This window comes from Dasypus novemcinctus, chromosome 6, assembly GCF_030445035.2.
Source record: "Dasypus novemcinctus isolate mDasNov1 chromosome 6, mDasNov1.1.hap2, whole genome shotgun sequence".
NCBI classification, from domain to species: Eukaryota; Metazoa; Chordata; class Mammalia; order Cingulata; family Dasypodidae; genus Dasypus; species Dasypus novemcinctus.
The window spans coordinates 121,583,348-121,727,526 of record NC_080678.1 but is presented as its reverse complement, the minus strand read 5'-3'; the positions used below and the strand labels follow the sequence as shown (position 1 = coordinate 121,727,526).

The 144,179-nt window shown below is 39.9% G+C and overlaps 1 protein-coding gene and 3 pseudogenes across 1 annotated transcript; 3 read left to right on the top strand and 1 right to left on the bottom strand.

The window, feature by feature from the left end:
* Positions 1-28,465: 28,465 nt before the first annotated feature.
* On the top strand, positions 28,466-29,081 carry LOC101433797 (SREBP regulating gene protein pseudogene; annotated as a pseudogene).
* Positions 29,082-39,572: 10,491 nt separating this feature from the next.
* Positions 39,573-133,115, top strand: LOC101432471 (zinc finger protein 596-like). Its single transcript, XM_071215934.1, has 5 exons — positions 39,573-39,836; positions 52,835-53,009; positions 126,181-126,307; positions 127,761-127,852; positions 128,298-133,115. Exons 1-5 carry the CDS (start codon positions 39,766-39,768, stop codon positions 129,255-129,257), a joined length of 1,425 nt encoding a protein of 474 aa, XP_071072035.1. The 5' UTR covers positions 39,573-39,765; the 3' UTR covers positions 129,258-133,115.
* LOC105745187 (low molecular weight phosphotyrosine protein phosphatase pseudogene) lies at positions 58,151-58,628 on the top strand (annotated as a pseudogene).
* On the bottom strand, positions 95,637-96,658 carry LOC139439195 (zinc finger and BTB domain-containing protein 44-like; annotated as a pseudogene).
* Positions 133,116-144,179: the final 11,064 nt, after the last annotated feature.

Here is a 144,179-nt window from a genome sequence, read left to right as displayed (position 1 = left end):
CAAATAAATTTGATAATGGTTACTCATTTTCTCCAGAAAAGGCTGTTGAGATTTTTATTAGGATTGTGTTCAATCTGTGCATCAGTTTGGGTAGAATTGACATCTTAATGATATTTATTCTTCCAATCGATGAACATGGAATGATCATTATTTTATTTTAACAGTGCTCCTGGTGCATGTAAGTAACCAGATATCCTGTGCAAAAAGCTGCAGTTCTGGGATTGTTGAAGACATTTTCTACTGCATTCTCTTTGGCCCATACCACTCCATGCCCATGTAAAATTTTGTGGGTCAGTCATAATTCTCTTTGTGTGAACATCCTCTTCTGAGGAAACAATATGCCAGGGGTCTATGGATCTTAAAGAGTTTGGGTCACAGGCCCTTTGGGAAGACTGCCACTCATACACTATCTTTCCCAGAGAAATACAGGTTCTTTATTATGTGTGAGGGTTCATGTTCTCCTATACTGAGCTCAGTCATTGGTAGGGGAATTGGACCTCAGCTTAATTCTCCTGATGTTACTGGAAGATTCTAAATTGAAATCCAGAACATTTTAAGGCATTTTTTAATTTGTGAAGTTTAAAAAAGCAGGGGATAGGAATTATGATGGTTAGGTGGAGGAGATAGAGAAGAAATTTAAATTCTGTCTGAAATTCTGGTGAAAGCTATGAATATTCTCTCTGGAAAATATGCATTGCATATACCTGACTTTGTGTACAGCTTGAGGGGATGAGGGAACACACAGGTTAAGCACCAATCCTTGTGTGTAGGATTGGTATGAATGTTCTTCATTATCATGTTCATCTCTATAGACTTTCGCCATGTGTAGTTTCCTAACAAAATTCCATCTCCACTGAGACCCTACCCTAGAATTTACTGGTATGTATTTAGAGACCCCACCATAGAATTTCATATTCCAACTATCCCCTGTCACAGTTCACAGAAGAATAGTCACAGAAATGAGGGAGCAGAGCATCCATACACAGCCCAGTGATAACCTGAGGACCACCATGGCCCTCATGATCCAAGAGACCACCTCCAACAGGCCTGATGAGAGCTGCTTGGGGTAAAAAGAGACCCAAAACCTGGGAACCCAGGCTTTGGGGCATACAAGTCAGACAAAACAAGAGTGCCTAATCCCCCTACCCCAGGACATTGAACCCAGGAGGGACCATCTAAACCCTAACCCTGTTTTGGGTGGACTTATGAGCCAGACCTCAATCCAAGAGCTAACGTCCCCTCAGGCTGCATACTCGGGCTGCCTGGGTTGGGAGCTGAAGCACAATGGACTGGGTTAGACTAGACTCTAAGACTAAACCTAGAGGCCCAGAGGACAATGATGGGGCAGGGACCAATTTTGCCCTGACACCAGCCTGTGTCATTCAGCTGCATAACAGCACATCCTGTATTTGTTTTCTTCCATGGGTAAGGTCAGGGTCTGGCACTCTGCTTTGCATAGGCTAATTCAGCCCTCATAACCAGGCAAACTTGATATTGGCAAAGAACAACTTCTGGGGAAATAAGGAAGAGAAGTGGGCTCCAGCTGGGCTGTGTGCATAATCATTCTGGGACAGAGAAAGCAAAAGGTGACTGATTTCAGGGTAGTGCTGAGACCAGCTCAGCAATGGGTTTGCATGAAGGGAAGGTGATGCAGAAGTGAAGAAATAAAAGGACAGAAAGACAGACACAAGAGAGGAAATAAAGATGGGACCAGGGGACTCACAGCTTCTGAAACTGAGAGCCTCAAGCCTAGTTTCTATAATGTATTTATTGAGGAACTAAGAAGCAGCTGTTTTTTACTATAATAAGGGACAGGTTCAACATTTACGATAATAAGGTACAGGTCATACAAAGTTCAAATGCTTCCTACGCAAAGACTTTTTCATGCTGGCCAGATGGTGTTCCATCTAGTCAAGGCCCTGTATTCCTAAGCCTGCACTTTTTGTCTGCATTATGGAAATGTTTCAACCTCAAACCATGTTCCTTACATGGTTTCTTTTCCCACAACAATTCCCCCTTTTTGTTTTTGCAAAGCAGTGACGACACATTGGTGATTTCTTGCTGCTTCATATCCTGGAGCATTTGTTGCATGCATCTGAGGAGGTTGCTGTTCCTATGGTGAGCATAGCTACCAGCAAATTAGGAACAGTAACTGGCAATTTCTCCTTTTCCAAATGTTGTTTGGCTTCTTGACTCAGACATTTAATTTACCCCCATGTGGGGGGTGAAGCAGCTCTGGTCTTCTGAGTGGGACCCAGCTGTGTAGTTTCTAGTGTCAATCTCTCCATCTGCATGACCAGAGGTTCTGGGTTTCACAGGAACTTTCATCCTATTCTGGCATTCATGATATGGTTTTTTTTCAATGAGCTGATACCCACATAGGATGTTCTCCATCTCCTGGGGAAGCACAAGCATACTCTTGTCCCCAAGTTAATAGCTTCCCTGTTGACCATTCATTAGTCAAAAATTAAAGGTTTTTGAAACAGAGTTTGGGTTTGAGTTTTTGAATTATTTTGGAAATGCCTTTCAGCTGCTGTCCCTTGCAGGGTGGTTCCACAGTTAAGAAAATTAAGAGTGAATAATGCTTTATATAACTGCACTTGTGGTGTTTCCTCATTTCCCCCTTTTTGTTTTTGTAACATATGTTTAAGGGTTTGATTTGCTTGCTCCACAATAGCTTGCCCTTGAGGGTTATATGGAAGTCCTGTAATATGTGAAATACTCCAAGTATCTAGAAATCTTTTAAGAGAAACACTGGTATAAGCAGGAGCATTATCTGTTTTTAGAGACTAGGGAAGTTCCACTACAGCAAAGCAAGTTAACAAATGCTGTCTTTATGTGTTGAGCAGTTTCTACCATCTGAGCTGTAGCCCAAATGAATCCTGAACAAGTATCTACAGAGACATGAACACAACATAATTTTCCAAAGGAGGAGATATGAGTTACATCCATTTCCCACAGTGAGTTACCAGTTAAACCATGGGGATTTATTCCAGGTTCCAGTTGTTTGGGGTTATTAAGAATTTGACAGGATGGATAAGTCTGAACAACATCCCTAGCTTGTATCCATGTTAATGGAAAATGAACTTTGAGGCTGGCTGCATTTATATGGGTTAGATTATGAAAATGAATAGCTTCTTGTAAAACAGAAGTGACTAATTTATCAGCAGCATTATTGCCTTGTACTAATGGTCCAGGTAAATTTGGATAAGATTGAATGTGAGTGATAAAAAAATGGACTTTATCTATTTCTAATTATCTGTTGAAGTTTGTGAAAAGCTTATAAAGAAACTGATTTATGTTAGGTTTGATAAGAGTTGTTTCAATCAATTGGGTAACCTGGACAACATACGCTAAGCCTGAATGGTTGTTTATGGACTTTGGTATGTCTTGCAAAGCAGTGAATACTGCTCTTAATTCAGCTTGCTGAGCTGAAAATCCAGGAGTAGGAATTTTCTTAGTTTTCTAAAACCATTTTTCCCTCAGACTTTCTCCAACAGTCTTTTCTCATATGACTGATTTTTCCACAATTGAAACATTTTCTAGAGAACCTCTTATTGATTTTCATTCCTGCCATAGCCTGAGCCATTATAGTAGCACAGTGACCCTCCATCCCTCCATCCTGACACAATTTAATATATCCAGTCAAATCCACTTTACCTTTCATAATCCCAGTAGGTTTCTGACAATCCTGATTAGCATTTTCATAAGCCATTAGCTCCAAAATAGTATCAGCAGCTTCTAAATTATTGACCTGTTTTTTGATAGCCACTTGTAACTGAGTGATAAAGTAAAGGTAAGGTTCTTTAGGTCCTTGTAACATTTTAAAAAATGACACCAGAGGCTGACCTTTAGCCTCTGTTTTTTCCCAGGCCCTTAAGGAACAGTGACAGACCTGTGCAATGGCTTGATCATTCATTGTTAATTGCTGATCTACTCCTGCCTAATTCCCCATCCTCACTAACTGATCCAAGGAAATGGGGATATTATGGGCTCTATTGTGAGCAGCCTGAGTCTCTACATGATCTTCCCACCAGGTTTTGAATTGTAAAAACTCTCCAGATCCTAGGGTGATGCATGCTATGGCAGACCAGTCAGCTGGGATCAGCCTAGAGCCTTCAGCAAGCTCTTGCACCATACCATAGGTAAAAGGAGAATTTGGACCATATTGTTGCACTGCTACTTTTAACTCTTTCAAATTTTAAATGGGAAGGGTTGATGAGTGAACTCATAAACTTCATTCAGATTTTGAGGATCCACTCCAGGAGCTACTCTTTCTTGTATGGTGACCAGAAAGGCCATTTGAAATGCCTCCAAGTCACTTTCCCTTCTAACCTGTAAAATGCCATGTTGTAAAGCTGACAACTTTGGCTGAGCATCTCTGGGCATAGCAGGGGAAGGATGTGTCAGTATGGGGGAAAGGTGACTTTCCAAAGTCAATTAATGAAGGAGCTGAAGGCAAAATAACTTTAGATTTAGTATCATCAAAAAGTCAGTGGGATGAACTTCCTCACCTTCTCTATTTTCATTTTTCTCTTCCTCATCTTCTGTTTGCAAATGTTCCAAAACAGATTTAATAATTGTCCAAGTGGACCAAATAGTAACAGGAAGTGAAACACCTTATACATGTAATTTTTCTAACTCTTTTCCTACTCTTTTTTTATTTTTATTTTTATTTTTTTAATTGATTTTGTAAAAATATTACATTAAAAAAAATATGAGGTCCCATTCAACCCCACCACCCCCACCCCACCACTCCCCCCCCAGCAACATTCACTCCCATCATCATGACACATCCATTGCATTTGGTAAGTACATTTCTGGGAATCTCTGCACCTCATGGTCAATGGTCCACATCATGACCCATACTCTCCCCTATTCCATCCAGTGGGCCCTGGGAGGATTTACAATGTCCGGTGATTGCCCCTGAAGCACCGTCCAGGGCAACTCCAAGTCCCAAAGGCACCTCCACATCTCATCTCTTCCTGCCATTCCCCATACCCATCAGCCACCATGTCCACTTTTCCCACTCCAATGCCACATTTTTTCTGTGGACCTTGGATTGGTTGTGTCCATTGCACCTCTATGTCAAGAGTCTTTTCCTACTCTTTACCAGTCTTCTAATTCTAAAATTCCTACTCCTGGAAACCATGAGCAATATTTTTATATAATCCATAAAAGTTCTAAAATATGAGAATCGCTGGCCTTGGCTCCTCCTGCCTTGAGGAGTTGTTTGAGGAGACAGACATACTGGCAATATTTTGTTGAACTGTCTCCATCTCTCATCATAACCCTGCTAGGATACCCAAGAGTGTCCTTATTCACCGAGGACTTTGAAGGCCTTCTAAACCACTTGAAGCTCTACGCTGTGACAACACATTTAATTTTGCTTGAAGCAATTTTTCTGCCCTTTGTGCCCCACATTGGGCACCAGTTGCTGAGACCAGCTCAGCAACGGGCTTGCACGAAGGGAAGGCAATGCAGAAGTGAAGAAATAAAAGGACAGAAAGAAAGACACAAAACAGGAAATAAAGATGGGACCAGGGTACTCACAGCTTCTGAAACTGAGAGCCTCAACCCTAGTTTCCACATCATATTTATTTAGGAACTAACAAGCAGCTGTTTGTTATTTACTATAATAAGGGACAGGTGCAACATTTATGACAACAAGGTACAGGTCATACAAAGTTCAAATGCCTCCTTACACAAAGATTGTTTCATGCTGACCAGATGGTGTTCCATCTAGTCAAGACCCAGTGTTCCTAAGCCTGCACTTTTTGTCTGTGTTATGGAAACATTTCAACTTCAAACCATATTCCTTACTGTTTTCCCACAACAGAGTAGCCCTACCAGATCTGGTCAGGCAGTTAGAGAACTAGCCACACCCCATGAATGTGTCAAGAACAGTTATTTACCTTGGTTTGGACACAGTCACCCTACAGAATCTTAAAATGCATGAAATTTCTCCGCAAAAAAAAGCAGTCACAAAATAGTATTTACACTATCAGGGATACAAGTAGCCCAAGGTTTTCTGGAAATATGCTTTTTAAACATTTCTGATTTGAATTCCCTGGGATGCTTGTCAATATACAGATTAGGAATTTCCACACCATACTTCCCTAAAGCAGTTTATGAAAGGCCTGAGCCCAGACCCCATAATGGTAAAGATGCTACCCTGGGTGCCTGCATGCCCAGGACACATGCATAAGGATGTATTCAGCATTGTTTTATTCTGGCCCCATCTCTCATGAGCCTTTCAGGGCTCATGATGAGATAGTGAAGCTGCTGTAGGTTTATGGAGTACATGAAAAAGAAGTCAAAGCCAGTGGACAGCAGTGAGAAGAAGATGGAGATTGTGGACTATGCATGATGGTTCCCATGCAGATTAGTGCTTTTATGAACAGGTGAGATGGAGTCTGGACCTATGGAAGAGATCAGGATATGCCATGGCTCCCTAGTGCCAACCCAGCAGCCAAATGGTCATGTGGGGGTCCTCAGTGTACATCTGGGATCCCAGCAATAATTACAACTGATTAGGGCCCCAGCTTAGAGAAGATGTGGGTGCTGACACCTAGCTCTGTGTGGATAGAGATAGTTCATGATGGATATAGTCTGTCTTGGCACATCCATGAAACAGCCAGGATGTCCAGCAGAGAGAACCACCATCACTCTTTGCCTGAGACCAGCAAATATTAGAGTTGGACATGACCCAATGGGAGGAGGAGCAGTTCTTGGTTTAGGTATCCTGACTTAGCTGGCAGGGACAGCAAAAAGTAAATGGTCTATGATCATAAATGGCCAAATTCTGCATTTGAATTTGAGCATAATTGATTAGTGGTAGCTTGCCAAAGAACAAGCCCAGCTGGAGCTGATATTTTAATAATTTTTTCTAAAGAGTCTTTGTGTCTCAGTGGACTGTAGGAAGCAGAGGAGTGTGGGCTGTTGTCTTGGCATAAGGCCTTCATGATACCATCATTGGTCTACTTATTCATTAATTCAATGAAGGTTGAGACCAGTCCTGATGTTCCTTTCCTCTGAATAAGTGGTATAAGAGCAGTGACATTTCAAACATGCAAGTAGTCTGCAGCCCTCAATTTTATCCATTACTTTTCCAAATACAGGGCATCCTGAGAGGTTGATTGTAAGGTGGGGTGAAAAGAGGAGGAAGGCTAACAAACATAACTGGCTGAGTGTCTTTCTGAAAACAGAGAAAATTGCACTGCCTTGAAAGGAAGTCACAGACCAAGAAACCCACCCCTAGATATCTCCCTAGACTGCCGTCCCCTTGATGAGTCATCTGAGGATGACCTTTACTCATGGACAAAGGCCACTTCTGGAAGTTCCTCATTGTTGGGGACTTGTCCCCTCACATGCATCCAACACCTGTCCTCCTCATCCTCTGTGCCTCAGGAAATTCTGGGGGCTAGAGCTGAACAAGAAGTTGGGCATGGTGCTCCAGGTCTGATCCAGGCATGGTCAGCCACTTGGAGCATGGAAGGTCTGATGACTGGAAGAAGTCTTCTGAGGCCTGGTTGGTCCAGCAAGGTTCTCAGGACAGAGGAAGTACTGTTGGTGGTAGATGGGCAATCTGCACAGCAAGGTGAATGGGTCATCTGCACATGGCCGTCTGAGTGTAACCCTCCCAGGTGCTAAACTCAGGTATCTGCACCTGCCTGTCCAGTGGACAGTGTCTCCAATCCCTAAGTGCACTTGGCCTGTGCTGGCATTGTCAGGCCTGGATTCCAGTATGGAACTAGAAAAGAGCCTCGACTGTTGAATTTTCTCCATCTACAGTCTGACAAACTCATAGTTCTTCAGCAAAGTTGTTAAACTTCAGCTTCTACCCCTGCTGTCTCCCACTGCATCTCCATGATGATAAGGAGGGGTTGTTTTGCTGATAATGGCTTGGCACTAGCACGTATTAGGAGCTTCATAAATATCTAAACCATGAGGGACCAGAGCCTGTCATCCTGCTTCAGCTTGTCCTGAGGCCTCATGGCCCCACAATGCATAGCCTATTACCCAAGATGCTGCCTGGGGTAAGGCTATGTTGGTTACCAATACTCTAACGGGTTGACTCTGAGCACCCAGGATCCCCTCTTCAACTAGCGACTCACCATGCCAGATATAGCTCACTTAACTCTGGGCCTCCTACAGGGGAAACCCATTAGCCCTGCCCTACAGTGGGCATCATAGAATGTGTAAGGCCCAGGGCTATGCCCAGACCCTCCCTGCCTCAACCCCCACACTCTCCACCCTGCTCTGGGATAAGAGGGGCCCCTCTTTCCTTACCTACTGCCCATCAGTTTCCTGGATACTCCAGGCATCCACCTTACACTCCCAATGAGTGTAGGTACATCTACTTCTAGAGGAGACACTGATGGTGTCACATCTTATGTACTGAGGTGTTCTGACTGGAATGGAAATGCAAACAAGGAAGAATTTTATTTTGTTAGGTTTCCCAAATTCAGCTCAATGCTGAAAATAGTGGCAGCATATAGTAGTCACTTATTATTTGTTTGAGGAATGCATGAGCCTTGAGTAGCCTATTCCCAGATATCTGAGGGGGTATGGTGTCCCATGCAGAGCCCCAGCAATCCCAGCTCTGGCTACTTCAAGAAGTGGTCACCTTAAATAGAATTTCAGACATCCTTTACAGATGGAAAAGTGGTTTGTCAAAGGTCAATGGTCAGTGAGATTTGAGTCATAGCTCCTTCATGGGGGAAGAGGAAAATGTCATGGACAACACTTTCTCCTCTGTGCTCTTTCCACAGACCCAGACACCATAGGTGCACTTACCAAGGCTTCTCCCATTTAGTACTGACAATTACCCCAGATGGTTAGCCCTCCTAACACCCCACTTTTAGAGGAGCAAACTGAAGCTACATTTCCCAGATACAAGTTAGCAGGCTAAGCATCATCATTAGTCTGGAGAGCAGAAGTGATGTCTCACGTTCTGAGCAAGAGGTTCCAGGGCCTGTTAGGTGGGAAAAGTTATGTAGGTGCCCAGAAAAAGGATAATATAGGTCAAGCCCCTGTCCTGGAAGTCAGGTACTGGTGATCTGTCAGCATTTCTAGCCTGTCTCCTTTTATGGCCTAGACTGTGCAGGTCTTGGCCCTACTCAGTACCAACTCATATTCACAATGGTATGGGGTAAAGGATGTACATGTCAGTAGGTTCAGTGTCATATCAATGGGTTCTAAGTTTCTTCACAGGTCCACCAGTCCTCAGAGATCCATTTCCCGTGAGGGTATCTATTCCCTGGCTCAGCTATGCCCTGAACCTTCAGCCTTGGTGAGGTTGTCTGTGCAATGGGGAGAACAGCTGCAGCTTTCCAGCATCATGACTGGATGGTCAAGAGGAAGAATATAGGTAGCAGTCAAGCCTGACACCTGGCACCTGCCAAGAGTATCTGGGTGTCTGCCAGTGAGTCACATTCAAGAGAGGACACAGTCATCCTGAACTGAGGGAAGGGTGGAGTGTTGGACACATCTATCCCAGCAGATTTCTGACCTGTTAGCCATTTGGTCAAATGCAGAAGCCAAAACACGAATAGAGGGCCCTTCACTCCCTTTGGGTTCCAGGCACCCACAGCAGAGTTTGACACTGGATGATTTACATCTCCCTACTTTACAGCAGCAGAGAGCCAGGACTACGGAATAAGGCCAAGCAGAAGGTGTCAGATATGAGCCAAGAAACCACAATTTCTCAAGTCAAATTCTGGATACTTCCCTTAGGCCGTGAGACTAATGAGATCCAGACCATTCCCACCATAAGTGAGATTGTGAGACTTCAAATCCTCAGTATCCATAACTCTAGCACTGGGTCACTTGTCCCTGCCCCAGGTGTGACCCCAAACCCAAAACCTGAGGGTATGGCCTGGAAGCAACTTGGATGGGAGGTCCAGCCTGGATGTATAGTGGTGGGCCAACTCCTGTTTCTCAACACAGCAGACCACTTTGATGACCAATAAGTTGGCTGACCCCAGAAACTGGAGTTTAGTGTCCAGGCTATGCTGATTCTCAAAAGACCCTGACCCATCTCCCACAAGAAACCTTTTTGAAAGCCTGAATCCAGCTACCTGCCACTTCACCATTTAAGGAGGAGAAAAACACAACCCAAATAGTGGAGAGAGAACTAGTCCATTCTGAGTTGCCTGCTCATTCTCTCCACCTCTAATTGATGACCTGATGTCCTTCATGTATGACCAGATCCTGATTGTCTAGTAGGCAGGCCACCACGAGGCCAGATTTGGGAGGGGAAGTGTTGGTGACAGTTGGTGACAGTTGAGGGGGAGGGTGGTATGATCCTGAGAAGATCAAGGAAGGGACAAGCTGTTGCCACCAATCCAGTGGCAATGAGGGCAACCACCTGGACTGGTTAGAATGTAGGATGGGGTGTAGGTGGGTACTGGGGGAGTGAGCTCAAAAGAAGTGTACCTTCCCCTCAGGGAGTCCTCATGGAACCCAGGACACCCACTTTTGGAATTGCTTCCTGCTACCCACCCCCCTGGTCCCACCCATAAATCTATACATATGTGTATGGAGAGTTTGCATGTGTGCACCTGTACTCAAGTGAATATGCTGAGAGGAAAATGGTCAGGTTTGTGGAGGGGGATGCAGAGGTCACCAGGATCTTTGGGCCACTCATTTCCAAAGCACCACATGGCAGGCATTGAATCCTTGACTAGGTGCCATATCCCAACCTTACCCTCTGGCTTCTGTCCATTCCTGGGCTCTGAATTAATCTCTACTTCTCACTGAGCCTCAATTGAAATGACAAACTGCTGGGCTGTAGACCTATCCTCTATCCCTGCCAGGCCCTGGGCACATCACCCCTTTTGCTACCTCCTAATGGCAGCATGAATCCCAGAGACTGTGCCATGCCAGTTGCTACGGGGCCTGACACACTACTGTGTTCAGGCCTGGAGAAGTTCTCAGGCCACATTGGGTGAGGAGACACTTCACTCTCTTCAGACCCTTCAACCCTGTCTGGATGTACCTAGATGGCACCCTGGGTCTTGATTTCCCATGTGGGCAAATCCCATGTCTCCCAGGAAGTCCAGACAAGGCTAGTCAGCAGGTGTTAGGGGCAGGCTCTGGGAAATGCATGTAGGTATACTGTCCCCTGGGAACTATCTGGCATACTAACCTCAGTCTCTAGCTACTGCCTGCTGTGTGGCCCAGTGTCACAGGCTTTGATGCCATCTCAGACTCATTGAGGTGCTGAGAGTTTGGAGATGTAAGGGGCACCAAAACACCTCCCATCTTCCCTAATGTCATGGTCCCCAGGTACCACACAGAGAACATGGCCAGGAAGATGGACCATGTCAGAGTAGACATGGAGGCTGACAGCACCATGAATCTGAGCCAAAGTAAAGGCTAGGCAGCCTTGCTCATCTTCCTTTTCTACCCCTGCCTCTCCATCCTGACAGGATGCCAGAGTGGAGGTCAAGTGGGCTGAAGTCTCTCCCTGGTTTAAGGGTGAGCTGGAGGACATGTGGGGTGTGTCTAACCAGCAGGCTGAATGTGGGCAACAGTTGCTGCTGTTAGGGAGCTCCTCCTGGGCACTCAGTGATTCCTTCATTTTATATATGAGCAGGTCGTACCAGCACCTGGGCCCCAGCATGGAAAGTGTGACTCAGGATCTCCTCTCTCACACATTTCTGTTACTCCTGCTGGTCATCAGAAGGCTTATTCTGCACTGAGTTCTCCCTAGGTTAGGTGAATCTCCCTAGGACCATTCTTTTTCAGCACCTTCCTGTCCCCAACTCCAATCCCATCTACCCTCATGAGGACAGAGTCCCAGACTCCCAACCATAGATATGGGTGTGGACATTCTCTTCTCCAATTCACATTTCCCAAGTCCTTGATAAGAAAACCTGTGAACAGTCCCCCAAATATACTAGACGGTCAGGAAACAGCCTGCCATGATCCAGAGGATGTCACATCTAATAGAAGTTTTCCAGCCCAGAGCCATGAGTAGGGAAGGACTGAACTGTTGAACATAAGGGACCATGTGCTTCTGGAGACCTGATTGAACAGTTCCCTCCAGCCCTGACTCTCTGAGTCTCTGCCTTCCCAGGCTGATCCCAAGATTGTGCAAGGGCTTCCCCTCCTCAAGGAACTCCTCAGTTCCCAGATCCCATCCACAGCTCTCTTGGTCTCCTTTCTTTCTGCAGGGAAAATGTACAACCCAACAATAGCACCTTAGCTGGACTCATAGGATGACTGTGGCCAGAGTGTTGCCCGACACTCCTTGTCATCACCCCATTCACTGTACTCTGGTTTGTGGTAATAATAGATTCCTTTTCTTGACCCAAATTCACCCCCTATTTTCATTTCCTGGCATGCACCTTAGAAGGATATGAAGGTATCCCAGCTAACTTTCTGGGCATGCTGCCTGTTGATGGTGTCGAAAGCTACTTGTAGACTTGCAACTAGAAAGCAAATCCCAGGAGGGGAGGGAATTTTGTCTGCTTTGTTCTTTGAATTAGGCTGGGTATTGAAGAATTGCTTCCATATTGTGACAATATGAAGCAGGATAGATCACAGAAAATTTCCTTCTATAGTTAATCCATTCCTGTGATTGTAAACTTATTGTAGATGGGAATTTAGGATTAGATTCTGTTAAGGAAACTTCTTTTTAACGATATCAATTCTGTAGGGCATGACCCATTAAGGATTTATTATTATTATTTTTAAGTTACTTTGATTACATAAATACTACATAAACAATACAGGGGAAACCCATATGCCCTTATCCCCATACCTCACTCATTTCCCACACTAACAAAATTTTTCATTAGTGAGGTACACTCATTGCATTTGGTGAAAGCATTTTAAAAGAACATTGCCACCAATTGTGAATTAAAGTTTGCAAAGAAGGGTGAGGAAGGATGATTCAATAATGAGCCCTTGATACTGGTGAATATGCTTATGAGCCTGTGTGCATGAAATTTCAACTAGGCCTAGAGCTGCAGGGTGCCTAATAGCTACCTCCTGAGAGCCTCCATGTTGTTTAAATGTGGCCACTCTCTAAGGCAAACTCAGCATGTAAATGCACTATATTCCCCCCCCCCCCCCCCCAGTATGGGACATGAATCCTGGGGATGATCCTCCCTGGTGTCAAGGGTTTGCTACCAATCACTAACTGGTAATGCAACTAGAAAAAGACCTTCAATAAAAGGGGGAAATGGTAAAGACAAATAAATTTATATGGCTAATAGTCTTTGAAAAAGACTCTGATGAGGGGTCGCACTTATGCATGCCTCAGCAGGATTCCAGAGACAGCCAAAGTAGGTACAATGTCAGGTACTGGTTTTCCTGAGAGATATGGAGACACACAGTTTCTACAGTCATGGCAGTTGACTCTAGAGTTCAGTGCCTTGTCAGTGGGCCCAACTTTGGAATTTGTGTTCCTGAGTGTGGTAGAGTTGAACACAGATGTGACCTTTCTATGCATGCCTCTTCTGTCACTTTTACTGAAACTGTGGCTGGTGTTGGGGTTGGTGTATACCCAGGAGACTTGAATCTCTGAACTGGTCATGTGCCAGCTGGGCCCTGACCCTCAGCAGAGTTGTAACTCCTACTCTCCAGTTTGTTGGGCTAACCCAGGTCAGCTAAAAGGAGATGAAGATTGTCAAACAGCACACCAGGGAACTGAGACTGCCTACAACTCCAAGCAGGAGAATCTCATCCATCAACCATGTGGGATCTAAGCCCCCTCTCTATATAAAGGTGGAGTGGACATCACTATCCCAGGGTCTACAGAATGGAGGAATAAAATATGGATTAGAGCAGATTTACTGGTGTTCTACTATAGAAATATTGTGACTAGTAATGGAAGAAACTGTAGCATTGATCTGGAGAAAGTGGCCACTGTAGTTGCTGAGAGCAGGGAGAGGGAAGAAGAGTTGAGATGTGAGAGCATTTTTTGGACCTGGAGCTGTCCTAAATGATATTGCAGTGACAGATGCTGGACATTATATATCCTGCCATAACTCAATGAATGTACTGGGGGAGAGTGTAAATGATTATCCACGTGGTGCAGCAGTGCTCCAAAATGTATTCACCAAATGCAATGAATGTGCCACAATGATGAAAAAGGTTGTTGATGTGGGAGGAGTGGGGGAGTGAGTTTTGGGGTATGTGGGAACCTCTTATATTTTTTAATATACCTTTTCTTTGTGATCCATGTATTTAAAAAAAATACAATGAAAAATCTTCACAAAACAAAAAACAAAAAAAGAAATAGAATACACACCCATTTAGAAAAATTAAAGTAACATAAAAAATTAATTGTGGTATTGAAAAATGAAAAATTTTGATATTTTGCCTTCCATCACTGCAATAAGTGTTGCCCTGTTTCCAAATTGGCAATGCAACTTCTTCTGTCTTTTGCTTTTTCTTTTTTTTCCCCTAATTATTAAGCTTATCTTCACAAAAGTTTTAGATCACAGTAATCCATATACACAATATACAGTACTCCCACATATCCAACATAAAACCCTTTCCCTTCCACAGCAATAATCTTTTTACATATTCATACAATATTTACTGAAACTGATGTACAGATATTGAGACAATAGCTTTCAAACAAGGTAACATTTGGTTTTACATTCTGATTTATATTTTCGACTATACAATTTTCTAAATTTTTAGTTATCTTATGTTTTACATTATAATTTACATTTTAGCCTATCAGCCCCTAAACATTTTTGGTGTAACTTAACATGTCTTATATCCATCCTTGCGTAAACTTGTGGAACACTTCTATTGACCACACAGTTACATCGATTCCATCTATTCAATACCTCTTTCCTCCTCCCCTTAGGGCCCACAGTGACAGTCAATCTTCACTGCTTGAAGGGCCATGTTCAGTGATACTTGCAACAGTGTTGAGGGATTGACATGCTCAACCACCCTAATGCATTGGGAGCCACCATTTCTCTCAAGAGATACAATTCCCTCAATTCGAGAACATCAGTCCTCCCCAGGATGTGGGTATACCTTCACTCTCATTATATGGGTCTCTATCCAATGATATAACCCACAATGGCAAAATGAGCACTCACATACTCCCTAGGAGCCTGTCCTACTTCAGATTATCCCCTTTAAGCATCTTAAACAGGTAAACTTCCTTATTGTATTTTTGAAAAAGTTTTCTCAGCATTATTCTCTTAACCAAATACCTGACAATCTCCTATGTTCATATGTTCCCCCACCCTTCCCCCAATTTCTTGGGCCATATTACCTAGCCCCCCGTCAAGCCCACAAAGCCTCACCCAAAGGTAACCCTATTCCCCCATTTTATCCCTTCCTTGTACAAATACTTACCTCCAGCTTATCGCAGATTTCACCCATGTAGGTGTCAGCTTACATCCTTCCTCTACCCCCAATTTCTTTTAAGCCTATCATCCAGTCTCTAGTTCTCTGAGGCAGCTTGGTTTACTTATTTCATATCATTAAGGTCATGTAGTATTTGTCCTTCATTGCCTGGGTTGCTTGAGTCAACATAAGGTTCTCAAGATTCATCCATGTTATCAGTCACGTGTGTTTGTAGTGTATTCGTTCTTAAAGCTGAGTATTCCATTGTATGTATATACCACATTTTATTTATCCATTCATCTGTTGATGGGCATTTGGGTTGATTCCAACTTTTGGCGATAGTGAACAATGCTGCTATGAACATTGGTGTGCGTATATCGGTTTGTTTTCAGTTCTACTGGGTATATACCCAGCAGTGGAATTGCTGGGTCATATGGCAAATCTATAGCTAGTTTTTTGAGAAACCGCCAAACTGTCCTCCAGAATGGCTGGATCCTTCTGCATTCCCACCAGCAGTGGATGAGTGTTCCCATTCCTCCACATCCTCTCCAGCATTTGTAGTCTTCTGTTTTTTTCATAGCTGTCAATCTTATGGGAGTAAGATGGTATCTCATTGTAGTGTTGATTTGCATTTCCCTAATAACTAGAGATTTGGAGCATTTTTTCATGTGCTTTTTAGCCATTTGTATTTCTTCTTTGGAGAAGTGTCTGTTTAAATCTTTTTCCCATTTGTTAAAAGAGTTGTCTTTTTATTTTCAAGATATAGGAATTCTTTATATATGCAGGTTATGAGTCTCCTATCAGATATATGTTTACCAAATATTTTCTCCCATTGTGTAGGCTCTCTTTTCGCTTTCTTCACAAACTCCTTTGAGGTGCAGAAGGTTTTAATTTTGAGGAAGTCCCATTTATCTCTTTGTTCTTTTGCTGTTCGTGCTTTTGGTGTGAAGTTCATGAAGCCATTTCCTATTACAAGGTCCTGTAGATGCTTTCCTACACTGCTTTCCAAAGTCTTTATGGTCTTGACTATTATATTTAGGTATTTGATCCATCTTGAGTTGATTTTTGTATAAGATGTGAATTGGTAATCCTCTTTCATTCTTTTACATATGGATATCCAGTTCTCCAGGCACCATTTGTTGAATAGGCCATTCTCTCCCAGTTGAGAGGGTTTGGTGCCTTTATCGAATATTATATGACTCTATATATGAGGATCTATATCAGAACTCTCAATTCAGTTCCCTTGGTCTGTGTGTCTCTCCTTGTGCCAATACCATGCTGTTTTCACTACTGTAGCTTTGTAGTATGTTTTGAAGTCAGGTAGTGTGATTCCTCCAATTTCATTTTTCTTTTTCAATATGTCTTTGGCTATTTGGGGCCTCTTCCCTTTCCAAATAAATTTCAAAGCTAGTTTTTCTGTTTCCTAAAGAATGCTGTGTTGATTTTTATTGGGATTGCATTGAATGTGTAGATCAGTTTTGGTAGGATAGACATCTTAATAATATTTAGTCTTCCTATCCAAGAACGGGAAATATTCTTCCATTTATTTAGGTCTTCTTTGATTTCCTTGAACAGTGTTGTGTAGTTCTCTGTGTATAAGTTTTTTACATCTTTAGTTAAATTTATTCCTAGATATTTGACTTTTTTATTTACTATTATAAATGGTATTTGTTTCTTTATTTCCTCCTCAGATTGCTCATTATTAGTGTACAGAAATACTGCAGATTTCTGCGTGTTGATCTTAAAACCTGCAACTTACTGAACACACTTATAAGTTCTAGAGGCTTTGTTGTAGATTTCTCAGGGCTTTCTATGTACAGGATCATATAGTCTGCAAACAGTGAAATTTTTACTTCTTCCTGTCCAATTTGGATGCCTTTTATGTCTGGTTCTGGCCTCAGTGGTCAAGCAAGTACTTCTAGCACAACGTTAAATAGGAGGGGTGATAGCAGGCATCCTTGTCTTGTTCCTGACCTTGGAGGGAAAGATTTTAGGATTTCACCATTATCAATGATGTTAGCTGGGGTTTTTTCATATATATCCTTTATCATGTTCAGAAAGTTTCCTTCTATTCCTACATCTTGCAGGGTTTTTATCAAGAAAGGTTGCTGTATTTTATCAAATGCTTTTTCTGCATCTATAGGTATGATCACGTGATTTTCCCCCTTAGATCTGTTGTTCATGTGGTGTATTTCATTGTTTGATTTTCTTATGTTGAACCATCCATGCTTACTAGGGACAAAACCCCCTTGGTCATGGTGTATAATTCATTTGATGTGTTGTTGAATATGATTAGCAAGTATTTTGTTTAGGATTTTAGCATCCAGATTTATTAGAGAGATTGGTCTGTAATTTTCCTTTCTTGTGGTGTCTTTGTTTGGCTTTGGTATTAGTGTAATATTGGCATCATAGAATGAATTAGGCAATATTCCTTCTATTTCAATTTTTTGAAAGATTTTAAGCAAGATTGGTGTTAGTTCTTGCTGGATGTTTGGTACAATTCACCTGTGAAGCCATTTGGCCCAGGGCTCTTCTTAGTTGGGAAGTTTTTAATGACTGACTCTATCTCTTTACCTGTGATTGATTTGTTGAGATCATCAATTTCTTCTTTCCTCAATGTAGGCTGCTTATGTGTTTCTAGGAATTTGCCCATTTCCTCTAAATTGTCTTTCTTGTTGGTATATAGTTTTTCAAAGTATCTTCTTATGATAGTCTTTATTTCTGTGGGGTCAGTGGTGATATCCCCTTTCCCATTTCCTATTTTGTGTATTTGCATCCTCTCTCTTTTTATCATTGTTCATCTAGCTAAGGGTTTGTCAACTTTATCAATCATCTCAAAGAACCAATTCTTAGTTTTGTTTCTTTTGTCTAGTTCTTTCTTATTTTCTATTTCATTTGCTTATGCTATGATCTTTCTTATTTCTTTCTTTCTTCTTCCTTTGGAGTTAGTTTTTTGTTTTATTACCAATTACTCCTAGTTTGCATTTGGTGTTCAATTTTAACTCTTTCTTCTTTTTTTGATGTATGAACTTATATCTATTAATTTCCCTCTCAGTACAGCTTTTGCTGAATCTCATAAGTTTTGATATGATATGTTGTCTTGTCCTTTTCATTAGTTTCAAGGTAGTTTTCTGATTTCTTTTGAGATTTCCTCCTTGACCCACTGTTTATCTAAGAGTGTGTTGCTTAACTTCCAAATCTTGGTGCCTAATCTGGGTCTCTGGCCCTTGCAGATATCCAGCTTCATCCCATTATGGTCAGAAAAATTATTTTGTGTAAGTTCAATCTTTCTGAATTCATTGAGTCTTTCTCTGTAGCCTAGCATGTGTTCTATCTTGGAGATGATCCATGTGTGCTTGAGAAGAATATATGTCCTGCTGTATTTGGGTGTAATGTTCTGTATATGTCAATGAGGTCCAGCTCCTCTAATATATTGTTCAAAGTCTTTGTTTATTTATTGATTCTCTGTTAAGATGTTCTTTTCAGTGGAGATAGTGGTGTATTAAATTCCCTCACTTTAATTGTGGAGGCATCTATTCCTTCACATTTTTTTCCCAGTGTTTTCCTCACATATTTGGAGGCACCATGGGTAGGTGCATAAATGTTTATGATTGTTCTTTCTTCTGGAAAGATTGCCCCTTTTACTATTAGAGAGTGTCCATCTTTGTCTCTCACAATAGTTTTGCATTTAAAGTCTATTTTGTCCAATATTAACATAGCTTCTCCTGCCCTTTTTTGGAGTATTGTTTGTTTGTAAGATTGTTTTCCAGCTGTTCACTTTCAACCCCCTTGAATCCCTGGGTCTAAGATGGGTTTCTTGTAAACAGCATATAGATGGGTCATATTTCCTTACCCATTTTTCTAATCTTTGTCTCTTGACAGTGAGTTTAATCCATTGACATTCAGTGTTATTGCTCTCAAGGAATTGCATACATTATCCATATTTTCTTTCAATTTGTGTATGTCATATGTTGTTTTTTCTCTTTTTGTCTTTTAGTTGTTCTTACACTCTCCTACAACTCTGTCTCTCCTGTTTATTTCTTTCCTCCTACAGAACTCCCTTTAGTATTTCTTTAAGGGAAGGTTTCTTTTTGGCATACTGTCTTAGTTTATCTTTATCTGTGAATATTTCAAACTCTATATCACTTTTTTATTCTACAAACTCTTTATTTTTTTAAAGGTTACATTCAAAAAATATTAGAGCTTCCCATATACCCCCACCCACTCTTACCCTATTTCTCCCACATCAACAACCTCTTTCATCATTGTGGCACATTCATTGCATTTGGTGAATACATTTTGGAGCACTGCTGCCTCCATTCCTATCATTCTTGAATGCCAGCTTTACTGGATAGAGTTTTCTTGGCTTGAAACTTTTTTCTTTATCATACTATTTTTTCTTTATCATACTATTGCCTTCTAGGTTCCATAGTTTCAGATGGAAAGTCAGCACTTAATCTTATTGAGCTTCCCTTGAATGTGATGGTTCTCTTCTCTCTTCCTGTCTTCAGTATTTTGTTTGACTTGAGCATTGGATAATTTGACAAGTATACATCTTGGTGTAGGCCTGTTGGGATTTGTGCTCTTTCAGGTGCATTGTGCTTCCTGAACATGTACATCCATCTCCCTCAATAGGTTTGGAAAGTTTTCAGCCATTATTTCCTCCAACACCCCTTTTTTCCCCTTTCCCTTTTCTTCTCTTATTGGGATGCTTTAATGCACATGTTTGTGCATTTTGGGTTGTCATTCAATTCCCTAAGTCCCTGCTGGATTTTTTCTATCTATTTATTGCTCAATTCTACTATCTGTCTGATTTCAGACATACTGTCTTCCACATCACTCATTCTTTCCTCTGCCTCTTCAAATTTGCTGTAATTTGCTAAGAGTGTATTTTTGATTTCTTATATTGTGCCTTTCACCATCATCATATCAATTATCTTTTTGTGTATGTTTATGACTTCTTCTGTATGCTCTCCAAGTGTTTTTTTAACATCCTTAATCTCTTCCTTCACTTCATTAAATTGGTCTGTGTTATTTGTTTGGAGAGTTTTGCTTTGGTGTTCAATGTTCTGCTGCTCTTCCTGGTTTTTAATTTGTTCATTGTATTTGTGCATGTCTTCCTGATTATTGGTATGGTTTGTATTTTTTGTTGCTGTCTGATCATCATTTTATTCTGATGGGTTTGTTCACTTGTTTGGTTTCTCTGTCTAGTCTTTGATTTTTTTTAGGTGCTGTTTTTGTGTATGTGTTAGGTTTTCGCTTTGACACTTTGCTCTTATCCTATTTTTGTTGTTCTTTAAGTTCCCTTGAAGGAAAATATTAGGGCCAGGGAAAGCAAAAGAGGTAAAAAAAGAAAATGTATAATAGTTATATTGATAGTAATGTTAGCAGGAGTACCATGTGAGACCTAGGAGAATGAATATTAAAATCATGTAAACTATGTAGAGCTATAACAATAAAAATGTGGAGTACCTACAGTGAGATGGTAAACTAAATATGAAGAACAATATAGTATGAATTGAAAGGCCAGTGTTATCATGAGAGAGAAAGAGAAAATAAAGGACAATGACATAAAGAGTAAATAAAAGTTAGAAAACAGAATAGAGGTGTCAGAAAAATTTGTGGTTAAACAAAGAGAGGTGGAATTTACGAGTAACAACAGAAGATGGAAGATAGAAGGATGTAAAGGAAAGGGGCTTGCATTGGTAGCCAAAATCAGTACACACAGAACAGCGGAAATCTAGGATGAGGAATCACAGCAAACAAGAACACTGCCTGCAGCCCCTAATAGAAAATAAAGAGAAAAAGAGAAAAATAAAAGGGTGATGGGGGAATAAAGAGTAAGGAAAGACAAGAAAACAAACAAACAAACAAACAAAAAAGACCAGGCAAGTTCTCTGTGCAATTGAATAAACTGCCTAAGAGTGTGTCCTTCCCCCTTTCTCCCTTTCTCACTTCCCACTCTCCCAGGGCAGCAGAAAGTCTGTGTGAGAACTCCCCTCTGAAATGCAAATGGGACCCTGGTGAACCAACTCACCACAGAAAATAATGACTCTTAGTCTCTTTGAGAGCTAGTACCCACACCTTGCTAGGAACCCTAAATATGCTATTGGAAGCCTATGAAGTATGTCCTACTGTCCCCCTCCCTTAGGTGTGTTGCACAGGACTAGTTAATTGTCTCACTCCACCTTCTCCTAGACCAATTTTTCCTTTCCGAGGGCATTTAGGTAAATTAAGCTGTCTCAGCAGATTCAACTTTCTTCTCTTCTTAAACTCTCCCCAAGCCAGCTGGCATACTCCTCCAAGTTCTATAAAAAGGGGAGACCAGACAATTGAACCTACACTCCTCAGGCCGCTCTGTACCTCTCACCAGAACCTTTCCACTCTTGGATTTTCCTGAGACCAGCGGGTTAGGGAAATTGCAGGGTTTGGGGAGCGCTGGGTTCAGGGAATGCTTTTAGTCACATTTTATTTCAGTAAGGATGTTAGTAATGTTCCCCTTTTCATTTCTTTTATCCTTTCTCTTTTATCTTTGTCCTTCTAGCTAAATATTTGCCAACTTTATTGATCTTTATAAAGTACCAACTTTTGGTTTTGACGATTCTCTCTATTATTTATTTTTTAAGAGATACCAGGGATTGAACCCAGGACCTGGTATATGGGAAGCTGGTGCTCAACCACTGAGCTGCATCAGCTCTCCTCTATTAGTTTTGTTTTCTATTTAATTTATTTCTACTCAGATTTTTATTTTCTTTATTCTGCTTTGTTTGGGTTTAGTTTTCTCATTCTTCCACATTTAAGGATAGGTCTCTGACTTAAAATTTTTCTTCATTTTTAATGTAAGATTTTAGAATTATAAATTTCCCTCTCAGCACTACCTTCATAGTGCCCCATAAGGTTTGGTATATTGTATTTTCAATTTTATTCTCCTCAAAATATTTCCTAATTATGCCTCTGATTTTCTATTTTTCCTAATGGTTGTTTAAGAGTGTATTGTGAAATTTCCACATATTTGTGAATTTCCATTTTTACACTCTTTTATTGGTTTCTAGCTTCATCCCATTGTGGTCAGTAACATACATTATATGATTTACATATTTTAAATTTATTGAGAGTTGTTTTGTGAACCAATATATAATGTATCCTGGACAGTGATCCATGTGCATTTGAGGAAAATGTGTATTCTTTGTTGGGTGCTGTGTCTTTCTGGTATAGTTGGTTTAGTGTATCATTCAAGTCCTGTCATTCCTTATTGATCTTATGACTAGAGGTTTCATTTTTGAGAATGGTGTCTTAAAATTTCTTACTATTAATGTAGAACCATCAATTTCTCCTTTAAATCTGTCAGTATTTGCTTCATATATTTTTAATTTTTTTTTTATTTTTAAAGAATTTTTAGATTACATAAATGATACATAAAAATTATAAAGGATTCCCATAGGCCCCACTCCCTCACCCTCCCACACTAATAACATCTTTCATTAGTGTAGTACACTAGTTACATTTGATGAGCACATATTGAAGCATTGCTGCTAACCATGGACTACAGTTTACATTAGAGTTTACTCTTTGTTCTGCACAATTTTTTAAGTTATGACAAAATATACAATGGCTTGTGTCTGTCACTGCAGTGTCATGCAGGACAATTCCAAAGGTTTAAGTCTCTGGAGCATATATTTATCAAGCATAGTGCAAATTATGGATTCGAGTCAAAGGGGCAGAAAAGCCATGAGTAAAGAACATGTAAATGAGTCTAATTCTGTTATACTGGGGAGCATAAATTCCAAAGTGAGGCCCACTGACAAGAGTGCCAACTTCCTGAGCTGTCTGCCCTGGTTATAATGTCTGTCTATCTCTAGAGGCCATAGGACCCCTGCTATTTGAGGCAATATTTACTGTTGCATTCAATGAGTTCTTGCTGAGGCTTGTATAAGCATAACTTCTGGATTGACCTCCCAATGCACTATGAAATCTCTTAGCCATAAAAATTAACTTGTATTTCCCTTTCCCCCTTTTGATCAAGATCTTTTTCCAGGTGAGTTGCTAGTTGGTGTTTGGTAATAATCCCTCAGTGCCTGGGAGGCTCACCCCAGGAGTCATCTTCCATGCCAGGGGGAAGGTAGTATGTTTATATGCTGAGTTTGAATAGCAAGGAGGCTTTCAGGAGGTAACTCTTAGGCAGTATATAGTACTAGGCTAAGTTTCAATTACTCCACATTTTTTTGGCTCTGCTATTAGGTGCATATATATTCATAATTGTTACACTTTCCTGTTGAGTTGTCCCCTTTATCAGCATTTAATATCCATCTTTGTCCTTGCATTTTCTTTTGAATTAAAGTCTATTTTATCCTATATTAGTATAGCCACATCAGTTCTCTTTTGGTTAAAAACCAGGTGTTTCAACTCTGCTGAGGTTCAGGACCCAGCTGGCACGTGGACAGTCCAGAGATTTAAGTCTCCTAAGCATATACCAACCCCAGTGCCAACCATAGGTTCAGTAAAAGTGACAGAAGAGGCATGTGTAGGGAGGTCACATCTGAGTCCAACTCCAACATACTCCATCACACTCAGGAGCTCACCTCTTCTTTACTTACAGTCTTTCCTTTGGAAATTATTATTTTCATGGAATGCAATTTAATTGATGAGTTGTTTAAACTATTTTGAAGTCGTAACAAAAGTGATAAAAATTTAGTAATATTTTATTTATGGAAGTTGATTGCAAATGATGTAAAAATAAAAACCTTTAAAATGAATACAAAGACAAGCAAAATGGCAGGGTACAGTCATGCTTTTACACAGATCCCTCTGTTCTAGCAATTTTATATGACAGATAAAATGTAAAAAGAGAAAATTTAAATGACATATGTGGACTAAAAACCAAGAAAAACAGTTTCGTCTACTAGAAACAAAACACATACTCAAAACGCTGAACAGTCTCTACCAGCACTAGGATCTTTACCCTGCCCCTTTTCGCCTCATGCCTGGAGCAGAGTTAAAATTGCAGCTACTGGACTCTTTCAAGCTTGGACAGGTTCAAACTTTCGATGTTCTTAGTATTATACTCTAGCCCACCAAATTTATTATCAGTAGCTGAAGTTGATATCCAATCATTTCTTCCTCCCCCATTTTTGGGACATGGAGCCTCCAATTCCAGTTACAGAATAGCTTCCGAGGCAGTTTGTGCCACCAGTGGAGGATGGGCACTGGCCTCCAGGGTGCGGAGTACTGTACTTATGAATTTTCTCAGCAGATGGGCAGTCTCCTTCTTCCATTCTTTCAAAACTGTTGCAGGATGCCCTTCTGGTCTCCTGGAGACCCGAAACAGGTACTTTAGATAGTTCTGGGTGATTACTAACTACCCTATAGCACAAGCTGACTCTAGGAGATCCTTACTCTGCCATCATATTGCTGGTTAATCGAAACTAGTTTTTAAATTATTTCTTTGCTTTTAAGAAATATACTTGTTAACCTTGTTCAAGTTATTTTTCATTTTATTGATTTGCATATCATTTACATGAAATGATTTTTTGTTAAATTTCAAATATGTATGTTCACACATGAATTTCACTAATTTAATTTACATTGTATCCCTATATATTTATAAGGTGTTATTTTCAGTATATTTTTTACTTCTTTTAAAATATCTTTGTTTTTTAGGATAGTATTTGGAGGTATTTTAAACTCCTGAATGCTACTTACAGTCATAGAACTGCCCAGCTTATTAACCTTTGCTTTTCCTTTGTGGTAAAATTGCAGAATTCTGAACACAGTGTGGATTACAAGGTCTTACATTAGAGAGGTGGGGGGTGGGTAGTTTGCACAGGTCGTGCCAATTACTTATTCTTTAGATCACATGGTTTAGCACCATATGTGGTTCTTAACCTTTTCTGTTCCCCAGACTCCTTTGCCAGTCAGGTGAAAACCACAGACTCCTTCCTAAGTCCACACTATACTGTGTATTTGTTATCTCCCCTGCTTGCAGCTTTCTTGCTGTCTGCTCTCTGTGTCCATTTGCTGTGCGTTCTTCTGTGTCTGTATTTATTTTTGTTTCCCTCCCACCTTGCAGCTTACTTGCTGTCTGCTCTCTGTGTCCATTTGCTGTGTGCTCTTCTGTGTTTTTTCCTTATCTCCCTTTTGTTTGCCTCACTTCGCTGAGTCAGCTCTCTGGGGCACTTGCGGCAGGTGGCACTTCCTGGTGCTTGAGGGCTGGGCAGCACTCTGTGACATGCGGATTAGCCTCCCTTATGGTAGATGGGAGCCCAACTGATTTAGCCATAGCTGCTTCTGTACTATGCATTATTTAACAAATATATCACACCCACACCAAATCTTCTGCACAAGAATGTTTTTTTGAATTGCAATTCAACCTCACTGGACCCCTTGTTAAGAAACCCTGAATTATCACTTAATCATGGTGGTTGTTTTAGCTGTGCCTGCAATGATTTTGTCTTAACAAGTCCTGGGTTTCAGCAGAGCATGTTCTGCTTAACCTTTGCTATAATTTCTTAACCTAGTAGAAGTGCAGATACAGCTGTGGATGTGATTTCTTTGCAAAAGTGCATCCTGTTTTAAGTGGAATAAATGACAGTTTACCGTGTCTGTGAATTGTTCATCATAACAATTGCCAGTTTCATTGTAGCATCTCCACTTTAGCTATGCTTGTGATTTTTAACTCCTGTAGATACTATTTTTTATCGATTCAATGTAAAATAGTTAAAATATCTACCAGTACCAGTTTTGAACATCACGTGGATGTTCAGAGTTTTTTATGTATTGCTAATGTGAATGCAAATTGTTACACCCTGAAAAATATATCTCATGAAACTGCATTTCAAATATCTCAAAGCCCAGCAATTCCATTCCAAAGTGTATATGCGAGAGAAATTCTTTCATGTTTATACCAGGAAACATGCAAGAGTAAGTCCATACCTTTACTGCTCCCAGAACAAAAACCTGGCTGGCAAGAAGGACCAAGTACCTTTAATAGGAAAGAGGATGAAATCAACTATGGTATATCACAGTATGGAATATTTCACAAAGTAAAATAAATAAACAACGGTGTTCAAAATCCTGCATACATCTTAGCAATATATAATAATATTTGGAGGACAAAATGTTTCAAAAGACTGCCTAGATCATGGTTATATTTTATAAAGTGAAACATTAATAAATATATAGCTACATATTCAAAAAATAAAACCATATGAAAGTAAGCAATGGAATACCCAACTTAGAATTTAGGTTAACTGTTTTGAACTTAAAGGTTGGAAAGTTAAGAAAACAGGAAAATCACATATACTCTAAAAAGTAGATTCAAAGATGGCCTTGTATTTACAACAACTACAGATTTCTTAACAATGAATTTTATTTTATTTATTTTTAAAAGATTTATTTTTTATTCCCCCCCGCAGTTGTCTGCTCTCTGTGTCCATTTGCTGTGTGTTCTTCAGTGACCGCTTATATCCTTATCAGCCGCACTGGGAATCTGTGTTTCTTTTTGTTGCGTCATCTTGCTGTGTCAGCTCTCTGTGTGTGCGCGCCATGCCTGGGCAGGCTGCACTTTCTTTCGCACTGGGCGGTTCTCCTTACGGGGTGCACTCCTTGCACGAGGGGCTCCCCTATGTGGGGGACACCCCTGCGTGGCAGGGCACTCCTTGCGTGTATCAGCACCGCGCGTGGGCCAGCTCCACACGGGTCAAGGAGGCCCAGGGTTTGAACCGCGGACCTCCCATATTGTAAGTGGATGCCCTATCCATTGGGCTAAGTCCGCTTCCCTTAACAATTAATTTTAAAGTTGCATATACTTATTCAGCCATAGGCAGAGTTGTTTAACCTCAGACTTACCCAAATCATGCTGGTGTACCTATGAAATGCAGACGGTGGAGAGGCAAGCACTGAAGAAAGTGTGCATTAAATGGTAGCTGGAGGGACAGGTGCTGGCCATTGTGTGCCCTGTTGTGGCCCACTGGGTGGACTGGGGGAGAGTGTGGACCACAATGTGGACCACTGTCCATGTGCTGCGCGGTTCTCCAGAATGTACTCGTCAGGTGCAGTGGATGTGCCACAATGATGGAAGAGTTTGTTGATGGGGGAGGGGTGGCATGGGTGGGGTGGGAGGTATATGGGAACCTCATATTTTTTGAATGTAACATTTAAAAGAAATTAAAGAAAATTTAAAAAATAAAAAAATAAATGGTAGCTGGTGTTCACTGAGTGTGATGTGTGTGCCACAATGATGGGGGAGGTTGTTGGTGTGGGAGGAGTGGGGTGGGGGGTATATGGAAACCTCTTATATTTTTTAATATAACATTTTTTTGTGATGTATATATCTTCAAAAAATACAATCTACAAAAATGATGAGGTAGGGGGATAGGGAGTGGGTTATAAGGGAACCTCTTATGTTTTTTGTTTTTTTAAAATGTTTTTTAATATAATGTTCCTTGTGATCTATTAACTTTAATTTAAAAAATAACATAGGAAAAAAATATAAATGGCAGCTGGATTACAAGAAGAGGGTGGAAGGGGAGACACTGAACTTTTCATGCCAAGATCCCCTCTCAAATTTGCAACCAGATCTCATCATATATGGAGAGTACTAAAAGACGAGACATGAAACTAAAAAATTTTTAATGGAAAATGGTAACTGATAAAAACTGGAGGTATGAGAAAGATGATTTTCAAACTTACAAAATCAATTCAATGTCTTGAACACCCTGGGAAAGGAAAAATATAATCAGATTGATAGGCTAAAAAGGTACAGCTTTAAGTTCTATGCTATTTTCAGGAGGTAAATAAAGCTTGCGCTAAAATAAGAGTGGACAAAGATATACATGACTTTAACAAATTCAGAGATAAATAATTTTTCTCATTTTAGTATCTCCGAATTAAGTATATGTGGTATCTTAAAATTACTTATTTCTTACTATTGTCATACTTTATTAAACAGCAATTAATTTTTCTAGAGATATATAAAATAATGATACAAGTTAACAATGACTTGCAACGTGGGCGCGGGGAGGCTGCCGGGAGCTGGCAGATCCGCGGGTGGCGGAGCGCGCCTTGTTGCTACTGCTCTAACCACCGCGGCTGTAGGGGCCAGGCCGCCCCGCCCGGGCCTGCCCCGCTCCCGGTAGCGATGGTGAACCTGGCGGCCATGGTGAGGCGCCTGCTTCTACGGAAGAGGTGGATGCGCGCCCTTGTCGTCAGGCTCTCACTGGTCTACTTCCTCACCAGCACGTTCGAGCAGGAGGAGAGGGCAGTAAAAGATCAAAATCTTCTCCAGGTTCAAGACTATGATCAGCCCATTCCCTGGAAAGTGCAGTTTAACCTGGGCCACAGTAGTTGACCAGCCAATCAGTGACGTAACTCCATTCAAGGGAAGCGCTTCATCATGGATGAACCAGGATAATTTGTGAAAGGAAGGATTAGCTGGTGAATGGCTGCTGTCATGTCCACATCCCTAGCACAAAGCAACACTGCTGCAATGGCTGCTTGTCCAACGGCTGCTGCAGGGACTGTGAGTACTGTGTCTCCTGCTGCCTGCAGCCCAAAAAGCAATTTCTCCTGGAGCACTTCCTCATCCGAGCAGCCCTGGGATTCCAGAACCTCTTCATGGCAATGGAAGATCATTTTGTATTGTGTTTGGCTAAATGCAGGACCTCATCTCAGAGCACGTAGCATGAGAACACCTATGAGGATCACATAGCCAAGTATTGCCATGGCAGAGCCCTCTCGAGCTCTTCCCAGCGTGACGGGCACAGAAGACTCAAAGCAAGGCCAAGAAGATGCCCTGCTCAAGAACTTTGACCATTGAATAAAGAACAAAAGCTTTGTGGGAACCTAATTCTCCTGTAATACTCTCTGGCTTCACTCAGTGCCAGCGTCTTACCAGTCGGAACTGTTGTATAAAACATCATGGAAACTCGAGCCATTCACGTTTGCTAAAGACAAAACTACAGACCAAGCTTTGGGTGGTATTGACATTCTTGGATGGATGGCACAACTAGTGTTCCTGTAAGGGAACTGTGATTTGTGTTCCCCAGGTATTGGGGGTCAAATTTTTACTTACTGTTCTGATCTGGGCCCTTATGCCAGAAAATTATTTATTGGATTTCTCTGGAGTAGTGAGAAAGTGATGTTTTGTGTGGGAAAGTGCCTTGCATTTCTAGTTGACTATATTCAAGGAAATTATTTTTATTGCTATCATTGTTCTTGTTTTCTTGTGTTCTTGACCTTCATGAGTTAAATTATTCTTTTGCCCAGATAAAATGTTTTGTGTCTTAGAATGTGGATTTTCTCTTTAGGGAGTTATTTTTAATTTGGTATTAACAGCATCTTTAGGAGTAGGCCCTGAACACCAAGGAATTGTTTTCACATAAAATAACCTGAAAAGTCAAAGACACTGTTCCATTCTAATTCCATGCAAAATTTCCAGCAATTGGCATCACATGCAAAGAGGTTCTTTTCTAGTGATAGTTGGATATGCTTGTATACCCATGTGAGAAAAAGGTTTAACCAGAAATTCTGGCTTTCTGTCCTGGAGGACTCAGTTCTCATTTCCTTTAAAATTGCTGTGTTCTACTCAGCCACAGTATAAAGGGAGTCTCAGGAAAATCATGGGCTACCTCATCCCCTTGCCTAGTCCCCTTGTCCAGTCAAGAAATCCAGTGTTAAGTCAGTTCTTAAATAGAGATACATTAGCAGCTTGCTGAATGTGCTCGTTTTTTTTATTGCTTTCAGCTTCTGCAAATGTAACAGATGCAACTACTCAGTTTCCCAGTGATTTGCAGTTTAAATAGTTTATAGTTTATGTTTAAAAATAAGAAAAGAAAACCCAATTGTGATGGTAAATTTCATGTGCCAACTTGGGGAGCTTATGGTGCCCAGTTATTTTTTCAAGCAAGCACTAACCAGATTGTTACTGTGAGAGTATTTAATGGATTTGAATCATCAATAAGTCAATTGCATATACGGCTGATTACATCTACAATCAACTAAGATTACCTTCACCAATGAAAGAAGTCTCATCTAACCATTTGAAAGTCTTAAAAGAAGTATGATTTCAGCTGTCAGAAGGAAGAATGTTCCTCTCTACTTCAGCCAGCCAGCTTCTTCTGGAGAATTCAATGAAAACCTTTATCCAGGTTCCCAGTTGCTGCCTACCCTACAGAACACAGACTTAACAGACTTGCCAATCCCCACACTCAGGGGACTGTTGGCTTTCTTAGAGAGTAAACTGTTACACAGTGACTTTTTTCACCCTTAAATTAAAAAACTTTTCACAAATACTCCCCCTTTCTCTCTCCCTCCCCAGTAACCTCCAATTTACTTACTGCCTCTATGAATTTGCTATTTCTAATCATCTCTTTTAGGTGATATACAATTTTTGTCCTTATGGGTCTAGCTTGTTTCATTAAGCACTATGTTTTCAGAGTTCTTCCACGCTGCAGCAGGTCTCATAATTTCAGTTTTTCTTGTGGCCACTGTGTGTTTGTACCACATTTTGTTAATCCATTCATGTTAATAGATACTTGGGTTGTTTCCAGCTTTTGGCTATTGGGAATAATGCTGCTATAAACATTGGTGTGCAACTATATGTAATCCTGTTTTCACTCTCTTTTGGATATATATCTCGAGGTGAGGTTGCTTGGTCAAACGTTAATTCTCTATTTACCTTTTTGAGGAACCACCATATCACTTTCCATAGTAGTTACACCATTTGACATTCATACCAACAATGCAGTCGTTTCAATTTCTTTACATCCTTGTCAACAATTATTTTCCATTTTAAAGAGTAGCTATATTTGTAGGTATGAAGTGATATATCATTGTGGTTTTAATTTGAATTTCCCTATCGGCTAGTAATGTTGAGCATCTTTTATGTGTTTATTAGCCATTTGTATATTTTCTCTGGAGAAATGTCTATTAAAGTTCTTTGCCCATTTAAAAAACAACAATGACTGGCTCCTTATTTTGACAGAACTATGATTTAAATCAAAAGAAGTTCAGTGCAGCCCTAGTATGATATTGGATTAGCATTTCTCTTAAAATTATTCACAATCTGGCAAAAACAAAATAGGTTATTTGAAAGGAAATACAGAGTCATAATCCAAAACAAAATATATCTGCTCATGATAGCTATTGTACAAGGAAATTAATGCAATGAAAAGATCTTAAAATTAGTGGAATAGGTATGAATGATAAGTACAAAATTCAGAATCATCTGGCCTACATATATTTTCTACTAATGCGTCTCAAAGGACTGTTAGAAATGCACATGACTTTGGCCCACCCCTGAAGTGGGATGCCTGAAAGTACATTGTAATGAACTCCTTAAGTGATCTCTAGGCATGCTTGGAGAAGCACAGGGAACTGAAATTTACTTTCCAGTTCTCCAACTTCATTCCTTGCAGTCAGATAGGAAAGTAATTCAAGGATTGAAAGGTGTGAAATTATGACTGAAAACGTTTCAAAGTGTGTTAGTGCAAACAGCTAAGGTTTCAGGCTCCAGAAGCAGTCTGGTTTAAAGAGCCATCACATCACTTTCTTCATGTGTGACTGACCCTCATCAGTTTATCCAGACTTCATTTTTTCATCTCTTTAACTGAAGCCAAATTAGCTCTAATTTCACAAGGTCCTTGTGAACATTTCAAATATAAACATAGAGGTCCCACTATGATTTTAAAGGAGAGATATAATCTGGAGAGTCCACGAAATTTGGTGAGCATTAGTTATTGTACATAGTGAATATTAAGATTCTGATTTAATTCATTATTGTTCTTTGTAAATATTATTTGCAAAAGGTTCATTTCTTCTAAAGGATTATAAAGTATTCTCATTAATGATAACTTTACTTCTAAGAAGTTATGCTGTACTAGAATCCTTTTATTCTGGAAAGATTGATACACTCATAAATTTGATTACCATGTTATTTTAGAAAGCATGCTGTATGTTTGAATAAAGTAGGAGGAAAACAGTGGCTGCTTGGGGTGTAGAGAGAGTAGTGCCCCAGTAGGTATGGGTATAACACACAGAGGGTAGTGTTTCCCAGTGGGGTGCCACATTACCCAGCCAAACCCTTGTTGGGTAACCCCTCTTCCTAACATGGCTCTCACTCTAAAGAGTGCAAACCATGGCTGTAATTCCATTTGAATCCCCTAGATGGGAACTTCTGACAAAGGTAGGAGATGATTTATTAGGGAATTATGATTTCCACAATCCTAAATTAAACTATTATTCTTAAGTAAAATTTCTTCTTGTCTCCAGCATCTGTGTTTTCAGTTTAATCCTGGGGGGAAAAATGTGTGTCATGAAATAAGCTAAGGAGTTCAGCTGATGAAGGGATCATTTAATCTGACACATTAAGGAAGAAAAGGTGAAAACATGTTTGCGAACAAAATCAGGTGATCTCTCTTACCAATGCAGTGGCTGCATTCGTATCACTTAGACATGTTTCCCTTTCAGCCACATCCCCAGTTAGTCCTGCCCTGGGCATAACCACAACTAGAAGGGCCTGTATCCGTACAGTTTGGATAAGAAGAACCACCCTTAGCATCTCTGAATGACCACTGATGCTTTTTCCCCTGCCTCTTCTCCAAAAGGTCCCTTGCTTTTTGCGCTGCAATAGCTAATCTTCTATCTGCATAACACCCCCCACCTCCTCCTGGACCCTCACGGGAGTTTAATTTAGGTAAGCCATCATTCTCCCTAGTCTTGGTCAAAACTGCATGTACCTCAGGTTTTTTTAAATGTCATTCTGGAAGAGCATATTATGTGCTCCTCTCATCATATGTTATGTCTGTGTGTGTTTTTAAGGGGATGGAGAACAAAACAGTCCTAGTATTTATATATTCAAACGTATAAATTCTGAGTTTACATACATATTCGCATTTGGAGAACTGGGGACAGAAGCTTATGGCAAGGCCAACATGTAGAAAAGCGCCCTAAGAATAAGAAAACACGTCACTTATTAATTGTTTACATTTATTTTTAACTTTATAAAGGTAGTTAATACAAATACATAGCTTTCAGAATCGAAGAATTGTAAAGGCCTTTTGGAAGAAAAATGATATTTCTATATTTCCTTAGAATACAATTTATTTTTTGAGTGAATGCTTCAGACAAGAACTGTGCCAAGTACTTCATATCCTTAACAGGAAAGTGACTCAGAATTACGTAAGGGATCTTTAAAAAGCATCAGTGGGGAGCGCTCGGTCTGCGCAGGGAGTGCGCATGCGCGCGATGCTGGCGCCCGGTGGAGCGCGTGCGCGGGGCTTGGGCCGGGGCCTGGCGGTGCCCCTCCCACGGCCTCCCTGGGGCGGGGCCGCTCCGTCCTCCCCGCACCCTCGCCGTGGCAGGAAGTGGTGGCGACTTCAGGGGAAGTTGAGGCTGGGTAATCCCGGCGGGCCGTGCTGGTTTGGCCGGATACGGCGGCCTAGAGGGGACGGTCTCGGCCCAGGTTCTTGCTCAGTCCGGTCCTGAAAGCAGCCGGGGTCCTGCTGCTACCCCAGGAGGGCGGCGTGTGGCCTTTGATCCCGCGGATGATTAGGGGATTTCTGGCCGGCGGGAGGCGCGTTCTTTCTCTCTTCAGCGCCGGGCGTGCCAGAAACTCGTCCTCGGGAGGGGAAGTGACTGGGCCAAAGTCGGTCACCTGGTGGCCCTCGCGGCAGGGCGAAGACGGTGGCGGGAGATCAGCGGCCTTTCCTGAGGCCTCCCGGGTGCCAGGCTGCAGAGGTTGGATTAGGCTCTGCACCCCGCCCCTAGTCTGTGGGGAGAAGGTCACAGAGGGGGACAGCTCTAGTTGCTGGAGGTGAGTGGCAGGAAGACCCCAGGACTTGTGGAGTCAGGCGAGCCCAGGATGGTGTGATGGGAAGAAGTGACCCACAGACAGGAGCCAGCAGTGAGTGCACCCCGAGGCTCCAGTACCAGGCCCTGTGCTGAGCACCAGGGATAGTGAGGTGAACGAGGGCTGGGGGAGTGGGATAGGAGACCTTGGCCTGGACACAGTCATTACCCAGGGTGACTGCAGCCCAGAAAAGGCACCCTAGCCTGGCCCAGTGCCCAGCGCCCAGCAGCAGGACTGGAACTTGTCTGTGTACCTTCCAAACTCATGTTCTTGCCCAAGGGGCCTCCCATACTGTGTTGTCTTTGGGCTAGGGTTGGTGTCTGGGGGAGACAGAGGCTGTTCCAGAGGCCTCCTAGTACACAATCATTGGGTTGAGGTCTCTGGGCCCTCAACTGTGGGAGCACACTGTCAGAGGGACTCCTACAGCTGGGCCTGTGGCTGGCTCAGGGGGGCGCCAGGACCTTACCCCCAGTCTAGTGGGGAAGCAGATGTGACTTTTCACCAACAATCTGGATATGGGGGGCAGGAGGCCTTGCAAACCATAGAGGGGGCATCACATAGCTTTGGGTGGGGGAGGTAGGTTGGTGGACCTTGGGTGGTCACTGAGGGTCAGCAGCCCCATTCTAGAAGCATAGCTGTTATATAGCCACAGTTTGTAGTTAACTTGTCAAGAAAAATGGTGATTAGGTCAGTGAATAAGGATGGGCCTGCTGCCCAAAGAGCAGACTGAGTGGGGAGCAGCATTATGGGGGCAGAAGGGTCGTTTTGGTCAAATACATCTAAATGTTTGAAAACCTGAAAGAAGTGGGGATAATGTTCTAGAAAAATCCAGACAAACCAGTCACCACAGAAGAAATGGGGAAAGTTGCCAAAGAGCTCCCCACCTTCCTCCTTCCAAAAGGTGCAGGATGCTCAGGGTAGCATGGGGAGCCCCCCCAGCATCTCAAGCAGGTCTGAGGTGAGGAGGCTGTGGCAGAGCTGCCAAGGGGACAGGTGAGGACATGGGTGATGTCAGGCCACCCATCTCTGGGGTCAGGGTGGGAGCAAAGCTGATTTGCTCCCAGAGGAGGGAGGCCAGGTAGGAGCTGTGAGGGAGAGCAGAGGCTTTAACTGTGGAGAAGTTGGTTCTTGGAAGCACCCAGCTGTTGGCAGGGCTAAAAAAGGAGTCCTGTATTCCTTCAGTGAGCCTGTGGGGACTAAGCCCCAGCTGCAGCAGATCTCAGTGCTGGGCACTGAGATGGCCTCCTGGGCATAGGTGGGCAGGAGCAGACACACCCCGACCAAGTTCACAGGACAGATGCTTAGAGATGGTGATGAGTGCAGGGAAGGAAGCCACACCTGCAGTTGAGGGGGTGACTTGTGAGGGCAGGGGCGGAGGTGGGGTTTGAGGGACACTTGAAAGGCCTGAGGAGAGTAAGGGGGTGGGCTTCCTGGGGAACCTGGTCCAGAAATGAGCTTGTAGGTGGTGGGCAGTGGCCAGAAACAGCATGAGGGAAGAGCGAGTGAGGGGCCAGAGGGGGAGTGAGCCTGACCTGGAAAGGGACTGAATTTTGGGCTAAGTACAGTCGGGCTGGGTAAGGCAGGGGAGTAATCTGAGCTGGGTGTTTGGTTTCTTTTTAAATTTTAATAATAGGCTTGTTGGGCTAAAATCCACATACCTTATAATTCCCCCATGTAAAATATACCATCTGATGACTTTTCATATATTCAGAGTTGTGGAACACTAGTAACTTTAGAATGCTCTGATCACCCCCAAAATGAAACCCTGTGCCTGCCACTCATGTTTCTGTCTCTGGATTTGCCTCTTCTGGGCATTTCATAAAAATGGAATCATTTGTCCTTTTGTGTGTCATCTAGCATCATGCTTTCAGGGATGACGCACATGGTGGCCAAAACTCATTCCTCTTCACTTCTAAATGCCCCTAAAATTGACAGTGTTTTCTCAGTGTTCACTTTGGGCCATTGTGAGTAATGCTCTTGGAGCATAGGTACCCAAGGTTGTGAGGGCAGATGCTGCCACTTGGCTTGGCTGTGCATATAGGACTGGAATTGCCAGGGCCAACTGGCAGCTGTCTCAAACCTTTTGAAGAACTGTGAGGCTCTTTTTCTAAAGTGAGTGCACCGTTTTACATTCTCTTTGGTTATGTATGAGTTTCCCATCTCCCCACATCCTTGCCAAACTTGATTGCATCACTTTTTGATGAAACCATCTGAGCGGGGGGTGAAATGGTGTCACTGGTGGCTAATGATGTGGAGCATCTCTTCATGTGCTATTGTCACTTGTATACCATCTTTGGGTAAATGTTTTTTCTCAGATCCCTTGCCTGTATTTTAATTGGGCTATTTGAACTAAGGGATTTTTCAAAAAGTCTAGTTAGTCTGTGGTGTTGGGAATGGAATTCAGAGGGGCAGAGTGGGAGCAGGACTGTGGTGGAAGGGAGCAAGGCTCTCTCCTGAGGGAGTGAGGGGCATGGGCTGGGAGTGGCCTGGGAGAGGCAGTGCCCAGAGGGGCCAGTGACCAGAGCAGGGGCAGCATGTCCTGGGATTAGATGCAGGCCATCTTCAGTGAGAAGGGGTGTGTGGGGTGCACATGAGCAGGGACATCAAAGGTGGTCAAGGCTGGGAATTAACCACTGGATTTGGTGACCAGCAAGTCTGGGAGCAGTTTTCACTGAATGATGATGTCAGAAGGGGGTGGGGTTAAAATGACTGAGGTGAAGCAGGAAGGTGGAACCAGGGGAAGGGCAGGGGAGCTGGGCGAAGGCAGGGCCAAGGCTGCAGAGAAGCAGGGCTTCCTTCCCCGGCACCAGCAGAGTAGAGCCCAGAGAAGACTGGCAGGAGAAGAAAGGGGATAATTGGTGTTCAGGCAGCCAGAGCAAGTGGGAGAAGTCTAATGGCAAGATATTCACAGCAATTTGTCCAGAGCTTAATAGCCACCCAGCCTTCAGATCTGCTAAGTGACCTTCTCTGTCAGCTTGGGAGGGGGGCTCCTGGATCTACCAGCTCTGGGCTCTGGGCTTTACCTGATTGAAGCCAAGGGGCCTCAGATTGCCATGGGTTTTCTCAGAGCAGGTTGGGGACGCTCGGGGTCAGGTGCCTCCTGGGGCAACCCCTGCTCCTGCATGCTGTTCCCTGGCATTCAACTCTGTGAAGCGTGGGGCCTGCCGTCCCAGCTTCGCCTCACACTGGGATTAGGAAGGGAGGAAGAGAAATCAAATCGGTGGCATTGAGTGAGTGCAGTTCTTTCCTTCCACAGGAATCATATAGGCATCCACTCAATCAGGCCTCCCACGGCCACGCTGGTATTTACTCTGTTATCCCCACTTTAGGGCAGCACCTTTCCCAGGACCACAGGAATGTTCCGCAAATCTTGGTGCACTGTTTTTCTTGACTTTCTCTGTAAAGGGCCAGAAAGTAAATGCATTAGACTGTCGGGGCCAGGAGGCTGTGGACGTATTTAGCGGGTCACCTTGAAACCACTGCAGCCATCCAGCTCAGGGTCAGCTGCCCCTTCCCTCCCTTCATGCCACAACATCCATGGGAATTGCATTTTTTGGGGGGGTTGACTGCAGTGGTCTCATTCTGTGTTGCACAGTGCTCCTGACCAGCACTTATTACTGCAGGAAGGGCAGTGCCTGGCAGGACACATACAGGCTCTTCTGCAGGTGAAGGGCGCATGTTAGCAGTGTAGGATCAGGAGCAGGAGGGCTGAGCTGGCTGACCCAGGGTGCTGCCTCTCGCTGCCTCACTGGGAGGGGTGCAGGGGAACAGGCTAGACAGAGTGGGAAGCAGACAAGCTCTGGTCCTTCCAGACCACAGGAGGGAAACTGAGGGTGTAGGCCGCATTGCTTTTATTTAATTATACATCAGTTTTTTCCGTGCTAATACTTGGTGGCAAGTTCAAACTAGAAAATGGAGAGAAACAGTCTCTGCACCTACCTCTATTACCTGTCAGGACACTTGGTTTCTTTCTTCTGTTTCTAATTATGCATTTTTACATTTACAGCATTGTAATCAGAGGGTGCAGGCAATTTTTTCCCAAATTGATTTTGTTGATACATATTAATAAATCATACATTTCAAACGATGAATCAAAAGACTGCACAAGAAGTAATCCAGGAAAGAAATAAAACACCCAGATGTGTTTCATCTTTACATTCTTGCTTTGTTTTATTACACTGTCTCCTGTCAAGTAGGCATTTGACAAATTCCTTACTCCTCCGTTCCTTCAATTTTACCTGACCATAAGTGTTTCAGTATAAAAATGTTATAAAATAATAATAGGGGCTTTCCTTGACTTTAAAATGGGCTATTAGAAGCCTCAGCACAGTTATAACACCTACTATCTGGTTGATTGGACTTACCCAGATCAGCTAACAGGGAGGTGGGGATGATCAACTGCCATACCAGGGAACCAAGAGAGTCCACAACTGCAAGCTGGAGAATTCCATCCATCAGCCATGTGGGATCTAAGCCCCCTTTTGAGTTAGAGGCAGAGTGGACCTTGCCATCCCAGGGTCCTCAGGGTGGAGGAATAAAATATGGATTGGAGTGAACTTAACTGGTTTTCTACTATAGAACTGTTGTGACTCTAGCAATGGAAGAAACTATCATTGATGTGGAGACAGTGGCCATGGGAGTTGCTGAGGGCAAGGAGAGGGATGAAGAGGAGTGATATGGAGACAGTTTTAGGACTTGGAGTTGTCCTGAGTGATATTGCAGGGACAGATGCAGGACATTATATATCCTGCCATAACCAACTGAATGGACAGGGATAGAGTGTAAACTACAATGTAAACTATAGTCCATGCTGTGTAGCAGTGCTCCAAAATGTATTCATCAAATGCAATGAATGTGCCACACTGTTGCAAGAGTTTGGTGATGTGGGAGGAGTGGGGGTGGTGGGATGTGGGGGTATATGTGATCCTCCTGTATTTTTTAATGTAACATTTTGTATGATCTATGTATCTTTAATAAAATAATAAAAACCTATTAAGAAGCATAACATTGATTAATTGATTCATCATAATCCTTAGATATGGATAGAATTTCCTAATTAGTTCATGCATTTCTATTTTACTTCTTTGTTTATAATACTGTATAAGCACTGACAAGCCTGCCATTCAAAAGATAAATTAGGACATTGACAAAATCTAATATTCAGCTATTATCTTTTAGAAAATATGGTATTCAGGTCCTGTTATTAAATTACTCTTGTTCCATTATCATTTACATCCTAAACATTTTTCTTTTCTTCTTTGCATTTTATATTCTGTTTTCACAAAATCATTTGAATTATGTTCACAAATGTTTCTGTCCCTGAATAATTTCTTCTTTGATCTCATTGTTTACCTTTTCTTTTAACTTCTTGTTCTTCTGATTTCTTATTGGTAGGACCCCCACATTTTTGCTGTGCCTACAATTCTTCCATTGCTTTCCACAGTCCAATTCCACTAGAAGGTCAATCTTTTCAGCCCTAATTGCCTATGTGAGAGATGAAAGCTCAGTTCCCTGGGGTGACTGGAATCTTACTGTTCCTCTCCTGTGATGGTGGAAAGGTAACCACGACCATGTAGAAGCTAAACTACTGCATGGTCCTGACATTAGAGAAAGCTAATGAGAGGGAAAGAAAGAAAAGCAGACTGAGACTTCTGGACAGTAAGTAAGTCTGATAAAATGGGAAGCCCACTCCATATGCAAACTGACAAAAACACTTCAATTCCTCTTGCACCATTGCCATTCTCTTATAGGGATAATTGACATTTCATCATTCTAATAAAAAGTGGTAGGTAAACAGTCTTTGCCCACGTTCCAATCCCTAAGCAATTCTACATTGTAATTAAGACCTATCATTTGTGAAAGAAAAAATGTTCTGACAGTAGACCAAATTAATAACATCTAGTTTCTAGTTTTAATTCTAATATGTAGGAAACAAAAATGTTTGAAAACCCAGAGTATGGGGTTACTATATTTTATGTCTCTTAGCCCAACTGGAGCTGAAATTATGGGGATGTGTACATCATACTCCTGAGACTCCAGTAGGAAGTACAGAGTCTCAGATGCTGCAGGCCCTGAGATGGGCAGAGGCTGGCAGTGCATAACCTCACTGGGCCAAGTGACAGTTCCAATGAGCCTTCAGTATTACTGGGTCTTGAAGGACAATTCAGACAGATTATGTATTAGGCAGGCTGTAGCAGGAAGAAATCTACAGCTGCCTGGATTTGTCTGACCAGGAGCTGATGCCCTGGAACTGCATGGTTATCAACTCAGTGGGCAAAAGGGACTAGAGCTCTTTCTCTTGTCCCTATCAACTGGGGTTCTGCCCTACCCCTTGTTAATGTAACCTTTATAACATTCAAAGTACATTTGTTGGTGTCTCCCCCTGCCAGGTCTTCTCACCTGTGGAGCTACACTCAGTTTCCAGGCAAACTAAAATTGACCCAGCTGTTCCTTCTCCAGTAAATTCCACACTTTGTCAAAGGCCCCTCAAGTTCTGACTCCACAACAAAATAAGAAATACTCTTCACTGCACAGAGCTCAAGGTGCCTAGGTGTACAGGGCACAGTCCCAGCACAACCATCCACAGGGGCACCTCAAGAGCCCCACAGCATTGTCTCAGACTCCTTTTTGGACATCGGTCAAAGGCATGATGCTGTGGGCCATGAGCAAGGTTGGGTTCCTTTCCTTTCTGGATTCTTCCCTGATTTAAGCCTTGGTTTTCAGCAGCTTTTGGGGGTGGCCTGGACTACAGGGGGCCTATGAACATGCACCTGCCCACCTCTGAGGGTGTCTGCCTTTCCTGGCTGTTTCCAGCCCTACTGGACAGCACTGTCTGCAGCTTCCACTTCTTCCAGAGGTGACTGTACTGTCTTTGTGGTGACAGCCATCATCTCTGGACAGGTGGGCCTTAACAGCATTTTGGGCCATGTGCATGGAAACCTCATGGCAGCCACCCCCATACATGGTAGTTCTAATTCGAGAAAAACTCACAACCTTCCTTGTGCCGATGGCAGAGTACTTCAAAGTAATCTATTGCCCAAGCCCAGGCCAGTTCTTGGCTCAGACATGGTGGCACATGGGGCTCTGAACTTGCCCATCCCCAAGGCACCTCTTCCAAGGTGGAAGGTAAGAGATCCATAGCTTAGCCTCTCAGTCAGACCAAGATATGTGGCTGGTCTAGAGAAACGAGCAAATGATTCAGTTGGGTACTAACTCTGGGTTTTTATAGTGTCCTGTATAGTCTATGTAGACAGAGGTCAACTTCTGAAGAATTCATGGGGATTGATACTTATTTGGCTTGCAAATTGCTTCTAAGCCTGATAGGACTAATGTGGAAATTGTATCATTCTAGATGGTTCTATTGGAAGTCAGGATTGTGAGGACTGAATCAGGCAGTGGTCTGGGGACAGGAAGGAGGTCAATGAAGGGATGGGGTGGGGTCAACTACTGGCAGTTTTCAGACACTATAGACATTCTCTTCATGTGTCAGGCACTGGATATTAAACTTTTTGTGCCAAATTCTCTAGGCATCAGAGAGGTACTTGTTAATTTTGGAGATGAGTCTCAGTGAGATTAGATGAACTCCAAAATCACAGATCTATTTCGTGCTGGACCTGGAAAAAGAAGCGAGGACTTCATCAGGTATATCAGGTGGGAAAATGATTACAGAAATAAGTAGGTTGTGGAGGGAAAAACAGAATCCCATGATTTAGTTAGAATGGAATTTTTTTCTATTTTTGTCCCTAGTAGATTACCTGAATCAATGGGACAACAAAATTGCTATGGTTTCATACCTAAAGATCAAATGGGTTGAGTTAGTATCACTTTTTCAACAATGTCTCTTTCAAGACCTCTACCCTGTTTCATATAATTATGTGTGTTTATATGTACATAATTACATGAATTAAATATGAAATATATATATTTTTATATACTTGCAAATATATGTATATTTCATCTGCTGCTTCCATCTCTGGCATAGTCTCCTCTGATTACCCTTTTCCACACCTTACTTATCCACTGTCCCCTGGTGGTCACCCAGATTGCCCCTTAGTCATCATCCTCATATAATAGTCCCTTGCAGTCATCTGAGAGAATTTCTCTAGGACACATACCCAAGAGGAGAATTGGGCTATATTTTACTGAATTTGTCAGATTGCACCTTAGGATGACTGTGGCATTCACCCTCCAGCAATAGTGCATAGGATCTACTCTAGGCTCACATTCTCCATAATCACTTGGAATGACCCAGTACTCCAAAATTGTTAGTTTCAGCAGGGGAAGGGCAGCATGGTCTGAAGAGCTACACTTGCTGAGGCAGTTCTGCAGTCTGGCTCCATTTCCTGAAATTCAGTCTATGATCTGTATCTTTACAAAAGGACAAATATTGTATGGTTGCACTGATATGTAATATCTAAAATAAGCAAATTCATATATACTATAAGTAGAAGTTAACAAGGGCTGAGGGCAGAAGGAATGCAGATCTATTCTGTAATTGGTACAGAGTTTCTCTTTTGGGTAATGACAAAATTCTGATAATGGATAGTTGGGATGGTAGCAAAACATTGTAAATGTAATTAATTCCACTTAATTGTACACTAAAAATGAATAAAATGGCACATTTCATGTGATATACATGTTACCACAATAAAAACATGTCTTCAGTTCTCTATGAGATACTTTTTTTTGGTCACCAAATAAATCCCTTTATACTGAAAGTATTTGAATGTGTTCTGTTTCTGCTCCTAAATACCATGAAAGGAAATAGAACCTTTTTCCTTTTGGGGGTCGCCTGGGCTACCAGTTGAACTTTATTTTTTCCTGGCTTATTTATATCATTTTTCTCTTTAACAAAATTAAAAAATGAATCTAGATTTCCTTAGTAAAATATTTAGGTTTTCTTTATGTTTATTTGGAGAATGTTTTATACTGATCATAATTTTTAGATGAGAAAATAATCAAGTGAAAGAAAATATTTCCACTTGGATTTCTTGAAGTTTTGCTGTTAGCCTTTCTTACATGCCTTCTTATCAAAAAATAAATATTTAAATATTCTGATCTCCTCCATATGTGTTCAGCTCTTTAATACAGGGATCCCAGGAGAGTAGCCAGGGGCACCAATTCCCAGGATTCCTCTGATCACTGCTGTGCATTGAACCATACCAGAGATTAGGGCATCAGTAGTTTGAACATGGTTAGTGGCTGTTAGTGGTGGTGCTGGTGGAGACAACATAGAAATGGAAGAACCAAGAGCTTCCCCTATCCTACCCCCTTCTACTCCTGCCCTGACTTGCTCTGCTTTTTTTTTTTTTTTAAAGATTTATTTATTTATTTAATTCCCCCCCCCCCCCCCCTCGGTTGTCTGTTCTCTGTGTCTATTTGCTGCGTCTTGTTGTCTTGTTTCTTTTGTCCGCTTCTGTTGTCGTCAGCGGCACGGGAAGTGTGGGCGGCGCCATTCCTGGGCAGGCTGCGCCCTCCTTCACGCTGGGTGGCTCTCCCTACGGGGCGCACTCCCTGCGCGTGGGGCTCCCCCACGCGGGGGACACCTCTGCGTGGCACGGCACTCCTTGCCCGCATCAGCACTGCGCATGGGCCGGCTCCACATGGGTCAAGGAGGCCCGGGGTTTGAATCTCAGACCTCCCATGTGGTAGACGGACGCCCTAACCACTGGGCCAAGTCCGTTTCCCCTTGCTCTGCTTTTAAGGTAGATTTTGTTTGAGATCAGTAATTGGTGCTTCTTTGCCATTTCCCACTCTGGATGCCCAATTCCTCTCCCAACCCAGTGCCCAGGACTGTCTACCTTTCTGGGTCACCAAAGCCTGCTCTCCCTCCCTCTCCTCATTCTTTTCTCTTATGTCTGCAATTGAAAAAGCTAAGCAAATATTTACAAAGGACTATAAAAACATTTATTGCCTTAACACTGAGTAAATGATAAGGTTTAAGTTTTTCTAGAAGAGGAAGAATTAATAAAGACTCTCAGACTGATACCTCAGAAATCCTAAGAGAATCATCATGCCCAGGGATTCAAATATAAGTACCACACATGCACTCCCTACCTTCTTTCCCCTTTAGTTTTTAAAAGGAAGCTCTGCAGTTGGAGTCAGGGTCAGTGGAAGTGGGACATCCTTTGAGAAGTACTGGTGGTTCTTGGCATGCAGCTCTGTATCTCTGGGGCTGGATGGATCTGGTGAGAAAAGCATGCACCATGCTTCTAGGTCCTGACTCCTTTTGGTCCTGACTCCTTCTAGGTCCTGGGAGTTGGGCCCCAGGCAAGCAGGTCTGGGTCTGAATCAAGTGTGCTTTGGGTTCTAGGAAAATGTGTGTGCGTCAATGGCAAGTCAAGCACAGTAGCCCACAAGGACTCAAAAGTAGTTGCCAGAGGAAATGTGGGTTGTCCCCAAAGAGCTCCCCCTTAGGGTAGAAAGGGTGGGACCACAACTTCAAATCTTCTGAAGTAAAAAACAAAGCCATCTTGAGCACTAGAGCCTTCTGTGTAGAATCCCATGCCTGCTTCATACAGGTACAAAAAACCTTGGCTGTACCTTTAGCATCTAGAACAAGAGAAACATTCTGTGAGATAACAGGGGAGGCAAATGATTCAGCAGCTGCTCAGATGGAGATTTATACTATGTGGGCCTTGCTCTATCAGGTGATTGGATTGGGTGTTAACATTACTTTTTGGAGCAAATTACTTCAGAAGGTGGGACCTCATAAGGTAAAATTAAAGTTTTGTTCATCTTGGATGTAATTAAACAAAATTGAATTGGTATCAATGATTGATTAGATAACGTTAAAAAGAAAGGCAATATGTAGGATTGCAGATTATGAAAAGCCAGACACTTTCCATTTCCTTTACATATATGATATGTCTGACATTCAGAGCACTTCTAATATAGTTACCCTCAACTTTGCAGAGAACTGTGATGGCATGGAACTGCATGCCCCGAGAAAGCATATTTTTAAACTTGACCCATTCCTGTGGGTATGCCAGAAAGCTCTAGTCTTCTGAGAGAAAGCATCACTTTCCCAGTCTCAATACTGTGGGCCCACAAATTCCCATTCTTCAAGGCAGTACATTACTTGGTAATATTTTGGCAGCTAGGAAACTAAAACAAAGTCCCAAAGCTTAAATCACTCCAAATCAAACCATAGATTGTGTTGGAGCAGAGATTGGAATCTGGGTCTCCAAGGAGAATTTTGCCATGGGGAGGAATGTTTGAACAGGAGGTGGGGCCAAACACTGATTCTCCAGTCTTTCAACTTCTTTTTTGGCCCTCTACTTTTGATTCCTATGTTACAAGCAATTGAGAGAAATTCTGAGAGGAGGAGGAGGAGGAGGAGGGGAGAGAAGGAGACAAAGGAGGAGATAGGGTTTACATTTCAAATGGTTAAATACAGTAGTTTGGATTTAAATTCTTTTATCCCTTTTAAAATATATGTATAATTTCTAAACCATGGTTTGTTTTTTTAACCTGTGAATTGAAGATAAAATTAGAATTTTATAATGTATTTTTGAGGACTTAATAAAATAATATAGATGAATGACAGTGCTTCTCATATAATAAACTCATTTAACACAAAGCTCTCCCTCATGCTTCTCCTTTGGATGCAAACCCTCTCCCCACAGCTAATCCTGGCAACCATCTATACGTTCTGTCTTTGCCAGAGTGCTCTCTCAGTAGACTCAGGAAGCCTAACCTTTTGAGGTTGGTTTCTCACATTCACCATAATAATGCCTTTGGGATTGATCTGTTTTGCTGGGAAGATCACTTGTTCTCTTTTTTCACTGCTGAGCAGTAGTCCATTGTATGGATGTGTGTTTTCCCAATCACCTTTGGAAGTACATTTGTGTCATTTCTAGCTTTTGGTCATATCAGTAGTACCACATGAAACCTGTTAATAGGTTGTAGGAACATAAGATTTTCTACCTCTCAAGTAAAAATCTAAGAGTGACATTGCTTGGTCATATTTTGTGCATATTTAAATTTGTTGGTAACTGCCATTCTGTTTCCAAAGCGACTCTACCATTTCTCATTCCCACCAGCAGTGTTTAAAGGATGTGGTTGTTCTGCATTCTATCCAGAAGTAGATATTGTAACTTTAAATTAAAAAAATTTTTTTAGCCAATCTAGTAGGTGTGTCAATCTTATGGTTTGAAATTGCAAGCTTCTAATAGCCAATGATGTTGAGAATCATTTTGTGTACTCATTTGACATCCTTGATAGATTCTCAGGTAATGTGTCCAAATCACCTATTTTAAAAATTGGGTTATTTGTATTTTAACTCAAGTTTTGACTTATATATTCTGGATATGAGTACTGTGCCAGATTTATGATTTGCAAATGTTTTCCTCAACCTGGGGCTTGTCATATCATTTTTTTCAGTGTGATCTGCAAATTGTTTTTAATTTTTATAAGGCGGTGGACTTGGTCCAGTGGTTAGGGCGTCCATCTACCACATGGGAGGTCTGCGGTTCAAACACCAGGCCCCCTTGACCCGTGTGGAGCTGGCCCATGGGCAGTGCTGATGCGCACAAGGAGTGCCATGACACACAGGGGTGTCCCCCGTGTAGGGGAGCCCCCCCGTGCAAGGAGAGCCGCCCAGCGCAAAAGGAAGTGCAGCCTGCTAAAGAATGGTGCTGCACACATGGAGAGCTGACGCAGCAAGATGATGCAACAGAAAGACACACAGATTCCCATGCCGCTGACAACAGAAGTGGACAAAGAAGAAGACGCAGCAAATAGACACAGAGTACAGACAACCGGGGGGGTGGAGGGGGGGGAGGGAAGGGGAGAGAAATGAATAAATAAATCTTTAAAAAAGAAAAAAAGATCCACATCATTAATTTTTACCTTTACAGATTAAGCTTTTTGCATTATGATTAAGAACTCTTTCAAATATTTAATCTTATGTTCTTTTAAATTTTTTTACACTTTTCAGTTCTATTTTGAGTTAACTTTTATACAGATATGAATGTAAGGTCAGTGTTTTTCTTCTTTTTTTTAAAGATGTATTTTATTTTATTCCCCCTCCCTTGCTCCTTGTGCTGTCTGCTCTCTGTGTCCATTCACTGCGCATTCTTCTATGTCTGCTTTGTCTTGTCTTCTCATCTTTAGGAGGCACTGGGAACCAATTCTGGGAGCTTCCAATGTGGGAGAGAGGCACTCAATCACTTGAGCCACCTCAGCTCCCTGGTTTATTGTGTTTTTTTTGTCTTTTCCTCTGCAGCTTACCATGCAGGCCAGCTCTCTGCATGGGCCAGCTCTCCATGTGGGCCAGCTTGCCTTCACCAGGAAGCCCCAGGAGCCAAACCTGAGACCTCCCATATGGTAGGCATGGGCCCATTCACTCAAGCCACATCCACTTCCCCAGTGTTTTTCTTCTTAATTATTTATTTCTTTTGCATATAGATTCCAAATGTTCAACAACCATTTGTTGAGAAGTTTACCTTACCCTGCTACTTCTAATGTGTTATTTTCTCTGGCTGTTTTCAAGTTTTTTGTTGTTGTTGAAATAGTTTTCCACAGTTTCATTAATTATATGTTTGAGCACGGATTTGAGTTTATCCTATTTAAGCTTCTCTAAGCTTCTCAAATCTGAAAGTTTATGTCTTTCATCAAATTTTGGGAGTTGTCAGTCTAAGTTTTTTATTTAAATTGTAGTAAAAAGGTACATAACAATGTCATTTTAACCATTTTAAGAGGAAAATACTTTTACATTAATACATTGACAAGCCTATGCAACTTTCACCAGGATTTTGAACCCCAGATAAAAACTCATACGCACATAGCAATTACTTCCCATTTCCTTTCCCCACTCCTGGTCACCACTCTTCTACTTTGTTCTTTAACTTGCTTATGCTAACTATGTCATATAGGACACATCATACACTCATTGTCCTTTTGTGTCTGGCTTAGGTCACTCAACATGATGGCTTTAAGGGCCATCCATGTTGTCAGTAGTCATGTCCCCATCCTCAGTCTTGACTTTAGTTATTTGTGTTATTTCTCACTTTTTCTTTGTCAGTCTGGCTAAAGTTTGTTGATTTCATTGATTTTTAAAAAAATACAACTTTTGGTTTTCTTGATTCTGTTGTCTTTCTGTTGTCTCTTTCTCTTATTTCCTTTATCTCTGCTCTAGTCTTTACTAATTCCTTCCATTTACTAACTTTGGGCTTAGTTTGCTCTTCTTGTTCTAGTTTCTTTAGGTGTGAAGATAGGGATTTTTGATTTTTTTTTTACAGTCATTGAATGAGTATTCTGCTGTCATTACATGGCATGCTATCTGTATGTCCATTAGGACTAATTGGTTAATATTGTTGCTAAAGTCCTCTGTTACCTTATTGAACTTCTGTTTAGATGTTCTATCAGTTATTGAAAGTGGTGTATTAAACTTTCTCTTATTTAGACCTCTCTGTTTCTTCCTTCACTTCTGTCAATTTTTGCTTCATATATATTGGGGATCTTTTGTGAGCAGCCCTTACTTGAAGATTGATTTCATTTTCTAGAACTAAACTATTTCAACCAGGCTTTCCTAAAGTCATCTGGAATTGGAGAACATCTGCAAGCCAAATAATTGGATCCCAAATTATTTGTGAAATTTAAAATGACCCCAGAGGTGGGACTGAGTTCAAGCACCTCTACGGCTGCTTGATGATGTGTATGGGGTGAGTGGTGGGCATTTAATCACTGACATAGTGTATCTGAAAAGGGGGCAACCAACTGTCACTCCAGCTGTCCACTCAAAGAGTCAACACAAAATCTTCCAAAGAGGTAGACTGTGAGGTGCAGCACTTTAATTGGGAAGTGAAGAAATTTGAGCCCATGTCAACCTGTAGGATGTACAAAGATTTATTTCCAAATATCATCTATTGCAGCAGCTTGCTCGGTCGGTAGAGGTGGGGTCTGGCTGCGGACGAGGGGTTGGTCCCGCCTGGGACGAGGGGTCGGTCCGGCAGCAGACGAGGGGTCGGTCTCACAGGGGTTGCGCGGTTTGGCTGACGGGGTCGCCCAGCAAAGCCGGCGACAAAGGGGTTGCCCGGAGAAGCAGGCGACGAACTGGGGACAAGGGAGGCCAGGCCCTTGTCGGGGGCTCTCAGGACTGGAGGGCGCACGGCAGAAAAACTACCGCAGAGACAAGGTAAACACGCAAGTCCCCTTTATTGAGGGAGAGGCAACAGTTTTATAGGGGCTGGGGAAGGCTGATTGGTCGAAGCCACGCCCTGTTCTGATTGGTTGCCAGCGAAAGGTCAGTGGGCGGTACTGGACGGGGGAGGGGTGGTGATTAGGGATTGGCTGTTGCTGTTGCTGGGGGAAGTGGCAGGGCTTAGTGATTGGTGGCTGCTGTTGCTGGGGTAGAGGGCAGACTTGAGTTTCCCGCCCACGCCTGGCTGTTGCTGCTGTGGGGGGAGGGGAAAAGGGCAGACTGGAATTTTCCGCCCTGTGCCTGCGTAGGGAGAAAGAAGAAGAAGGGTGCCGCCCCACAGGCATCGTGTGGCGCCATCCGGGAGGAGAGGCGGCCGCGGAAGCATGGCTGCCGAGAAGGGGAGACCCGAGGGCACTCTGCGCCCATGCCGAGCTCCCTTCAGGGGTGGCGGTGAGTCCAACCAGCCACCCTATTATGGGGGCAGCGGCTTGGCCTGCCGCGGCTGCTCCCCCGCCAGGCCAGCAAACCACACTTCAGCCTGAGGGGTGACTGCAATCTATGAACTGCCATTTGAACAAAGTTTCCCCATGCCAACTCGCCAGTCAGAACTGCTAGGAGACCCAGACCCTGAGCCATCCCTTCTGGCAGCTCTGTGGGGAGAAGCAGATGCCTGAATATCCTGAGGGGCTGAAGGAACCTGAGCTACAGAGAAGACAATGAAAGCCATTTCTAGAAAACTCAAAATCCAAGAGTAGAGGGTATGTTGTCCTGTTGTAGAGGGTCAAATGATGGCCTTTAAAGGACATATCCAAGCTTTAACCCCCAGAGCCTATGATCTCACTTTGAAAAAAGGTCTCTGCAGAAGAAATCATCCTGAATTCAGGGAGGGTACTAAATCCAATGATTGATTATTTATAAGGAAAAGACAGAGAGACACACAGGAGATGGCCATGTGACAATGAGATAGAACCTGATGTTCTGCAGTCTACAAGCCTTGAAACACCAACTGCTAGCCACGACCAGAAGCCAGAAGAAGAGTGTGGAATGGGTTCTCCCTCGAAGCCTCCAGAAGGAACCAGCCTGCTGACACCTTGACTTAGGACTTCTGGCCTCTGAAACTATGAAAAAAGTTTAGATTGTTTTAAGCCACACAGGTTATGATAGTTTGTTATGGCAGCCCCAGGATATAGAAAAGGCATTTTTGAGTAAATTGCCCCCAGCCAAAAGGACAGGCCACAGCAGACACTCTGGGAATGCTCACTTGTGAGCACCCCAGGGGCAGAGGCCTCCTAAGGAACTTGAGAAATGATTGCTCACACTTTCCTTGCTTCTCTGAACTCTATTCAGTGAGCTGACCCAGCCCAGGGGCTGGTACCTGATAGAGCTCAGGAAACTTTCCCAAGTAATCAAACCCACAGAGGTGCTGGCAAATGTTTCTCTATTACAGTGACATTCCCATTGTCTGCTTCTGTCTTTGGGCAAAAGACTTGAATAGACATTTTGCCAAAAAGGAAATAAAAATGATCTAAAGCACATGGTAAGATGCTCAACATCACTAGCTATTGGGGCAATACAGATCAAAACTAAAATGATATACCATTTCATGACTTACACAATGGCAACCTAAAAGAAACATGGAACTATGGGTGCTGGAGAGGATGTGGAGAAATAGTAACACTCCTTCACTCTTGGTGAGATTGTAAAATGGTGTACCCTCTGTGAAGGACAGTTTAGTGTTTCCTCAGGAAGCTAAATATAGAACTGCCTTTTGACCCAGCAATCCTTCTAGTAGTAATACATTCAGAAGGACTGAAAGCATGGATGCTGACAGACATTTCCACACTAATTTTCATAGCTGCATTACTCACACTTACTAAAAGACAGAAATAACCTAAGTGTTTATCATCTGATAATGGATAAAGAAAAGGTGGTAAAAAAATAAAGACCAAAAAAAAAAAAACCCCAAAAAACAAAAAACTTTACAATTAATGCAAAAAAAAAAAAAAGGTGGTAAATACCTATGATAGGATACTATTCAACTGTAAGTAGAAAGACCTGGGGAAGCACATGACAACACGGATGAACCTTGAGGATATTATGTTGAATGAAATAACACAAACAAAATTATGAATATTGTATGTTCTCATTGATATGTTCTAAATACCATTATTGAGCTTAAGGAATTAAACCATAGAGTATAGGTTACCAGGAGACAGAATGTTGGTAATGAAGGGGGAGATGATACTAAATATATGTAGAATGTTTAATAAGCTTAGCTGTAAATATGTTTTAATGAATTGAGTTGACAGTGACACATTATGAGTAAAAAAAAACACTGCTGATTTATAAATGGGATTGTGGTTTGAAGAGGTAGTCTAGGGAGGTTAATGTTGATTGAAAGACAGCTAGAGGATATTCTAGGGGCTGTATAACTGATTTCAGTGATAAATGACGATGGTGATTAGTAATATAAATACAAGAATACTTTTCTACTATATGGTGCTAAGGATATGGTGACATATGGGAAAAATACTACTAATATAACTTAGAGACTGTAGTTACCAATAATATTGTAGCAACAGCAAAGAAAGTCCTAGATTAATGCTAAAGGTGAAAAATTATATATGGAGTTTAACACATCTACAGTCAAGAGTTATTTGGCAAGACTGCCAAACCAACCCAGCTACGTCACAACAGCCTATTCAATAAATTGTGCTGTGAAAACTGTATATCCATATCTAAAATAAAGAAAGAGGATCCTTATCTCACAATTTATACAAAAATTACCTCAAAAATAGGTCATAACCATAAAACTTCTAGAAGAAAATAGATTTTAGAATATGATATATGAATTTGATTAAGCATTTTTTTGTTCTTTTTCTTCATTAACAAGGAGATCTTGGTCATGTCATTTAACCAATATGTGCTCAAATATTTATCTTTTGGAACAGTGGAGAAGCTATTGTTTGGTTTTAGAATTAAATAAGATAAATGAGCCTGGGCAGAATTTTTTTAGAGTAATGTTTCCTTAATTTGCTAACCTGCTTTTCGTCTATTTTAATTTTTGAAGTTGAAATGAAGTTAACAAAATCAGGGCCCCCATTCTGCCCCCCATTTCATCCCGCTCCCTCTCCCTCCCCGTAGCTCTGTATTCCTAATTGATATGAAACCAAAGTTCCTGTCCCTGCTCCCTCCCAGGTACTTACCTTAACATTCTGTTCTGATAGTAGCAACCCACTTCTGGGGGGGGGGGGGGGGGGGGCAGATGGAAATACACAGCTGATAAGAGTTTTCCTGCCCTCACCTTAAAAATACAGAGCTAGCATAAATCATCACAAATTAGCCCCTTTGAAATCTAGCCCCCAAACGAGGTAGAAATACCCCCTCTACCCCTCCTTGGCTGCTGCAGTCAGTATTTATTCAGTCCACCTGCTAAGCTCTCTTTATCTTATTAAAGGCTTTCCTTAAACTGATTTCAGCTCCTGGTCTGATTTCTAAGACAGTCCCTTCCACAGCTTCCACCGAACCGAACAGAGGGTTGACGTCATCAACACCGCGACGGAAGTGTCTCTGAAAAAACTTCAGAGACAACATTCAGTGGCTATAAGGAAGATTACAGAGATCTGGAGGATGGTAGAAGCTGGAGGAGGACTCCACAAACACCAAACTGAAGGAAGAGAAAAATATCAGGTAGGAAAATTCCATCCATGACCTTCCGGTCCTTTTTCCTTCCCTCTAAATGAGTCTCATGCAATACTTGGGAGTTCTCCAGAGGCGGCAGGCAGCATGGGTCTCTCTCACTGGATAAAAAGATTTTAGAAGAACTCACAGCAGTGAGTTAGATCCCCACGCATATCCCGGCACAGAGACGCAAGTCCATCCGCAGAGACCCAGGGTGGAAAACAAGCTCCAGAGGAGTGCCGAAAATGAAAGGGCCTTTGGGTGGAGGGGAAGGAAGTGAAAACAGGGCTGAATGGCGGTAGCTAAGTGGTGCACTAACTCAACCTAGTTACAGATGGTGGGATTCTAAATGCAGAATGGACTTTTCTGGAGGGACCCACCTTTCTGGAATGACTCCATCTGACTCCCAGAGGCAGGGTAACCTAGTAGGGAAGAAACCTGAGGCAGAAAAACCTCATGGAGAAAAAAGCAGCGAGGTTTAAACTGAACTGTTGTGTGACTGCAGAGTCTCAGAAATGAAATATGCGAGGAAATGTGCAAGGAAAATCGGGAGAATTTAAACATATCACAGGAACTGGGGACAATATTCTGCCCCAAAATAAACAGAACTGATCACGTTTCCTCCCGAAGGCAGAGAGGAAAGAAGCTGGCAAGTTAAGACAGGTTGTGCTCATGTTTTAGGTTCTGGGAAAATGAGAACTTACAAGAGATAGAACCTTAGTTAAGCTTGTTTGCTAATAGAAGGGTTAGTATGAAGGACTCCATCTAGAGCATAAACTAATTTATTTAACAATTTTCCCCATTTGATCTGGCTTTCAGCTGTTTATCAAAATGTAAGATGTTGAGCCTATTTTCAGTTACTGCTTAAGGTCGTGGAGTATATTGTTTTCATATTAGACACATAGGTAGTCATGACATTGCCAATTTTTCCTTGATCATCATTTTTTTTTTTTTGGGTCACTCCAGACATAAATCATTTGCTGGTTCACAAGTGGCTGGTAACATATATTCAAAACTCTTGAGGGAAATCAGTGCACATGGGAGACTAAAATGAGTACTATGAATGAAAAAGTACTCAAATGCCCACCTCATAGTATGCTCCTAAGCCAAGGGCCAATGATTTGAACCAACTGAAAACAAAGTAATCAAATCAGGGCCCTGGAAAGGCCTTACCTGTTTAAACCATATGGCATGTTTAATTTTTTCATGCTATTGTGTAATGTGTGGAATAACTTCCCCAGAAGTGTTTATTCAAGTAGAATAGGAGGTGTTGGCAAGGGCAAAAATGCTTCCTTGCTTGGCTAAGTAATCAACTTTGGCAATGCTATTGTCTTAAACAAGTTAAGCAAATTAATCTAATGACATGCTATGCTGCTATAGCTCTAGTGTTACATTTAGTCATTTCTCCTGTTGTGATTGATATATATCTAATCCTATTTTCATTTTTGTTAACCACAAGGCAAGGGAGAAACAATCTGCCTAAAGATGCAAAACCAGAATCGTTAACTCTCTAGGTTTATCCTGTTTTGCCTGAGAATGTAGATTGATGACAGTAGTTCAGTAAGAAGTTGCAGATTGATTATAAACTTCTAAGGGACTGTGAGGAGACCAGTGCTCTTTGCCCAGGTATTTATCAGCTATTAAGGCAATTTACTGCCTGGGCAAATATCTGATAAAATTTCCATAATAAAAATATTGTCTGGCAGAACAATGTCAGTATAACCAAAGTGATCTTGTTTGTAGATCTATTACTAGGAATATTGTCATTTGTCTTTTGTACCCAAGTTTCTATGGTATTCAGAGTATAAACGAAGAGCTGGCAAAAATTTATGTGTGTTGTGAATCTTTTGAAGATCCAGTATCTTAAATCTAAAAGTGGACATGCTTTGTTAAGGTAACCTGCAGTTCATTGGAGGCATATGGACTATTTTAGTAAGATTTCCAAGCTCTTCTATGATATGTTTAATCATCTGGAGCAGTTGTATCTATAGTGTGATTGATACTGAGCAAAAGCAGGCTCTTTTCTCACAATTCACTTTATTTTTTTTTAAATCAAAGAGTAATATGTTTATTCTCAATAATACCTTTTTTGGCAGTTTTCATATAAAATCTCCTAATGTAAAAAAGAAAAAAATTCATTCAAAAAGCAGAGAAAAACAAGGAAAACAGACCCAAGATGTTAAGGTTTTATTTACAAAGTTTTTGTTGTACAGAAAGTAAAAATGCTGTTACAACCTTGGTGTAGTTGGTAGCCATGGGTCGTTACCAATCACCAGTTACAGTTAGCCATGCTATAGCACGTCTTAGATGAAAACCTAACAATGCCTACAGTTTTGTTGGGGTGAGGCCCCCAACCTTGGTGGTAGATTTCTCAGAGAGACTAAACAAAGGAAGGTGGAATGCCACAGGAACTATTCTTTGGCTATTTAAAGACCAATTCCTGAGACACTGGTATTCTAATAGAGAAAGAATTTCTTTGCTAGTTTAGAAAAGAGGCCATTGGCACAAGGGCGCAAAAATCTGCCTTTCAGATTTTGAGGAGCTTAGGGTTTTTTTGGGTTGAAACAGGGAAGAGTGAGTTGTTTACCATAACCATATAAATATACACAAGGGTGAGTGTAGTTTTCCAATAACTATAAACAAATATAAGGTCAGACTAGAATAACTATCCATTTAGTAAGTATAAACAACAGTGAGCATAGCTTTGAAATAACTGTAAGCAAATGTAAGGTCAGACAAGAATAACCATCACAAAAGAAGTATACACAAAGGAGCGCCAAGTTTCAAACAACCATAAATAAGGGTGAGATTGAGATAGCCAATTTCAGTGATTTCAGGTATTAATTTTTGCTTATTCTGTATTATACAGAAAAAGAAAAATGCATTTATATAATAATTTAGTAGCCATAAACTTTTGTTATTATAATTCTTAATTCTTAGTTGCAATGTTATAGGTCCAAGAAAGCTTAAAGCAGAGTAAAGAGGACCTTGGGTCTGGTATTCAAATTTGATATTAAAAAAATGCAGTTTGTTCCTTAGAGACTTGTGATGGCTAGGCTAATGCCCTAATAGTTTATTTGGGACAAGAAAGAAATTTGTTATGGGTAGAAAAATGAGGTCCCCTGCAATGTGCATCGATTAGGGTTTGTGGTGACAAATCCAATAGCCTGTGATGTTACATCCCTTTGAAATGTCCTTGGAGAAGCATAAGATGGCATTATCTTTCCAGGCCAGTGCAAGGCTAAATCATAGGAAAATATGCATTATAAGTGTTACGTAAAGTTTTTTGAGATCTTATTTATGTTAGCACTTGATCTGCCCCTTGGGAATAAGTAGTCTACCACATGACATTGTCTACTTCTCTTCCTTGCTAGTTTGAATTTTAAGTTTCTGGAGTTAGAACAAGTCCAGAATCTGATGGAATGTTTTTAGTTGTGTCATGTGGACCCATGGGTCAACACCTTGTAATTAAGATGCATTGTCAGAACTGAGGAGTAATTGGCAGGGTTCTTTTTAATGAGGAACTGGAGCTGCCTTTTTTCTCTGTCATTTCCGTAGATCCATTATCCTGGTATCAGATTATGATTAATGGGGTGTCTATCATGTGGGACAGGAAAGGTGTCCTTTACCTGATGAAGTAATCTTTGGCATAATGCATTGGGATATACAAATTATGGTATATCATGGTATGACAATAAGTTATAAGTTCTCAATTTTATTCACAGGGACAGGTGTGCTAGTAACAATCTCATATGGGAAGAGTTTATGTTCACCAGAGGGAATAGTATGAATAAACATGAGGCCAAAGGTAAAATTTTGGCCCAGGGAAGGCCACATTTTTCAGTTAATTAAGACAGTTTTAATTTAAGTTTATACTAACAACTCTTTTAGTAGTGGCTGTTTTCACATGAAAGTATGCAAGAGCATTTTAAAAAAATATTCAGGCTCAGTTCTTTTTGTATGTGTGTCTATCTTAATGATGGCAATCATAGTTGGGAATAAAATGGTAGAACGGAGATTGTCCACAATTTTCAATTGGCATACCAGAAAATGTTAGGAACCCTCTTTATTCCATAGCATGCTGAAATCATGAATTGAAACAAAAGCATATTTGTTATCACTACACATGTTAGAATTGCCTTCACATAGAAGGCAGGCTTGGGTAAGAGCATGGAGCTCATTCTCTTTGGCAGAAGAAAATTGTGGAAGGCTACATTATTCAGTCAGTAAGTGGTAACCAAATACCCTCCTTGGAATGTACCATGAAGTTTCTAGCATAAGAAGCATTAACAAAAAATGACATCTGGATTGATAAATGGGGCTGTTAATTTTGAAGTTAGCAGTTTACAGTCATGGGGAACACCCTCATCAGATAAATGTAGCAGAGTAGCAGGGTGAAGAGCATTGTAATATTTTAGGTGAAGGTTAAGAGGTAAAGTAAAAGAATCTCATAAGTCAGTTTTATGGAAGAAAAATGTTAGGTATGCTCAGAGTTTAGTTTGCTGAGGTTTTAACTAATTTGGCAGTTTCTGCTATATCTTTAACACAGTTTGGGTTAGCACAAGCAACTGCATCAAGGCACAGGCTCTAAAAAGCAATAGATTGGAATTTTTTTTTCTTCTTTATTTTCTTTTAAATGTTACGTTCAAAAAATATGAGGTCCCCATATACCCCATAGAGGAGTTAACGTTCCTAAGACTTGGTTATATAATGATTAACTCCAAATATTTCCTGTTAACAAAGGGACAGATCCTGATTGAACTATGCAAGTATTTGAATTACTGTAATACAATTATTTGTTAGGTATTGCCTAAAACCATAAATAAAAGAATATTCCATAAGTGTTTTCAAATGCTGATGGGGTCAACATGAAGATAGAGTAAAATATGCATGTTTTATGAATTATAGATAGCTTAATCCCTTATATCTAGAAAATAGAACAATAATATATTAGCAATAATCCAAACAAACCTGTAATAATTCTTTATCAGTCCATTTAGTCTTAGGTTATTAATCCTTTTTTCATTTGATCTGTTTTCAATCTCATGAACCTATCTAATTCTTCTCTAGAATTCTGGAGATCTTGTCTCAGTACAGTGGTATGCTCTCAAAGTTATCTAAAAATGTCATTAGACCTTGAACCTGAGGTTATGACAGAGCAGGTGTCCAAGTCAGTGCTGTTCATATGTCTGGGTGATATTTGTCAGTCACCCATTGCAGAAGCAATTTTTCAGAAAACTTGTAACTGATCATAATATTTCAGATAATTGGAGAATAGACAGTGCTGCAACATCCAGATATGAGATAGGAAACCCTCCTGATTATTGAGGGCAAAATTGCATGAAGAAGCATGGTGTTCTTATGAGACATGCTGCCCAGCAGGTTACCACAGAAGACTTTGCCACTTTTGATTATATACTAGGTATAGATGAAAACAATCTGAGAGATTTGAATAACAAAGGTAACTTTGTTAAAAACTGCAAAGCTAAAATTGAGCTACTTGAGATCTCTGATCCACAAAAACAACTTATTATTGAAGATCCTTATTATGGGAATGACTCTGATTTTGAGACTGCATACCAACTGTGTGTTAGGTACTGCAAAGCATTTTTGGAGAAGTTACAGTAAAGGTGCATCCATTCATTGATGAAGGTTGACATGATTAACATCATTACAGTGATTTTCCAGATTTTTCAATCAGTGTGTTCAAGTAACATTTCCTAGCTCAAGATCACAAGTGTTTTTCTTTTTTTTTCAATGAACTTACTGTTTTTCACCTTAAATAATTGCAATGGAAATCAGTGGTGTGTTTGGCAGAAGAGTTAATAAAAATCTTTGATTCAGGCAGTATGGAGTACATTAAATGTTTTTAAACCAATTGAACCTCTTATCTTGCCCCAGTTACAAAAATAATGGAAAAAGGACATGGTAGGACCACAAAATATGATATTTTGTGCATCTTGTAATATAGTAATTTCTTTCTAGTGTAGCCTTAAGGCACTAATCTAGTGACAGCATTCTAATATGCTTAGTTATGATCTTAATAAATAATGAAATAAAACATCACTCTAAGACCCAAATCAATATCTGATCCCATTGAAACTTTTAGTAATCTACCTCTTCAGTAAGTTCATGTAGATAACTTGATGGACAGATATCCTCCATTCAACTATACTATTTCTCTTTACCCCAGAGCATGTTATTGAATTCCATATCCCTAGTCATAGGTATTCACAAACTTGATTGGAAGTATTCTAATTCACATACACCTATAGTGTACATTTGGATATTAAGGATAGGAAAGAGAGAATGACTTATGGAATTAATCTTTAGCATCTTTGACTATTCTTAACTTTGTGCTTACCTAGGCTTTCATAAGGAAGTCACCATTTTCTCCCATTTGGACCACTTTGCCTATGAAAATTTAATTCTATCCAGAAAGGATACTGAACGCTGTTTTACCTTTTGCTCACTTTGACAAATGGATTTGTTTTTGTATGCACATATAAACCAAATGTCAAATATATACTTATATATTTTTTACTTTTTTTGGTCTTTATTTTTTTAATATTACATTTAAAAAATATGAGGTACCCATATACCCCCACTCCCCTCACCCGACTCCTCCCCCCATAACAACAACCTCCTCCATCATCATGAGATATTCATTGCACTTGGTGAATACATCTCTGAGCACCACTGCACCTCATGATCAGTGGTCCACACCATAGCCCACATTCCCCCACATTCCACCCAGTGGGCCATGGGAGGACATACAATGTCTGGTAACTGTCCCTGTAGCACCACCCAGGACAACTTCAACCTCCGAAAATGCCCCCACATCACATCTCTTCCTCCCACTCCCTACCCCCAGCAGCCACCAGGGCCACTTTCTCCACATCAGTGCCACATTTTCTTCGATTACTAATCACAGTAGTTCATGAATAGAATATCAGTAAGTCCACTCTAATCCATACTCTATTCCTCCATCCTGTGGACCTTGGAATGGTTGTATCCACTCTACATCTATATCAAGAGGGGGCTTAGATTCCACATGGATGCTGGATGCAATCCTCCTGCTTTCAGTTGTAAGCACTCTTGGCTCCCTGTTGTGGTGGTTGACCTTCTTCACCTCCATGTTAGGTGAGTGGGGTAAGTCCAATAAACCAGAGTGTGGGAGTTGCAAGTCTGTTGAGGCTCAGGGCCTGGCTATCACATGGTCAGTCCAGAGATTCAGGTCCCCTGGGTATACACTAAACTCAGCACTAACTTCAGATCTGGTAAAAGTAACAGGAGAGGCTTGTGAACAAAGATCGTATCTTAGTCCAGCTCTATCACACAGAAAGAGAAACTCCAAAGTAGGGCCAACTGACATGGCACTGAATTCCATCTGCCATGACCATAGAACCTGTGGGTCTCTGTAGCACTCAGAAGAACCAATAACTGAGGTTGTATCTACTTTATCTGTCTCTAGGACTCTGCTGAGGTATGCATAAGGGCGACCCCTCTGATAACTTCCCGGCTCTTTTTGGAGACTCAAAGCCATATAAACTCATTTGTCCTTTCCATTTCCCCCTTTTATTCAGGTCAAAAAGCATTTTTAACTCCTGGTATTATATGTAGACTGAGATATTCTGCTGGTCTGAGTTGACCTTTTTATTCAAGGTCATGTTGTAGTTACATCATCAGCTGGTACTTGAGAGTAATCCCTTGGCACCAGGGATGCTCATCCCCAGGAGTCATGTCCCACACTGGGGGGAAAGCAACGCATTTACATGCTGAGTTTGGTTCGAGACTGGCCACATATGAGCAACACAGAGGCTCTCAGGAGGTAATTCTTAGGCACCCTGAGGCTCTAGGCCTTGTTCTTATTTCAGGTGCACAGGCTCACATGCATAGTCATTTTTATCAAGGGCTCATTGTTGGACCTTCCTTCTTTTTTGGTCTTTGCTGTTGTACTTGGGGAATTATTGCTGTTCCTTTAGGGAATGTGATAGAGCTCCCCTTGCTAGGAATTCAGCACTCCCTCTGTTGTTGTTTTTCATTCTAACCACTATGAAAATATCCAAATATATGCCCTGGAGAACTCCCTGCCAACCATGTGTCCCCTGTCAATAACATCCCACACCAGTATTCCTCCCCTGTCATTATTGAACCTCTCTGTGATCCAAAACTTCTTCAAAAATAAAACCGAATTCATTGCCAGGTTGCATTAATAGTAAAATGGAATACAGTGATGAGTTTAAAGGTTAGATATAGAATACATATTAATTTAGAAGAATTAAGGTAAAAATAAATTGGGGTATCAAAAAATTTAAAAATGCAAAAGCTTTGATTTTGATGTTTTGTCTTCCATCACTGCAATAAGTGTTGCCCTGTATGCAAATTGGCAAGGCAGCTTCTCCCATCTTTTCCTCAGTGTCTACCTCCTTTCTTTTTCTTTTTTTTTCCTCGTTTTGTGATCACAAAAGTTTTAGATCACAGTAATTCATATATACAGTATACAATATATACAATTTACAGTACTCCCACATATCCAACATAAAAGCCTTTTGCCCTCCACAGCAACACTCTTTTTACATATTCATACTGTATTTACTGAAACTGATGTACAGATATTGATTGAGACAATAGCTTTCAAACAGGGTAACATTTGGGTTTACACTGTGGTTTATATTTTTGATTATACAATTTTCTAAATTTTTAGTTATATTACGTTTTACATTATGATTTACATTTTAGCCTATTGGCCCCTATACATTTTTGGTGTAATTTAACATGTCTTATATGCATCCTTGCATAATCTTGTGGAACACTTCTATTGCCCACACAGTTACATTGGTTCCATCTATTCAATACCTCTTTCCCCCTCCCCTCAGGACTTACAGTTATAGTCAATCTTCATTGCTTGAAGGGCCGTGTTCAGAGATACTTGTAACAATGTTGAGGGCTTGACATGCTCAACTGCCCTAACACATTGGGAGCCACCATTCATCTCGAGAGATTCAGTTCCCTCTCTTGGAGAACATCAGTCCTCCCCAGGATGTGGGTATACCTTCACTCTCATTATATGGGTCTCTATCCAATGACATAACCCACTACGACAAAATGAGCACTCACACACTTCCTAGAAGCCTGTCCTGCATCAGATTATCACCTTTAAGCATCTTAAACAGGTAACCTTCCTTACTATATTTTTGAAAAAATTTTCTCAGCATTATACTCTCAACCAAATACCTGACAATCTCCTATGCTCATATGTTCCTCCCCCCTCCCCCCAATTTCTTGGGCAATATTACCCATCCTCCCTTCCCTAGCCCCCCTCAAGCCCACAAAGCCTCACCCAAAGGTAATCCTATGCCCCCATTTTATCCTGTCATCGTACAAATACTTACCTCCAGCTAATCATAGATTTCACCCATGTAGGTGTCAGCTCACATCCTTCCTCTACCCACCAATTTCCTTTAAGCCTATCATCCAGTCTCTAGCTCTCTGAGGCAGCTTGGTTTACTTATATCATTGAGTTTATGTAATATTTGTCCTTCAGTGCCTGGGTTGCTTCACTCAACATAAGGTTGTCAAGATTTCATTCATGTTATCACATGTGTTTGTAGTATATTCGTTCTTAAAGCTGAGTAATATATACCACATTTTACTTATCCATTCATCTGTTGATGGACATTTGGGTTGATTCCAACTTTTGGCAATAGTAAACAATGCTGCTATGAACATTGGTGTGCATATATCAGTTTGTGTCCTTGTTTTCAGTTCTACTGAGTATATACCCAGCAGTGGAATTTCTGGGTCCTATGGCAAATCTATAACTAGTTTTTTGAGAAACTGCCAAACTGTCCTCCAGAATGGCTGGATCCTTCTGCATTCCCACCAGCAGTGGGTGAGTGTTCCCATTCCTCCACATCCTCTCCAGCATTTGTAGTTCTGTTTTTTTCATAGCTGCCAATCTTATGGGAGTAAGATGGTATCTCATTGTAGTTTTGATTTGCGTTTCCCTAATAGCTAGAGATTTGGAGCATTATTTCATGTGCTTTTTAGCCATTTGTATTTCTTCTTTGGAGAAGTGTCTGTTTAAATCTTTTTCCCATTTTTTTAAATGGGTTGTTTGTCTTTTTATTTTCAAGATATAGGAGTTCTTTACATATGCAAGTTATAAGTCTCCTATCAGATATATGGTTACCAAATATTTTCTCCCATTGTGTAGGCTCTTTTCACTTTCTTGACAAACTCCTTTGAGGTGCAGAAGGCTTTAATTTTGAGGAAGTCCCATTTATCTCTTTGTTCTTTTGCTGCTCGTGCTTTTGGTGTGAAGTTCATGAAGCCATTTCCTATTACAAGTTTCTGTAGATGCTTCCCTACAATGCTTTCCAAAGTCTTTATGGTCTTGGCTATTATATTTAGGTCTTTGATCCATCTTGAGTTGATTGTTGTATAAGGTGTGAGTTGGTCATCCTCTTTCATTCTTTTACATATGGATATCCAGTTCTCCAGGCACCATTTGTCGAAGAGGCTATTCTCTCCCAGCTGAGAGGTTTTGGTGGCTTTATTGAATATTATATGACTCTATATATGAGGATCTATATCAGAACTCTCAATTCAGTTCCCTTGGTCTGTGTGTCTCTCCTTGTGCCAATACCATGCTGTTTTCACTACTGTAGCTTTGTAGTATGTTTTGAAGTAGGGTAGTGTGATTCCTCCAATTAAATTTTTCTTTTTCAATATGTCTTTGGCTATGTGGGGCCTCTTTCCTTTCCAAATAAATTTCATAGCTAGTTTTTCTAGTTCCTTAAAGAATGCTGTGTTCATTTTTAATGGGATTGCATTGAATGTGTAGATCAGTTTTGGTAGGATAGACATCTTAATAATATTTAGTCTTCCTATCCATGAACAGGGAATATTCTTCCATTTATTTAGGTTTTCTTTGATTTCCTTGAATAGTGTTATGTAGTTCTCTGTGTATAAGTTTTTTACATCTTTAGTTAAATTTATCCCTAAGTATTTGATTTTTTTATTGACTATTGTAAATGGTATTTGTTTCTTGATTTCCTCCTGATCTTGCTCATTATTAGTGTACAGAAATCCTATTGATTTTTGCACATTGATCTTATAACCTGCGACTTTATTAATCTCATTTATGAGTTCTAGAAGCTTTGTTGTAGACTTCTCAGGATTTTCTCTGTATAGGATCATGTCATCTGCAAATAATGAAATTTTAACTTCTTCCTTTCCAATCTGAATGCCTTTTATATCTGGTTCTTGCCTCAGTGCTCGAGCAAGTACTTCTAAGACAATGTTAAATAGAAGAGGTGATAGTGGGCATCCTTGTCTTGTTCCTGATCTTAGAAGGAAAGATTTTAGGATTTCTCCATTGTAAATGATGTTGGCTGTGCGTTTTTCATATGTACTCTTTATCATGTTCAAAAAATTTCTTTGTATTCCGATCTTTTGGAGTGTTTTTATCAAGAAAGGGTGCTGTATTTTGTCAAATGCTTTTTCTGCATCTGTAGATATAATCATGTGATTTTTTCCCTTTAATCTGTTTATATGGTGTGTTACATTGATTGATTTTTTATGTTGAACCATCCTTGCCTACCCAGAATGAATCCCACTTGGTCATGGTGTATAATTTGTTTAATGTGTTGTTGAATATGGTTAGCAAGTATTTTGTTGAGGATTTCTGCGTCTAGATTCATTAGAGAAATTGGTCTGTAATTTTCCTTTCTTGTGGTGTCTTTGTTTGGCTTTGGTACTAGGGTAATGTTGGCCTCATAGAATGAGTTCAGTAATGTTCCTTTTGTTGTGATATTTTGGAAGAGTTTCAGCAAGACTGGCGTTAGTTCTTTCCACAATGTTTTGTAGAATTCACCTGTGAAGCTGTCTGGGCCAAGGCTCTTCTAAGTTGGGAGGTTTTTAATGACTGATTCTATCTCTTTACTTATGATTGGTTTGTTGAGATTGTCAATTTCTTCTTTCATTAATATAGGCCACTTACATGTTTCTAGAAATTTGTCCATTTCCTCTGAAATGTCGTTTTTGTTGGAATATAGTTTTTCAAAGTATCCTCTTATGATAATCTTTATTTCTCTGGGGTTGTTGATGATACCTCCTTTCTCATTCTTAGTTTGTGTATTTGCATCTTCTTTCTTTTTTCTTTGTCAGTCTAGCTAAGGGTTTGTCAATTTTATTGATCTTCTCAAAGAACCAGCTCTTGGTTTTGTTTATCTTTTCACGTGCTTTCTTTTTTTTTTTTTTTTTTTTAAAGATTTATTTATTTTATTTAATTTCCCCCCCTCCCCCGGTTGTCTGTTCTTGGTGTCGATTTGCTGCGTCTTGTTTCTTTGTCGGCTTCTGTTGTCCACTTCTGTTGTCGTCAGCGGCACGGGAAGTGTGGGCGGTGCCATTCCTGGCAGGCTGCTCTTTCTTTTCACGCTGGGCGGCTTTCCTCACGGGCGCACTCCTTGCGCGTGGGGCTCCCCCACGCGGGGGACACCCTTGCGTGGCACGGCACTCCTTGCGCGCATCAGCACTGCGCATGGGCCAGCTCCACATGGGTCAAGGAGGCCCGGGGTCTGAACCGCGGACCTCCCATATGGTAGACGGACGCCCTAACCACTGGGCCAAAGTCCGTTTCCCTCACGTGCTTTCTTATATTCTGTTTCATTTAGTTCTGCTCTTTGTTATTTTCTTTCTTTCTTCTTCCAGTGGGGTTACTTTGTTGTTTTTTTACTAATTCCTCCAAATGTGCAGTTAGTTCTTCAATTTATGCTCTTCTTTTTTGATGTATGAATTTATGGCTATAAATTTCCCTCTCAGTACTGCTTTTGCTGCATCCCGTAAGTTTTGTTATGTTTTGTTATCATTTTCATTAGTTTCAAGGTAGTTATTTCTTTGAGATTTCCTCTTTGACCCACTCTTTTTCTAAGAGTGTGCTGTTTAATTTCCATATCTGGTGTGAAATGTTGGCCTCTGTCCCTTGCAGATTTCCAGGTTTACTCCACTGTGGCCAGAGAAATTATTTTCTATGATTTCTATCTTTCTGAATTCATTGAGCCTTTCTTTGTGGCCTTTGGATAATGATCCATGTGCACTTGAGAGAAATGTATATCCTTTTGTATTCGGGTGTAATGATCTGTATATGTCTGTTAGGTCCAGCTCCTCTAATATACTGATCAAAATCTTTGTTTCTTTATTGATTCTCTTTTGAGATGTTCTGTCCAAAGTTGATAGTGGTGTATTAAATTCCCCCACTATAATTGTAGAGGCATCTATTCTTTTACTTAGTTTTTCCAGTGTTTGCCCCACTCTTTTGGAGGCGCCCTTGTTAGGAGCCAAAATATTTATGATTGTTCGTTTCCCTTGAAAGATTATCCCTTTCACTAATATGTAGTATCCATCTTTGTCTTTCACAATTGTTTTGCATTTAAAGTCTATTTTGTCTGATATTAATATAGCTACTCCTTCCTTTTTATAGCTATTGTTTGCTTGTAAGACTGTTTTCCAGCCATTCACTTTCAACTTTCTTGAATCCCTGTGTCTAAGATGTGTTTCTAGTAGATGGTATATAGAAGGGGAATATTTCCTTATCCAATCTTCCATTCTGAATCTTTTGACAGGTGAGTTTAATCCATTGACATTCAGTGTTATTACTTTCAAGGAATTATTTATGTTAGCCATATTTTCTTTGGACTTGTGTTGTCATATTTTGTTTGTTTGTTTTTCTTCTCTTTTTGTCTTTTTTGTTGCTCTTACACTCTCCTCCAGCTCTGCCTCTCCTGTTTTTTTCTTTCTTCCTGCAGAACTCCCTTTAGTATTTCTTGAAGGACAGGGTTCTTGTTGGCATACTCTTTCAATTTCTGTTTATCTGTGAATATTTTGAACTCTCCATCATTTCTGAATGCTAGTTTAGCTGGGTAGATTATTCTTGGTTGGAGATATTTTTCTTTTAGTACCTTGACTATATCATACCACTGGCTTCTTGCCTTCATGGTTTCAGATGAGAAATCAGCACTTAATCTTATGGAGCCTCCCTTGTATGTGATGGTTTTCTTTTCTCTTGCTGCTTTTAGAATTTTCTCTTTGTCTTGAGCATTGGATAATTTGACAAGTATATGTCTTGGGATTTATGGTGTTTGTGGTGCATTGTGCTTCCTGGACATGTACACCCATCTCCCTTGGTAGATTTGGGAAGTTTTCAGCCATTATTTCCTCCAACATCCCTTCTGTCCCCTTTCCCTTCTCTTCTCTTTCTGGGATGTCTATAATACGTATGTTTGTGTGTTTTGCATTGTCATTCAGGTCCCTAAGTCCCAGCTGGATTTTTTTCTATCTTTTTATCAATCACTTCTACTATCTGTTTGATTTCAGATGTACTGTTTTCCACATCACTTAATCTCTCCTTTGCCTCTTAGTGTCTGCTGTTATTTACTGAGAGTATATTTTTGATTTTTTGAACTGTGATGTTCATCACCATCATATCTGTTATCTTTTTGTGTATCACTGCAATTTCTTCTGTATTCTCTCCAAGTGTTTTCTTCATATTGTTAATCTCTTCCTTTACTTCATTAAGTTGGTCTCTAATATGTTTTTTTGAGGGTTTTAATTACTTGTCCAGTGTTTTGCTCCTCTTCCTGGTTTTTAATTTGTTCATTGGATTTGGCCATGTTTTGCTGATTATTGGTTTGGTTTGTAGTTTTTTGTTGCTGTCTGGTCATCATTTCATCTTGATGGGTTTAATCATTTCCTTAGCTTGTCTATTCTTGGGGATTAATTAGATGTTGTTCATGTGTAAGTGTTATGTCTTCTCTTTGTCACTTTGTTCTTATTACTCTATTTTCTTGTTGCCGGGTAAGTTCCCTTTGAAGGCAAATATTAGGGCCAGGGAAAGCAAAATGAGTAGAAAAGAAAATGTGTAAAGTAGTATTGGTAATAAATGTTAACAGAGCAACAATGTGAGATCTAGGAGAATGGATGTTAGACTCATGTAGGTTGTGTAGAGTTATAGCAGTAAGTATAGTACCTATAATGAGACAGTCAACTGAATATGGGGAGGAATATAGTATGAATTAAAAGGCCACTGTTTTCATGAGAGAAGGAAAGAGAAAAGAAAGGCAATAATATTGAGAGTGGGTAAAAGACAGAAAACAGAACAAAGGTATTAGAAATAAAAAGCCAGAAAATTTCGGTCCAAGGAAAGGAAGGTGTAATGTAAAAGAAACAGTAGATGATGGAGGATAGAAAGATGTAGAGGAAAGGGGGTAGTGTAGGTTGCCAAAATCAATACACACAGAAAAAGGAAATGGATGAAGAAGAAATACAGCAAATATGGAGTGCTCCCTGCAACACCTATTGTATAAAGAAAATAAAATAAAAAAAGAAGAAAAAGAGAGAGAAAAAAAGAAAAAAATGTGGGGGAAACAAACAATAAAAAGAAAAAGAGAAAAAGACTAAATAAATGAAAAAGTACCTTTGGGTTTTAAATGGGAGAAAAGACCAGGAGACAATGCAACAGTAGCAACCACGACAAAAAATAAAAATAAAAAAGAACCAAGGTTTCAAGTTAGGAATCCTCTTTGCAGTTAAATAAAATGCTTAGGGATCTGACATTCCCCCTTTCTTCCTTCCTCACTTCTCTCTCTCCCAGGGCAGCAGGAAACTGCCTGAGAGTCCCGGTAGGAGATTCAAGTGGGTCCTTGTTGAACCAACTCAATACAGAAGACAGTGCTCTTTATTTCCAGCGTGAGAGTACCTACACCTCACCAGAAACCCCAAATATGCTATTGGAAGCTTGGATAGCACGTCCTACAGTCCCTTTCCCTTACGTGTGCTAGGGGAGGTCTAATTGATTTTCTGACTCCATCTTCTCCCAGACTAAGTTTCCTATCTCATGACGTTTAGGTAAATTGGGTTTTCTCAGCATATTTGCCTCTCCTTTCTTCCCAGACTCTCCCCAAGTCAGCTGTTACACTCCTCCAAGCTCAAGGAGGAAAAAGACAAAAAAACCCACAAAAAACGCGGAGGGCTAGGGTAATCAAGGACCTCAGATGGACCTCAGGACACGGTGGAATCGGGAATGGGAAGTCCGTGATGTTGTAGACTCAAGGTATGTGAGTCTCTGGAGCATGGGCTACCAGGGTTTAGGGGATACAGACCTGGGAACCACACATCCGGTAAACATGGGGTTTGGGAACACCACAGCGCAACCAAGTTTTCAGGGATCACCTGCAGCCGGGCCACCAGCCTAGGGGAAGTGGTCCTGCCCACAACTTCTGTCCTCTGTGTGAGAAACCCAAATTCTATGTCTTATAGGAATCTCTTCTGTCACCCTCTCACCATATCGACATCCAGACACCTCCTGCCCTGCATGTGCCTGCAACAGCCCACTCAGGGTTTGGGAACACCGCAGGATAACAAAGTTTTCAGGGATCGCTGTGGCCGGGCTGCCAGCCCTAGGGGGTGGGGTCCTGCCCACAACTTCTGAACCTCCATGTCAGAAACCGAAAATTCTATCTCTTGCAAGAATCTCTTCTCTCACTGTCTCACCAAATTGACGTCCAGACACCTCCTGTCCTGTAAGCCCCTGAAACAGCCTGGTCCAGCAGGACTCCGACCCTATTCAGCCCCTTCTTTGCAGGAGAGGTTATGAGGTGCACTCACGTAGACGCCATCTTGGCCCACCTCCAATGTCAAATATGTATTGACTTAGATTATGTTGAAGCCCCTAAGTAACGGTAGGTATTTTATCAGTGTTTCATTTATGGGAAATTCTAAAGAATTTCTATGTTCTTTGAGATAACTCTAATCTCATTCATTTGAATATACATCAAAATAAACTGGGATGTGTATACATATACAACTTTAAAAAAAGTCATTAGAATCTGGTGCCCCAGAGAAGTTGACATAGATCTTTCTGTAGGTCTCTGAGACTACCTTTTTTGTTCATAGCACATTGGCCTGTAGCTGATTGTGTTTTCATGGATTCTTCAGAGCAAAAACTATTTGTAGATGATAAAAAGTCCTAAAATGTCCATATTTAATTTATTGTTGTTTTACAAAAGTGATCAGATGAGAATTCATTAAATATTATTTTAAGAACAGCTGAACTTATAACCAAAAAAACTATTGCCCAGTATCAGATTTATCAGTACTTGGACAACTCCTGGACAGTGAGGTTATTGACAAGTGTCTAAGAATCTTATATAATTTCTAAAATGTTTATATTAACATTTTATCTTATAAATTTAACCAACAGAAAGATACAAAATCCTTTTTAATTAGATAACACTTCCTGTGCAACTAAGGTATTTGATAAAACTAGTTTTAACACTTCCCTTTTTAAAATGTAAAAGAAAAAATCCTTTTGTCATTTTCGTTTGGGCCTCTGGAAAATCCTGAGAGTTTGAGATCAAGAAGGTATCATTTATTTTTTAGGTTTTGTAAGGAATGTGTCAAAAGTTATCAGATTTTAACATTTTGTTAAACAGGATCATGGGATATTGTAAAACAATATTTAGTTCCCTACTTAATGAAAGTGACAACAAAAGATTTTAAAAGTTAAAAGAGGATATAGCATGATGGTAAAAAAAAATGCTTAATTTTTTCAAAAGTAAGAAGACTTGTTCTTAAACAATAAAGGATAAGATTAATATAAAACACAGGAGAATTTTTGATAAAATACAAAATCTTTGCTTTCTAAGCAAGTTACTCAGATATTTTAGAAAAGCCTTCTTTACATTCCTATTAAGAGCAGACTGGTAATCCAAGAATACTTTATAATTTTAACAGAAAGGAAATCAAATGATAGTTTTGCATGGAGGTACTATCTGATAAGAAAACTCTTAAAAATCTTATAAACCTATAAAATATTAACCAACCTTGACCATGAAAAATAAAATCTCTTTTCTGTAAATTTTCTACAACTTTCTTTATTCAGAATTTTCCTATATATTATTGTTTCTCATTTTGTAACAACTTGTCATTTTACCTTATGACAAAAACTCTTTCTTTAACAAAACACATCCTGCATCCCTTACATGTTTGTTATCAAAAGCTCTTGCAAACTGTTTTTAACTCAACATCCTTCTGAACACATTTATACTTTTGATCATCTTAAAGATCTAGTAGATATAATATATTATTATTTGATTAGAAAACAATTTAGGAAGAACAAACCCAAGTAGAATAAAATTTTACTTAATTGTACTTAGTATTTATAATTTCAAAGACACAATTATTTTAATTAACTAACGATATTAAATCAGTCCTCTTTGCAGAGGTCTTACCTGAATTGTGTAAACTTTAGTTTTCTTCAAAAATAGATTCATTTCTATGAATACTCTGTTTTCACTGGACTTATTAGAAGTTTGTTTTTCTTAATTTTTGGAACAATAGGAGTATTAATTTATATGTATAGGTGCTTATTTTATATTCTGTCAACTTAAACAGAATGAAGGAGTTTCAGAAGTTAATTAGGTAATACCATTTGGGGGTATTACATACATCAAATATACAGAAAGACGCAAATAGAGAGCTTATAGCTTCAATTAAAAATGTTAGCCATTTGTCAAACACAAAATCATAGAAATAAAGAAATATAGAAATCCCATAAGCTTACAGTTTCTCATTTGCCTTTTGCAAAGAATCCTTTAATGAAAATAGTTTCAAGTCTTGTGATATCTTAGAAAACTCTGCCTACTAAAGTGGACATTCCATTTAGCTATTGAGCTTTAGAGCTCCTCTTCTAGAGTGATGAGTAATTTTGTCTAAAAAGATGATCCCCAGAACAGACATTGAAATTCCAGTTTGTCTCTGGTGAAATTTGCCTATATGTTAGATTGGCACAACTTCCAGCCCCATAAACTTTGAAAATGTAATATGCCAGAGTGAAGGGAATCAAAGTTTTTTTATAAAGATGAGGATCTCCTTTATCATTTTACTTCTTATCTTGTGCACAGGGCAAAGAAACCAGTTGAACAGAAATGAAACTAGTGTACCAAAAAGCTAAGACCTCAGTCCAAGCTCAAAATTTGGACTTTCTCATCAATAAGTTTGACTTACTAACCTTTGAACTGAGAGCTATCCAAATCAGAGAGCTCAAATGCAAAAAAATAGTGGAACTCAGATCTAAGAGGGACTCATCCTTGAACCCTGGAAATGTGTAAAAAAGAAAACACTAAGGGTTCAGCAAGCACTTTTGTCTGTCTTTCTTCTTGCCTCCAGAGTCATTAGCAGTCACCATTGAATCCTGTCCTCATGTCCAAAATTGCCAAAAATAAAACCACAAAATATCCTAAGGAAATCAATTTTTTCTGTCTCACAGCTTTTAAAACTCTTCATGAATTAGATAACATACAAACTATAAAATGGAAGGGCCTCTGAAGGGTACAAGCAAGAATGAGTCTATACGTAGAAAAAGTTAGTCTTAAAGAAAGTAGACTTATTGATTGGCACAGGATAGTTTTCCTACCTTGGCGTAACCTTGACTATGAAGAACTAAACTACAGAAGAAGAAGGGAACTGTTGCATTATGATTGGTTGTTCCCAATATTCAGGTTCTGGGACAGAAGCATTTACAGAGATAGGAACTTAGTTAAGCTTTGGTTTGCAAACATGGGGCTTAGCATGGAGGACTCCATCTCAGTCCAGTGTACTCTATTTAACATCATTTAGGACTGTATCTCTTGTTTTGACAATAAAAATCCTTACTACTTTCTCAAAAGTAGAATAATTTGCACATTTATTCAACAAAGTATATATTAAAGAGCTACACAACAAAAGAAAAATAACTACCTTTAAAGAACTCGTGGATCCATGATATAAATGCTTCATACAATAGGATCATTGCAAACCTCAAAACTTTGAAAGGGATGAGCAATAGTCTCTATTCAAAAGGAAATAAACCCAGAAAAATAATGGTAAACATGAAAAATATAATCTATGAACTGAAAATTAAGGGTGACGTTTCTTCTAAATAGCTTTGGCACAAATAATAATAATTGTTGAATATTGTATATATTACCAGAATCACAAACCTAGACCAATATTCCTGAGATAATTATTGGTCTTGTATTGAGTCAAATACTTATATAAAATGAAATACATAAATGATATAAATACTATCTTAAAATGTTGAAAGAAATAAAAGTAACCATTACTGGAGTGTAGATATGGAAGGGAATTAACAGAGGAGCAAAAAATAAATCATTTATAACTGGAAAAAATAGAAAAACATATCTAGGTCCAGATCAATGTGCCTATTAGTTATTTCTGCAAAGAAGATACTGTTCTATATTTGCACAATCTGTTAACAACAGCTGATAGCCATATACAATTATTGGGCACTTGAAATTTGGTTAATGTTATTAAAGCACTGAACTTTTAGTGTTATTTAAGTTTAATTACATTTAATAGTCATATATGGCTATTGCTTACAGTATTGAAAAGCATAGATCTAGAATCTTGGACAATGTAATTAAAAGTAATGAAATAGATTTAAAACAAAAATGAATAAAGGTCAAAAGTAGTCAAAAATTGGCAATGAGAATGGTGAGGCAAAAGTTGATAGAATAAAATGGAAGATAGTTTTTTGGTATAAAAAATTCTGAGTATAGTCAGGACATATAAAAGTGTAAGTAAAAGAGGCCTGCTCACATTTACTTTTCAGATAATTCATCAGAATCCCAAAATTGGAAGATATGAGGTCAGCTAGGTTCTGAGTGAGGTTCCAAAATAAAACAGGACTTTTATAATTTGTTGATGTTCAATTGTTCATAGTATCATCTTACAATCTTTTCATTTCTATAGTCAGTAGTTACATAAAATTTCATTTCTAACATTATTCTTGTTTTCTCCTTTCTTTTCCTTATCAGTGGAGCTAAAGGTTTAGTAGTTTTATTGCCAAAGAACCAAGTTTTTGTCTTTTTGATTTTTCTGTATTTTCTCTCCCCCCTGTTCCAAGCATGTCCATTTTAATCCTTATTATTTACTTCCTTCTTATAACATTGGGCTTAGTTTGCTTTTTTTTTCATAGTTCCTTAAGATATAAGGTTAGTTTTTTTTTTTTACTGATTTAAGGTTTTTCTCTTTATTAAAGTAACTTTACACATATAAATATATTCTCTGAACACGCCTTTAATTTCATCCCATAAGTTTTAGTATATTGTCTTTTTTTTCTCTATTATTTTTTTGAAATGTTACATTAAAAAAATATATGAGGTCCCTATATACCCCCCCCACCCCTCATCACACTCCTCCCACATCAACATCCTCTCTCATCATCATGGCACATTCATTGCATTTGGTGAATACATTTTGGAGCACTGCTGCACCACATGGATAATGGTTTACATTGTAGCTTACACTCTCCGCCAGTCCACCCAGTGGGCCATGGCAGGACATACAATGTCCAGCATCTGTCCCTGTAGTACTACTCAGGACAACACCAAGTCCTGAAAATGCCCCCACATCATATCTCTTCTTTCCTCTCCCTACCCTCAGCACCTACCATGACCACTTTCTCCACATCATTGTTACAGTTTCTTCCATTACTAATCACAGTAGGTCCATAGTGTTTAAGTTCATCTCAAAGTATTTTGTCATTTCCCCATGATTTTTTTCATCCATTGGTTGCTTAAATATGTGTCGTTAATTTTTTTATATATGCGAGTTTTCCAGGTTTCTTTCTGGAATTGAAGTTTATTTTTATTCCATTATTGTTCAGGAATATATTTAATCTTTAAATTTTTTTTTAGATTTTTTTGTGACCAGATATATGGTCTACTCTGTAGACTATCCCTGGTACACTTCAGAAGAATGTACATTCTACTGCTGTTTTCTGGCATGACTTGTATATATCTTCCAGGTTCACAGTGGTTTATAGTGTTGTCCAGTTCCGTTCCTTTAGGGTTTGTGAGGCAACATAGGAGTTTCTTTCCTCTAAAAGTTCATTAATGACTAGTCTATGAAGTCCTTTATTACTGGGACACCTTACAACAGCATCTAGGATGTCCTTCCTTCCAATTCTGACCTAAATAAAACAATTTGGAAATTTCCTTGAATATGCAAGTCTGATGCTGGTGTCTATCTAAAGCCTAAGAGAACCTGTGTGTTTCTACCAAATTTGGTACCACTGTAACAATTCACTTCTTGACTATGAACTCTGCATAGTCAGGAGTCTAGTCTGTCTGTCTTATCTTTCGGCATCAGAGTTTGATTTTTGAAGAGGCTCAGAAATGTTGATGACAGAATGATTGACACTGATTAGGGTATTTGTTTTTTATTAAAGCCCAAGTATTGGGATTAATATTGATGGAAACCACTTGTGAGGGAAGTAATTTAAGAGCTGTGAAGAAGTCAGTAACCAACCAAGGAATACTGGGAATTAATTTGGATGTATATAGGGGCTACCTGAGTCAGTTTCAAGGATGACTGAATAAAAGCCATCCATGTTCATTGACCCAAACCCTCTCACAGAAATCTGAACTGAGATTGGTGATGGTGGGGTAATAAAAGAATATGCAATTCAAACTGTGTAAATTTATGAATACTTAGACTCCTTATTTTCGGGATAAAAATCATTTAATACAGAATTTCATCCATAGCAATGGCAGTAAATTTTCATCAGGAAGTCATTTATTTGTAGGCAAGTTTAAAAAGTACATATTTGTCCCTTGCTTTTTAGGGGCCTATTAGATTATTTCAAAGGATTCCCTTTCCCATTTTACCAAAATAATTTTCATGTTTCATATCAAATTTACAATGAATATTTGCTGGATTACTTAGTTAAAATTATGGCATTCTATTTTTAATTGTTTTAATTACATCAGATTTTCTAATATTGATGATGGAAATATATCCATAAAATCTGTCATTTTCTCAATTCATCCTGTGAGATTTTGGTTTTGGTAGAATTTTTCCTTCCAGGAATCAGTGACATGGAGGTGTGTAATACTATTTAGAAAATTTGGAAAATTTTGAACAGTACCCCTTCACTTTCTAAGGATGGGCCTATTGTCTGTGATTGGTATATTATAATCAATACTCAACTGTTTCTATACAAATCTGTTCAACTTTCATGCACAATTTTCCAAATTGATAAAATATCTTATGTCTCAAACTTCACATTTCTCATAGAGAAGGCATGAGTGGGCAGACTCTGGGCACATAAAGAACTTCAGGACCTGAAAAATAATAAAAACAATAATAGTAATAAAATATCAAATCAAATATGATCATTATATATAGCTGCAAGGAAAATATATGAAAAATATATCCAGATAGAAATGACCAAATTGTACAATACAGAAAATCAAATAAATATGAAAGTAGGCCTTAATGGAAGAATCAAAGGTCACAAAAATATATAACACTCACAAAGACTAAATAATAAAATGGCAGAAGATAGTTCAACATTATGAGTAGTGACTTTTAATTTTATTGGTCTGATGGGTTCTTTGATTCTACTTTTCTGCTATGCTCCCAGAAATGCTAATGCTGTAGATCCACCTGCTACACATGGTAAGTACCAAGGCCTTGTTTGGGATCACAGGGAATTTGTTCCTTAGAGAATATGTTCTCAAACTTTGATACCAATAGGAATCATACCTGAAGTTTTCAAACTCTCAACACCCAGGTCACACACAGGAACAATTAAATCATGATCTCTGATGCAAGAATCCCAGCATTAGAATTTGTTAAAATTACCAGGAGATTTCAATACGCTGAGGCTTTTGAGATCAATGCCCTTATATTACATGATGCAATATGGGAAATGTTTACATTAAATATGCAAATAATCATAAGCAAAATTACTATTTTTAATAAAAGGGAAATTATTTTCATTTGTATATCGTATAGGTCTATATATACTAGAGTGTTTTTCTAGTGACAGTTGCAACCATATTCAGAATTTAAAATCCACTAAATTAGGAAAGTAATAAAAATGCAATCCTTCAATTCCATTCAAATATAAATTCTTAGTATGAAAACCATAAATTCGCATAGTACTCTATGGTAGATACTTTTAATTTTTGATGTACAAAAGCAAAATTCTAAAACAGGCTTCTCATTTGATTTTAGAGTTAGTAAGAATAAAATGTTCTAGGCTACTATGTGGCTTCTACACTAACATTCCCCTACTCCATGCTCCATATTAACCACTTTCATTTTTTGGTCACAAAGTAGTGTCAATCACAAGTATTCATATTTCTTCATCTTCACTTTATTTACTTATTTATTTGAAGAGGTACTGAGTATTGAACTCAGAACCTGATACATGGGATGCAAATGTACTGTTGAGCTACATTTGCTACCCTTGGTTTTATTTTTTTTCAGGGTACATGATTATTTCTTCTCGTTTAATGGCTCTGGGTAAAACATTCAGTATATTATTGAATAGCAGTGATAAAAACAAGTATTCTTGTATCATTACTAATCTTAACAGGGAAAGCTTTAAGGCTGTCCCCGTTGGTATGTGCAGTTCATAAATGTCCATTATTTTGAGGAAGTTTCTTTCTATTCCTATTTTTCTGAATGTTTTTTAAAACATATTTTTTATATTTTTAGATACTTAGATTACATAAATGTTACATAAAAAATATAGAGGATTCCCATATGCCCCACTACCTATCCCTCCCACATTTTCTCACATTAACAACATCCTTCATTAGTGTGGCACATTTGTTACATTTGAATAACACATTTTACAATACTGCCACAAAGCATGTTTACATTGTATAGCTTACATTGTATTTTCCACTCTCACCTGCACAACTTTGTAAGTTATGGCAGTATATATAATGGCCTGTATCTGTCACTGCAGTGTCCTTCCGAACAATGACCAAGTCCTGAAAATGCCCCAATATTACACCAATTTTTTCCTCTCCCCCCCTCAGAACCTCCAGTGGCCACTTCCTCCAATTTAGTGTTATACATTCTACAATTGCTAGAATCACAAGTCTGTGCTAGAACACCAGTTAAATCTATTCTAGTCCATTGTTCATTACCAAATCCTGAGAATTCTGGGATGGTGATACCCACTCCATGTCTAACTGAAAGGGGGTTTAGATCCCATAGGGGACATGGAGAGGACAATCTTGCTTCAGGTGCAGAATCTCTCTATTCCTTAGAATGGTCATTGACCATCATCATATCCTTAGTTGTCCTAGGTGAGTCAAATGAACTAGAGAATAGGTGTTGCAATTGTATTGTGATTCAGGACACAACTGGCACATAGAGAGCTCAAAGATTTAAGTCTCTTGGACATACGTCTATCAACTATAGTACTAATTAGGTTCTAATGGATGAAGGAGAAGAGCCATATGTAGGAAAACCGCAACTGTGTCCAACAGTGTCACACATGTGAACATGAATTCCAAAGTAGGGCCCATTGCCAGGGCACCCAACTCTGGAGCTGTCTGCCCTGCCTACAGTGTCTGGATGTCTCTGTTACTTGAGGCAATATTTGCTTTGTCATCCAATGAGATCCTGTTGAGATGTACATAAGTGTAACCTCTGGGGTGACCTCCTGACTCACTTTGAAGTTTCTTAGCTATATAAACTAATTTGTCTATACCTTTTACCTCTTTTGGTCAAGGTCTCTTTCCAGTTGCATTGCTAGTTGGTACTTGGTAGTAATCCCTCGGTGCCAGAGAGGCTCATCCCCGGGAGTCATGCCCCATGCTGTAGGGAAGGCAATGCATTTACATGCTGAGTTTGGCTTAGAGAGTGGTCACATTTCAGCAACATGGAGTCTCTTAGGAGGTAATTCTTAGGCACCCTGTTGCTCTGGGCCTAGTTGAAATTTCAAGCACTCAGGCTCATAAGCCTGTGTATCAAGGGCCCATCATTGAACTATCCTTCACTGGTCTTTGTCATTGCACTTGGGAAATTTTTGCTGTTCCATTGGGGAATGCAACAGAGCTCCCTCAGATGGGAACTTGGCACTCCCTCAGTTGTCTTGTGTAACTCTATCAATTATGACAATACACAATGGATATCCAACATATTTATATACCCTGTATGCATTCCCTGGAGAACTCCCTACCACCCATGCATCCCCCATCAATGACTCCTCACACCAGTGCTTCTCCCCTGCCATAGTTGAACCCACTGTGATCCAAAACTGCTTAAAAATGAAGCCTAATATATTGCCAAATTTAATTAGTAGGAAAATGAAATAGTAATGATGATTTTTTTTAAAGATTTATTTTTATTTCTTTCTCCCCTCCACCCCCCCCCCCAATTTGTTTGTTCTCTGTGTCTGTTTGCTGCGTCTTTGTCCGCTTCTGTTGTCAGCGGCACGGGAATCTGTCTCTTTGTTGCGTGATCTTGCTGTGTCAGTTCTCTGTGTGTGCGGCACCATTCCTGGGCAGGCTGAACTTTCTTTTGCGCTGGGCGGGTGGCTCTCCTTACAGGGCGCACTCCTTGTGCGTGGGGCTCCCCTACACGGGGACACCCCTGCATGGCAGGGCTCTCTCTGCACGCATCAGTACTGCACATGGGCCAGCTCCACATGGGTCAAGGAGGCCCGGGGTTTGAACCGCAGACCTCCCATGTGGTAGACGGATGCCCTAACCACTGGGCCAAGTCTGCTTCCCAATGATGAGTTTTAAGATTGGAAATAGAATGCATAATAATTTAGAAAAACTAAAATAAAGTAAAAAAAATACATTGGGGTATGAAAAAATGAAAACGTCATAAAATTTTTTTTGATGTTTTGCCTTTCACCACTGTAATAATAGTATTGATAGTAAGTGTTAGCAAGAGAACCATGTAAGATCTAAGAGAATGAGTATTAAACTCATTTAAGCAGTGTAGAGTTATAGGAATAGAAAAGTGGAGTACCTGCAATGAGATGGGAATCTGACTATGGAGAAGAATATTGTATGAATTAAAAGGCCAGTGTGATCAAGAGAGAGGGAAAGAGAAAAGAAAGAACAATAAAATAAAAAGTGAATGAAAGACAGAAAACAGAATGGAGGTGTTAGAAATAAAAATCCAGAAAATATGGGGCTAAACAAAGAGAGGTAGAATGTAAGAGCAACAACAGAAAATGGAAGATAGAAAGATATAAAGGAAAGGAGATAGCATTGTTAGCCAAAATCACTACACACAGAAAAGAGGAAATTGAGGATGAGGAAGCACTGCAAACAAGAAACACTGCTAGCAGCACCTAATAGGAAAAAAAAAAGGAAAAAAAGGGGTGGCAAGATAAAGAGGAAGGAAAGACAAGTAAACAAACAACCAAAAAAATAAAAAAATAAAAACCCAGACAAACTCTTAGGCAAGGAATCCTCTTTGCAGTTGAATAAAAGAATCTGTCCTTCTCCCTTTCTCCCTTCCTCACTTCATACTTTCTCAGGGCAGCAGGAAGCCCATGTGAGAGCTCCCTTCCCAAGATTCAAATTGAACCCTGGTGAACCAACTCACCCCAGAAAATAATGACACTCAGTATCTTTGAGAGAGAGCACCCACACCTTGCCAGGAACCCTCAATATGCTATTGGAAGTCTACCAATCCCTTCCTAGTGTCCCCTTCCCTTAGGTGTGTTGCACAGGACTAGTTAATTGCCTGACTCCACCTTCTCCTAGACCAATTTTACCTATCCCAGGGTGCTTAGGTAAATCAAGCTGCCTCAGCAGATTTGCCTTTCACCTCCTCCTAGTTTCTCATCAAGCCAGCTAGTATGCTCAAAAAGGGGGCACCAGACGATTGCACCCACAATCCTCAGGCCCCTTTGTACCCTTCACCAGAATCCTCCCACTCTCAGAGTTTGTCCCAGACCAGTAGGCTCAGGGAATGCCTGGGTTTGGGGAGTGCTAGGTTCTTGGAATGTGTATTTGGGGAACATGGGTTTGGGGAATGTGGGGTTTGGGAAATGGGTTTAGGGAATGTGGTTTTAGGAATCATGGGTTTTGGGGAATGCGGGGTTTGAGGAATCCTGCTGTGTGACCAGTGATGTTCAGGAAATGCCACTGTCTACCATCCCTAAGGAAGGGTTTAGTCTTCACACAGCTTCAGGAACAAGTACCAGAAACCTCCGTTTTTAGCTTGAGCACTCTTTCTGTCACACTCTCTCCAGATTCATGTCCAGAAACCTCCTGTTTTGTAGGTTTCTAAAACAGCTCACTCAGGCAGGACTTTGTCCCCACTTAGATGTTTTTTTTTTGTGGGAGAGATAATGAGGCTTCACTTACTGTGATTCCTTCTTGCCCCACCAGGAGGTAAGTTAGACACCCTATAACACTAGGCTAAATTTCAATTTCAAGGTAAAGTTTCATAAGTACAGTCATCAATATCATGGGCCTATCAATGGACCATCCGCCTTCACTCATCACTGCCCCTATACGCAGGGAATACTTCTGTTCCATTAGAGAATGTGGCATAACTCCCAGGATGGGAATTCAATATTTTTTCATGTATTGTGTAAATCTCCACCCTCATGGCCATGCCCCATGAACATTTGAACAAATTTATATGCTTTATAGATGAATCTCTTCCCTTGTATACCCCATCACTGAAACCCCACACAATGACCTTAACCTATCATAGTTGTAACCCTTTTGTGATCCAAAACTTCAAAAATAAAGCCAACCAAGTAATCAAACAAAGTTAATAAGAAAATTAAGTAATAATGAGGGAAACGGACTTTGGCCCAGTGGTTAGGGCGTCCGTCTACCATATGGGAGGTCGGCGGTTCAAACCCCGGCCTCCTTGACCCGTGTGGAGCTGGCCATGTGCAGTGCTGATGCGCGCAAGGAGTGCCTTGCCACGCAAGGGTGTCCCCCGCGTGGGGGAGCCCCACGCGCAAGGAGTGCGCCCATGAGGAGAGCCGCCCAGCGCGAAAAGAAAGAGCAGCCTGCCCAGGAATGGCGCCGCCCACACTTCCCGTGCCGCTGACGACAACAGAAGCGGACAAAGAAACAAGACGCAGCAAACAGACACCAAGAACAGACAAACGGGGGGGGGGGGGGGGGGGAAGGAATTAAAAATAAATAAAATAAATCTTTAAAAAAAAAAAGTAATAATGATAGTTTTTAAAATAAGAAATAGAATCCAAGAAATTAAAAAAATTAAAAATTGGAATAATAAAAAATATTAAAATAATTTTTTGACATTATGTCTTTCATCACTGTAAGATCTGTTGTATGTATTGTGACATTTTCCACCATTTATACTCCCAGTGTCTTATGTTTTTTCATGTTTTCTTCAAAGAAGTTTTAGCTTACAGAAAAGTCTTGAACATAATATAGGGGAGTTCCATAAACACAGCATCCTCCCCCTTTCCCCCTTTCCCTTATTAATAACATTTTACATTTGGATGGTACATTTGTTAAAATTGATGTACAAATATTGAAACATTTTTACTAACCATTGTCAATGGTTTACATTATGGTTTACATTTTGGACCATACACTTTTATAAATTTTGGTGAAATTACCATGGCCTGTATCCATCGTTGCAAGATCATGTAGTACAATTCCATCACCCCCAAAAGTCACATATTTCATCTATTCAGTTACTCCCTTCCCCTCCCCTCTGGACCCATGGCACAACCAAGCTTCTCCCTTGAAGGATAAGACTCATAGTTACTTGCAACAATGTTGAGTGCTTGACATACTGGCCTGTTTTTCCCTGTTAGGCACTGCCTATGCTCTCTCGAGACTCCTGCCTCTCTATTTGAGATTATAGCAGGACTTCCCAGGATGGGAGTCCAACACATTCCCATTCATTATGTGGGTCTTAACGTACTGATATAAACCATTATGAGAAGATGAACACTCCCACACTCTGTAGAGTTCTGCCCCAGTGTGCCATATCCCACGTGTCCCCCACAACCAACACCATACACCAGTAACCCTCCCATGCCATACTTGCCAAAAGAACATTCCCAACATTGTAGTTAAACCACATACTCACACATCCCCAATATTCACCTGCTCCGTCCCTTAACCCTCTCCCCAGTTCCATGGGCAGTCCAGCCCACCCTCTACACCCTACAGCTTCACAAAACAGCACCTTCCAACCCAGTAGCATCACTGCACCACTGTCATGTCTCTCCACTGCACAACTACACACTTCCACCTTATAGATTTTTTCCCATGTGGACATTGACTTAAAACCTTCTTCGCCCTTTCTGTCACTTATAAACCTATCTTCCAGAAACTAGTTCTGTGAGTCTGCTCAATTTCCTTAATGCATATCAGTGAGGTCATGTAATATTTGTCCTTCAGGGCCTGCCTTGCTTCACTCAATATAAGGTCTTCAAGATTCATGTGTGCTATCCCATGTGTTAATACCACATGCCTTCTTACAGTTGAGTAATATTCCATTGTATGTATATACCATATTTTGTTCATTCATCTGTTGATGGTCATTTGGGTTGTTTCCAACTTTTGGCAGTAGTGAATAATGACACTGTGAACAACATTGTTGTTCATATATCTGTTAATGCTCTGGTACAATTCTTCTGCCTCTATACCCAGCAGTGGGATAGCTGGATCATATGGCAGTTCTACAGCTAACTTCATAAGGAGCTGCCAAACTGTCCTCCACAATGGCTTTAACATTCTACATTCCCACCAGCAGTGGATAAGAGTTACCACTCCACCACATTCTCTCTAAAACTTGTAGATCTCTGTTTTTTAATTGCTACCAGTGTATGGGTGATAGATAATATCTCATTGTAGTTTCAATTTTTATTACCCTAATAGCTAAGGAGATTGAACATCTTTTCATGTGCTTTTTAGCCATTTTTGTTTCTTCTTTAGAGAAATGTCTATTCAAATCACTTGCCCATTTTTTAAATGGTGGTTTGGTTGTTGGTTTTTTTTTCCCAAAGTGTAGAATTTATTTATATGTGCTTAATATTAGGCCACTCTCAGATATATGGTTACCAAATATTTTCTCCCATTGAGTAGGCCACCTTTTCACTTTCTTGACAAGCTCTTTTGAGGTGCAAACATTTTTAACTTTGAGGAGGTCTTATTTATCTATTTTTCTTTCATTCCTCATGCTTTTGGTGTAAATTTCATGAAACCATTTCCTAAAACAAGATCCTGTAGATGCTTCCTTACATTATCTTCTAAGATCTTTATGGTCTTAGCTTTTATATTTAGATATTTGATCCATTTTGAGCTAATATTTGTAAGGTGTAGATTGATGTTCCCCTCTCATTGTTTTGGATATGGACATTCAGTTTTCCAAGCACCATTTGTTGAAAAGCCCATTCTCTCCCAATTTAATGGGCTTCGTGCCTTTTTAAATATCATTTGACTGTGTATCCATGGATCTATATCAGAACTCTCAGTTTGGTTCCATTGGTCAGTATGTCTATCTTTGTGCCAAAACCATGCAATTTTGACCACTGTAGATTTAGTTTGTTTTAAAGTCAGGTAGTGTGATTCTTCTGATTTCATTTTTCATTTTTAATATGTCTTTGACTATGCAGGGCCTCTTGTCCTTCCAAATAAATTTAATATAGTTAACTTCTCAAATTCAGAAAAGAATGTTGTGATCATTTTTATAGAGATTCCATTAAACTTGTAAATCATTTTGTGTAGGAGAGACATCTTAATGATGTTTAGCTTTCCTATCCATAAACAGGGAATATTCTCCCACTTATTTTGGTGTTCTTTGATTTCCTTTAACATTGTTGTGTAGTTTTCTTCATACAAATCATTTACATTTATTTGATTCTTTTAATTGCTATTGTAAATGGAGTTTTTTTCTTGATTTCCTATTCAGATTGTTCATTATTGGTGCACAGAAATGCTATTGATTTTTGCACATTGATCTTATAACCTGCCACTTTACTGAGTTCATTTATCAGCTCTATAAGGTTTTTTCAGATTTCTCAGGGCTTTCTTTGTATATGATTGTGTCACCTGTAAAGAGTGAAACTTCTTACTTTCCGATTTGGATGTCTTTTTCTTACCTAAGTGCTTGAGCAAGAACTTCTAACATAATGTTAAATAAGAGTAGTGAATGTGGGCATCCTTGTTTTGGAAATGGTTGCTGTATTTTGTCAAATGCTTTTTCTGCATCTATTGACATGATCATGTTATTTTTAAATTTTGATCTGTTTATATGGTGTATTACATTGATTGTTTTCCTTATTTTGAGCCATACTTGCATAGCAAGGCTGAAACCCACTTGGTCATGTGTGTATTTCATTTGGTGTATTGATGAATATGATTAGCAAATATTTTTTTGAGGATTTTAGCATCTAGGTTCATTGGAGAGATTGGTCTACAGTTTTCCTATCTTGTGGCATCTTTTTTTGTCTTTGGTATTAGGGTGATAACTGGCATCCTAGAATGAGTGCAATGTTTCCTTCCCTTCTACATTGTGGAAGACTTTAAGCAGAACTGATATTAGCTCTTTCCAGAATGTTTGATAGATATCACCTGTGAAGCCATATTGTCCTGGGCTTTTCTTAGTTGGGAGGTTATTACTTGTGATTGGTCTTATGAGTTCATCTGTTACTTCTTTCATCAGTATAGGCTGCTTGTGTGTTTCTAGGAATTTGCCATTTCCTCTAAATTATCCATTTCTTTGGCATACAATTTTTCAAAGTATCCCCTTATGATACTCTTTATTTCTGTGTGGTCAGTGATGATATCCCCTTCCTCATTTCATATTTTATGTATTTACATCTTGTATTTTTCTGTGTTAGTCTAGGTAAAGGCTTATTAATTTTATTAATCTTCCTGAAGAACCAGCTTTTGATTTTTTTTTCTAGTGCTTTTTTATTTTCAATTTCATTTAGCTCTTCTCTAATTTTTTGATTTCCTTCTAATCTACTTGCGTTGGGATTAGTTTTTCTTTTTCTAATTCCTCCAGATGTGCAATTAGTTCTTTGCCAGTACTGCTTTCCCTGCTTTTCATAGGTTTTGATATGTTCAGTTGTAATTTTTGTTCATTTCAAGGCAGATACTGATTATTAAAATTTCCTCCTTGACCTACTGTTTATTTAAGAATGTGTTGTTTAACTTCCTTATCTTTGTACCTAATCTGCTTCTCTACCCCTTACTTATTTCCAGGTTCATTCCAATGTGTTCAGAGAAATTACTTTGTATAATTTCAAACTTTCTGAATTTAATGAGAGTTGTTCTGTGGCCTAGCATGTTGTCTATTCCGGAGTATGTTCAATGTGCACTCAAGAATATGTATCCCAGAGAAGCAGATGTGGCTTAGTGATAGAGTTTCTGCTTACCATATGGGAGGACCTGGGTTCAATCCCTGGGGCATTCTGGTGAAAAAGAAGAGAAAGAATACCCATGTGGTGAGCCAGTACCTGCATAAGTGCCCATGTTGTGACCCAGTGCCGACGCAAATGAGTGATGCAACAAGATGATGATACATCAAAAGAGAGATAATGGGAGAGTCAAGGTGAAGTGCAGCTGAAACTAGGAACTAAGGTGACACAATTGACAGGGAACCTCTCTCCACATCAGGGGCCTCCAGAATCAAATCCCAGTGAATCCTAGAGGAGAGAAAATGAGAAGAAACCCAGACAGCAAAAAATAGCAGGGTGGGAGGAGGGGAAGAGGGAAAAACAAATACATAAAATAAATCTTAAATAAAAAGAATATGTATCCCACTGTATTTGGGTGTAATGTTCTGTGTTTGTCTATTAGGTCCAAATCCTCTAATATATTATTCATGGACTCTATTTATTTATTGTTCCTCTGTCAAGATGTTCTGTCTAGTGGTGATAATGGTGTATTAAAGTCCTTCACTATAATTATAAAGACATCTATTTCTCCACTTTGTTTTTCTAATGTTTGCCTCATGTATTTTGAGATGCCCTGATTAGTTGCTTAAATGTTTATGATTTTTTTCTTCTTGAGAGATTATCCCTTTTATTAATATATAGTGTCTTTATTTGTCTCTTACAGTAGTTTTACATTTAATGTCTCTTTTGCCCAATATTATTATAGCTGCTCCCAGTCTTTACTGATTATTGATTGCATATAGAATTGTTTTCCAACCATTCATTTTCAGCTTCCTTGCATTCCTGGGTCTAAGGTGAGTTTCTTGTAGACAGCATATAGATGGGTCATATTTCCTTATCCATTCTGCCAATTTCCCCCTATGGTTTAATTTTCATTTTGATCATGTAATTGAGAAGAATACTGCAAAGCAGGTCTAGTAATAACATTATTTGACAATCACAGACAATGACTAGGATTTTTCAAGTTTATTGGTCAATAGTCTATGTTGGTTCTAGTTATATCTATGGCATTTAATGTTCCTTCCCATTTTTTATTTTCTTTTATAAAATAGTTTAAAGCTTTCCAATCAATACTTGTAAGGGAAATACCCCAAAGGTAAACCAGAAACACTTGAAGTTGGCAGCTGTCCACAAACTCAAGAATTAGACTGGTTTATAGAGTTTGTATAAGAATTAGCTCATTGGAGAAACAGATATTTATCTTGTGATTGTACAGTTAAGGACAGGAGAAAGAGCATTAGAAAGGAGTTGAGTAATCATGTTAAGTGGATTCGATTTTGAGGGGATCCTAAATAAATTAAAAAAAAACTTTAAATATCCAGGATCCCAATTCCTAGAGAAATGAGAAAAAGGCAATTAACAGTAAACACAATACCTACCCGTTACTAATGAAGACTTTTTTACGAATGTTTGAGTCCATCCAGAGGTTCACATATATACCTGTGTTCTGGATCTTTGGGTGTGTCAAATATAGTGGCTGCTTTTTGAGTGAGAGGTGGAGAACAACCTTGTGGGATTGGTTGTGACTTGCTTCTGGTATGATAGATCCATGGTTTTAGGCCCTGTAACTTAAGAGAAGGGTGAGTGGCAAGCAACACCCATTTGGGATTTAATTGTCCTTAGGGTGTTCTTCTTGTACACAACCATACCCACTCTCCAGGTTGATAATTGTGTAAAGGAGTATCAGTGAGGAACTTAAGATAGTTGGAAGCATAATTGCTTTTCAGTTAGGGTAGCTCCTAAGGATTTTACATATTGTATGGTGGCTGGTTCAGAACTAGGATGCATATTACCAGCATATTCAACTTTTAGAAATGACCTTCTATATATCATTTCATAAGGGCTTTAACCCTACCACACTTCCTAGGGTTCTACACTTATCCTCAGAAGGGCTTTATCCCATTTTAGTTGTGTTTCTAGGCAGGTTTTTGCTAGATATTCCTTTAATGTTCAGCTCATATGTTCTGTTTTTACTGTGAATTAAGGCCTATAAGAATAGTGTAATCACCGATCAATGACCAGCAAACCAGAAACATCTTTGATTACTTTAGAGATGAAAATAGTACCATTGACACTGAATGGGGAGAGGGAAGCGAAACCTAGAAATAATTTCTTTTAGTAGACATTTAACCACTTTATGAACTTCTTCTGTCTGTGAAAGCTTCCATCCATCCAGTAAAATTGTCAACAAACATTAAGAGATACCTAAAATTTTCTGGGATCTTTGGCATCAGAGTAAAATCAACTTGCCAGTCTTCTCCATCCAACCCTCAATATTGCACTCCTTTTGTTAATGTGGGGACTTTGGTGTGGGGTTAAGGATTTAATTGAGTGCAGGTCACACATTGATCAGTTATATTTTGAACAGTTCAGAATAAAATGGTTCGGTTTCATATCTTCAATGAGTAATTTGGTGAAAGTATGCTGTGATCAGTTTAGGGAGTCCCTCTGGGACAATAATTTTATGTATATCATGTTTATTACTACTTTCTAACCATCCTTGTTCTGTTAAATTTATAAATTCCCATTCTTTATCCTTGCCAAGCTTTTGTTGAATATCAAAGATTCCCAAATCTTTCAAACCTAGGTCCTTGTTCACTGGAATTTAACAGTGGGGGCTTTAGGTAAAACATGGCAAGAGTTGCAGAAGGGGTTTCCCTCTTGGCCACTTCCTTTGCTGCCCTATCAGCTACTTTATTGTACCTGTCATCTTTGCTATTATTAGATTGATGTACTATAGAATGGATGATCACCAGTTCTTTTGGTTGTAAAACTGCATCTGTCCTCTTTCTAATATATATGACCTTAGACTTTCCCTTTAAACCACTGTCATAACCACATAATAGTATTCTAGGTCCAAATATGTTCAGTTTCACATTTTCTATTCTAAAAATTGTAACATGAAATTGTGTAGCATAGTAAAACCTCATGAGAAATATGACTATGGATAAAAATGCACATATAAGACTTTTTCATTGAAATTGAACAAATGTATGTTAATGCTACAAGATTTTAATATCAGACAAAAATACCATAATGGTAAGTGAAAGAAATGAGACACAAATTACCACATATTGTATGATTCCAGTTATATAAAATGTAAATGTAAATCAATTTAAAAGATAAAATTAGTGGTTATGTAGAACTGGGGAAGAACTGCTAAGGGATGTGGAGATTTTCTTTTTCAAGGAATGAAATTGTTCTAAAATTTTTTCTGGTGATGAATGCACAACATTGTGATTATACAAATATTTGTTGAATACATTTTGTTTTTTTTAGTATCTTTTTAAAAGACACATAAATCATGTAAAGTAGTTCATTAAAATATATGAGAGGTTTCCATATACCCCACTGCACACACCCCACACTCCTCCCATATGGACAACTTCTTTCATTAGTATGGTACATTCATTGCATTTGATGAGTACATTTTGGAGCATTGCTACATAGCATGGATTATAGTTTATGTTATAGTTTACACTCTCTCCCAGTCCATTCAGTGAGTTATTGCAGGATATATAATGTCCTGTATCTGTCCCTGCAATATCATTGAGGACAACTCTAAGCCCTGAACATGCTCATATCACACCTGTTATTCCCTCTCCCTGCCTTCAGCAACTCCCATGGCCACTGTCTCCACATCAATGATATAATTTCTTCTATTGCTAGAGTCACAGTACTTCTGTAGTAGAATCTCTATAAGTCTACTTTAATCCATATTTTATACCTCCTTCCTGAGAACCCTGGTGCGGTGATGTCGACTGCACCTCTAAATTGAGAGATGGCTTAGATCCCACAAGGCTGATGGATGTGATTCTCCTGCTTGCAGTTGTAGACTCTCTCAGTCCCTGGTGTGGTGGTTGACCATCCTCACCTCTCAGTTGCCTGACCTGGGTAGTCCAATGCATTGGCAAGAAGGAGTTACAACATTGCTGAGGCTCAGGGACCAGCTGGCACATAGAAAACCTGGAGATTCAAGTTTCCTGAGCATACACCAACCCCAGCACCAACCACAAGTTCAATAAAAGTGACAGAAGGGGCATGGATAGAAAGGTCACGTCTGAGTCCAACTCCATCACATTCAGGAGCACAAATTCCAAAGTAGGGCCCACTGGCAAGGCACTGAACTCCAGAGCCATCTGTCACGACCATAAGACCTGGGTCTCTCTGTAGCCCTCAGGTGCACCACTACCTAGCTTGTATCCACTTCGGGTGTCTCTGAGACCTTGCTGAGATGTATGTAAGTGCAACTCCTCTGATGGCCTCCTGATTCGTTTTAAAGTCTCTTAGTCATATAAACCCATTTGTCTTTACCATTTTCCCCTTTTATTCAAAATCTTTTTCTAGTTGCATCACCAGCTGGTGCTTGGTAGTAATCTGTTGGTGCCAAAGCAGCTGATCCCTGGGAGTCATGTCCCAAGCTGGAGGGAAGGTAATGCATTTACATGCTAAGTTTGGCTTTGAGGGTGCCCACATTTGAGCAACATGGAGGCTTTCAGAAAGGAACTCTTAGACACCCTGCAGCTCTAGGCCTAGTTGAAATTTCAAGCACATAGGCTCATAAGCATAGTCATCTGTACCAAGGGTGATTAATACAATTTAGATAGATCATATGGTATTTAAATATAGCTCAATAAAACTGCTAAATAAATAAGTACTTGTGCAAGAATAGCCAGAAATAGCAGCTATATACAGCAGAGGAAGCATAGAAAGATTGAGAGGTGAAGAATTTTCTTGTTTTTGTTTATTATTATTATTACTGAAATAATGAAAATGCTCTTATAATGACTGAGGTGATGAATGCACAACCATGTGATTATACCAAATTCCATTGATTGAAAAAAGACTGAATATAGCAGTTGCCGGATTAAATATTTATGTTTAATATCATTTTTGGTATTTGTTAGCAAACTATACTTTTTCCAAATAGCACCATAGGCATGTAGGATGACAAAGCCTATCTAAAGTGAGTAGATATATTTGCTTTTTGTCTTGCATTCAATAGCAGGACTCTTCAAGTACAGTTAATTAACCTTTTTTGCTGAAGTTCCTGGGAGCAAAGATTCTGCTTCCAGTATTTCAGTGGGAGTGACTCCAGAGTCGTCTGCCTTGTGCTTTCCATGATCCATATATCTGTTCCCATTAGTGAAAAATTCTGCTGGGTCTCATAGTGGTACATCAGTGAATCTGTTAGCAGAAAGCTCTGGGTTCTGAGCTTCTAGATTCTTGACTTATGTCACATAAAAGAATTTAAGGGCATGTTATAAGTTAGACAAGGGAGAAAAGAGTTTATTAAGAAAAAAGAAAATGAGAAAAGTACATAGTTTGAGGTATGTACTGTGCACCTGCTCCAGAATGAGATGTATGTGGAGGGCCCCAGGTCAGGCCTTTTGAAAGTCTTTGCTATTCCCCTTCATAATGTTGGGGCAGGGTCCCAACTGTTAGCTCTTCTGATTGGTTGCCCAACCTGTTAGCTCTCAGGGGCCAATGGTGAGGTCTTTTGTTAGACGGTATCTGGGTCTCTCCCTTGACAATGAACAGGATTTCATTCCAATCTTGTCCCAAATGGGATTCTTGTGGCTGGTGTCTTGTGGGATTTCTCCAGCTTTATTCTTGGTAGCACTCTTCCCTCAGGGTGTTTCCAGATGAAGTTTCATGACCACATGCCTCATGGCCATATTTTCTGCTATGTCTGAGCTGTGACTCGTTTTCCTTTTCCCTAAAGTAACCTGCCTCAAATCCAGGACTTCTAGAATATACATCAACAAGAAGTTGCACACAATCATGCCTGGGAGTTTTCCATTCTGGGGTTTCATTAAATTCAGGTGATAAAGTGGCCAGGTTGAGTTTGTCTGTAGCTTTCAGAGTTGCATTTGGATTGTTTAGTAAAATGGCTTGGTATTTGCTAAAATGGTGAATGGTTAACCATTGTCCCACTTTTTATGCTAGTATAGTAAGAACATAACAAGGGGTGAAATGCACATGGGAGAGCCCAATGAGAACTCTGTTATCTGGAGAGGTTCACAGGTGGGAACTACATCTAGCATGCAAGCTGGCCATCCTCAGGCTCCAGAAATTAGCTGCTTTGATAAGTAAACAACTGACCTGATGTTTCTTCCAAATTCTTGTACTAATTGTCCCAATGCAGTGCCGTGTCATTCATATACAAACTAAAATAACTTCTTTCATTAGGCCAGGGAGTCTCAGGACTGGAGCTGAGAGGAGCTTATCCTTAAGGGAGTTTCCAGATGGGGTTTCATGACCACATGTCTCATGCTCATATTTTCTACCAGGTCTCAGCTGTGACTCATTTCCCTTATCCCTAAACTAACCTGCCTCAAATCCAGGACTTCCAAAGTATAACTCAACAAGAAGTTGCATACTATCATGTCTGGGAGTTTCCATTCTGGTCTTTCATTAAATTCAGGTAGTAAAGTGGCTAGGTTGAGTTTACCTATAGTTTTCAGAGTGGCATTTGGGTTGTTTAGTAAAAGGACTTGATATTTGCTAAAATGGGGGCCCATTTTTTGTTCTAGTATAGTAAGAATGTAATATGGGGTGAAAACTCCAATGTGAATTCTCCTATCTGGAGAAATTCACAGATGGAAACTACAGCTAGTTAGCAAGTGGGTCATACTCAAGTACAGAGTTGAGTTGCTTTGAGAGCCCAATGTGAATTCTCCTATCTGGAGAAATTCACAGGTGGAAACTACAGCTAGTAAGCAAATGGGTCATACTCAGATACAGAATTGAGTTGCTTTGATATGTAAACAATTGACCTGATGTTTCTTCCCAATTCTTGTACTAATTGTCCCAGTGCAATGCCTTATCATTCATACACAAACAACATAAATTATTTCATTAGGTCAGGGAGTCTCAGGGGTGAGGCTAAGAGGAGCTTATCCTTAAGCTCTTGAAACTCCAGTGAACATTCTGGGATCCATTCTAAAATATCTTTTTCTTCCCCCTTTAAGACTCCATATAGGGATTTAGCAATGAGTCCAAAACTTAGTATCCAGAACCTTGCTATAGCCAGCCACACCTAGAAATCATCTGAGTTCCTTTCTGTTTGGGAGCTCTGATACTTATCATAAGATTTCCTTTCTACTGGGCAGCAGGGCTCAGTCTTTCTGATCATTAAAAGCCAAGGTATTTTCATGGGTTTCAAGGGAGGGGGCTGGTGGCTGAATTTAGAACCCAGAGCAGAGGAAGAAGAGCCAACCAATAGGTTAAGAGGATTTTCACACCATTGCTGTAGTTCATAATCACCTCCCAGCTAGTATACCCTATTAACATAAAATGTTAATCTAGTTTCCAAATCCCAGCCAATACTCATACACAGAACCCAATAACTAACCAATTAGAGCATTGCAACTTCAGGCTCCACCCCCAGGGTGGCTGCACTGTGAAACCCTATCTAACACAGCCCACAGCCCTGGGCTGTCTTCCATCTTTACCCTGGGTGTGCTTCCATCATCACCTTGGCCAGGCTTGAGCTGTAACACTGAGGCCTCTTCCATACTCACACTAGCTAAGCTAACACTCAAGCTGTAACATTGTGAACTTAAGCTGTAACACTGAGCTGTAATCAAATAAACATCTGATCACTGCATTGAGGTCTCATTTCTTTATTCTGAAGTCCATCTGAACTGAGGATCAAAAGTGGCAATAAAAGATTTGAGCTTTCTTTTCAGGTGCTTCATATTCTTCCTCTTCTAACCTCTTACATTACTCTTACATTTTGATTTGAGACTTCCTGGGTTTTGCTAGTTATGAGTATTTCATCAGGACTCTGAAGGAAATGTCCTTCTTGGAGGTATATTCTTTGTAAGTTCTTGGACAGTACTGCCCAAAAAGAGTTGGGGGATTTTTGAATACTTGTGGCAATACATTCCAATAATATTGTTGTTTTAGTCCAGTATTGGGATCCTCCCTTTCAAAAAAAAAAAAGGGCTTTGTGATTCTTTCTCTAAGGGTATGCAGTAAAAATCATCATTCAATTCTAAAATAATGAACAAAGTTTAAGCATCTAAGGTCCTGACGAGGAGTATAAATGGATTAGACCCTATTGGGTGGATGTCTTCTGTCACTCAATTAACAGCTCTTAAGTCTTATACATATCTCTACTCTTGTGTGCAGGTTTCAGGACTATAAGATGGGCATTTTAAAATCTGGCAAGCAAGGTCTGATTAGGTCCCAACTGAGGAAATTTTATATTTTTCAGGTAACTTATAGCTCATCAGTTACAACTACTAAGTTAGTTGTTCCTCTAAAGTTCAGAAATATACGCAGATGAGCACAGATTCATTAAATGATATCAAACAGATCTTATTAATAAATAAAATGAAGAGAAAAAGTGCTTAGTAATATTCATACCTCACAAAACCTCACCCATATTCCTTTTTTACCTTTAGAATTAATATAACACCAGATTTGCTTTTGCTACGAAAACACTCAAATATTGTTATCAACTGTAGTCCATAAAATACATTAGTTATATTTTTCCCATGTACCACATTCTTATCACCTTGAAGTAGAACATTCCTGTATTTATATTGTTAAGTACAATCCTCATCTACTTCCCAAATCATTGCTATGTATTCTCCCTTCTTATCCCATACCATCTCTAACCAACCTACACTTAATAGTTCCACCATAAGTCTACTCATTGTATTTAGTTCATATCAGTGAAGCCATGCAATATTCCTCCTGAGTCTGGCCTGTTTCATTCAATATAATATCTTCAAGATTACTCCATGTTTTCATGTGCTTTCCCAATTGATTTTTTCTTAGAGCTGAATGATATTCCATCATACGAATACACCTCATCTTGTTTATTCATTCATCAGTTGATGAACACTTAGGTGGTTCTCCTCTTTTAGCAGTTGTGAGTAATGCCATATGAATATCAGTGTGCAAATATCTGTTCAAGTCATTGCTTTCAGTTCTTCTGAATATATTCCTGGTAGTGGGATTGCTGAATAATATGGCATTTCTATGTTTAGATTCCTGATGAACTACCAACTCATCTTCCCCAGAGGTTGTACCATTTTATACTCCCATCAGCAGTAAAGGGGTATTCCTATTTCTCCACATCCTCTGCATCTTGTAGTTTTCTTTTTTTTTTTAAACTGGGTTTTGTGTTCTTTTGCATTGAAAACAATTCACAATTCATACCTTCTGCTCTTGTCCCATCAGCTGCTGTTCAACTGTATTTTCTTCCCCATTGTCTAAATGGAAAAACAAAATTGTAATGCTAATGGGATTTTTTAAAAAATCCAGTTATCATATTTTACCCTTCTTTACATTTCATAGGTATCTAATAGACACTTAAAAACATTTGCTGAATTGCTTTCATTGTATAATGACAAACAAAGAAGACATTACACTTATAGGGGAAGCTGTGGACTAATGAGAAGGTCCTCTTGGATTGCTCACTTCCTGGTATTGTCTGCTGATTACTAAGTGAACACTGAGATGCACTGACTGCCTGGGACACTTCCTCATGAACCTCCTTATCACTTAACCTTTCGACTTTGATATGGACATCTTTTTCAGTACCCAGAGGCAAGGTAGTCATTGTGCTCTCACAGGTCAAATAATCAGCCACTCTTCTACATGGCTAAGATGGGCCAGGAAATTCTAAAGTCTGTGTATTTTTGCATGCTTAACCTCAGACTGCATCATTTGATCAAATCTAAAAGGAAAAGTCCAGGGAAATGCTAAAAAAGGCTAAAGAGGAGGCAGCTAGTTGATTTCTACCTTCTGAGTAGGTAGCTGAAGAATTCAATACCTGAGGAGAACTTATTTGTTTGCTGCACTGTCCAGGACTTTCAGGAGACATAACTATGTAGCTTTTATGATTTCTCCAGGACTCTTGGCAAACAGGAATGATTCTTTCTACCACACTGCACTCTGACGACAATGGAAAAATGCTTCCAGCCCAAGAAGTAAAATTGCAGTTGGAATTATTTTCTTGTCCAGCATCTAGACCCTTTTCTGGTTGGCTGTTGGATGTGTTCCATAAAATACTTGATTTCATGAAGTCAGAGCAGGTGATGGCAGCTTTAAACATTTACATGTAGCTGTGGGCAGCTAGAACACCAATAATTTTTTCTGTGTTAATTGAAAGAATGGCTGTTTAAGCATATTCCAAAAAGGGTAGAAAGCCAGTCACTGTAACATGATGTAAATCCAACAAATTCTTATTCTCATCCTCAGCTAGGCCCACAAGCTTGGGTTCAAAAGAAATCACTGCAAGACGCTGTGGCCACCTATCTGCCCGGAAGATTTTGTCCTGGACATATGTAGTGACATTACCAAAATGCCCATTATTTCACAGCATATTTAGCTTTCCAAGCATTTCCTGACTGTGGAAAGATGAGCTATGAGTAAATGTTTTCACACCCATCTTATTCCTCTTCTACAGATGCTCTTCAAGATGCAATGAGTCAGAAGTGTCCTGTGGTGGTAGTGTGTGGCCCTTAGGCCTACCTCTGCTGCTGTTCCTCCTCCCACCAGGTTGGGCAGTGGCCCAAGGGAGGGCAGGGCATGTGGCTCACTTCTGGTACCCCAGGGCCAGAGGCCCTATCTCATGCCACTACACAGAGGACAGATGCCTGTGCATGGCCTTGGGTTGCGACATGGTGGCACATCCCCATGGGGATTGTGCATGATGGTTGGTGGCAGTCAGGCTTGAGGGAAGGAGCAAGGGAACAGGGCCACATCTTGAGGTGGAAATGCTCAGCCATGGGCAGCATGCAGTTCAAGTATTGCATGGTCCCAGTGGAGTGAGGTTGGTGAGGGGGAGCCACTGCTGTGTGTGTGGACCTCATACCACTGCTCTTCTACTTTTCTTTTAATAATGGCCATACTATATGTTGGGAGATGAGCTTTGATCTGCATTTCCCTAATAGCTAGTGATGTTGAACATTTCTTCATTTGTGTTTTGGCCATTTGTATTTACACTTTGGAGAAATTTTTGTTCAATTATTTTGCCCATTTTTTGAATGGGGTTGCTTGTCATTTTGTTGGTAAGTTGTGTGATCTCTTTACATAGCATGGAGATAAATCCCTCATCAGGTTTAGTGTTTCACAAGATGTTTTATCATTGAATAGGTTGCCTTTTTACTTTCTTGACAGAGTCTTTTCATGAACAGAAGAGTTTAATTTTGAGACAGTCCCGTTTATCTAGTTTTTCTTTTGTTGCTTGTACTTTGGGTGTTAGGTCCAAGAAACCATCACTATCCACAAGTTTTGAAGATGTTTCCCTATATTTTCTCCTAGAACTTTTATAGTTCTAGTTTTTAGTTAGGGCCTTGATCCATTTTGTACTAATATTTGTATAAGCTGTGAGATAAAGTTTCCTCTTTCTTATTTCAGATATGTATATTCAGTTTTCCCAGCATCATTTGATGAACAGGCAATTATGACCTGTTTGATGGGTTCATCAGCCTTGTCAAAAATCACTTGACCATAGGTATTTGGGTATATTATGAACTGATTTGATTCCATCAAGCAATCTGTTGTTACGCAAATACCATGCTGATTCCATCACTGTAAGCTAGATAATATGCTTTAATGGCTGGAAGTGAGAGTTCCCAAATTTGTTCTTTTTTATCATTTAGATATTTTTGGCTATTTGGGGGCCTTTATATTTGCACATGAATTTGTCAATTGGCTTCTTCAGTTCTGCAAAGAAGGATATTGGAATTTTCATTAGGATTGCATTAAATCTGTAGATCAAATCAAATAGATATCTTAATGATATTTAGTCCTCCAAATCATGAATACAAAATATCCTTCTATTTAGATCATCCTTTGTTTCTTTTAGCAATGTTTTATAGTTTTCTAAATATAGGTGCTTTATGTCCTGGTTAAATTTATTCCTAAATATTTGATCCTTTAGTCAATATTGTAAATCAAAATTTTTCTGGCTTCTACCTCAGATTATTAATTAATAGTATATAGAAAGCTATTGATTTTTATATAAGATCTTGTATCCTGCCACTTTGCTGAAATTGTCTATAAGTTCTATTATTTTGTTTAGAGCTTTTGGGATTTTCTTTTTTTTATGTGCTTATGAATCATTCATATGTATTCTTTTTTAAGCATATAAATTCGATTATTTTTTTATTAAATTGTCTTTTTTTAAAGATACATAAATCACACACAAAAAAGTTACATTAAAAAATATAAGAGGTTCCCACATACCCCAAACCCCACACCCCCACTCCTCCCACATCAACAACCTCTTTCATCATTGTTACACATTCAGTGAATTTGGTGAGTACATTTTGGAGCACTGCTGCTCCGTATGGATTATAGTTTACACTCTCCCCCAGTATATTCAGTGGGTTATGACAGGATATATAATGTTCAGCATCTGTCCCTGCAATATCATTTAGGACAGCTCCAAGTCCCAAAAAGGCCTCCACATCTCATCTCTAGTTCCCTATCCCTGCCCTCAATAACTTCCTTGGCCACTTTCTCCAAATCAATGCTACAGTTTCTCCCATTGCTAGTCACAATAGTTCTATAGTAGAATACCAATAAGCTCACTCTAATCCATAGTTTATTCTTCCATTCTAGTGGATCCTGGGTTGGTGATATCTGCTCCACCTCTATATCAAAAGGGGGCTTAGATCCATGGTTGATGGATATGATTCTTCTGCTTGGAATTGTAGGCACTCTTGGTTCCCTGGTGTGGTGGTTGAATATCTTCACCTCCCTGTTAGCCGACCTGTGCAAGTCCAACAAACCGGAGAATAGGATCTACTACTCTGATGAGGCTCAGGGCCCAGGAAGCACACGTTCGGTCCAGAGATTAAAGTCTTCTGGGTATACACCAACACCAGCACCAACCACAGGTTCAGTAAAAGTGGTAGAAGAGGCATGTGTAGAAAGTTCACATCTGAGTCCAACTCCATCACACTCAGGAACACAAATTCCCAGGGCACTAAACTCCAGAGCCAACTGCAATGATTGTAGAACCTGTGTGTTTCCGTAGCCATCAGGAGCACCAGTACTTGGGATTGTATCTACTTTGGCTGTCTCTGGGATCCTGCTGAGACATGCATAATCACAACCTTTCTGATGACCTCCTGACTCTTTTTTGAAGACTCTTAGCCACATACACTCATTTGTCTTTACCATTTCCCTCTTTTATTCAAGGACTCTTTCTAGTTGCATCACCAGTTAGTGATTGATAGTAATCCCTCAGTGCCAGGGAGACTCATCCCTGGGAGTCATGTCCCATGCTGGGGCAAAGGTAATGCATTACATGCTGACTTTGGCTTAGAGAGTGGTCACTTTGAGAAACATGGAGGCTCTTAGGAGGTAGGATCATATCAACAGCAAGTAGAGAAAGTTTTACTTATTTCATATTTGGATACTCTTTACTTCTTTTTATTGCCTAACTGCTCTAGCTAGAACTTCTAGCAGCATATTGAAGTTCACTGGGAAGAGTGGGCATCCTTGTGGAAATGCTTTCAGTCTTTCACCATTGAGTACATTGTTACCTGTGGATTTTTCATATATGCACTTTATCATGTTGAAAAGTTTCCTTTTTCTATGTTTTGGAGTATTTTTATCAAGAAAAGGTGATGTATTTTGTTAAATGCCTTCTCTGCATCAAATAAGATGATGATATATTAATTTTTCTTAAATTTATTGTTGTGTATTACACCAATTTTCTTATGTTGAACTCCTCTTGCATACCAATATAAAGCCCACTTGATTGTGATGTATAATTTACAAGTGTTTTTGGAATCAGTAAGCAAGTATTTTCTTGAGGCTTTTTGCATCTATATTCAGTAAAGAAAATGAGCTGTAATTTTCTTTTTCTATAGTATCTTTACCTAGCCTTGGTATTAGAGCAATGTTTGCTTCATAGAGTGAATTGGGGAGCATTACTTCCTGCTAAGTATTTTGGAAGAGTTTGTACAATATTTGTGTTAGATGATCTTTAAGTGATTGGTAGAATTCACCTATGAAGCCATCTTTTCTTGGACTTTTCATTTTGGGGATTTTTTTACAAATCAGTTTTATTGATACATATTAATAAAGCATCAGTCCATCCAAAGTGTACAATCGATGTTATTCTGTTGTGCATTCATCACTCCAGTCACTCCCAGAGCATTATTATTATTCCAGTAATGACAATAATACTGAAAAACAAAAACCAACCAAGGAAACAAACAAAATTCCTCACCTCTCCATCTCTCTATGCTTCCCCTGAAATACATTGCTGCTATTGTTTCCTTCTCTCCAGTTTATTTGTATTTATATTCTGTAAAAACAGTCTTATATATGCAGTGTCACACATATTCATATTTCAGATGAGGTTTCACTATGTTATTACAGTCCTGTGTTAATTTTTTTAGCTTTCTTTCTAATACTATAAATGTTCTTAATCCTCTCCTTTCAACCACTGTCATTTTTGGAATATTTTTGATGACTGTTTCAATTTCTTTTTTGTGTGTGTTTGGTTTGTTGAGGTCCTCTGTTTCTTCTAGATTCAGTGTGGTTTGTTCATGGTTTTTGGAAATTTGTCCATTTCATCAATGTTGTCTAGTTCGTTGGTATACAGTTTTGATAGCATCCTATTATAATCTCTTTTATTAATACTGAGTCAGGGATAATGTCACTCTTCTTATTTCTGATTTTATTTATTTTTTATTAATCTAGCTAAGGGCTTATTGATTTTGTTGTTCTTTTCCAAGAAATCTTTTGGTTCTGTTAATTTTCTCTTTTGGTTTTAATTCTCCACTTCATTTATTTCTGCTCTAATTTTTTGTTCTTTCTTTCCTTCTGCTTGCTTTCAGATTGATTTCCTATTTTTTTCCTAATTCCTCCAGGTGTGTAGTTAGGCCTTTGATTTTAGCTCTTCTTTTTTAAAGTGCACATTGAAGCCTATAAATTTCCCTTTCACCATTGTGTTTTATGGAACTCCTAAGTTTTGGTATGTTATGTTCTCATTTTCATTTGTCTTGAAATATTTACTATTTTACTATTTTCTCCTGCAATTTCTTCTTTAAACGACTGATTATTTGAGTATATTTTTATTGTCTATATATCCATGAATTTTCCTTTTTAAAGCCTGTTACTCATTTCCAACATTATTCCACTATGACCAGAAAAAGTGTTTTGTGTAACTTCAATGTATTTAAATATATTGAGATATAATTTATGTTCCAAAATATGGTCTATTTTGGAGAAAGATGCATGAGCATTTGAATAGAATATATATCCTGCCTTTTTGCAGTATAATGTTCTCTAATTATCTATTAGACCTAGTTCATTTATCATATTCAAGCTTTCAGTTTCCTGAATTATCCTCTTTTCAGATGTTCTATCTAATGCTGACTGGCAGTGTTGAAGTCTAAGAATTATTGTAGAGACATTTCTCCCTTCAGTTTTACTAGTGTATGTCTCATGTATTTTGGGACATCTATGGTAGGTGGATAAATATTTATTATAGTTATTTTTTCTTGGTAAATTTTTCCTTTTACTAACATTGTACCATATTTCATCTGTTTTAACACTTTTCCATTTAAAATCTATTTTATCTGACATTAGCATCTTTATACCTGCTCTTTTATTGCTTCTAGCAAGTAATATCTTATTCCAACCTTTCATATCCAGCCTGATTGTATCCTTGCATTGGTGAGTCTTCTGTAGAAAACAAAGATGGCTTATTTTAAAATTAGTTCTATCAGTCTATGTCTTTTAATTGGGGAGTTCAATTCATTAACATTCAGTATTACTACTATAAAAGCATTACTTATTTTGTACATTTTATCCCTTTCCTTTCTGTTGTAATATCTTAATATTGTCTGTCTTTTTAATACTTTCAGTTTCTCTTATGCTCTTCATTTCTACACCCTTGTCTAAGGCTCTTTTCCTTGTCTTTTCCTTTCAGACTCTAACACACTCATTGATATCTCTTATAGATTTGGTTTCTTGGTAACATACTCTCAGTTTTTGATTGTCAGTAAAAGCTTTAAACTTAACTTCATTTCTAAAGGGTAGTTTTGCCACATAATGAATTCTAGGCTAGCAGTTTTACTTTTTCTACTTTAAACATTTTGTACTTTCTTACCTCCATAGTTTCTGAAGACAGAAAAGCACTTAGCTTTTTTTTTCTTAGCAAATTTTTATTGTCTTTTTTTAAAGATACAAAGATCACAAAAATGTTACATTAAATATATGAGGTTCCCATATACCCCACTCCCCACCCCCTACTCCTTCAACATCAACAAACTCTCTTACCAGCATGGCACATTCATTGCATTTGGTGAATTACATTTTGGAGCACTACAGTACTGCACAGACCACAGTTCACATAGTAGTCCACATGCTCCCCCAGTCCATCTAGTGGGCCATGGCAGGATTTACAATGTCCTGCATTTGTCCCTACAATATCACCCAGGACAACTCCAAGTCCCAAAAATGCCCCCAAATCACACCTCCTCCTCCTCCTCCTCCTCCCCCTCCTCCCCCTGCCCCCAGCAAATCCCGTGGCAGCTGTCTCCACACAAATGCCACAATTTCTTCCACTGCTAGAGTCACAACAGTTCTATAATAGAGTACCAGTAAGTCCATTCCTTTTTTTTTTTTTTAAATATTTATTTATTATTATTATTTTTAATTACATTAAAAAAAATATATGAGGTCCCATTCAACCCCACCGCCCCCGCCCCCCACTCCCCCCACAGCACCACTCTCTCCCATCATCGTGATACATCCATTGCACCTGGTAAGTTCATCTCTGAGCATCACTGCACCCCATAGTCAATGGTCCACATCATAGCCCAGACACTCTCACGTTCCATCCAGTGGGCCCTGGGGGGATCTACAGTGTCCCGTAATAGTCCGTGAAGCACTATCCAGGACAACTCCAAGTCCCGAAAACGCCTCCACATCTCATCTCTTCCTCCCGTTCCCCACACCCAGCAGCCCCCATGGCTACCGTTCCCACACCCATTCCACATTTTCTCTGTGGACATTGGATTGGTTGTGTCCATTGCACACCTATGTCAAGTGAGGGCTTAGATTCCACATGGGTACTGGATGCACTCTTCCCGCTTCTAGTTGTAGACACTCTAGGCTCCATGTTGTGGTGGTTGACCTTCTTCAACTCCATGTTAGCTGAGTGGAGTAAGTCCAATAAGTCAAAGTGTAGGAGCTGAAGTCTGTTGAGGCTCTGGGCCTGGGTGTCATATTATCAGTCCAGAGATTCAAATCCCCTACATATATCTTAAACCCAGCACCAACTACAATTCCAATAAAGTAGCATGCAAGTCTTGTGAAAAGAGATCCCCTCTGAGTCCATTTCCATCACGCAGAAACACCAGCTCCAAAGAAGGGCCATCTGTCATGGCAGTGAACCCCTTCTGCCATGACCATAGAACCCGTGGGTCTCTTTATCCCTCAAAAGAACCAATACCTGGGGTTGTATCTACCTTATCTGTCTCTTAGACTCTGTTCAGTTGTACATAGGGGTATTCCTTCTGACAACCTCCAGACTCTTTTTTAGAGACTCACAGCCTTATAATCTCATTTCTCCTTTCCTTTTCCCCCTTACATTAGGTCAAACCGCTTCCCGAAGTCATGTTATTATATGTAGACAGGTATATTCTGCTGTTCCGCATTGAATCTTTAATTCAAGGTCATTTTCTAGTTGCTTCTTCAGCTGGTATGTGGTAGTGATCCCTCGGTGCCAGGGAGGCTCATCCCCGGGTGTCGTGTCCCACGCTGGGGGGAATGCATCACATCTACACGCTGAGTTTGGCTGTGAGAGTGGCCACATTTGAGTAACATGAAGGCTGTCAGGAGGAAACCCCCAGGCACAGTGCTACTCTAGGCCTTGTTCTTATTGCAGGTGCATAGGCTCAAAAGTGTAGCCATTAGTATCAAGAGCCCACTGTTGGGCCCTCCTTCCTTCCTGGTTCTTGCTGTTGCACCTGGAGGATTGCCGCTGCTCTCCCAGGGCCCACAACAGTGACCCCCCGGCCAGGAGCCCAGTAACCCCCCAGCTGTTGTTTTTAATTGTTTCCACTATGAGTATATATAGACATTACCATATACCCTGGGCATATGCCCTGTATAACTCCCTGTCAACCATATATATCCTGTCAATAACATCCCATATCAGTATTCCTCCGCTGTCATTGTTGAACCACTCTGTGATCCAAAACTTCCCGTAAAGTGAATCCCAACATAATGTCAGCTTCAGAAGAGTCTTAGATCACCAAAATTCATATATACAATATACAGTATTTCCCCAGATCCACCATAAAACCTTTTCCCTTCCACAGCAATAATCTTTTAACTTATTCATATCATATTTCCTGAAACTGATGTACAGATTCCGAAACTATAGTTTTCAAACAAGGTAACATTTGTGCTTACTATGTGGTCCATACTTTAGGTTGTACAGTTTTCTAAATTTTTTAGTTATCCTATGTTTTGTCTTATGGTTTTCATTATTAGTCTGTCGTCCCCTATATGTTTTTGGTGTAATATTAGCTGTTTTATATTCATCCTCGTGTACTCTCACATAGCTCCTCTTTTGCCCCCTTATTTACCTTTGTTCCATCCATTGCACGTCCATTTTCCCCTCCCCTTAGGGCCCACAACGCCTGCCAATCTAATGCCCTGGAAGCCGTCCTTTCTCACGAGAGATACAGTTCTCTCTATTCGACGGCATTAGTCTTCCCCAGGATATGGGTCCACCCCACCCATTGGTAGAACCCACCTTGGCAAAATGAGCCTTCAGCTATTCCCTCCGGAGTCCTCCCACATCAGACCATACCCCCTGAGCGTCCTAACCAGGTAACCCTCCTACTTATACTTTGATACGTTTTACTCAATATTTAGTTCTCAATGAACTTCTGGCACTCTCCCATGTTTGTATGTTGTCCCTCCCTCCCACCTATTTCTTGGACCATATTACCCCTCTTCCCATCCCCAGCCCCCCTCAAACCCAGAAAACCCCACCCGAAGGTAACCCCTTGCCCCCATTTTGTCCCTTCTTTGTGCTCATACTTACCCCCAGCTCATCACAGATTCCACCCCTACAGACATTAACTCACATCCTTCCTCCACCCCCCGATTTCCAGTAAGCCACTTTTCCAGACTCTAGCTCTCTGAGGCAGTTAACTTATTTTATATCATTGAAGTCATATAGTATTTGTCCTTCAATGCCTGGGTTGCTTCACTCAACATAAGATTCTCAAGGTTCATCCATGTTATCACGTGCGATTGTAGTGTATTGGTTCTTACAGCTGAGTAGTATTCCATTGTGTGTATATACCACATTTTATTGATCCACTCATCTGTTGATGGACTTTTGGATTGATTCCAACTTTTGGCGATGGTGAACAATGCTGCTATGAACATTGGTGTACATATATCGGTTTGTGTCCTTGTTTTCAGATCTGATGGGTATATACCCAGCAGTGGTATTGCTGGGTCATATGGCAAATCTATGGATAATTTTTTGAGAAACTGCCAAACTGTCCTCCAGAATGGTTGGATCCTTCTGCATTCCCACCAGCAATGGATGAGTGTTCCCCTTTCTTCACATCCTCTCCAGCATTTGTATTCTACTGTTTTTTTCATGGCTGCCAATCTTATGGGAGTAAGATGGTATCTCATTGTAGTTTTGATTTGCGTTTCCCTAATAGCTAGAGATTTGGAACATTATTTCATGTGCTTTTTAGCCATTTGTATTTCTTCTTTGGAGAAGTGTCTGTTTAAATCTTTTTCCCATTTTTTAAATGGGTTGTTTATCTTTTTGTTTTCGAGATCTATGAGTTCTTTATATATGCAAGTTATAAGTCTCTTATCAGATATGTGGTTGCCAAATATTTTCTCCCATTGTGTGGGTTCCCTTTTTACTTTCTTGACAAACTCCTTTGAGGTGCAGAAGGCTTTAATTTTGAGGTAGTCCCATTTATCTATTTGTTCTTTTGCTGCTCGTGCTTTTGGTGTGATATTCATGAAGCCATTTCCTATTACAAGGTCCTGTAGATGTTTCCCTACACTGCTTTCTAAGGTCTTTATGGTCTTGGCTCTTATATTTAGGTCTTTGATCCATCTTGAGTTGATCTTTGTATAAGGTGTGAGATGGTAATCCTCTTTCATTCTTCTACATATAGCTATCCAGGTCTCCAGGCACCATTTGTTGAATAGGCCATTCTCTCCCAGTTGAGAGGGTTTGGTGGCTTTATCGAATATTATATGGCTACATACATGAGGTTCTATATCTGAACTTTCAATTTGATTCCATTGGTCTGTGTGTCTCTCCTTATGCCAGTACCATGCTGTTTTCACTACTGTAGCTTTGTAGTATGTTTTGAAGTCACAAGTGTGATTCCTCCTATTTCGTTTTTCTTTTTCAATATGTCTTTGGCTATTCGGGGCCTCTTTTTATTCCAAATAAATTTCATAGTTAGTTTTTCTAGTTTCTTAAAGAAGGCTGTGTTGATTTTTATTGGGATTGCATTGAATGTGTAGATCAGTTTTGGTAGGATAGACATCTTAATAATATTCAGTCTTCCTATCCATGAACAGGGAATATTCTTCCATTTATTTAGGTCTTCTTTGATTTCCTTGAACAATCTTGTATAGTTCTCGATGTATAAGTTTTTTACCTCTTTAGTTAAATTTATTCCTAAGTATTTGATTTTTTTATTTACTATTGTGAATGGTATTTGTTTCTTGATTTCCTCCTGATCTTGCTCATTATTGGTGTATAGAAATGCTACTGATTTTTGCGCATTGATCTTATAACCTGCGACTTTGCTAAACTCATTTATGAATTCTAGGAGCTTTGTTGTAGATCTCTCAGGGTTTTCTATATATAGGATCATGTCATCTGCAAATAATGAAATTTTGACTTCTTCCCTTCCAATTTGAATGCCTTTTATATCTGGTTCTTGTCTCAGTGCTTGAGCCAGTACTTCCAAGACAATGTTAAATAGGAGCGGAGACAATGGGCATCCTTGTCTTGTTCCTGATTTTAGAGGGAAGGATTTCAGGATTTCGCCATTGTAAACAATGTTGGCTTTAGGTTTTTCATATATACTCTTTATCATGTTCAAAAAGTTTCCTTGTATTCCGATCTTTTGGAGTGTTTTTATCAGGAAGGGGTGCTGTATTTTGTGAAATGCCTTTTCTGCATCTATAGATATAATCATGTGGTTTTTTTCTCCCAATCTGTTTATATGGTGTATTACATTGATTGATTTTCTTATGTTGAACCATCCTTGCATACCTGGAATAAATCCCACTAGGTCATGGTGTATAATTCGTTTAATGTGTTGTTGAATACGATTAGCAAGTATTTTGTTAAGTATTTTTGCCTCTAGGTTCATTAGAGAAATTGGTCTGTAATTTTCCTTTCTTGTGGTGTCTTTGTTTGGCTTTGGTACTAGGGTAATGTTGGCATCATAGAAGGAATTAGGCAGTGTTCCTTCTGTTTCGATTTTTTGGAATAGTTTCAACAGGATTGGTGTTAGTTCTTTCCGGAATGTTTTGTAGAATTCACCTGTGAAGCCGTCTGGCCCTGGGCTCTTCTTAGTTGGGAGATTTTTAATGACTGATTTTATCTCTTTGCTTGTGATTGGTTTGTTAAGATCATCAATTTCTTCTTTCGTCAGTATGGGCTGCTTATGTATTTCTAGGAATTTGTCCATTTCCTCTAAATTGTCATTTTTGTTGGAATATAGTTTTTCAAAGTATCCTCTTATGATAGTCTTTATTTCTGTGGGGTCAGTGGTGATATCACCTTTCTCATTTCTTATTTTGTGTATTTGCATCTTTTCTCTGTTTTCTTTGTTAGTCTCGCTAAAGGTTTATCAATTTTGTTTATCTTCTCAAAAAACCAGCTCTTGGTCTTGTTTATTTTTTCAAGTGCTTTCTTATTTTCTATTTCATTTAGTTCTGCTCTTATCTTTGTTATTTCCTTCCTTCTTCTTCCTGTTGGGTTACTTTGTTGTTGTTTTTCTAATTCCTTCAAATGTGCAGTTAATTCTTCAATTTCTGCTCTTTCTTCTTTTTTGATATATGAATTTATGGCTATAAATTTCCCTCTCAGTACCGCTTTTGCTGCATCCCATAAATTTTGGTATGTTGTGTTATCATTATCATTTGTTTCAAGGTAGTCATTGATTTCTTTTGAGATTTCCTCTTTGAGCCACTGTTTTTCTAAGAGTGTGCTGTTTAATTTCCAAATTGTCGTGTGAAGTCTGGGTCTCTGTCCCTTGCAAATTTCCAGCTTGACTCCACTGTGGTCAGAGATATTGTTTTGTATGATTTCGATCTTTCTGAATTCATTAAGCCTTTCTTTGTGGCCTAGCATATGGTCAATCTTGGAGAATGTTCCATGTGCGTTTGAGAAAAATGTATATCCTGCTGTGTTTGGGTGTAATGATCTATATATATCTATTAGATCCAGCTCTTCTAATATACTGTTCAAATGTTTTCTTTCTTTAGTGATTCTCTTTTGAGATGTTCTGTCCAGAGTTGATAGTGGTGTATTAAAATCCCCCACTATAATTGTAGATGCATCTATTCTTTCACTTAGTTTTTCCAGCGTTTGCCTCACATATTTAGAGGCGCCCTTGTTAGGAGCATAAATATTTATGATTGTTCGATCTTCTTGACAAATTGTCCCTTTCACTAAAATATAGTATCCCTCTTTGTCTCTCACAATTGTTTCGCATTTAAAGTCTATTTTGTCTGATATTAATATAGCTACTCCTGCCTTTTTTTGGTTGTTGTTTGCTTGTATGATTGTTTTCCAGCCATTCACTTTCAACCTCCATGAGTCTCTGGGTATAAGATGTGTCTCTTGTAGGCAGCATATAGATGGGTCGTATTTCCTTATCCAGTGTCCCAGTCTGAATCTTTTGATAGGTGAGTTTAATCCGTTGACATTCAGTGTTATTACGTTTAGAGAGTTATTTATGGTAGCCATATTTTGGTTGGATTTGTGTTTGTTATATTTTGTTTGTATTATTTTATTTTCCCCTTCTATTTTTGTCTTTCTTGTTGCTTTTACACTCTCCTCCATCTCTGACTGTCCTGTTTTTTCCTTTCTTCCTGCAGAACTCCCTTAAGAATTTCTTGAAGGGGAGGTTTCTTGTTGATATACTCTTTCAGTTTCTGTTTATCTGTGAATATTTTGAACTCTCCATCATTTTTGAATGCTAGTTTAGCTGGATAGAGTATTCTTGGTTGGAAATTTTTTTCCTTTAGTACCTTGACTATATCATACCACTGCCTTCTTGCCTCCATCATTTCAGATGAGAAATCAGCACTTAATCTTATGGAGTTTCCCTTGTATGTGATGGCTTTCTTTTCTCTTGCTGCTTTTAGAATTTTTTCTTTGTCTTGAGCATTGGATAATTTGACAAGTATATGTCTTGGGGTGGGCCTGTTGGGGTTTATGACCAGTGGAGTGCGCTGTGCTTCTTGGATATGTACATCTGTCTCTTTCAGTAGATTTGGGAAGTTTTCAGCCATTATTTCCTGCAACACTCCTTCTGACCCCTTTCCCTTCTCTTCTCCTTCTGGAATGCCTATAATACGTATGTTTGAGCGTTTTGCGTTATCATTCAGGTCCCTAAGTCCTATCTGGATTTTTTCTAACTTTTTATTGACCACTTCTACTATCTGTTTGATTTCCAATGCACTGTCTTCCACATCACTAATTCTCTGCTCTGCCTCTTCTAGTCTGCTGATATTTGCTGCAAGTGTATTTTTGATTTCTTGAATTGTGGTGTTCATTTCCATCATATCTGTTATTTTTTTGCGCATGTCTGCAATTTCCCCTCCAAGTGTTGTCTTCACGCTGTTAACCTCTTTCATTACTTCATCAAATTTGTCGGTGATAAATGTTCTGAGATCTTTCATTGCTTGTGCGAAGTCCTGCCCCCCTTCCTGATTTTCAGTTTGTTGATTGGATTCAGCCATGTTTTCCTGATTACTGGTTTGGTTTGTAGATTTTTGTTGCTGTCTTGTCAACATTTTTTCTTGACGGGTTTAATCAGTTCCTTAGCTTCTTTGTCTAGTCTTGGAGATTAATTAGCTGTTGTTTTTGCGTAAGTGTTATATCTTCTCTTTGTCACTTTGTTCTTCTTATTCCAATTTCTTATTGCTAGTTAAGCTCACTTTAAAGGAAAGTATTAGTGCTGGGGAAAGTCAATTGTGTAAGGAAAGAAAAAGTGTGAAGTAGTATTGGTGATATATGTTTACAAAGCAACAATATGAGTTCTGGGAGGATGGAGGTTAGATCATGTAAATTGTGTAGAGTTATAGTAGTAGGAAAGTAACTATAATGAGGTAGACGACTGAATATGGGAGGAATGTGGTACGTACTAAGAGGCTATTGTTTTCGTGAGAGAGGGAAAGAGAAAAGAAAGGTAATAGTTTCAGGGACGAATACCAGATGGAAAACTAAACAAAGGTATTAGAAATTAAGAGTTAGACACTTTGTGGATCAAAGAAAGGGAGATGGAATATAGGAGAGATAGCAGATGGTGGAGGATATCAAGTTGTAGGGGAAAGGGGATAGTGTAGATAGGCTAAATCTATTCACAGAGAAATGAGGCAGTGGAGGGTGAGGAAACCCAGCAAATGTGAGGTATTTCCTGTAGGACCTATTGTATTGTTAAGGTAAAATAGTATAAGAAGAATATTGGGGACAAGAAAGAGAGGATTGAAAAAAAAAAGAACAACAAGAACAACAACAACAACAAAAAATAAAAAAATAAAAAAAAACCAAAGAACAGAAACCCCGCCTCCAGGCTCGGCTGGGCTCAGCTGGGCTCCGGTCCCCCGCCCGCCGCCCGCCGCCCGCCGCGGCTCGGATGGGCTCGGCTGGGCTCGGCTTTCCCGCCCGGCGCAGCGCGGCTGGGCTTGGCCGAGCTCAGCTGGGCTCCGCCCCCCCGCCCGCCGCGGCTCAGCCGGGCTCGGCCGGACTCGGCTACCCTGGCCGCCGCCCGCCGGGGCTCCGCGTGGTGCTAGCTGCCTCCTCTCCGCCTACCCAAGGAGGGAATCCTCCACACGTAGCTGGGATCTCCGTGTATATTTCACAGATGGATCCTCTCTGTTACCTTCCCTCCAAATCGATGTCCAGACACCTCCGGACCAGGAAAAATCCTGAAACATTCGGTCCCAAAGAGTCTCCGACGCCTCCCAGCCAATTCCCCCCAGGAGCTAGTAACCGGGAAGTTCACTCAGCCGCCATCTTGCCTCCCCCTCCTGAAAAGTCCCCAGTAAGTCCATTCTAAGCCTTATTTTATTCCTCAGTCCTGTGGACTCAGGGATGGCAATGTCCACTCCATCTCAAAATTGAGAAGGGGCTTAGATCCCACATGGCTGATGGATGCAATACTCCTGCTTGCAGTTGTAGACTCAGTCCCTGGTTGGTGGTTGACCATCCTCACCTCCCTGTTAAGTGACCTGGGTAAGTGCTAGAAACCAGAGAGTAGTTGTTGCAACCCTACTGAGGCTCAGGGCCCAGATGGCATATGGACAGTCAAGAGATTCAAGTCTCCTGAGTATACACTAACACCAGCACCAACCACAGGTTCAGTAAAAGTGACAGAAGAGGTATGGGTAGAGAGGTCACATCAGAATCCAACTCCTTCACACTTAGGAGCACAAATTCCAAAGTAGGGCCCACTGGAAGGGCACTGAGCACCAGAGAAATTTTGTCATGACCATAGAACTTGTATATCTCTGTATCCCTCAGGAGCACCAGTACCTTGGGTTGTATCTACTTCGGCTGACTCTGGGATCCTGCTGAGACATGCCTAAGCACAACTCCTATGATAACCTCCCAACTCATTTTGAAGTCCCGTAGCCATATAAACTCATTTGTCTTTATCATTTCCCCCTTTTATTCAAGGTCATTTTCTAGTTGCATCACAAGCTCATGATTGGTATTAATTCCTTCAGTGCCAGCGAGGCCCATCCCTGAGATTTGTGTCCCATGCTGGGAGGAAGGTAATGCATTTACATGCTGATTTTGGCTTACAGAGTGGCCACATTTGAGCAACATGGAGCCTCCCACGAGGTAACTGTTAGGCACCCTGCAGCTCTAGGTCTAGTTGAAATTTGAAGCACACAGACTCATAGGCATAGTCATCAGTATCAAGACCCAATCATTGGACCATCCTTCTTCACTGGTCTTTGCCCTTGGACTTGGGGGAATGTTGCTGTTCCATTGGAGAGTGTGACAGTGCTCCCCTGGCTCGGAACTCAGCACTCCCTCAGTTATCATGTGTAACTCTACCTATTATGACAATACCCAATGAATATCTGAACATATTTATATACCCTATATACATGCCCTGAGGAACTCCCTCCCACCCATGCATCCCTCAGCAATGACACTTCACACCAGTGCTCCTCCTCTGCCATAGTTGAACCCCTCTGTTATCTAAAACTTCTTAAAAAATGAAACCTATTTTATTGCCAAATTCAATAGGAAAATGAAATAGTAATGATCACTTTAAAGGTTAGACATAGAATACATAATTTAGAAAAACTAAAATAAGGTAAAAAATAATTTGAGGTATTATGAAAAATATAAAACTTTGTTTTTGACATTTTGCCTTTCATCACTGTAATAGGTGTTGCCCTGTATGTACAGTGGCAAGGCAATCTCTTTCATTCTTCCCTCAGTGCCTACATGCTTTTTTAATTTTTAATTTTGTCTTCTAACAAGTTTTAGATCATAGTGAAATTGCATATATAATATAGGGGGCTCCCATATACCCAACATCAAATCCTTTCCCCCCTTGCCCAGCAGTTATCTTTTTACATGTGGATGTTATATTTGCTACAGCTGATGTACAGATATTGAAACATAGCTACTAACCATGGTTCCATTATGGTTTACATTATGGTTTATATTTTAGACTGTACACATTTATAAATTTTTGGTTACATTATGGTTTACATTTTAGCCTATACACTTTTATAAGTTTTTGGTAACACTTAGATTTATTAAAGCTCCCTTGTAAGTAATACCTTGTTTTTCTCTTGTTGCTCTCAAAGTTCTCTCTTTATGTTTGGTCTTTGACAGTCTGAATAGTAGGTGTGTCACAGTAGTTTTATTAGGATTTTTCCATTTTGGTGTTCATTGTTCATCCTGAATATTGATATTATTCCTTCAGCTTCCAATTGGGTCCCTAGACTTGAGTCCAACAATTACGCAAGTTTTGTAGTTATCCAGTTTATTTCAGCCCCCTTGTCATTTAGGCTCCAGTTGGGGTCAGGTATTTGAACTACCTGACTCTCCAGGACATGAGTAGCATTGTGAGGGTTACTATTGGCTAAAAAAACATCATGATCTTGATCTTTTTCTAGTATAATTTGCTTTCAGTAATGATTGGTTATCTGCCCAATTTGTTGTGAAGGTTCCAAATACAGATTTGAAGAGATTTTCCATCTTTCTGGTGTCCTCTCTGTAGCTAGGGACTCAATCTTTCCAATTATATGGGTCTGATATTGAAAATGGAATATGGGTATATAAATAGCTCCTTAGTTGTCTTTACTCATTCAGTCCTGCAGGTAGTTCTCAAAGAGGGAATTGGCCATGATTTTGCTCTCCCAAGCTAGAGGCACCCTGATAAAAAGTCTCACCTCTCTAGGTCTAGGATTGGGAGGTAATTTGAATTCTGATGGTAATTGAGGTTTATTTCTATCCCTCTTATGTAGCAGTGGAGGTTGTATAGGAGTTGTGACAATCTCAAGACTTAATGTATTAGAAACGATGGTATCTGTTAGTCAGCCAAAGGGGTGTTGATGCAAAATACCAATTGTTTGTTTTTTACAAAGGGCATTTATTTGGGGTAGGAGCTTACAGATACCAGGCCATAAATCTTGTTATTTCCCTCACCAAAATCTATTTTCACGTGTTGGACCATGTGTGGGAGCAAGATGGCTGCTGACATCTGTGAGGGTTCAGGCCTCCTGGGTTGCTCCCTTCCAGGGTCTTGCTTCTTTCTGGGCTCAGGGTTCCTTTCTTCCCAAGGCTTCTCTTTGCTCTGTGTGCTTACTTCCCAGGGCTCCAATTTAAGGATTCAGCATCAAACTCTAGCATCAAAACTCCAACATTAAGAGCCATCAACTCTGTACTTTGAAATGCCTTTTATCTATGAGTCCCCACTCACCAAGTTGGGGACTCAATGCCCTAATGATGTGACCCAATCAAAGCCCTAATCATAACTTAATCATGCCCAGGTACAGCTCAGATTACAAATATAATCCAATATCTATTTTTAGAATTCATAACCATATCAAACTGCTACAGTATCGGAAACATCAACAGAAAAAAAATCAGTGCAGATAGAATCAGGCAGGGTTTTTCAGACTTATTCACCCATCCTTTCAGCTATTTAACTCCTACTTTGGTTCAGTTTCATCAACTAATTCCTTTCCTGGTTTATGTGGTGAAACTTTGCCATTTCTGGCTTTCAAGTGTTGGGGATACAGGGCCTGACTAATTGGCAGTACACCGTGTCTGAAACAATCTCTCTTAAGTTTTTTATTTTGGGTTAATCCCATAAGATATTGAATATAAGGAATCTCATTCTTATATTAACCTTCTTCAGAATAGATCCAATTGCAGAACAGTATTGTACTCTAAGGACCCTTGTGCTGGTTATTTCTGTTCATCTAATCCATATTGAGGCCAGATTTACTTACACAAGACAGATCTTCTCTATTTTGTCATTAGTTCACACCCAAATTGTTTCAATGCTTAATAATGCAACCTATTAGGTTGCTGTGGTTTTTTTTTCCTCTCAGAACTCTGGTTATTTCTCATTTCAATAGTTTGGCTAAACAAGTTCCAAGAAACTGATGCAACGAATGTTAGTAACACCTTCTTATAACAGGGGCTGCTCCCTTTCCTAGTCCAAGTTCCCAAACCAAGCATGACAGATTTCCACTTACAACTTTAGCCATAGCTATTGTGCTGCTGGAAAGAAAGACAGTACAACCTCACACACAATACACAGAGAATTTAACATGTTTCCCTTCATGCCCTGCCACCTTTAGGGATCCTAGATATCCAGGTCAAGAAACTCATGTTTTAAATCTCAGAATAAAATACTCTGGCAGCTACAGAGCCAGAGTCCATGAACATCTAACCTTGGGAGACCACCAAACAGTGTCCTTATCATGAGGACACTAGTCCCATCTTAGTTGCCAAATTGAAGGTGACTAGAATGGTCCACAGCTCATCACATGACACAGCAGAATTGGAAGATATATCAAATTAGGCTAGGGAGGAAAAGTGGTTTTATCAAAAGGTAGATGACAGGAGATCTAGTCAATTTCAAATCTGCCTCCCTATTGAGGAATTTTCATATGGATTTTATATAAGTTTGAAAGAAAGAAATTTAATTATTGAGTTGAGATCTCTGGGAAGGGGGTCAGCCGTTTCTCTAGTGTTCTACTGTAGTTAATATCAAGATAAATATCATGCCTGGTGACTCTAAGTCTCATGGTGATAAAGAGAAAAAGAATGAGTGAAGCCTTCTATGCTTACATCATACATTTTTCTTTCCCCCCAAAATAAAAGGCCTGCTTAGTATCAAAGCACATAGGACTATTTGCTTTCCTATAGAGTCTTTTTATCTATCATAAAGTGCTTGGTAGGTTACACATAGATTTTATTTTACTAATGCTGCAGAAATTAGGCTGAAACCAAATAGGAGTATATTAGAAAATATACTAGGAGTATATTATGAAAAGGGAATGATTGATTACGTAAAATGCATGTTACCAAAATAATAAGTACAATTTTTTAATTTCAGAAGAGTGAATTAAAAAAGAAAATGAGAGAATATTTATTTTCTTGAAATACCTGTACCTAAAATGGAAATACATTGCTTGATTTTCTCACAGAAATAGTTTATTCTTGTATATCTCAAGATATATCTGAATAATTTTGTAATTTTAAATTTAAAAATTCTTTAAAGCCTTTTTTATTAATAGGAAAATCAGCAGTGAAATTTAATCACTCATTTTGGGAACACCAAATATTTTGAAACTTGAAGCATTATCTGGCATAATAAGACCTGTACTGGATGGTCTCTCCTTTTCTTTGTAGTAAAGTATACACACTCAAGAAAAATTAAAATGTTTTTTCTTAAATATTTTTCAATTTGAATTTTTCTATTTTTCTTGTCACATGAATGACTGAGAAAATATTAGTAGATTACATGACCTTTTAAACATAGAGATTAGTAGGAATCTTCTTGCTATAGATGCTCTACTGTATTTACCCAGGACAACCAAAATCTATAAAATTGTGAAGCTTCATGGACAAGGCAGGAAGATGGATTTTGAGACTGTAATAAGAAAGTGAATGACACAGGCATGACTTGATTAGATTTATCTTGACTAACATCTGGGTTAGTCAACATAAGTCTTTTTAATTATATGACTGATGAGGTTTTCAACAGCATAAAAAGAGGATTTACCATCAAAATGGTACTTTTCCTTGAAAGAAAGAAGCTCTGAACTATAGTGAATGCAGCCTTAGATCCCTTGTCTTCTCAGTCCTTTTGTTCTGTTATAAGGAAAGGAAAAAATTTTAACCAGATGTGAGAGATCCTTTTTATTCAGAAGGTATTTAATTTGACTGCAGGCTGTTGGGCCAAGACCATGTGAGATTAGGTGAAGTTATGGTGGAGGTACAGTATCTCTGGACTTATTTATTAATTTTCAAAGAGAAATTCACCTAAAATTAACATTCAGAGAAGGATTTTATGCAGTTAGACCAGTAGGAGAGACAAATGAACAAATATATAATAAAAAATTATATGAGTGACCTGAGGGAATAGCAGAATTTTAATAGAGTCTACAGGAAGGGCAAAGGCTATCTTAAGGTGGGTTCAGTGAAGAGATTTCTGAAGAAATGACAAAAAGAGAACAAAAGAACATATGTGATATGGGAAATGTTTGAGGATGTTGCAGTGGAAATGCAGGATGATTATGGTGGTCAATGCTGCAATAATAGATTTCCTTAAATGTATTTGTGTGCTTCTGAGCAGTTATTTCTACTTTAATCCTTGGATACCTGGAGGAGTCCTAAATGAAATTTACCCAACTTGAAGGGACATATTTTGTTAAAGTAGCATACCCTGATTACATTTATCTTGATTGACATCTAGCTTAACCAGAGAGTAATCTCTATAGGAGGATAATTTTTTTTTTTAGATTTCTGGGTTTGTGTGGGTAATGACTTGAGTTATATTTGATTGGTTGCACCTCTGCCTATGAAAATAGAGTTCTTCATTGTTATTTTAGAGCTGAGTGCAAAAAATTGAAGCAATTGAAAAAATGTTTGAGAATGTCATTATATTGTGTATACAGAAATGGGAGAGAAAGGGGCTACAATTGAGTTTTGAGATGTTCTAATAATATAGTTTGAAGAGTACCATGCAGAACACAAATGTAAGAAGTAACTACAATAGCTTGGTTACATTCAGGGGACTGATATGTCAGAGAAGTCTATGATAAAGAATGTTTTCAAAAGGTCTAATTCTTTAGTTCCAAGTTATAGAATGAGGCACACAAACTGGATTTATTCATAGACAGCTCATAGGAGATGATAGCATGATTTTTAAAGAGGAAGTTAGTGATGTTATTAAGTCATTTTAGACTATATGGTGACAGGGTAAAAACTGCTCATGCAGATTGAGAGGAGGAAGAGATCAGGCACAAGAGAGGAAATAGGCACAAGAGACATTTTCATTCTTAATAGAAGAGAAACAATGAGGTTAAATGATGAGGTAATTATGATAAGAGGCAGAGGTTACTAATAAGGTTTTCCAGAAGAAACAGGAAAGATGGGAATTCAGTTGGAGACATTCAATCAGGTGAAAAGACTCTTCATGAAAGAGAAGGATTAGCTAATAGGGATGAATGCAGAAATAATGAACGCAGGATTATTATGGTGTTAAATTGAGGTGAGTTCTCAATTTACATCATTCAACTGGTTATTAGGAGTTAATGTGAAATGTGAGAGAATGTGATGTTCAAAACTATAGGATGCGAAGTGACTATGGAATATGGAAAAATGACTCAACTATCAAGATGTAGTTTGTTACCCAGATATATTTGAAAGCACTAGGAATAGTGATTCTGCATTAATTCCTAAAGCAAGAGTTTATTAATGTGCTGTGTCAGATGAATAAAAACAAGACCGTAAGAGTCATCTTCTGTGAGGGTAAAAGTGGTAAATGTTAAGATATTTACTGACAGGGTAAATAATGCAACATCAGGAATGTCATTCTCAGGAAGAATATGCTGAAATAAGTATACTTGGGTTGATTGGTAGTTAACATTAAGTGAGGTAGAAGCTTATGTTTTGGAAGTGGCTCCAATGCAATGAAGTTTTCACTGTGCCAGGCCAATCTTGGCATAGGGTGTAATTGTGATAACAGACTATATAAAGAGAATACTTTGAAAACGTGGTGAGGATCTGATTATTGATATGAGTGGTGACATTTGAGGTAATACCTAGGAATGGCATGTAACCCTTAAGTTATTTGAGATTGGGATACAGGAAGAAAAAAAAACTCTAGCTATATTTTTTTCTGGCCATATAAGTTTGTCATATTATTCTAGCTTTCTGAACCTCTCTTTAGGAAATTCATTAAATTGGCAAATTAACATTTATCAGCAGGGTTAGTGAGAAGATTAAATTATTAAAAAATATGTAATTCTCCAAGCATATTGAATACAACTGTTTTCTTTCTCGATTTCAGGTAGTAATGGATAAGTTAATCCTAGCTCTGTTTATAACACCTTCTCATTAATTGTCCATTAATTGGATGTAATTGTTCATGATATTTTAGAGGAGAATTTATACATATTTTCACAAACATAAATAAATGTAGAGATGCTGTGGATGATGATGATTAGTATAGGACAAGATTTCACCTACAACTTCAAACTGTTGAAATGTAATTCCTCCCAAATTCCTTCATTCTGTATCTTCTGAGCCTCCTAATTCTATGAGGATTGTGGGACAGGGCAAAGACATTATGACCTATATACTTCTTCTATTTTTTGATGCAGGGGATTTCCATGACTAGATTTGCTTGAAGCCATTGATCCCTTCCAATTCATGAAGACCTTGAATTGATCAACCCCCAAATAAAATACATTTTTAAGTTTCTCAGTTGATTTTCATATACATTGGGGTGATATGTAGAACTCAGTATTAGAGGGGATGCATTGTTAGACATCACATATGGAAGAACAAGATGATTTAGGATATGTGTATCCACAAGGTCAAGTACAGAATAGAACAGGAAGGGAGTGTCCAAAAGACAGAGATGGATATTGGAGAACCAATGCTAATACTAAAACCAAGGATAAATGCAAATGAGTAACTTCAGTCTGCTTTCTCTGGTGGTGAAGGCATAATGCCAAATGTGACATGGGTCAAGGATTCCTTTGTTTTAGAATCAGGGATGGAATTGAAAGTCTCTGTCTAATTTGGCAGTTAATTAGATCCTCCTGAGATGTGCATAAGCTCAACCTCTGGAATGATTTCCTGATTCACTTTGAAGTCAAACTAATTTGTCTTTAACTTACCCTCTTTTGGTCAAGGTCTTTTTCCCGTTGCATTGCTAGTTGGTGCTTGACAGTAATCCCTTGGTGCCAGGGAGGCTCATCCCTGGGAGTCATATCACATGCTGGGGGCAAAGTATTGCATTTATATGCTGAATTTGGCTAGAGATAGGTCACATTTGAGCAACAAGGAGGTTTTCAGGAGGTAACCTTTAGGCACCCTGTAATACTATGCTAAGTTTCAATTTCAAGAGTAAAAGTTCGTATGTATGGTCATCAATATCAAGGACCTGTCAATGGAGAATCATCTTTCCCTAGCCATTGCCTCTGTACTTGGGGGATTCTTGCTGTTTCATCAGAGAATGTGGCAGAACTCCCCAGGTTGGGAATTCAATGTTCTTTTGGTTATTATGTGAATCTCCACCCACTATGACAATGCCCTGTGAACATTTTAACACATTTATGTACCTAATATGTATGCCTATGTGAATCTTTTCCCATGTATCCCCTTTCACTGACACCCCACACAAAAAAATTGTCCTCCCCTGTCAGTTTTAACCCTTCTGTGATCCAAAACTACTTAAAAAAATGAACCCAATAAAATAACCAAATACAATTAGTAAGAAAATAAAATAATAGTAATAGTTTTAAAAATAAGAACTAAAATACAAAAAAAAATTTAAAATTAAATTTTATGATAATAAATAATAAAAAGTATAAAAATTTATTTGACATTTTGCCTTTCATCACCAGAAGATATGTTTTCTTCTATGTACAGTGACATTTTCTTTCATTCCCCCAATGTCTTTTTTCATTTGGTCTTCAAGAAGTTATAGGTCACAACAATGTCACATGCCAAATAAAGGGGACTCCCATATATCCAACATCCTCCCCATTTCCCCCCTTCCCCTACTGGTAATATTTTATTTTTGGAGGGTACACTGTTACTATTGATGTACAAATGTTGAGACATATTTACCAACCATGGTCAGTGGTTTTTACATGATGGTTTATATTTTGGGCCATGCACTTATAAATATTGGTAAACTCAACATGGCCTGTATCCATCATTGCAAGATCATGTAGAACACTCATTGACTGCCAAATTAGACACTACCCCAAATAGTGGGCCTCCTGAGGGCTCTGGAGACACCCAGTCACTATGATCAGGGATGATAGCTCATGAGGTTGGTACCTTGCCAGTGGGCCATACTTTGGGGTTTGTGTACTACAGTGTAACAGAATTGGACTTAGTTGTGGTTTCCCTACACATGGCTCTTTGGTCCTTTCTATTTCAACCTATAGTCAGTGTTGGAGTTGGACTCCAACTTGAATCTTTGAACTGTCCTTATGTCAGCTGGGCCCTGAACCTCAATAAAGTTGCAATCTTTATGTTCCAGTTCATTGGACTCACCCAGCACAACTAACAAGGTGGTGATGATGTACAACCACCATACCAAGTAACCAAGGAAACCTACAATTGAAAGCGATTCCCATCCATTGGCCATATGAGATTGAAGCCCCCTCTCAATTAGAGATGAAATGGGCATCACCATCCCAGAATCTTCAGGATTGGGGAATGAATTATGGACTAGAATGGACTTACTGGCATTCTGCTATATAAACTTGTGATTTTACAATGGAAGAACTTATATCATTGATTTGAAGGCAGTGGTCACTGGAGGTTCTGAGGTCAGGGAAAGGGAAAACAGGTATAATACAGGGGCATTTTCAGGACTTGAGAATTGTCCTGAGTGACATTGCAATGACAGATACAGGCCATTTTATAGCATGCCACAACCTACAGAATTGTGTGGAAGAGAGTGTAAAATAAATGTAAATTATAATCCATTCAATGCTCCAAAATGTGTTCATCAATTGAAATAAATGTACCACACTAATGACGGATATGGTTATTGGGGACAAATGTGGCTGGACATACAGGAAACATTTATGTAATCTATCTTTTAAAAAAATAAAAATGAAGAACAAAGTTTCTGAATATCATGGACTAATTAATAAATAAAATTCATGGGTTTTCATGTTCTTATCTGTACAATGAAAGTATTGATATCATCTTTATTAACCACGAAAGACAAGACCTCTTGCCTCTTGACCCTGGGAAAGGAGAGTTCTCCCCTTATTTCCCTTGGATCACACTTCATGTTCCTCTTGTTGATTAGCCTAGGGTTATTTCCGGGTGAAGGGTTTGGCATTCATGATAGATGGGTCTGGAATTTGTGATCAAGTCTTGACTCTTAAGGCTCCTTTCTGCATTCTTATCTTTCCTCACCTTCTGCTTATCTGGTTTTGAGTGAAAATCCAGAGGAAGATAGATGCCAGATGAGGTATTGACAATGCAATCAAAGGTGACTTTGTAATTCTTTAACTGAAATTGCATCTCTGTTGCCAGCAGATGGGGAGATTTCTCCTACTGGCATGGATTATCCAAATTCAGGAACTATTCAAGGATCTGAAAACTATAATCCATGTGGTGCAGCAGTGCTCCAAGATGTATTCACCAAATGCAATAAATGTGCCACAATGATGAAAGACGTGGTTGCTGTGGGAGGGTTCGGGGGGGGGGGGTGGGGTATGTGGGAACCTCATATTTTTTAATGTAACATTTTTGTGATTTATGTATCTTAAAAAAAGACAATATAATAAAATACAAGTTTATACATGTCTAGAATAATTATGATGTTAGGAACTGATCAAAAAGTAATTTCCTTCCAACCATTACAATAATTGTTTCCAGCTTCCACAAAGGCTGAGTATTCTCTGGAAAGATAAGAGATGTTTTCTTTTTCTCACCTAGCCCATGACCTCATTAGAAAAATAATGTATTCATGAATCATGTTAGTGCCTGAAATTGGTTTAGTATGCAGTGAATAGAGGTGATAGTGATAAGTAAAAACATAAGTTTATAGTTAGAAAAGAGGCTGAGTTTACAACTGGTGCATTCAATCAATGCAGTTTTACAGGTACTAGGGTGTAAGACTAAGTATATACTCCAGAAGCACAAGAAAAGGCTAGAAAATAAAAGGAAATGAGGAATCATGTATTTATTTTCCCTAATTTTAATTTACTTAAGTTTTTAATAGAATGTATTTCCACATTTGGAAATATTCAAAAAATTCTCCTTATCACTCTTCTTCAAATTTCTCAACTTCAATTTTTCTAAATCAAATTTATTGAAATTTTATAAGTGGGTGCAAAGTACAAGAATTACTTTTTCCTTCATTGTGACTGTGTATTTAGATGGCATATCATAAACAGAATAAAATTTATGTCCCTTTGAAAACTTTTGAAGATTTGGAGATATCAGAAGCAATGAAGAGGCTTCTCTTAATCTTTACAGATAGAGACATGAAGATACAAGAGAGGCAATAAAAATTGGTATTTGTGGGCCCAGAAAATGTTGAGATTGGGAATTCCCCTACCATAAGACTTGTTAGTCTTGAGCCAGTTTCAGTACAATGGTCTCGGGAGTCCATGACTTGTGACCCTGATCCATTTGTACTTTCACAATATAGTGAGTACTGGCGATATGTAGAGTTGAAGCAAGTAGACCTTATTGAATCTGAGTTCCATATGAAAACTGTTCTGCATATTTCTGGATATTGCTTCAAAGCTCTCTGCCATTTTCTTCAATAATAGACCTGTTAATTTAATTTAGGTAGCACTTCACACATTAGCTGGTTGGATTTGTCAAAATTCATAATATATTCTTAAACAGTGTTATAAATGAGGTCATATACATACTTTTATAATCTGAACATTTTGTTTTCTTTTAAAAGCGTAATTTTGAAATACTTTCAAAGTTACAGGAGAGTTATAATATTGATGATGTCTGTAAATTAACAAAATTGGTTGGAAAGATTGCTTTAGTTATAAATTCTTGAGTGAAAGCTTTATAATCAGCAGTAAGAAATCATAAGTACTTAAAATTTTATTGTGAAATTTATAGGTGTCTATCATACATTTCATGTGGTATTCCTTAACTATAGGGCTTTATGTATTCAAGTGTTTCTGTGACTGTGAGCATATCATAAATGCAGATTACAGTTCAGCATCAATAATAATTATACAGGATCCACATACACATAGAGTTTTACATGCGTAGTCTCTGCTTTTTAGTTTTGGGTAGTTTTTATTTTTTTTTCAGTGTTTCTTTTCTGTATAATAAATTTTATTTTTGAAGAGGTTTTAGGTTACATAAATGATACTTCAAAATTTTAAGAGATTCCCACAAGCCCTCCCTCTCTCACATTCTCACTATTAACATTTTGCAATAGTGTGGTACATTTGCTAACAACTGATGAATAAATATTTAAACATTGCTACTAACCTCAGTCTATATTTTACCATATTGTTTACACTTTGCACCATACAATTTTATGATTTTGAAAAAATATATAAAGGCCCTTATCCATCATAACAATATCATGCAGAACAATTCCAATAACCTTAAGATGCCTTATTTTCCAGCTATTCTTCCCTCCCCTTCACCTCAGAGCCTTTGGTAACTACATTTATATCAATTTTTCAAATTCTTCCATTGCTACAATAATAACGTCTATGGCTGCATTCTTCCTTTATGTTTGTTCATTCCTCAATCTTGAGGATTATGCAATGGCAATTTCTACTCTGCTTCTGACTGAGAGGATGCTTAGATCTTATGGGATATGTGGAAGAAACTGTTTTGCTTACAGTTGTAGATACTCCCTGTTTTAGGGGATGGGGGTTTTCCAGCATCAACATTATGCTAGTTGTCCTATGTGAGTCTGATGAACTGGCGATTAGGTGTTGGGTACACCTCTGTTAAGATTCAGGGCTCAAGGGACATATGAACAGACTGAGGATTCAAGCCTCAGGGATGTATATTTAGCTGGTATGGTACTAATCATTGCTCAAAAAAAGGGGTAGAAGAATCATGTATAAGGAAATTATAAATGAGTCTAACTCTCTTACATTGGGGAAATTGATTGTCATGCTGCAAGGTAATCCCATTGATAGGAGAGAATGTGGAGGAAGAGGAACACTTATCCACTTCTGCTGAGAATGTAAAATGGTGCAGCCATTGTGGAGAACAGTTTGCTTGATTTTCAGGAAGCCAAGTATAGAATTGCCATATGACCCAACAATTCCAATACTAGGAATATACCCAGAATAATTGAAAGCAGGGCCATTAACATATATATATGCACACAAATGTTCATTGCAGCATTACTCACTACTTCCAAAAGTTGAAAGCAACCCAAGTTTATATCAAGGAATGGATTTAATAAACAAGATGTGATATATACATATGATGGAATATTATTCATCCATAAGAAGGAATGAAGTATTGACACATGAGACAACATGAAAGAACCTCAAAGGCTTTATGTTGAGTAAACAGGCTAGCCCCTAAAAGAAATATTGCATAATCTCACTGATATGAATTAAGGATATTTAGCAGATTTACAGAGATAGATTCTGGAAGATAGTCTGCCATGAAATAGGGAGTAGAGAGTGGTGAGATGATGCTCAGTGTGGAGAGAAACTATGATAAGGTGGATGGGTTTGGTTTGGCAAAGGATGGGGCTAGTTGTGGAGGAAGAGTGTGAGTAGGGACCAGTGGTCCTGGAGTGTGAGTATTTGAAGTGTTGGGGGATTGCTTGGGCTCTACATGGAGCTGAGGGAAGGGCTAGAGTAAGGAACAGGTGAACTTTGTGGAGGTCAGGACTTTAGTTGATAATACAGTTGTGGGATTGTTATTCTGGCAGCTATGGCAGGGGAGGGTCACTGATGCAGGATATTGTCAGTCGGGGCATTTATGGGGAAGGGTACACCTGGAGCATGCCCTTTGAAATATGAATGAGTTCATGTTGGCATAGAATTCTCTCTCAAGTGTGTGGAGACCCAGACAATAACAAAATTTTAAACTCCCATCCTGGGGATTCCTGCTGCATTCTCAAATAGGGAGGCAAGAATCTCTCAAGTCCATAAGCAATGCCTAATAAAAGTAAACAGACAAAATGCCAAATCCCTGATGAACAAATAAATGCACTACTTTACCCCTACATGGGACATGAATTCCAGGGATGAGACTCCCTGCTACCAAGGGGTTAATATGAAGAAGAAACTAGGGATGCATTTGGAAAAAGACCTTGGCCAAAGTGGGAAATCATTAAAAATGAAAGAGTTTTTAAGAGAATTCGAAATAAGATGGAAGTTGATTATAGAGGTTAGTGCTGTTAATTTGAGCTTTGCACTCAAGACATTGTTACAGAGAGCCCTGTATGAACCCAAATTTCTGTGATGTTTTAGGAGTTAGTTACCTTCAAAGATGTAGCTGTAGACTTCACCCAGGAAGAGTGGGACATGCTAGATTCCTCCCAGAGAAGGCTATTCAGAGAAGTGATGCTGGAGAATATCAATCACCTGGTCTCAGTGGGTAAGAATCTAAAAATGTATCATCTATATTTATCTCTTATTTACTATCTAACCTGTGTAACTACTATTCACCTATATATTTACCACAAATCATCTTCCACTTATTAATTCAAATATCTAGATCACCTTTTCCATATTTCCATATAATCGTTATTTTCTCTTATATTTTATATATTATAATTTTAATATTTTATAACACATACAACTGCCTAAGTGAAATTTTTTTCCTTACTTTTACTTACTTGTATTTCACCCCAATACATTTTAATCTTGACCATAACTTAATGTCTTTTGTGAATCTCCATTTCCAACACACAGTGCAGTGTGGAGAACTCAATGAATACTTTTTAAGTGGATAAATATTTAGCTGTTGTGAGATAAGTATTCTGCTCCAAGGACTATGCTGAGTTGTCAGAACAATTAAAAAAAAAAAGAATATACCCTGTTGCAGATAGAATTTAGACAATTCTGATGGAATTTGTTTATTGGAATTTTTTAACATAAAATCAATCTCATGAAAGAGAGATTGAGAAATGAGTTTTTTTCTTGTTTATTATTATTGAAATAATGAGACTGCTATAATAATAACTGAAGTGATGAATGCACAACTATGTGATTATTCCAGATACCATTGATGTACAACGTGGGTGGATCATATGCTTTACTAATATATATCAATAAAATTTGAATTGTTTTTAAAAAAATTCAGTCACTGTGGAAACATAGATTTCTTCCTATTTAGAATTAACAGGATTCTTTACTTTCTCTGAAACATCTCTTATGTTATTAGAGCATTTTCATTATTTCAGTAATTGTAGTAAGCAAAAACCAGACACACTAGAAGATTCTTCAGTTCTCAATTTTCTCTATGCTTCACCTGTGATACATAGCTGCTATTTCTGGCTATTCTTGCATATTTATTTATTAAAGCAATTTTATTGAGATATATACCATGCTATCTATCCAAAGGATGTAATCAATGGCTTTTAGTACAATCACAATGTGCATTCATCAGCACAAAAAAATTTTAGAACAATTTCATTACTCCAAAAAAAAAACTCCCCACCACTTAGCAATCCTTCCCCAACCTTACATAACAAGTAATCTTACTTCTTTATAAATTCATTTATATTTATATTTTATATAAATGGAAACATTTAATATGTAGTATTTTGCTTCTGGTTTCTTTCACTTAGCATAATGTCTGATATTAACATCTTGTAGTAGTAACATACATTTTTTTCAGTTTCAAAGATAAAGTCTTATATGCAATTTTATCCATTATATATGGATATAATGTTTTATTATGTTTAAGGTATTCATTAACTTGATATTCTTTTCCAGATAATTTTGAATGTTGGAAACATACTGAGAGGGATACTTGGAAACTTCAAACCTTTTCATGGCCCTAATCCTACTCTAACATGTTATTTTGTTTTATCCAATTATTACAGGCAGGAAAAGTGCCTTTAAAAAATGTGAAATGATAGAAATGATATTCAACCCACCTATCTGTAGGGAAGACACTTCTGAAATCATGTCATTGGTAAGCATTGTTGCATGAACCCTAGTTTTCACATAGATACCTGGAGATGGAATTAATTAGGAATTTGGTTAAATAACCTAATTGTAATCAATGTTGGGATTAAATGTTAATCCAGAAAAAAAATCTGTTTGAATTTAGGTGAAAATTTACCTAAGCCAAAAACTCTATCCTGAGGACATATAAAAAAGAATTGCATAAACAGATTTCACATATATAATCTTTGATACATAATGAAGTTCAAAATTGATCAGATAGCTCTGAAATTGGATTGCTATAATAAAGAATATCTCTGTGTATGGAGAAGAATAATATATGAATGTAACATGGGAATTATTTTAATTGGATTCTGTCACTGAAGGATTAGTCTAGAATTCATATGTAGGGAAATATAGGAATTCATGCATATGGACATATGTTTTACAGTCTCTCATCTAATTCCCCACAGCAGAGATCCAGCATTCAAAGGAATTCCTTCAAATGCAATTATCTGCAAGAAGATAACACTGACAGATCCACAGTGACTCACTATGCTTTAATTTGCATGACAAATAATCCATGTTTTAGCAGTCCAATGGCAAAAGTACACAGTGACCATTTGGCTTTTTTTCAGCATAAGCAGATTCGTGAATGTCACTATTCTCATTTTAGAGAACATGAAAGAGCTCATACTGCACAGATACACTATTTATGCCACCTTTGTGGGAAATATTTTGCTCATTGCTCTTCCCTTAAACAACATGAGAAGACTCACACTGGAGAGAAACCCCATGAATGTCATCTGTGTGGCAAAGGCTTCCGTCGACATTCTGATCTTAAACAACATGAGAGAACTCACACTGGTGAGAAACCCTATTCATGTTATCAGTGTGGTAAATGCTTCACTCATTGCTCTAACCTTAAACAACATGAGAGGACTCACACTGGAGAGAAGCCCCATGAATGTCATCTATGTGGCAAAGGCTTCAGTCGATATTCTAAACTTAAAGAACATGAGAGAACTCACACTGGTGAGAAAACCTATGAATGTCATCTATGTGGTAAATGCTTCACTCACTGTTCTTCCCTTAAACAACATGAGAGGACGCACACTGGAGAGAAACCCCATGAATGTCATCTGTGTGGCAAAGGCTTCAGTCGACATTCTGATCTTAAACAACATAAGAGAACTCACACTGGTGAGAAACCCTATTCATGTCATCATTGTGGTAAATGCTTCACTCATTGCTCTAACCTTAAACAACATGAGAGGACTCACACTGGAGAGAAGCCCCATGAATGTCATCTATGTGGCAAAGCCTTCAGTCGATATTGTAAACTTAAACAACATGAGAGAACTCACACTGGAAAGAAAAACCCAAGAATGTCATCTATGTGGCAAAGCCTTCAGTCAATATTCCATACTTAACCACACTGGAGAGAAATCATATGAATGTCATCTTTGTGGGAAAGCCTTCACTGCAGCCTCTTCCCTTAAATACCATGAAAATGTCACACTGGAGAAAAACTCCATGAATGTCAACTTTGTGGGAAAACCTTGTTCAGTCCTCTCCCCTAAAACAAAATGAGAGAATTCACACTGGTGAGAAACCCCATGAATGTCATTTCCGTGAGAAAGGTTTCTTTCATCACTGTTCTGTTAAAAAACATGAGAAAGATGGTGTCAGAGTAAGTGTACCCACATCATTTCTCCTACAAAAAAATGGCTAAGTGGGGACAAAATCCTGCCTGAGTGAGCTGTTTTGGGAACCCAAAAAAGCAGGAAGGTTTAGGACATAAATCTGGAGAAGCATGACAAAAAGAGTGATTACTCAAGTTAAAACCATGAGTTTCTGGTGCTTGTAGCTGGTTATGTGGGATAGCTAAGCCTTCAGGTCAGGAAACCATGGTGTTCCGCAGACCTTGCTGGTCACACAGCTAGAGGAGACAAACTCAGAGTGGAAGGGTTCTGCTGAAGGACAGAGAGGAGTCCCACAAGTGCACATTCAATTGTCTGGACCCCCTTTTTTGAGCTTTGAGAAGCATACCAGCTGGCTTGAGGAGAAACCAGGAAGGGGGTTAGGTCAATTTGCTGAGGCAATCTGATTTACCTAACCTCCCTGGGAGAAGGAAAATTGGTCTGGGAGAAGATGGTGTCAAGCAATTAACTAGTCCTGTGCAGCATACCTAAGTTGGGGTACACTAGGAAGTGCTTAATAAGCTTCCAAGAGCATATTTAGGGTTCCCAGCAAGGTGTGGGTACTCTCTCCCAAAGAGACTGTGATTCATATTTTCTGTGGTGAGTTAATTCAGCAGGGTCCCATTTGAATTTCAGAAGGGAACTCACAGGCTTCTTGCTGCCTTGGGAGATACAAGCAGTTTGAAAAAAATGGGTGGGGAAGGGCAGGTTCCTAAGCAGCAGTTTATCCAATTGCAAATAAGTCAATCCTGTCCCAGAGAAAGGGACTATTTTTGATGAATAAACCCAGAAAGAAACTTTAGCTCAGTGGAGTATTTTCAGCCTTGAATGTGCAAGGTCTGTAGTTCAGTTCTGGACTCCTCTGAGAGTTGTGACCCACTGGGATATTAAAAATCTAGGTGATACTTTAGGACAGGGAAAACATAGAAAGTATCCAAGTATTAGCTTCCCTTGTGCCTCTTATTTTTCCTTTAAAAAAGATTACTATTATATAATTTAACTTGGTTTACTCATTAAAACCCACTTCAAAATCTGCAGTGAGGAAGCTGCAGGGTAATTGATTGATAAACACCAGCAGCCTGACAATCTCCACAGGAGCTTAAGAATGATGTATGGTTTTTCTTAATGTTTGGTTGACTCCTTGCCAGTTGGTTTGTCTGTTTTGTTTTTTGTTTGTTTGTTTCTTTCCTTCCTCTTTATCCCACACCCTTTTTAAAAATTAGGTGCTGCTGGCTTGTTTCCTGTTTGTTGTGTTTCCTCTGCCTCAATTTCCTCTTTTCTTTGTGTACTAATTTTGACTACCAACACTATCTCTTTTCTTTCCTACATCTTTCTATCTTCCACATTCTGTTGTTGCTCTTACATTTCCCCTCTCTTTGTTTAGCCTCCAATTTTTCTGGCTTTTTATTTCTAACACTTCTGTTTTCTATTTTTATTAACTCTTTATGTTATTCTCCTTTTTTTCTCTTTTCCTCGCTCCTCCGCATGCTGAACTTTCAGTTTTTTAATACCCCAATTTATTGTTTTAGTTTTTTGAAATTGTTATATGTTGTATTTCTAATCTTTAAACTTATCATTAGTATTTCATTTTCCTATCATTTGAATTTTGCAATATATTAGACTTCATTTTTGAAAAAGTTTTGGGTCACAAAGGGGTTCGGCTATGGCAGGGGAGAAGTGTGGATGGGGGTATCGTTGACAGGGAATGCATGGGTGGGTGGGAGTTCAACAGGGCATACATATAGGGTAAATAGATACATTCAGATGTTCATTGGGTATTGACATAATATGTAGAGTTTCGCATGACAACTGAGGGAGTGCTGAGTTCTTATTCTGGGGAACTCTGTTGCAAAGTCCAGTGAAGGAGAATGGTCCAATTATGGGCCCTTGATACTGATGACTATACTTAGGAGCCTATGTGCTGGAAATTTCAACTAGGTCTGGAGCTGTTGGGTCCCTAGGAGTTACCTCCTGAGAGAGTCCATGTTGCTAAAATGAGGACATACCCTAAGCCAAACTAAGTATGTAAATGCATTACCCCCAGCATGGGACATGATTCCTGGGGATGAGCCTCCCTGGCACTGAGGGATTTCTTCCAAGCATCAGCTAGTGATGCAAGACATTGAATAAAAGGGGGAAACAGTAAAGACAAATGACTTTATATGGGTAAGCAACTTCATAGTGAGTTGGGAGATCATCACAGGGGTTGTGCTTATGCACATCTCAGCAGAATCTCAGAGACAGCCAATGTAGACACAAACCCAAGTAGTGGTGCTCCTGTGTGCTATGGCGTCATCCAGGTCCTACGGTCACGACAAACGGCTCTGGAGATCAATGCCTTGGCAGTGGGCCCTTGACTGGAATTTGGGCTCTTGAGTGTGATGGAGTTGGACTCAGATGTGACCCCTCTACACATGCCTCTTCTGTCACTTTTACAGAACCTGTGGTTGGTGCTGGGGTTGGTGTATGCTTGGGAGACTTCAATCTCTGGACTGACTCTGGTGGCTGGGCCCTGAGCCTCAGCATAATTGCATCACTACTGTCCACTCCATTGGACTTGCCTATGTAAATTAACAGGGAAGTGGGGATGGTCAGCCACCACACCAGAGAACCAAAAGTGTCTACACCTGCAAGGTGTAGCAGGAGATTTCCATCCATCAACTATGTGGGATCTAAGCCCCCTGTCAAGTTAGAGGTGGAATTTGCATATCTGTCCCAGGGTCTACAGCATAGAGGATTAAAATATGGATTAGAGTGGATTTACTGGTATTCTGTAGAATTATTGTGACTCTAGGAATGGAAGAAACTGATGTGGAGACAGTGGCCATGGGAGTGGCTCAAGGCAGGGAGTGGAAAGAACAGGTGTGATATGGCAGCATTTTTGGGAGTTGGAGCTGTCCTGAATGATATTGCAGGGACAGATGCAGGGTATTATATATCCTGCCATAACCCAGTGAATAGACTGGGGGAAGTGTAAATTACTATGTAAATTATAACCCATGCAGTGTAGCAGTGTTCCAAAATGTATTCAACAAATGCAACGAATGTGCCACACTTATTAAAGAGGTTGTTGATGTGGGAGGATTGGGGGTGTGGGGAGTGGGGCATACGGGAAGCTTTTATATTTTTAATGTAATATTTTGTGTGATCTATGTATCTTTTTAAAAAGACAGTAAAAATTAATTTTAAAGAAAGCACTGATGTGGAGAGTGTGGCCAAGGTAATTGCTGAGACCAGGGAGACTGAAGAAGAGATGTGATGTGGGGGCATTTTCATGACTTGGAGTTGTCCTAAATGATATTGCAAGGATAGATCCTGGACATTATATATCCTGCCATAACCCACTGAATGTACTGGGGTAGGGTATAAACTACAATGTAAACTATAATCCATGCAGTGTAGCAGTGCTCCAAAATGTGTTCAACAAATGCAGTGAATGTGCCACGATGATGAAAGAGGTTGTTGATGTGGGAGGAATGGGGTGTGGAGGGGGATATATGGGAACCTCTTTTATTTTTTAATGTAACTTTTTTTGTGATCTATGTATCTTTAAAAAAAGAATTAAAAATATGATACATATCAAAAAAAGAGAAGGAATTTGTATTTTTCATGCTCACACAGCCAGCACCCAGCTCTGCTGTGTGCAGTATTCCTTTTTATGAAACACCCCTATTTATAATTCTTCAATCTATGAGTTTCTTTTACCTATTGAGTCATGAGTTCATTAGTGCGTTTATTATCACACATATACTTGATGTCCCAAGAATAAGAAGCTAGACTGGTTTTCACTGTGGGAAGCCCTATTTATGGTCAGGTTGGAAAGTCACTTTTCATACATTTGTAGGAGCATCTGAAAAGAGATTCCAGTATTATTTTAACTCTAACTGAAGCTAAGGTTACCTTTACATTTTGTTGCCTTATTGTCACTCCCTGGACCCAGGTTTCCCCTTTACAGTTTACTGGACTATCCTTCACACCTTCTGTAAACTGTACATGTTTCAAGGGTGGTTTTGAATCTTAAAGGGGCTTGTTTTTAGATAAAGTGGCTCACTTTATGATGTGTGAAAAATGCACACTCATAAAACACATCCCCTTGAACTTTCCAGGCCAGGAACTGTGATCTCATTCACCTGAATAATATTCCAGAAGGGTGCCTGCATATAGCAGTGGTTCAGCTTCTTGTTCTTACATCTCAAAGGGATTCCTTTCTGGGGCCATTTCCTCAATGTTGCAGTTAACATCTTACATGTGTCCTAATGACTTGCCTGCCAGGATAGATTGCCAGGAACGTAATGGCTAGGTTTCAGACATATATATTAAAATTTTACACATCGAGCCATAGAACTTCCAAAGGACTGGAGTGGTTCAGGTCCCTACACGCCAAAGGCCCTCCTTTTAACATTTTCTTTCTTTCTGGCCAATCTGGTGTCAGGGGAAAATGGCACTGCTTCGGTGTTTTGTATTGCAAGTGTTCCATGAGAGGTAGAGCCCTGCCAACCAGCCATTTCAGTTTGCTCTCCTCTGAGCTTCTGTTCAGGTTCTCAGCTCTGCAGGATTCTTTCTCCCACCTGGAAACTTCTGGCATTTGCCCATTTGCTAGAGCAGTGATCACCATGCCTGCAAACTCTCAAAAGTCCCTTTAATTAAAATGACAGAAAAATCAGTTGGTTGGAAATCAAAGTTGTTCTCATAATCTCTGACTTCTCACACTGCATCCAAAGTTGGGAGGCAGAGATATAAGTAAACCCTTTCTCTCCATATCTGGGCAGACCATGCCTCCCATATAACTGAGGGAATATCACATGGTTCCAGCATGAATGGCTGCAAGTTCTTACCTGAATAACTCTGGGGAGCGACTTGAGGATTCCTTAACTCGAAGAACTCATGAGTATTGTGGTCTTTCCAGGCAGACAAACAGCATGATTCTACTGGTCATCAGCTATCAGAATGATTCGTTATTCCTTCATGTCAATTCTAATTTTGAGTCCAGAAACTTCTGCTACAGGCACTCCTGTCCCACTTCTTGCCTCAAGGCACTGAGGGCTTGGGAGAAGAAGGTCTGCACCACCCATGCTCCCAAGGTTCATGGGACAAATGCTGACCTATGCTCCTGTTCTTCCTTTTCCCAGTGTGGAAACAAGTTGGCACTGAAAAGGGCCCAGAACAGCCAGGTGCACATCAACAAGGCAAGTACTTGGGAGAAGCTCATGGGTTCCCTGGTGCCTGCTGTCCTGGAGTGTGATGTAGCCTATGTAAACACCTTTCTGACAGATTCCTGGATATTCAACTCCATCAGAAATGGTGCTGGACCAATTATTTATAAGGTATGTACTGCCTCTCCTCCACAGTGATAGCTCTGCCACTCAACAACTGTGTCTGGAGGACATCACTGCAGCCTCTTTCCTCAGTTTGCTCCTCTGAAAAGTGCAGTGATAACAGGAACTTCCCAGGGTCTGTCAAGATGAAAATGGGCTGAGCCATTGAAGGTGATTCCCTGTGCCTGCTATGTAGAAAGGGTTGTCATGGGGAGAATGGCTTGTCCACCTGTAATAATTTCCTCTTTGCCTGAAGAAGCTCTGCCTCAAAGTAACCTTTGGAATCCTGAATTCTCATTGAATGGAAGTTTGAGAATCCATCTATGTAGGCCCTGTACTTGAAGCAGCCTGAGACAGAATTGCTTGAAGTTGGCAGAGGAGGCAGCAGTCCTATTACTTTTCAGGGATGGTACAACTCAGGTCTACTTGATTGCACAAATATCTAGAAAGTGTGTGTCACTTTCTAAGGACCTTAGCTGATGTCACTGAACAAAGCTGGAAAAGTTCCTGCATTACAGCTTCCCTTCCACTCATGTAGTCAGGCAGCACTACTAGACAATACCAATAGAAGGTGCACCTGGGTATTTATAGGTGACATCCTCATGTCTCTTCCACATAAGGAGATGGCCACACTTTAGGGGATGGGGCTGGAGAATGCCAGGAATGTCTGAAAAAGTGAGTGAGCTCTGGTTGAGGAATGAGGTATGCCTTCTTCCCAGGCAGAATGGGGAGCATGGGGCTGGTAGTATGACAACAGCAGAATCCTGGCTCCCATGATTCCCCCGGAGAACAGAGGCCTGAGACTAATTTCCTGCAGTAGGACAGGATGCAATGACTTGTGGAAGAGTTGTAATGCACAGTTGCAAAGGGGACTTTGGAGGCTCTGAGCCCACCCAGGTCCCACCCCAGATATGCTTGTCCCTCTAACAAACTACATGCCAGGGACCCAGAGCTAGAATTGTGATGAGATAGCAGCTCACAAATATGCCTCAAGGCTCGGTCCTGTGAACCTAGTGGCCAGTGGGCTTGGGGATCTGAGACCATGCCCTTTGGGAGGCTAGTGTCAGATGCAAGAAGAGCTCCAATAATGGTTTACAAAGGAAGAGGCATGATAGTGCATGAACAACAAATTGAGGGGACATGTGGGACCAGGGCATGTTGTGACAGGTCAGGCTCTTGTCCCTTATGGGTCAGATTTTTATGAAGCTTGAACTGTGTGTCAGTGCTGTGCAATTAACAGAGCAGACAGAATTCCTCCTTGCCCTCATGGAGGTTATGTTCCAGTGGGAGTGGGTGCAGGGAGACAAAGAACTCTGGCTTCTCTGACATGGGGCCCTATCACAGGAGGGTGGTCATCAAGGGCCGTGTGCCAGAAATGGACAGTCCCCTCGCTCTTCTCTTGCCAAAACCCAGCATCATCTCCTGCATCCTGTGCACCTGGGTGGGAAGATACCCAGGAGATTTCTTCCAGCCCCTGGGTTTTCCCTGCCTCAAGCAGCTTGTGGCCTTTGTACAGGTGAGCCTGCGTAGGGCTGCCCTGGAGAGTTATGCTCAAGTTCCTCTTTCTCAGCTGGAGCCCATGGAGCTCAGAGACAGAGATAGAGGGTGAGGAGCCCAGGGGTTGAGTGTGCATTAGCCTGCAGGAAAGGGGATGGGGCTGAGTCACACAAGGAGGAACCTCCATAGGTTGCCTTTTTGCCTGGAGTAAAGAGTAACTCAGAGCATTAACATTGGGGCTTTCAATCTGGGAAGACTTCCTGGGGGTGTTTGAGTTGGGCTGCTGGGACAGACAGTCTAATCATTCCTTTATTTGAGAATAACCATAGAAAGAAGCCCTGTTGTTCGATTCTCCTTTTCCTGCTCTGTCAGGCCCAGCATTGCAAACTAATTAATTGCTACCTCCAGAGCCATTTCCATCACTGGCATTGGACATCATGCCCACTCTAGATCTGCATGTACCTTTGGCAACACCTGCAGTGCTACCTCCAGAAGTTGTATCATCTCTGGCTCTAGAGCACAAACGTGGGTTGTCACTAGCTGTACAGAACTTTACACTAGCTGTCACTAGCTGTACAGAACTGTCACTATCTTGTACAGAACTGGCAGAAGCTCCGATGCCACCTTTACTGCCACTTCCATAGGCTCAGCTATTGATAGCTTCTAATCTGGAACTATCCACTTCACCAGCAGAAGCACCATGTCCAGGGCTCGAGTCAGCTTCATTGCCAACTACAGAGCTGGGGCCAGTTACTTTACTAGTAGTACCAGTGCCAGAGCTGGTGGTAGATCCAAAACTGTCTCTGGATCTGAAATCTGCCAGTATTAACTTCACCTCAAGAGTCTTCCTCCTCCTCACCAGAGACCTTGGAGATTGTGCTGAGATGAAGTCCTACATGACCTCCTAAGCTGGTGGCAGAACAGTTGACACTGATGGATGGAGTGAGCAGCTGGGCTCAGCATAATAGAGCTGGGGGATATCCTCTTGAATCTGCTCTCCCTGATGTGCCATTCCCTGAACTGGGGTCCAATGACCTGAGTCTAAATGACAGATCCATCATTCTCTTTCCTGATGACTTTGGCAAGTTTCTAATTCTCAAGGCATCATGTTCCCCATTTTTTGAGTAGATCATAAGAAACTAACCATAGAGATAGAAGAAATAAAGGCTTGTTGGGGGGCTGAACTGTTGGGTGGCAGAAGGAAGATCTTAGAAGTGCAGCGTGGTCCATGTCTCACCCACCCATCTTTCCAGCAGGCCACCAAAGCCTCAAAATATTTTAGAAATTGATGGGTACTGGACAGGGCAGGCATCCAAATGAAGCCCTGTGCTGTAGTGCTGATAGGGGTAGGCGTCTGAACAAGATAGAGGCACCAGAAGAACTATCAGGAGTGGCAGAAAATGCTGCCTCATCTTGTGGGTTATGGGTGCCTGTTCAGTGCATGGCAGAGATGGGGATGGACTTTATGATAATACAGCTCTCACCCCCTTGCCTGCATAGGATCCTGCTCCATACATTTACTGGACAACCTGTGGGTCAAATACAGGGATCCCCACCAAGCTAAAACCACACCCTCAGCCTGTGGAGCTGCAGATGAGAACACTCTTCCTTGTCTTACAGATTGGACTCTGCATCTGGGCCATGCATAACAGGGTGTCACTCCCATCCTTCCCAGGAGCTGTTCAAGAAGATGGTGCCCTATCATTGTCTGGGCTCCATCTGGTTCCAGCACTACTAAAGGACAAGGAGTACCTGGCATCCTTCATCCATGCTACCATCACACAATTGTGACCAAATGTGTCATCATCACCTGCCTTGGGGATGATAGCATGAAGACCGAGATTGGGCCAGGGTGGTGGTGCACTGAACTGATGTGGCTGGGGTATGCTGCCTAAGTGTACTTCTCCAACCATGAGTTATGAATCTCACTATTCTTTTTTTTGTTAGCCCTCAGGATTGGAGTCTGTGCTCACATCCCCTCCACTGTCCCCAGGCTCTCCCTGTCTAGTAGCATGATGGTTTCCTGGCATGTCCCAGAAGAAGTGTTCTTCCTTCCTACATTGTTCCATTGTTAATGTGAGCTAATGTCATTCTCCCTGTGAGTGTAAACTGCTGGGCCCAAGGTGTGCCCCTGAGGACTCCCTAGGCATTGTCATTTTCCAGCACATGAGAGGCCAGCAGAGTGGAATAGATAATGGAGCAGAAGGGGGCTCTTCTCTCTATCACTGCTTGCTACCTTCTTCCCCAGGAGTGCGAAATCCTCAGGAATTTCTATTCCCTCCCAGGAATCCTCTGCTCTTCAGAGCAACTCAATCCACTGCCTGGGAAGAAGATTCCAGCTGGGGTGGCTTCTCTCCAAAGTAGCCACAGTGGCAACAGGGACCTATTCAAGTGTGGGCATGTGCCAGTGACCTGGGTCCTGTTGGACAGCAGCACTTCCTTGGGACAAGACCCACTCTCATTTGGGTCTCTCAGTTTCTATATGACCTGAATTCAGCCATTCTTCCTGAGGACAAGAATGTTGTCCTCCTTCCTTTCAGATACAGAGTTGAACCACATGGGAGCTTTCCATGTGTTTGCTATGAGGCCAGGTCTTCATATAGAGAAGATTCTCATCCTGGGGCCTTCTCACCAGTGACATGTGTCCAGAAGGTTTTAAGAATTATTTGGGAAACTTGTGAATCATGACATCTTATGTAAAACAGAAAAAAAAGGAGGCAAAATAGTAATGCACAGTGCTGCTGGCAGCCTGTGTCCTACATAAACATTCAGAGCTCATACATAAGGAAACCCATTTGTGGATGGACAAAAGAAAGTTCTCTGCAGGAGGAACTTCCAGAGGAGCGTTTGAGGTAGGGAGATCCTCTGGCATGACCTTGGGCAGTGATTTTGGGGCAGAGAACCCTGGTATTGAGGCAGGAGGAGCTTCTCAACCAGGCTTCCAGAGACACCACTTCCCTTTCCTTCTATGCTCTACTGGCAGCATTGCTGACTACGCACTGTGAGGATGGGTTAACTGAAAACTGACCAGTGGTGGTGGATTGTGAAGTGACTTCAGATTGGAGAGGACATGACAGTAAAAGGATGCAGCTAGGGGAAGTACTGCCATCTTAGGCCTATGTCTCATCTGGAAATTGAGTGATAACAAACTGTGGTAACTTCTTCATGGAGAGAGGAGGGGTTCAAAGGAGGAAAGGAATGTTGGTGAGTTGTACAGAGAGCACCACAATAACGGAATGCAGCCCTGAGTTTTCCTAGGAGAAGTTCTCACCTACATTTTACAGCTCAGCCACCAGGCCTTGGATGCCAGGCAGCTCACTCAAGTCACACACCCTGAAAGAGTTGAAACTGGAATGCACATCTCCAATCAGAGTTCACGACTGGTAGCAGCAGCATTTCTACCAGTCGAGGCAGGCAGTCTGTCCAAGTCCCTCCAAGACTGTAGGGCCAATTGAGTAGAGTATGGCCTCACTGATGTTCTCAACCTTGAAAGGAAGGAACCCCCAAGGATTTCATGCTGGAGTTGAAGCCAAAGAGAGCTAATCAGATGCAGCCACAGGAGAGGGCGAGTGTGCCTTAGACCAGGGCAGGGCAGGGCTCTCATCCAAGACATAATTTTCTAGGCAACTAGAAGGGGTATTTGAGTCATTGGGGCTAATAGGGGTACTATAAGGGAGGTGATGAAGATTCCCTGATATTCACAGTGGAAAGTCTGGTGTAGGGTATGAAACTGAGTCTGATTCCAACCTGAAGACACATGTTCCGGTATCCAAAACTCTGTTCTCTTCCTGTAGATATTCCTCAGGGAACTGGTCATGCTGGACTCATCTCTCCAGGACCATTTGGTTGTTACTGAACCTGTGGCTACAGCTGATAGAGTTAGGACCCAGAAGCTTTGGGTAGAGTGCCCATTGCAGAGTTCTGAGGTCTCAGCACTGGGTACACCTGGTCCAAAAGTGCATCACTGCACCCTGATGAGCTGCAGGTATCAGGTCCACTTTCCATATGAGTAAACAGTCACATTCCCTTTTGACTGCACAATTAAATATTGTTCTGACTGAGCTGGGTCTGGTCTCTGCATCAGGACTTTGGCATGAGTATGATGTTGCACCCCTCTATGGCTAAGAAGCACAGGAGAGACTGAGGAGACTCTTCACCCCATCCCCACTGTCTCTCCCTCCATCATCAGAGAAGGATGAATGGATGGTCCCTTAGCTTCTGCCCTAGGTCCCCCTCCTCTAGTACCCAAACCTGAAGAGTTTCAACTGCTAATAGCACTGGCCTATCCCCTGGTGGAACCTCCCATTAGTGCACCTGGGAAGAGGTAAGGGGATCTGGTAATGACCTGAGGGACCTCTTCTGATGGAACTGGGCTCTCTGTCTTACAGGAGAAAATAATGTATTATGGAAAAAGGAAAAAGGTGAGTGGCTCCAGTGCAAGGTTGGATGCAGGTTAGTGGTGAAGTCAGAGAGCCATCTGGTCAGGACATTCCATTTCTCCATCTACCTTATGCTTTTTTTAGGGCAGAATTTGATTCAAGGAGATGAGGTAGACCTGCCACACTGGGATGGGTAGGAGGTGGTATCTGGAACTTTTCCCTGGAGGAGGAGCTGTCTGACTCCTCTTCTAAGAACAGGTAAGTCTTGGATGAAAGTGCAGGTGTGGAGGAGGCCCCATGTGAGCAATGATCTCAACACTGGAAGTAGCCCCATTCCTTCACAGCAGACCGACCCAGGCCTCCTTTCCATCTGCTCCTTCCCTCTCAACCCAGGAATACCAGGTCCTTTTGTAGATCCAGGTCCTTCAGTCAAGCTGCACAAATGACCACCTAGTGCCTGATGGGCAAATTCATTCCTGGTTCATCATTGGAGCAGATCAGTGAGACTGAAAAAGCAGGGCAGAAAGAGGGCAAAAGGAGGGCACATCCTCTCTTTTGCGCAGGCCCAGGAACTAGGCCTCGCCCCTCACTGACACTTGACCTTTGGCAAACTACTTTCCCATCTGTAAAGGATGTTTGAGGTTCCATTTAAGGTGATCCTTTCTTGATACAGCCAGACCTGGGATACCTAGGGGCTGGCAGGGAACCCCAGACTCACTCAGATATCTGGCAAGAGGCTGCTTAGAGCTCATACATTCTTCAAACAAATAAGAAGTGGCTATTGGGTACTGGCTCTATTTTTGTCACTGAACTGAATTTGGGGAACCTAGTAGATAGAATATCTGACCTCTTTGGCTTTCCATTCCAGTCAGAGTGTTCCACTAAATGAGATGTGACACCAACAGGGTTTCCTCTTGATGTAGATATACCTTCCCTCATTGGAACCAATGTTGTGGATGTCTGGAGCTTCCAAGAATGCAGTGGACTCTGGCCAAGGAAAGAGATGCTCCTCTTACCCCAGAGCAGGATACAGAGTGTGGGGATTGAGGCAGGGAGCAGCTGGGTATAGCCCTGGGCCTCACAAATTCCATTATGCCCACTGGAGGGCCAGAGTCAAGGGAGCTGTGTCTCAGTTTTAGGTTGCTGGATTCTGATGAGAACCCAGGGGCTCAGAGTCAGCCCATGAAAGAACCAGTCACCAGCACAGCCCCATCCAATGCAGCACCTCAGGGCATGGCTACAGATTGAAAGTCCCTGAGGGCTCGAGATAGGCTGAGGCAGGAAGACAGACTCAGTTACCTCATGGGGTAGATATTTATGAAGCTTGTAGTGTGTGCTATTGATCAGCCATCAGCAGCAGCACAACCCATCCTTGCCGTCATGGAGTTGTTAGTGGAAGGCAGGAGAGGGAGAGACTGTGAGGTACACCACACTTCGCTGAAGGAGAGAATTGGTCAGAACACAGATGGAGAATATTCTACAATTGAGTCTCTTTTCTAGCTCCATACTGGAGTCCAGGCCTGCTATTGCCAGCACAGGCCATATGGGGTTGGGAACAGATGTCCTCTGGATAGGCAGGTACAGACACAGGAGCCAGCACCTGCAAGGATTACACTCAGATGGCCTTATGCAAGGACAGCCCCATTTCATTCACTGTACATTTCACCCATTTACATGCAGCAGCACCTCCTGCATCCTGAATAAATGACTTGACCAAGACTCAGAGGATTTCTTGCAGCCATCAGACCTTTACTGAACCAAATAGCTGGAAGACTATGCACAGTTCACCGTGCCTGGCTAGGACCTGTAGCACCATGAGACACAACTGGTAAGGAGGATGGTTTGATCGCCCATGTGCTTGTGGGGATAGTGAGTACAAGACACCAAAATTGAGGATATTCCAGAGGTGGCCTTTATCCAGGAGAAAGTCATCCTCAAATGATTCATCATGGGGATGGCAGTCTGGGGAAATTACTAAATGTGGTGTTCTTGGGCTGTGACTTCCTTTTTAGGCAGTGGGATTTTCTGTGTTTGGAAAGACACCCAGTTAATCATGGTGAACCTTCCTCCTCTTTCAGCCTCAGCTCACAATGAACCTCTAAAGAAGTCCTGTGATTCAAGATGTGGAGACAGTGGCCATGGGAGTTGCTGAGAATAGGGAGAGTGAAGAAGAGGGATGATATGGGGAATTTTCAGTACTTGGAGTTGTCCTGAATGATATTACAGAGACAGATGCAAGACATCATATGTCCTGCAATAACCCACTGAATGGACTGGGAGAGAATGTAAACTACAATAAATAATCCATGCTGTGTAGCACTGCTCCAAAATTTACATCAAATGCAATGAATGTGCCACTTTGATGAAATAATTTGTTGATGTGGGAGGAGTGTGGTGGGTGAGGTATGGGGGTATATGGGATCCTTATATTTTTTAATGTAAGATTTTCTATGATCTGTAAAAAATTATTAAAATAAATGAAATAAATTTTTTTTTAAATTAAAAAAATATGTATAATAAGGAAGGGTTGCTTGTTTAAGGTGTTTTATGAAGGTCATCTGGCACAGGGTGCACCTGGGGCAGGTTTCTAGTGAATGTGTGAGTGCTCATATTGTTATAGTGTGTTATATCAGTGTGTGGAGACCCATACATTGTTTATGAAGGTGTTGTACCCCCATCCTGGGGAGGTCTGATGTTCTCAAATAGAGGGGAGGGTGTCTCTCAAAAGCATGGGTGGCTCCCAATTTGGGAGGATAATCTAGTGTGTCAAGCCCTCAGCATTGTTGCAAGTATCTATGAATCTTGTACTTCAAGCAGTGAGCTTGGTTGTCACTGTGGGCCCACATTTGGAGAGGGAGAGAGGAATAGAATAAATGGAAGAGGGGGTAACTGGAGTCAATGGAAATGTTACACAAGATCATGCAATGATGGATAGAGGCCATATTAAATTTCAACAAAAGTTCATAAAAGTGTATAGTCTAAAATGTCAAACACAATGTTAAATATGTTACCAAAAATTTACAAATGTGTACAGTCTAAAGTAGAAACTATAATGTAAACCATAATTGAACCATGGATAGTAGCTTTGTTTCAATATCTGTACATCAACTGTACCAAACAAAACATTCACATATAAAAAGATCTTTTTTGGGGAAGGGGGAAAAAGGTTTGATTTTGAGTTTATTGGTGTCTCCTATATTGTATAATGGACTTTACTGTGATCTAAAAATTTTGGAAGACATAATAAAAAATTAAAAACAATGTAGACACTGAGGGAGGAATGGAAGCGATTGCCTGGTCACTGTACATACAGGGTGTAGCAGTTTCATATGGTTATGAATTGCAAAAATAGATATTGGATTATGTTTGTAAACTGATCTGTACCTGGGCATGATTGAGTTATGATTAGGGTGTTGAGTCTCCACCTCTGTGTGGGTGGGAACTCACAGATGAATAGCATA

Coding starts and splice junctions, on each gene's coding strand:
- LOC101432471 (XM_071215934.1), top strand. CDS start 39,766: ATGGTCCTGACATTAGAGAAAGCTAATGAGAGGGAAAGAAAGAAAAGC. Junction 39,837..52,834: donor CTGAGACTTCTGGACAGTAA/GTAAGTCTGATA, acceptor TCCCTTCCACAG/CTTCCACCGAACCGAACAGA. Junction 126,308..127,760: donor CAATCACCTGGTCTCAGTGG/GTAAGAATCTAA, acceptor CAATTATTACAG/GCAGGAAAAGTGCCTTTAAA.